General features: G+C 46.1%; 2 protein-coding genes across 3 annotated transcripts; one reads left to right on the top strand and one right to left on the bottom strand.

Annotated features, from left to right (window-relative positions):
• Positions 1-71036: 71036 nt before the first annotated feature.
• Positions 71037-131047, top strand: LOC147526262 (soluble lamin-associated protein of 75 kDa-like). 2 transcript variants are annotated; one of them, XM_086630200.1, is made up of 13 exons: positions 71037-71174; positions 72644-72743; positions 77729-77819; positions 80040-80206; positions 101950-102129; positions 103556-103684; positions 103898-104010; positions 111585-111639; positions 126419-126557; positions 127642-127807; positions 128695-128898; positions 128979-128981; positions 130413-131047. In XM_086630200.1, exons 1-13 carry the CDS (start codon positions 71037-71039, stop codon positions 130965-130967), a joined length of 2040 nt encoding a protein of 679 aa, XP_086486326.1. In that variant the 3' UTR covers positions 130968-131047. The 2 variants fall into 2 exon arrangements, with proteins under 2 accessions (XP_086486326.1, XP_086486327.1); XM_086630201.1 differs by having other exon boundaries at positions 71040-71174; positions 77729-77814; positions 80035-80206; positions 103901-104010.
• LOC147526263 (uncharacterized) lies at positions 123808-125264 on the bottom strand. The gene is given in 4 exon segments (XM_086630278.1): positions 123808-124037; positions 124040-124460; positions 124962-125026; positions 125243-125264. Coding segments are annotated over 4 exon segments (738 nt in total).
• Positions 131048-144179: the final 13132 nt, after the last annotated feature.

Here is a 144179-nt window from a genome sequence, read left to right as displayed (position 1 = left end):
CTACATAAGACTATATTAGCTATTATTTCTATGGATAGGTATAAGAATAGGCATAAGACGGCATAAGACCCTGGGAAATACATAGCTCTGTGAAATAGCTCTGTGAATTGTTAGAAGTTATCAAATACTAATCCCTGCTTTGAAACACTAACTACCCGAAAAGAAGGCCGGTAAGAGAGACACAATAAATGATGGCAAGGTTGTAACTCATGACCCATAGGGAGAAAAACAGACAAAGAGGAGAGATAAGGACTAACAAGAACTAACATTTGTCTTCAAACAATAACAAGTAGGAGACAACCAGGTGTCCACTCAAGGACACGCCAGGCTGGGAAACGGTTTGTCTCTGCAAGCCCAGCCAAAACAGGAATTTTAGGGAAGAAGTGAAAACACACAGCGAGGAAGACCTACGGCCTTCATCCCAAAGACCCCTGCCCATGACCACCAGGAGGCGTGTCAAGGAGGAGCCTGAGGCAGATCCTGAGGCGGGGGCTATGGAAATGATCTCCTGGGAGAGACTGCCCTTTTGGAGAGGGGGTTATGAGTATGTCTGTATAAATACAAGAAAACTGCTACGGTGGGTGTGCACGTTTGTGGTGGAGCGATCCCCCGTGCACCCAGCGCTGCAATAAACATACCTACTTTACAACTTTCCAAGTTGTGGAGTCTGTTTCCGCACTTCAGTAGGCCCCCTTTAGGTACTGGAAGGCTGCTATAAGATCACCCCGGAGCCTCCTCTTCTCCAGGCTGAACAGCCCCAACACTCTCAGCCTGTCTTCATAGCAGAGGTGATCCAGCCCTCTCATCAACTTCGTGGCCCTCCTCTGGACCCGCTCCAGCAGCTCCATATCCTTCTTGTGTTGGGGACTCCAGAGCTGAACACAGTATTCCAGGTGGGGTGTCACAAGAGTAGAGGGGCAGAATCACCTCTCTTGACCTGCTGGCCACACTTCTTTTGATGCAGCACAGGATATAGTTGGCTTCCTGGGCTGCAAGCGCTCATTGCCGGCTCATGTTGAGCTTCTCATCCACCAGCACTCCCAAGTCCTTTTCCTCAGGGCTGCTCTCAATCCATTCTCCACCCAGCCTGTACTAGTGCTTGGGATTGCCCTGACCCACGTGCAGGACCTTGCCCTTGACCTTGTTGAACTTCATGAGGTTCACACAGGCCCACCTCTCAAGCCTGTCAAGGTCCCTCTGGATGGCATCCCTTCCCTCCAGCGTGTCCACCACGCCACGCACCTTGGTGTCAACAAACTTGCTGAGGGTGCACTCAATCCCACGGTCCATGTCGCCAACAAAGATCTTAAACAGTAACAGCCACAATACTGACCACTGAGGAACGCCACTCGTCACTGGCCTCCTATTCGACATCGAGCTGTTGACTGCAACTCTTTGAGTGTGACCATCCAGCCAGTTCCTTATCCACCAAGTGGTCCATCCATCAAATCCATGTCTCTCCAGTTTAGAGACAAGGATGTCGTGTGGGACAGTATCAAATGCTTTGGACAAGTCCAGGTAGATGATAACAGTTGCTCTTCCCTTATCCAACAAGGCTGGAACTCCATTGTAGAAGGCCACCAAATTTGTCAGGCACAATTTGCGCTTTATGAAGCCATGCTGGCTGTCACCAATCACCCCCTTATTTTCCATGTGCCTTAGCATAGTCGCCAGGAGGATCTGCCCCATGATCTTGCCGGGCACAGAGGTGAGACTGACTGGCCTGTAGTTCCTTGGCTCTTCCTTTTATCCCTTTTTAAAGATGGGGGCTCTGTTTCCCCTTTTCCCGTCAGTGGGAACTTCACCAGACTGCCATGACTTCTCAAATATGATAGATAATGGTTTAGCAACTTTGTCTGCCAGTTCCCTCAGGACCCGCAGATGCACCTCATCAGGTCCCATGGTCTTGTCCACCTTCAGGTTCCTTAGATGGTCTCGAATCTGATCTCCTACAGTGGGCAGTTCTTCATTCTCACAATCCCTGCCTTTGCATTCTGCGACTTGGTCAGTGCGGCTGGAGCTCTTGCCAGTGAAGATGGAGGCAAAGAAGTCATTGAGTACCTCAGCCTTCTCCATATCCTGGGTAGCCAGGTCTCCCATTTCCTTCCAGAGAGGGCCCACATTTTCCCTAGTCCTCCTTTTGTCACTGACAGACCTATAGAAGCTTTTCTTGTTGCCCTTGATGTCCCTGGCCAGATTTAACTCTATCAGGGCTTTAGCTTTCCTCACCTGATCCCTGGTTGCTTGGACAATTTCTTTGTATTCTTCCCAGGCTACCTGTCCTTGCTTCCACCCTCTGTAGGCCGCCTTTTTGTGTCTGAGTTTGTCCAGGAGCTCCTTGTTCATCCATGCAGGCCTCCTGGTGTTCCTGCCTGACTTCCTCTTTGTTGGTGTGCATAGCTCCTGAGCTTGGAGGAGGTGATCTGTGAATATTATCCAGCTTTCTTGGGCCCCTCTTCCCTCCAGGGTTTTATCTCATGTTATTCTACCAAGGAGATCCCTGAAGAGGCTGAAGTCTGCTCTCCTGAAATCCAGGGTAGTGAACTTGTTCTGCTCTCTCCTTGCTGTGCCTGAGGATCTTGAACTCCATCATTTCATGGTCACTGCAGCCAAGCCTGCCCTTGAGCTTCACATTCCCCACTAGCCCCTCTTTGTTGGTGAGAACAAGGTCCAGCAAAGCACCTCTCCTCGTTGGTTCCTCTATCACTTGGAGAAGGAATTTATCATCAATGCATTCCAGGTACCTCCTGGATGGCCTATGCCCTGCTGTGTTGTCCCTCCGACAAATATCAGGGTGGTTGAAGTCCCCCATGAGGACCAGGGCTCATGAACGTGAGGCTGCTCCTATCTGTCTATAGAGGGCCTCATCCACTCGGTCTTACTGGTCAGGTGACCTGTAGCAGATCCCCACTACTATGTCCCCTGTCCCTGCCATCCCTTTGACCCTGACCCATGAGCCCTCAGTCAGCTCCTCATCCATCTCCAGGTGCAGCTCCATGCACTCCAGCTGGTCCTTGACATAGAGAGCAACACCTCCTCCTTGTCTCCCCTGCCTATCCTTCCTAAAGAGCCTGTACTCTTCCATTCTGATGCTCCAGACATAGGATTCATAGAATAGAATCATAGAATGGTTAGGGTTGGAAGGGACCTCAAAGATCATCTAGTTCCAACCCCCCTGCCATGGGCAGGGAAACCCTCCACTACACCAGGTTGCCCAAAGCCTCATCCAACCTGGCTTTGAATACTTCCAGGGATGTGGCATCTACAACTTCTCTGGGAAACCTGTTCCAGTGTCTCGCCACCCTCAATGTAAAGAATTTCTTCCTTATATCTAATATAAATCTCCCCTCTTTCAGTTTAAAGCCATTGCTCCTTGTCTTATCACTACATGCCCTTGTAAAAAGTCCCTCTCCAGCTTTCCTTTAGGCCCCCTTTAAGTACTGGAAGGCTGCTATAAGATCACCCTGGAGCCTTCTCTTCTCCAGGCTGAACAGCCCCAACTCTCTCAGCCTGTCTTCATAGCAGAGGTGATCCAGCCCTCGGATCATCTTCGTGGCCCTCCTCTGGACCCGCTCCAGCAGCTCCATGTCCTTCTTGTGTTGGGGACTCCAGAGCCGAACGCAGTATTCCAGGTGGGGTGTCACAAGAGTAGAGGGGCAGAATCACCTCCCTCGACCTGCTGGCCACACTTCTTTTGATGCAGCCCAGGATACAGTTGGCTTTCTGGGCTTCAAGCGCTCATTGCTGGCTCATGTTGAGCTTCTCATCTACCAGCACTCCCAAGTCCTTTTCCGCAGAGCTGCTCTCAATCCATTCTCTGCCCAGCCTGTACTTATGCTTGGGATTGCCTCGACCCACATGCAAGACCTTGCACTTGGCCTTGTTGAACTTCATTAGGTTCTCACAGGCCCACCATGATTCATGTCATCATGTCTCTGTGATGCCAGTAAGATCATAACTCTGTAGGTGCACACACACCTCTAACTCCTCTTGTTTATTCTCCATGCTATGTGTATTTGCATAGAGGCATTTAAGTTGGGCTCCCAATGAATTTGACTTCCTAGCTGGAATTCCTTTCTGCTGCTCTTCAGGTGCTCTCAGCTTGTATTGATTAAGTCTGATATTATCCCCCTCCCCCTTCAAATCTAGTTTAAAGCCCTGTCAATGAGCCCTGCTAGCTGTTGTGTTAAGACCCTCCTTCCCCTTTGAGAAATGTGAATCCCATCTGCTGCCAGCAAGCCTGGTGCTGTGTATGCCATCTCATTATTGTAAAACCCAAAATTATGGCGGTGAATGCAGCAACAGAGCCACATATTAATGTTACCTTGAATAAAAGTTAGAAGATTCCACTGTGCCTTTGTGGTGGACATGATGTATGTAATTCATGCTGGCTTGAGCTGATTTCAAAACTTTAGTATGCACAAACAGATAAGGGACTTAAGAGCTTTGTGACTAGAACCAGTTAGAAACAATTAACCACAAAGAAGGTGTGAGCCACCTGGAAAGGCTTACACTTCACAGGCCTTCAAAGAAAAGTTCAACCAAAGGACACTAAGAAAATGATCACTAGAGGGTCCTGAAGACCCCAAAGACCCTTGCAGTAGACCCCAAAGGACTTAAAGCACAGGCGTAATTAAGATGCAATTATTACAATTAGTTCTCAAAAATAGAATGAATATGTATAACCATTCCAGGAAATCTAATGCATATGGTTGAGCAATATAAACTTTGTCTGTCACGATCTGTGGCAGACAAGTTCAGAGGAATTATCCCCCATGTCTCCAGCACTGCAATAAAGAATGCCTACTGTCACGTTTTGAGGTCAAAAGACCAGTCTATCAGCTCCCAAGTCAGGCGAGACCCTTGGGTCCGACTCCCCCTGCCCTCTCTTGGCAGCTCAGCAGGTCAGAGGGTGATTCGTCTGACTTATCGTGGGATCCGTCACTAATAGACAAACAGGAGGTAATTTGGCCAGTATACCAGCTCCCAAGTTAGACGAGACCCTTGGGCCCGACTCCCCCTGCCTTCCCTTGGCAGCTCAGTGAATCGGAGGGTGATTCGCCCACTTATTAGGGATCGTCACTAGTAGTACTATGGGCCAACTCCTTATAATAATTCAAAAGTTTCCAGAAACATACATATATATTTTATTTGTGACAGAATACAGGTTCGAGGATAGCCGGTGATAGTGACTGACTACAAAACCAACTTTAATTGAAATACTGCAGTGATAATATAAAACGGTTACTGATCAGTGATAATACTAAATAGCTAGCAAGATGTTAGTAAGCAATTAAGTAAGTGCACATAACACAGAGTTCTTACCCAATAGGCGTCCCTATGGGGGGGAGAAGAGAGGTTCAGCCCGTCGACTGATCCCAGACGTTCCGATGGGGGGGCTTCTCCCTAACATCCCCTTTGTTTGCTGCTATTTTATACTTTTTTCATATCTTTTAGGTGGAGCTCGAGTGACTCTAGTCATACATAACTTTTATTAGGCTTGGTGTAAATTTCTCTCGTGAGGGGTGTTCACGAATTAGGATTGGTGTAAATTGCTCGTTTGAGGGGTGGTCGCAGCTCGGAGGCGGGTGGAGGTGTGACTTAGTAGCTGAAGGACACAATTTCGCCATCACTGCTGAGGCAGCGGTTGTGATTCACTTCCCTCGATGGCATTTTTATGGTTATCTTTACCAGGCGCCTCTCATCCCTGATAACAGGGATGAGCCATGATACCTCCGTACCACTCTACTCCCCATTTCAAGGGTATTGTGTGGGCTTTGTTCGTTGTTTCTTGTCCCTGATAACAGGGCTGAGCCGTGATACCTTCGTATCACTCTACTCCCCATTTCAAGGATATTGAGGCCTTGTTTGTTCCTGAAAGCAGCAGCTGTGCTTCATGTCAGAGCTGCTCTGATATTAGCTGAATTCTGGGGAGCAATATTCTCCCATTCCCCTCCAATTTCATTTTCCCACAGCCTACCTTCTAAAACTTCAAAACAAGTCTTAGAAGGTTTTTCTCTGCTGACTTTTATGGTATCATTAATAGACTGGGCACATCTGTTTCTTCCAGTGTCACTGCTCGGAACTGGAAGGATAGAAGAAATGATAACCTTTGTCCCAGATTCCCTCACCAACCATTCCAGGGCCCTGAAGTCTCTTTTGATCACCCTTGGACTACACATTGCAGCTTCATCACCACCCACATGGAAGTGCAGTAACAGGTACTAGTCTGAGGGCCATATCAGGCTAGGAAGTTTCCTAGCGATGTCCTTAGTCCAGGCACCAGATTTCCCTAAGAGCAGGGTCTGCCCCATATATTGGACCCTCTGTTCCCCTTAGATGGGAGTCACCTACAACTATTACCCATCTTTTTTGTTCTTTGTGGACACAGTTGTGATACAGGGGGTAGTCCTTTCTGACCCTGGCAACACCTCCAGTGTAGATGGGCCATCATCCATATCATCCATTGACAGGCCTTCCACCTCCAGAGCCTCATATCTGTTGTACAGAGGCACCTGGGAAGGCAAGGTGGGCAAGGAGGGGGTTCACCTGTGGCCTCTTGCACAGACTTGCCTTCATTCATTGCTTTCCTTTAAGCTACTGCCTTCAGCCTGGTGGAGGGAGGATACAGGATCCCTTTCATCTTGGGGTTTATTCTGTGGCTCTTCCTGTTGCTGTCTCAGGTTGGGCATAGACACCATCGGTCTATCTCTTTCTCAGACTCCCAGATACTCCTTAACCTTTCTACTTCCTCTCAGCTCTGCAACCATGCTGAGCAGATCATCCACCTGGACACACCTCACACAGCTATTCTCACCACTGCCTTCCCTTACCAGGGAAAGGCTTTGGCACTCCCTGCAGCCTGAGACCTGGACAGGTGTGTCTTTTCATGGGAGCTCTCTCTGCATTGCCACAAATCTTCTGTCAAGTGCAAAGGACTTAGCCTTCTGCTGGGTGGATACTATAGCTGAACTCTTTCTGAGAGGATGACAGCCACCAACTAAACTCACCTCTTGCGCTGACAGGGTGACTGCGCTCGCTCTTCCCACACCAACTGCTAAGCCATGCCCTGGTCCCTCGTGCATGCTCCCTAGGATGATTTTTGTAGGGGTGGAGTTACATGTTACATGCGGATTGTAACATGTTGTTTGACATCAACCCTCCCAGCTTCTTTTTTCAAAATTACGTACTCACAACTAAGTCCAGTTTGTAATTCTTTGTCATTAATTTGATATTAGTCAATTCTTTTCCAAATCTCCTCTCACACTGTTTCTCCTTTTTCTCCCAGTCTCTCTCGGGGGCCTGTCATGGTTTGTCGCGGACCGCTGGTATCTCGTCTTCAGGAATCACAACCCAAAAGGCTGTTGTGATTCCCCTCGTATATCAGAAGGCTCTTTATCACACTCCAAAGGTCCTTATCACAACCAAAGGCTTCCAACAGAGAGCTTCAACTCACTGCTCTCCGGGGGCTCCTACCTCTCCAATCTCCAGGAGGAAACTGCCCCCCCCCCCGCCTTGAGGGGAGTGCCCCACCTTTAAGCCTCCTATAGGTCACGTGGTCTCCGGCTGACCAACGCAACTTGCAGCACCTGTCTCGACAAGGCACAGGTGCTTCCCATGTAGCAGCCAGGAAGCTTCCCTGACAATTCCCCCTTTCTTTTTTGAAAAAACACCTAATAGCCTTTAGGGGTTTCTAACATTCCGATTCCACTTTCCGTCGCCGTTTGTCAAATACCTTGGGACAAAACCATGGGGGAATCGTTCTCATTTTTTGTCGTACCATGACGGCGGATATATCCATTGATCCGGCGACGACGGATACATCCACCCCGGCTGCTCTGGCTGTTTCTCCTGTTGGTTAACCTGTGGCTGCCATAATGCTCCCGCAAAAGTTTTGTCCGGACCATCATGCATCTGCATACACTTCCTCATTCTTTTATTTCTTGGCCAGCCGTTAGTGTAGACCCTTGATTCGCATTGCTTAGCAAAATGGCCCATCTTTCCACACCTGTAACATCTGTTTTCCACATTTATGACAAGCAACTGGGCCATTAACTTTTCCAGCATTTATTATCCGCCTTTGACCCTTCCGTCCTGGGCATTCCGATTTTATATGTCCCTGGTTTCCACATCTATAACACTTCGGCTTCTTAACATGCAAAGAACCTGGGAGGGCTAGTACCACGGGGAACGCACTAGGCCCTCCCCTCATTTCTGTTATAGACGATTCTTTATTGACCAGTGCTCCCAGTGCTTCAGCCAGGTCCCAGTCCCCGGCCTCTATTGCTTTCATTTTTACCTCGTCCCAGAAACAGACTGGGTCACAAGGTTGAACTGTTACTGTAGTCGCTCCCAAGGGGTCTGATTCCAATAAACAGGCGGATTCTGGGGACTTTCTCCTTGTTCTAGGTGCAGGTGGCAACTTCCCAGCAGAACCATCACTTGCTTCAGAGGTCTTTCCTATAATCTCTCTTGCTGCAGGGTGGGTCATGGCCTGCTGCAACATCTCCACTACAGCTGCTAACTGCTGGGATACTCTTTGTAATAGTGTCATAACTTGCTGTAGTATTATTGGCTGCTCCAAACGTACCTGGGCCGGATAACCAGATACTGCAGGATATGAAGTTGCCAAGGGTGGGGCCAATTGCTCAAATGGCAGAGCCGTAGGCATAATAAAGGGGGAAGGGGGAGCTGTTGGGGCAAAGGGTGGGGGACGTTTTAACACCTCCTGCAGGGTGGGACAGAGTCCCTGCATAGTCCCCACAATTTTCTTGATCTCTTTGAACAGTGAAGATAGACCCAATTCACTGTCCGTGCTATCTGAGGCCAGTCCTCCCTCAGACAGTTCGTTATCTCCTTCAAAACCTTCACCCATTGATACATAACCTGTTGATTCATCTTTCTCTTCTACTGCCATCCCTTCTTGAATTATATTGTCCAGGGCCCCCCATGTACACAACAGGTCAGTTTTGGTCAAGTCCTCATTCTCAAATACTGCTTCACAAAGCAACTTATCCCCCAATTTCTTCCATAGCTCAAGGCTAAAGGACGTATTGAGACTCACTAGGTCTCCACACTCCACCACCCAGTTAAGTAAACTATATAGATCCTCATTACTTATATTGGTCCCTGCAGCCATTACCACAGATTCAAGGAACACAAAGGTCTGATTCTCCTTGACAAAATTCTGACCCATGCCCATTCCCAGCAGCTCACCTTGTTCCAGGTGCCTAAGTCAAAACTGGTCAATCCACAGCTTCTGCCACTCTCAAGCTTCACTGGGTTCCATCTCTTGTATCTACCGCACTTCACCCTGCAGTCCAGACAGTTCACATTTCACCAAATCACGCCAGGGTCACCAATTGTTGCAGACCGCTGGTATCTCATCTTCAGGAATCACAACCCAAAAGGCTGTTGTGATTCCCCTTGCATATCAGAAGGCTCTTTATCACACTCCAAAGGCCCTTATCACAACCAAAGGCTTCCAACAGAGAGCTTCAACTCACTGCTCTCCAGGAGAAAACTACCCCACCCCCTTGAGGGGAGTGCCCCGCCTTTAAGCCTCCCATAGGTCACATGGTCTCCAGCTGACCAACGTGACTCACAGCACCTGTCTCAACAAGGCACAGGTGCTTCCCATGTAGCAGCCAGGAAACCTCCCCGACAGTGGTTTAGGCCGATCTGGCAACTAAACTCCACAAAGTCGCTCTCTCACTCCAGTAAAGTGGAGAGGAGGGAAAAAAAAATAAAAGGACTGAGGGTCAAGACAAGAACAGAGGGAACACCCACCAACCATGGTCCCAGGCAAAACAGACTCAGCTTTCTTAAAGCAAAACAATTTATTAACAGCTACTTGAAAGAACAAAGACAAGCAAAACCAGTTACTTAAAAGAATAAAAAGAAAACAAGACCAAATCTTAAAACAACACCTTTCCACCTCCCTTTCCTTTTCTTCCTGGCTCTACCTCCTCCCCTCAGCGGTGCAGGGGGACAGGGAATGGAGGAGTGCAGGTCAGTTCATTCCATGTTGTTACTGCCGCACCTCTCTTAAAGGAGAAGGAGTCCTTACACCATTTTCCCCTGCTCCAGTGGATCCCCTACTCACAAGGAAAATTCACAAACTTCTCCAGCGTGAGTCCTACCCACAGGATGCAATCCTTCCCCAACAGATTGCTCTGGTGCGGGCTTTACCACAGTCTCAGATTCTTAGGGAGTCATTGCCACTCGCTCTGGCGTGGGTCGTCATATAGACTTTAAATGCATCTCTGCCTGTGCCCATGATTCACAATAGTCCTCAGGCTCAGGCATCTCCTTTAAACAAAACACCTCCCCATCGACAGGGGTTGTCCCACGGACTTTAGATGCGTACCGTCCTCAGGCTCAGGCATCTCTTCTTGACGTGGGTTTTCCATGGGCTGCGAGTGGGTCTCTGCTCTCCCGGGACCACCTTTGGCTGCAAGGGGGCCGCTTGCTGTCTCGCCACAGATTGCAAGGGAAACTCAGCTCTGGCACACCTCATCCCGTTCCATCTGCAATGACCTGGTGTCTGTGCGGCCGTTTCTCTCAGATCTCAGTCCTCTCTGGGTGAACTTGGCCCAGTGGGCACCCCAGGAGCAGGGTGCTCCCCGAGTTCCCCAAGCGGCTCCGCCACCGCCATCCTCAGCGGGTGGCACCGGCCCGGCACAGGCCGCCGCCCGGCCAGGAGCAGGGGCAGCGCCCCCCTCCCTTCTCCTCGCTCCTGGGCAAAGGCACACCTTTCCAGTTCCTTTGTCCCAACGTAAATAGGGCGATTCGCAGAGGCACTGATTGGCTCAAGCCCCGAGGGGGATGGGAGCCTGATCTGGTGGGCAGCTCCTGCCACCAGAACCTCCCCTCCTTTCAAACCATGACATTCCACCCCTCACCTCTTCTGATTCCCTATTTAGGCACAACTTCAGTTACATAACAAGAACACAGATTTTATAAACAATTGAGCAAGAACACACATTTCACAAACAATCCATCCCTGGTACCTTCACCAGTCACAACAATCTAAGTTTCCCAAGGTCCTTTTGTTTTTCACCACTGTGCAGTCCATGTTTTGCCCATTACATTTCCCAATCTCTATCCTTATCTCGAACTCCTCAGCCCCATGTTGGGCGCCAATTAAGACTGTCGTGGGTTAGGCCACTAGGCCACTCCGGCAACTAAACCCTACACAGTCCCTCTCTCACCCTCCCCCACCCCAGGGATGAGGGAGAGAATCAAAGAGGAAAAAGAAAAGAGACCCGTGGGTTGAGATAAGAACAATTTACTACTACCGCTACCAATATATATATACACAGATATGTACAAGGATAAACATATGCAAACGAGTGATGTACAGTGTAATTGCTCACCACCCCTTGACCGAGGCCCGTCTCGTTCCAAAGCTGCAATCCTGAAACAGATAAAACTCGATATTGCAATCCCAGATGAACGGGAGGCCCCGAGACAGAGAGCGAGAGAGAGGAAAAAAAACACTCTGAGAGTCCGAAAGTGAGAGTCCTGGAAGGGCAAAAGCCCTTCTTTCTGGCTGACCCTCACTTTTATACTGGGCATGACACTGCATGATATGGAATACTGTCCTGGTTTCAGCTGGGACAGTGTTAGCTCTTCTTTTTAGCAGCTAGAAGAGCTCCGTGTTTTGGTTTTACTCAGAGGCTCGCTCTGAGAAGAATGTTGACAGCAAGCTGACGTTTGTGGTTGGCACTGGGGTCTCAAGGACTTTTCAGCTTGCCATGTTCTTGCCAGTGTGCAGGAGCACAACAGGATAAGGGGGGAGCATAGCCAGGACAAGGGGGCCATGACTCTCCTTATGATTTGTGGTGGAACTTAAGATTGAGGGCCAAACTGGCCAATTAGTATTCCATATCATGCAGCATCATGCCCAGTATAAAAGTGAGGGTCAGCTGGAAAGAAGGGCTTTTGCGCTTTGGCTCTTTCGCCACTTCTGCTCTTTTGCGCTTGCTGCGCTTTTGCTCTATTGCCTTTTTTTTCTCTCTCTTCCAGTACTCCCACTCTCGGAGTACTATCTTGTCATGGTTTGATGGGGGGGTGGTGGGGGTTCTGGTGGCAGGAGAGGGGCTTTGCTCCCTGTGACCTCCCTGGTTTTGGAACCGGGTTAGACTTGGTTCTGGCCACCAGATCAGACTGCCATCCCCCTCGGGGTTGAGCCAATCAGTGCCTCTGCGAATTGCCCTATTTAAGTCTGGACAAAGGAACTGGAAAAGGTGCTTTGCCCAGGAGCAAGGAGAGAAGGGAGGAGGGCACTACCCCCGCTCTCTGGCTCCCAGCCAGGCAGCTGCCTGCATCAGGCCGGCGCCGCTCACGGAGAATGACGGCAGCGGAGCCAGATGGGGAACTCGGGGAGCGCCCCACTCCCGGGGTGCCCACTGGGATGAGATCACCTGGAGAGGACTGAGATCTGAGAGAAACAGCCACATCGACACCAGGTCAGTGAGGATGGAACAGGAGGAGGTGTGCCGGAGCTGAGTTTCCCCTGCAGCTGGTGGTGAGATAGCAGGCAGCCCCCCTGCAACCAGGACAGCCTCGGTGGAGTAGAGACCCACTCGCAGCCCGTGGAGAGGAGATGCATGAGCCTGTGGACGGTCATGTTGGGACGCATGACAAGGCAGAGAGGCATCTGGAGTCTGCGTGACGACCCACACCGGAGCGAGTAGCTACAACTCCCTAAGAATCCGAGACTGTATAAAGCCCACACTGGGGCAATCTGATGGGGAAGGATTGTTTCCTGTGGTCTGGACTCACGCTGGAGAAGTTTGTGGATTTTTCCTCGTGGGGAGGGGATCCACTGGAGCAGGGGAAAAGGGTGTAAGGACTCCTCCTCCTTTAAGAAAGAAGCAGCAATAACAGCACGGAATGAACTGACCTGCACTCCCCCAGTCCCTGCCCCCTGCACCGCTGGGGAGAGGAGGTAGAGCCAGGAGGAAAAGAAAAGGGGGGGCAGGGGAGAAGGTGTTGGTTTTAAGATCTGGCTTTGTTTCTTTTTATCCTCTCAAGTAATCAGTTTTGTTTCCCTTTGTCCTTTTAAGTAATCGTCAATAAATTGTTTTGCTTTTAAGAAAGCCAAGTCTGTTTTGCCCAGGACCATGGTTGGTGGGTGCTCCCTCTGTTCTTTTCTCAACCCTCAGTCCCTTTATTATATTTTTCTCCTCTCCACTTTACTGGAGAAGGAGAGACTGTGTGAGTTTTAGTTGCTGGATCAGTCTAAAACTGTGGAGGAGTTCCTCTCCGAGACTGGCAATAATATTCTCTCGGGTATGGACAATCCCTGTTTGGGCCCCAGAGCACAAGGTTACCAGCTAGATTACTTTTGTCCTTCAAGTTAGCCTAACGGCCTTAAAAGGAAATGTAGATTGATTGCCTGCCAAGATGCACGCCTCCTGGATGCCTCTCCGATGACCGCAATGAGGAGACTAAAGGGATGAGCTTATTACCTGTGATCTGCTAGCGCTGCCCTATCACTATAACCCACGAGAGTGTGTTTACGTTAAGCAAGCCAATTGTAGAATGTAGTCGTGTCACGCCACATTCCGCTATATAACCTGTGTGTTGTTTGTAATAAACTGAGCATGATTTTCTAACCATATTGGTGTATGGTCATGACTCTGGGCCGTCCACAGAAGGGCTCTGCAACATAAAACCACGACATATCTCTCTCTCTGCCCCTCTCGATTTCAGGGCCTCGCGTTCGTCCAGGATTGCAGCTTCGGGACGAGACGGGCTGCGGATAAGAGGGGGTGGTGAGCATCTACACTGTGTATTAAATCATCTGTATTAAATTGTTCTTATCTCAACCCACAGGTTTCCCATTTCTCCTTTAATTCTCTCCGTCATCCTTGGGGGTGGGAGAGGGTGAGTGACTGGCTGTGTGTGGGGTTTGGTTGCTGGAGCGGCCTAACCCACGACAAATACTAATTGACCAGTTTGGCCCTCAATCTTAAGTTCAGGTACAAATCGTAAGGAGAGTCGTGGGCCCCTTGTCTCGGCTATGCTCCCCCCTTATCCTGTTGTGCTCCTGCACACTGGCAAGAACACGGCAAGCTGAAAAGTCCTTGAGACCTCAGTGCCAACCACAAACGTCAGCTTGCTGTCAACATTCTTCTCAGAGCGAGCCTCTGAGTAAAACCAAAACACGGAGCTCTTCTAGCTGCTAAAAAGAAGAGCTAACTCTGTCCCAGCTAAAACCAGGACAGCCTCCCACAATTAAGGTACCAATTTTTACCATGGGCCTACTGACATTAGTTTTGTGCGGCTGTCACTGTTCTATGTGTTGGTAGATGCTCTCATTGTAGATAAGGCTTCACGCACCTTACAGGTACCCATCAACTCTCTTGGCCTGCAGAAACACAAGCATACCCTCTTCCCCAGGTTATTCTCAAATCTCTAGCCATGACCTGTACCTGATTTTGACTTATATGTGACATTTTATCCATCCCAAAATGTTTAGCCATCGGAGCTAGATCGTCTTTCCACCGATTTAAGAAATTTTACACCTATAACACTTTAGCTATTCTTTCGTTGGGAGATTTCCTTATTATTCCCCCTTTTTGTTTTAAAAGCATATTTTTCAAAGTACCATGTGCGTGTTCTATGATCGCTTGCCCAGTAGGATTGTAAGGAATACCAGTAACATGCTCAATACTTCATGATGACAAAAATACGTGCGTCCGATGAGAGGTGCATGCCAAAGTTCCTGCAAGCGTAAACCACAAGGATTAACACCATCCATTGGTGGCACGATCACATTTTGACAGCTACTACACGACCGTACGATTGAGCGGGCTTGCTCTCGCGTTAAGCCAAATTGTCACCCAATGGCATTAGCGTTTTGATGGTAGCAGTCATGCGAGATTTTTACCTGCATTACCAAGTTTGGTACAAGAGCTGCACTTATGAGAGAGTCAGCTCGCCTATTCCCTTCTGCTATAGGCCCTGGAAGCGTGTTGTGTGCACTCAGGTGTGCAATGGAATATGCATGTTTACGGTTTCGCAACACTGATATTAATTGTTGAAACTGGTGGAACAGAAGAGGATTAGTTATTTCCCGCAATACCGATCGAGATGATCCAAGTTAAGTGTTGGATGTGCTGTCTCTTGGTGAAACCTGGGCCACGGGCGGCGGCCAAGCGGCCGCTCTCCAGGTGTGGCCTGCGGCGGCGATGAGGGGCGTAGGCGGCAGCGGCGGCGGGGGTCAGCCCTCCCTCGCCTCAGCCGGTCCCGGTGCAGTGGGGCGGGGCGGGGGAAAGAGAGAAGGACCCAGCCGCTCTGTGACGTCCGCCCTCGTCGCCGCCTTCTTGTGTTGTTGTTGTTGCCGCAGCTCCGGCCGCTCGCGCTCCGTAACCGCCGCCGCCACATTCGCTATCACCGCGCATGCGCAACATCCGGGAGTCATTAGGCAAAAAAAAATTGCGGCAAATACCGATTGCAGTAACCCTTTTGTATATGGCGAAGTGAGTCCTGATTCTTTCACACTTCGCCTTATCTCCTTGATTAACCCGAACTGAAACCCCTCCCACCGAGGAGGACCATCAGCTGCAATAGAACCGGCACAGCGGGGCACGCAGCGTGTCTCCGTCCCCTCCAGCCACGGTTCGCTTCCGCACTCCTCCCCATCCATCGGTCGATGAAGCGGAGAGTACGGGGGCGGCCAGCGGGAGCCTCCCGGGGGCCGAGGGGCGTGGCCTGGCGCCGAGGGCGGCGCGGCTAGTGGGAGTGCCGATATATCAACATCGCTGGAAGGAGGGGAAGGAAGTAAGTCTGGCTCTTGTTTGGGGCCCTGGAGCAAAAGGATTCGATGATGACTTTTCCAGGCCGGCAGCTCCACACGGTTCCGCTGCCGGTGGGGCCGTGGGGGAGGCGGGGCCAGGGCTGCTGGGGCTGCGGGGGGAGGCAGACGCCGACGCCCCCTCGCCCCCACTCTCTCCCGCCTTGCCCTTCAACGCCTCGAACACAGCGCGCCAGGCTGTCAGCTGTCGCTGCGCGGCGGCATCCCCACGGGTGGCTGCGTCCCAAAGTTTAACGTCTATAGTGTCCCGAGTCCCCGTCATATATATATATTTAAAGAGTTTACCTCCGGTACATGGGCCGATACCCAAACCAGGAGTTGTTTCAAATCAGTGCTGTTGACAGTGCCGTTCTGTTTCTTTAGCACTTTTGTCAAACACCTTAAGTACAGACTTGTGTTCTGTTGAAGCCGTGCTTCCCATCATTCCCAGTCGCTTACCTCCTCCTTTTGAGGTAGCTGTCCCTTCTTTTGTCGAAGCAATCGCTGCGCAGCCTTTTCTATTCCTAGTTCAGCTGGGCTTCTCCACCCGACTTCTTTGTTTCTTTTCTCTTTCAGATCCTTATTTCTTCTCTCTTCCGGGTCCCTGTTTGGGCACCATTTGTGGAGGATTAAGGCACGGACCCTGCTGAGTGCTTCAGGTGAAAGCACAGGTGAAATCGTTTATTGAGCCAAGCTGGCAATCTTATAAGACAAGCCCCCCTCCTGCATTTGGTCCCAGTCCTTGTTTACTGTAAGAATATTTTCTGTTCTTTTTTCCAAGGTCGCTGTTCTCAGTCCTGTGTCCTGCACATCTGTTTTTGTTACCTGTTGTTTGCAGTTCTCATGCACTTCTATTTTTGTGTCCCACGGTCTCATGGGAGACTATTTTGTGTCCCATGGTCTTAGGGGAATTCCATCTCCTACAGTTAACATCTTCCAACAGAATAAGGTCTGCATCCCTCTTGTCCCTTGCTCCATTCCTGCCCTGTTGGATGAGACACTCATTTTTCCAGTGTCCCACCTTTCTACAGATGGCACACTGGTTTGGACCTAAAAGGGGGCATCTTATTGAGGTGCGTCCCCATTCAGACCCATTCTATTCTCCTCTTTCTTGACCTCTTCCTCTACCTTTTCCTCTGATATTGTTTTCATTTATTGCTGCTGCTAACAGGGATGCTTGCAGTTTCTTTCTATTCTGTTTTTCTTTCTTTTCCTTTTCCTCTTTATTATTATATACCTTGTAAGCAAGCTATGAGCTGAGAAATTGACATTTCTCCTGCCACTTCTGTAACTTTCTTCTAATGTCCTGTGCCAACTGTCTGATAAACAGCATATTACACATCCTCTGATTTGCCTCCTCATCTGGATTTAGATCTGTCCATTTCCTTGCCATTTCACACAGTCTTTCATAAAAGGCTGAGGACTGTGGTGGTTTAGCCAAGTTGGCAGCTAAGCTACCACAAGGTTGCTCGTTTACTCCTCCCCCTTGGTGAGGTGGAGAGGAGAAAAATGTAACAAAAGGCCTGAGTGTCGAGATAAGAAGAGGGAGGGATCACCCACTGACCATGGATTCAATCATTAATATTTCAGCTTCCAGATAGTTACTGACTCCGGTGGGACTCGAACCCACAATCGTAATTGCTTTTACCGACTTCGGTGGGACTCTAACCCACAATCGAAATCGCTTAAATAACCAAAGTATACCATTAAGGCGCTAGCTGCCTGGTATACGCTGTCCTGCACAAGTTTAACCTTGTGGCTTATGGAGAGCTACCCAATGGACCGGTCCCCAACTCAAAAAGAATACCTTTTCTAAGATGGTCCTTGTCTGTTCCCACAGTGATCCGATTGAGGCAAGGAGTCCCTCCGGAGAAATCCCCGGGGGCGCCCAAGGGAGTCCTGTTCTCAGCAGGTCCTGCAGCCGAACAGAGAGGGTCCCATCTGGGTCGCCAAAACTGGTACCCGAAAAGTTGGTGCAATTGAAATTGAACTTTCCAAGACTCATTTTGGGGTTTTAGAAAGCAGGCATTCTTTATTGCAGTGCTGGGTGCACGGGGGATATCTTCTCCTAGCATGCACACCTGGCCCCTGGACAGGAACTTAGTTATACACTACAATCATGCATATTCATAACACTTTTACATATTCATTGTTATTCTCTTAAACAATTGGTTAATTTTCTCTTGCTTTACATGTAAATTACTTTGCATGCTCAGTTCTCTTCCTCTGCCGCTTTTTTTTTTCAGAGTTCTGTTTTCTGGCCACTATTTTTTTTATCATCCAAATACAATATCTCAACAATTTTTCTTTAGTCATGGGATCCTCTCTGAATTTATTTCAATTTTTCTAAAATACAGCCAAAGGGAATACAAGGAGAAATCACAGTAGAGGATGTCGCACACATTTTCTGCCTTTTCGTTCATCAAATTATATTATCTGATTATCATACCCTATCGGTCCAGATCTTTAATAATCTACCACTGCACACTGCTCTGACCTCACTGGTCGATTAAGGCCCCCTGCCGAGCATTATCATGTGACTTATGTGGAGATTAACTCCTCCAACCCCCCCAGTCGGTCGACCCTCCTTGGCCAATAAGAGGAGTTTTAATCCCTTAGATCCCACTGGTCGCTATTAATTAACTTTACTTCAGAAATTCGCCTTACGGAATGGGGCAGCACCTCGACTTGAAATCCCAAACTCCTCCTTTTCCCGGAAATACCTCTGTCCGGCGTTGCACCTTTGAGTCGCTCGCTGTCCTGGTGCCAGAAGGGAACCGGAGGAGTCCCTGAACAACAGGTCGGTGCACGGTGGAGTCCTATCCGGTCCAATCCTCTGTTGCCGGGAACGACGAGACGATCCAGGCAAGGCCTCAAGGCTGTGCCATCTGGGTCGCCAAAATCTTGTCCAAAAAGTAAGATCTTTAACTGGTATGCAAGCCAATACACACAGGGTCGAGGTATTTCTTTATTACAAGTTTGCACAAAGCTGGGAGCTAGGTGGTATTCCACAAAGCTAGCTCACCTTTACCAGGAAATCATAGCATATTTATCCTGTTACATGATTAGTATAAACCCACCCAAAATTACACTCATTGGTTAGTACTTAACATATCATCTACTATTGGTTAAACATATTTAAATTAGCATGTATGCTCCGTGCAGGCGTGGGATATGTGTAGTGATAAATACTAGCGGCTGTGTTTATGTCAATCAATCAAAAAGAATCTAAACTGACATTAAAAAAATATGGAAGCAGACTAAAATACTAAAGGAAATACAAAAAGACAACACCTCATGGGGTTTTGAAGAACTATGGAATAGGATGACTTCTTGGCTCCCAAATTTTGCATGGTTGAAACAACTTTTTGTTTTTGTAATAATTCTTGGATTATTAATTTTGATAGCTTGTGTTTTAATTCAGTGTTTCTTTTGGTGTTGTCAATGAACAGCTGGAGAATACGACACTTGGAAAAGGAAAAAAATCAGACATCAGATAGAAATGGGGTGTATGCTTCGCTGGATCAAAAACTGGCTGGACAGCCGGGCCCAGAGAGTGGTGGTGAATGGAGTTAAATCTAGCTGGCAGCCGGTCACCAGTGGTGTTCCACAGGGCTCAGTGTTGTGGCCTGTTCTCTTTAACATCTTGTCCTGGTTTTAGCTGGGATAGTTAGCTCTTCTTTTTAGCAGCTAGAAGAGCTCCGTGTTTTGGTTTTACTCAGAGGCTCGCTCTGAGAAGAATGTTGATAGCAAGCTGATGTTTGTGGTTGGACGTGAGACTCCAAGGACTTTTCAGTGTGCCGGAGTGCAGAAGCACGGCGGGATAAGGGGAGAGCATAGCTGGGACAAGGAGGAGACGATTCCCCTTGTGATTTGTGGTGGAACTTAAGATTGAGGGCCAAACTGGCCAATTAGTATTCCATATCATGCAGCGTCATGCCCAGTATAAAAGTGAAGGACAGCCGGAAGGAAGGGCTTTTTCTGCGCTTTGGCTCTTTCGCCGCTTTTGCTCTTTTGCACTTCTGCGCTTTTGCTCTATTGCCTTTTTTTCTCTCTCTTCCAGTACTCCCACTCTCAGAGTACTATCTCTCTCTCCCCCTCTCTATTTCGGGGCTTCGTGTTCGTCTGGGATTGCAGCTTCGGGACGAGACGGGCTTCGCATACGAGGGGGTGGTGAGCATCTACACTGTGTATTAAATCATCTGTATTAAATTGTTCTTATCTCAACCCACGGGTTTCCCGTTTCTCCTTTAATTCTCTCCCTCATCTCTGGGGCTGGGGGAGGGTGAGTGAATGACTTGGAGGGGGAGGGGGTTTGGTTGCCGGAGCGGCCTAACCCACGACAGTCTTAATTGGCGCCCAACGTGGGGCACAAAGGGGTTGAGATAATGATGTTGCTGGCTGGAATGCTGTTTGTTATGCTTGCATACATGTTACTGGACATGTATAATTTATTGCCTTATTTACCTTATATGATGTTAGGCGAAATGCTTATGCGGTTTTCTGGCTCTGGGTGTTGGACCGGCATGAAAAGTATGTTATCGGTAATTAAGGGTTTTGCTATACTGTACTGGTGTAACACTGATAAGATCATCGGTGCTGGAACCGGCTCAGTCTTTGTATTTGGCGGTGCAGAGGGGGATGGTGATGTGGAGCTCGTTTATTAATTTTGAGCTTCACCTGGCGGATTTCATTGCCAATTATACCGGTGACTTTTCATTTACAAAAGCTTATGTCAATTTTGATAATGCTGAACATCATTGGAATAATTTAACTGGTTTGATTTTGCTGCAAGGTCTCCTGAATATATGTTTAATTATATATATATTCAAAGTCAATCAGCCATTTAGGGGTGTATACCAATTTATTTCTCGGGTTATTGTGCTTGCCATCTCGACTCCCATGACAAGCACTATAGCTACTCAGACTACAACGGTATCAGTTGCCCCCGTAAGGAAAAGAAAATGTATACAAAAGTTAGAAGATGAAGAAGAGCAATCAGGGCCATCACAACAACCAAATGAGGAAGAGCAATCAGGGCCATCAGAGCAACCAGACAAAGAAGAGCAACCAGGGCCATCACAACGATTGGAGGAAGAGCAACTGAGGAAATGTGTGCGAAAGTCAGAACGCAGAGGAGAGGATGATGATGATGAAGAGCAACCAGGGCCATCATGAGAGATGAAGCGGGAATGTTCTGTTTCGCCCCAGAGAAAATCTCAATGGAGGAGAAGTGACATCATAGATGAGAGGATAACCACCCGATCTCTAAAAATGAGCGAGCTGCGAGATATTCGAAAAGATTATGGCCGTCTTAGAGGTGAGCCCATTGTCACTTGGTTGCTCAGATGCTGGGACATGGGAGCCAATAGTCTGGAGTTAGATGGTAACGAAGCCAGGCAGCTAGGAGCCCTTGCTATGGATGGAGGCATTGATAAAGCAATTGGAAGGCAGACACAAGTTCGCAGCCTCTGGAGACGGCTCCTGGCAGCTATAAAGGAAAGGTATCCCTACAAGGACGAGGTGCCATGTAATGTAAGCAAGTGGACCAACATAGAGAAAGCTATTCAGTATCTGAGAGAACTGGCTGTGCGAGAGTTGATTTATCTTGACTCGAGAAGCGGACCAAGACTCGAAGATCCAGATGACGTCCGGTGCACACGACCAATGTGGCAAAAGATTCTACGGAGTGCGCCATCAGCATATTCCACCTCATTGGCAATAATGGACTTCGGAGACGATGATACACCACTATCCGTAGGTAATCTGGTCACCTACCTCCGACGATATGATGATAATACTTCTATACAAGCCTGTGTTGCGGCTGTGGAAAAGCTGTCTGAGGAGGTCCGAGAATTAAGAGAAAAAGTAGATTTCCCACCACCTGAACGTTCTAGAATTTCAGCTGTCAGAACCAGGCGTTACCCTCCTCGAGAGAGACAAGAGAGACGGTACAGGTCACGGGGCGAGCTGTGGTTCTACCTGCGTGATCATGGAGAAGACATGAGAAGGTGGGATGGAAAGCCCACCTCAGCCTTAGAGCCAAGGGTACGCCAGTTGGGAGGAAGAACCAACAGAAATAGAATTTTCTCCAATTCCTCCAGGACAGCTGTTGCCCCAGTCTACAGTGAGCAGTCCACTAGTCAAAATGGGAGGGCTGATCCTCCTAGCCACCCTGACTCTAATCCTGCTGATTCCTCTGATGAATATGATAACAGGCACTAGAGGGGCCCTGCCTCCAGCCAGGTGGAGGAAAGGGACAATCGAGTTTACTGGACTGTGTGGATTCGTTGGCCTGGCACATCATACCCTCAAAAGTATAAGGCTCTAGTGGACACTGGTGCCCAATGCACCTTGATACCGTCGAACTTTAGAGGGGCAGAATCCATCTGTATTTCTGGAGTGACAGGGGGGTCTCAACAACTGACTGTGTTAGAGGCTGAAGTGAGCCTAACTGGAAAGCAGTGGCAAAAACACCCTATTGTAACTGGCCCAGAAGCGCCGTGCATCCTTGGCATAGATTATCTTAAGAGAGGGTATTACAAGGACCCAAAAGGGTATCGGTGGGCTTTTGGCATAGCTGCAATAGAGACAGAAGAAGGCAGACAGCTGTCTACTTTGCCTGGTCTCTCAACGGACCCTTCTGCTGTGGGATTACTGAGGGTCGAAGAACAACAGGTGCCAATTGCTACTACAACAGTGCACCGACGGCAATATCGTACCAACCGAGACTCTCTAATTCCTATCCATAAGTTGATTCGTCAACTGGAGAGTCAAGGAGTCATCACAAAGACCCGCTCACCTTTTAACAGCCCTATATGGCCTGTACGTAAGTCCAATGGCGAGTGGAGGCTGACAGGTAGACTATCGTGGCTTGAATGAAGTTACACCACCATTGAGTGCTGCCGTGCCAGATATGCTGGAACTTCAGTATGAACTGGAGTCAAAGGCAGCCAAGTGGTACGCTACAATTGATATCGCCAATGCGTTTTTCTCAATTCCTTTGGCACCGGAATGCAGGCCACAGTTTGCTTTCACTTGGAGGGGCATCCAGTATACCTGGAATCGACTGCCCCAGGGGTGGAAACACAGCCCCACTATTTGCCATGGACTGATCCAGACCACACTGGAACAGGGTGAAGCCCCAGAACATTTGCAATACATTGATGACATCATTGTATGGGGCAACACAGCAGAAGAAGTTTTTGAGAAAGGTGAAAAGATAATCCAAATCCTTCTGAAAGCAGGCTTTGCCATAAAACAGAGTAAGGTCAAGGGACCTGCCCAGGAGATTCAGTTTTTGGGAATAAAATGGCAAGATGGGCGTCGTCAGATTCCGATGGACGTGATTAATAAAATAACAGCTATGTCCCCACCAACCAACAAAAAGGAAGCACAAGCTTTCTTAGGCATTGTGGGTTTCTGGCGAATGCATATTCCAGATTACAGCCAGATTGTAAAACCCCTCTATCAAATAACCCGAAAGAAGAATAATTTTGAATGGGGCCCAGAGCAAAAACAAGCCTTTGAACAAATTAAACAAGAAATAGTTCATGCAGTAGCCCTGGGACCAGTCCGGACAGGACAAGATGTCAAAAACGTGCTCTACACTGCAGCCGGGGAGAATGGTCCTACCTGGAGTCTCTGGCAAAAAGCGCCAGGGGAGACGCGAGGTCGACCTCTTGGGTTTTGGAGTCGAGGATACAAAGGATCCGAAGCCAACTATACTCCAACTGAAAAAGAGATATTGGCAGCATATGAAGGAGTCCAAGCTGCTTCTGAAGTGATTGGTACGGAAGCACAGTTGCTCCTGGCACCCCGATTGCCAGTGCTCGGCTGGATGTTCAAAGGAAGCGTCCCATCTACACACCACGCAACTGATGCTACATGGAGCAAGTGGATTGCACTGATCACACAAAGAGCTCGGATAGGAAACCCTAATCGCCCAGGAATTTTGGAAGTGATTACTAACTGGACTGAAGGTAAAGACTTTGGAATGTCACCAGAGGAGGAGGAGGTGACACGTGCTGAGGAGGCTCCACCTTATAATGAACTATCAGACAATGAGAAGAAATACGCTCTGTTTACCGACGGATCCTGTCGCCTTGTAGGAAAACATCGAAAATGGAAAGCTGCTGTATGGAGTCCTACTCGACGGGTAGCAGAAGCTACTGAAGGAGAAGGTGAATCAAGTCAGTTTGCAGAGGTGAAAGCCATCCAACTGGCTTTAGACATTGCTGAACGAGAAAAGTGGCCAATGCTCTATCTCTATACCGACTCTTGGATGGTAGCAAATGCCCTGTGGGGATGGCTACGGCAATGGAAGCAGAGCAACTGGCAACGCAGAGGTAAACCCATCTGGGCTGCCCCGTTGTGGAAAGACATTGCTGCTCGAGTAGAGAAGCTGGTTGTAAAAGTACGTCATGTAGATGCCCATGTACCCAAGAGGCGAGCCACGGAAGAACATCAAAACAATCAACAGGTGGATCAGGCCGCTAAGATTAAAGTGGCTCAGGTGGATCTGGACTGGCAACATAAAAGTGAAAAATTTCTAGCTCGTTGGGCCCATGATGCCTCAGGCCATCAAGGGAGATGACACATACAAATGGGCTCGTGATCGAGGGCTGGACTTAACTGTGGACACTATTGCAGAGGTGATCCATGAATGTGAAACGTGCTGCAATCAAGCAAGCCAAGCGGTTAAAACCTCTTTGGTATGGAGGACGTAGGTTGAAATATCAGTATGGAGAGGCTTGGCAAATTGATTACATCACACTTCCACAAACTCACAGTGGCAAGCGTTACGTGCTCACAATGGTGGAAGCAACCACTGGATGGCTGGAAACCTATGCTGTGCCCCATGCCACCGCCCGGAACACTATCTTGGGCCTTGAAAAGCAAGTCTTGTGGCGGCATGGCACCCCAGAAAGAATTGAGTCAGACAACGGGACTCATTTCCGTAACAATCTTATAGACACTTGGGCCAAAGAGCATGGCATCAAGTGGGTATATCACATCCCCTATCATGCACCAGCTTCTGGGAAGATTGAACGATATAACGGACTGCTAAAAACCACACTGAAAGCAATGGGTGGTGGACTTCAAACACTGGGATACACATTTAGCAAAAGCCACCTGGTTAGTCAACACTAGAGGATCTGCCAATCAAGCTGGTCCTGCCCAATCAGAACTTTTACGTACTGTAGAAGGGGATAAAGTCCCTGTAGTGCACATGAGGAATATACTCGGGAAGACAGTTTGGGTTATTCCTGCCTCGGGTAAAGGTAAACCCATTCGTGGGATTGCTTTTGCTCAGGGACCTGGGTGCGCTTGGTGGGTGATGCAGAAGGATGGGGAAGTGCGGTGTGTAACTCAATGGGATTTGATTTTGAGTGAAAACAGGCGATAAATGAATTGTGTGATATTAATTGCTGAATAACCCTGTCCCTGCATACCATCATTGCTATAGTTGTCACATTCGACAGAACTGATTCCAGACACCCAGCAACTTCCTCGAGATCAACATCTTCAACCTGCAGATGGCGGACAGGGACTGTTGCCGGATACACCTACTATAAGCTTCAAACTTCACATGCAGCAAAGACTACGTCATCCGTTCTACCGAATGAGCAAATTCCACATCATCTTTCCTGCCCTGAGAGACTGCTATAACAGATTAAGACACATTTTAGAGGGATGACCCATGTCTAAGGGAATAGTATTTATGTAAGGTTTGAGCATGACGTGCATGGTATGGAATAAGGGGTGGATACTGTCCTGGTTTTAGCTGGGACAGAGTTAGCTCTTCTTTTTAGCAGCTAGAAGAGCTCCGTGTTTTGGTTTTACTCAGAGGCTCGCTCTGAGAAGAATGCTGATAGCAAGTTGATGTTTGTGGTTGGACATGAGACTCCAAGGACTTTTCAGTGTGCCGGAGTGCAGAAGCACGGCGGGATAAAGGGGGAGCATAGCCGGGACAAGGGGGCCACAATTCCCCTTGTGATTTGTGGTGGAACTTAAGATTGAGGGCCAAACTGGCCAATTAGTATTCCATATCATGCAGCGTCATGCCCAGTATAAAAGCGAAGGACAGCCGGAAGGAAGGGCTTTTTCTGCGCTTTGGCTCTTTGACCGCTTTTGCTCTTTTGCGCTTCTGCGCTTTTGCTCTATTGCCTTTTTTCCTCTCTCTTCCAGTATTCCCACTCTCAGAGTACTATCTCTCTCTCCCCCTCTCTATTTCGGGGCTTCGGGTTTGTCTGGGATTGCAGCTTCAGGATGAGACGGGCTTCGCATACGAGGGGGTGGTGAGCATCTACACTGTGTATTAAATCATCTGTATTAAATTGTTCTTATCTCAACCCACGGGCTTCCCGTTTCTCCTTTAATTCTCTCCCTCATTTCTGGGGCTGGGGGAGGGTGAGTGAACGACTCGGGGGCGAGGGGGGTTTGGTTGCCGGAGCGGCCTAACCCACGACACATCTTTATGAATGATCTGGATGAGGGGATCGAGTGAACCCTCAGCAAGTTTGCAGATGACACTAAATTGGGAGGTAGTGTTGAGCTGCCTGAGGGTCAGGAGGCTCTACAGAGGGACCTGGACAGACTGTATCGATGGGCTGAGGCTAACTGTATGAAATTCAACAAGACCAAGTGCCAGGTCCTGCACTTGTGCCACAACAACCCCCTGCAGCGTTACAGGCTTGGGAAAGTGTGGCTGGAAAGCTGCACAGCAGAGAAGGACCTGGGGGTGCTGGTTGACAGCTGATTGAACATGAGCCAGCAGTGTGCCCAAGCAGCCAAGAAAGCTGTCGTGATTTAGGCCGATCCAGCAACTAAACTCCACACAGCTGCTCTCTCACTCCTTCCCCAGTGAAGTGGAGAGGAGAAAAATATAATAAAAGGACTGAGGGTCAAGACAAGAACAGAGGGAGCACCCACCAACCATGGTCCTGGGCAAAACAGACTTGGCTTTCTTAAAGCAAAACAATTTATTAAAAGTTACAAAAAGATAGAGACAAAGAAAGCCAGTTACTTGAGAGGATAACAAGAAACAAAGCCAGATCTTAAAAACAACACCTCCCCCCTTTCCTTTTCTTCCCGGCTCAACCTCCTCCCCCAGCAGCGCAGAGGGACAGGGAATGGGGGAGTGCAGGTCAGTTCATACCATGTTGTTAATGCCACTCCTTTCTTAAAGGAGGAGGAGTCCTTACACCCTTTTTCCCTTACTCCAGTGGATCCTCTACTCACAAGGAAAAATCCACAGACTTCTCCAGCATGAGTCCTACCCACAGGATGCAATCCTTCCCTTTGGATTGCTCTGGTGCGGGCTTTACCACAGTCTCGGATTCTTAGGGAGTTGTTGCCACTAGCTCCGGCATGGGTCGTCACACGGACTTTAGATGCGTTTATACCTTGTCGTGCGTCCCATGCTTCATGACCTCTCTCAGGCTCAGGCATCTCTTCTCCGTTGTGGGCTTCTCCATGGGCTGTGAGTGGGTCTGTGCCCCACCGAGTCTGTTCTGGCTGCAGGGGGGCAGGTAGACAATGTCAGTTGCTCTTCCCCTATGCATCAATGCTGTAACCTCATCATAGAAGGCCACCAAATTAGTCAGGCAGGATTTGCCCTTAGTGAAGCCATGTTGGCTGTCACTAATCACCTCCTTGTTTTCTGTGTGCCTTAGCATAGTCGCTATATACGGATTTGTAATTAATAAAAAGCTGCTGATGGCCACTGTTGCTCCTGCTCTTTGTTGTTGGTTGGCATTGGCATTTTCTTCTGGACCTGAATTCTGTGTCGTTCTTCTCTCCGTCCCTGGCACGACAGCGACAAGTATCCACAGGGAGGAAAGAGCAAGGTAACACGTGGTCTTCTGGTCTTTGCTGGACCTTGTTCTCATCAACAAAGAGGGGCTGGTGGGGAACATGATGCTCAAGGGCAGCCTTGGCTGCAGTGACAATGAAATGATGGAGTTCAAGATCCTCAGGCACAGCAAGGAGAGAGCAGAACAAGTTCACTACCCTGGATTTCAGGAGAGCAGACTTCAGCCTCTTCAGGGATCTCCTTGGTAGAATAACATGAGATAAAACCCTGGAAGGAAGAGGGGCCCAAGAAAGCTGGTTAATATTCAAGGATCACCTCCTCCAAGCTCAGGAGTGGTGCATCCCAACAAAGAGGAAGTCAGGCAGGAACACCAGGAGGCCTGCATGGATGAACAAGGAGCTCCTGGACAAACTCGGACACAAAAAAAAGGCCTACAGAGCATGGAAGCAAGGACAGGTAGCCTGGGAAGAATACAAAGAAATTGTCCAAGCAACCAGAGATCAGGCGAGGAAAGCTAAAGCCCTGATAGAGTTAAATCTGGCCGGGGATATCAAAGGCAACAAGAAAAACTTCTATAGATATGTCAGTGATAAAAAGAGATCTAGGGAAAATGTAGGCCCTCTCTGGAAGGAAACGGGAGACCTGGCTACCCAGGATATGGAGAAGGCTGAGGTACTCAATGACTTCTTTGCCTCCATCTTCACTGGCAAGAGCTCCAGCTGCACGGCCCAAGTCACAGAAGGCAAAGGCAGGGACTGGGAGAATGAAGAACCGCCCACTGTAGGAGAAGATCAGGTCCGAGACCATCTAAGGAACCTGAAGGTGGACAAGACCATGGGACCTGATGAGGTGCATCTGCGGGTCCTGAGGGAACTGGCAGACAAAGTTGCTAAACCATTATCTATCATATTTGAGAAGTCATGGCAGTCTGGTGAAGTTCCCACTGACGGGAAAAGGGGAAACAGAGCCCCCATCTTTAAAAAGGGATAAAAGGAAGAGCCAAGGAACTACAGGCCAGTCAGTCTCACCTCTGTGCCCGGCAAGATCATGGGGCAGATCCTCCTGGCGACTATGCTAAGGCACATGGAAAATAAGGGGGTGATTGGTGACAGCCAGCATGGCTTCACAAAGGGCAAATTGTGCCTGACAAATTTGGTGGCCTTCTACAATGGAGTTCCAGCCTTGTTGGATAAGGGAAGAGCAACTGTTATCATCTACCTGGACTTGTCCAAAGCATTTGATACTGTCCCACACGACATCCTTGTCTCTAAACTGGAGAGACATGGATTTGATGGATGGACCACTTGGATAACTGACGGATGAAGTCGCTAAGCCGCTATCCATCATATTTGAGAAGTCATGGCAGTCTGGTGAAGTTGCCACTGACTGGAAAAGGGGAAACATAGCCCCCATCTTTAAAAAGGGAAAAAAAGAAGAGCCAGGGAACTACAGGCCAGTCAGTCTCACCTCTGTGCCTGTCGCGGACTGCCTGTGTCTTCTTCCGATGGGTCGCAACCAACCGACTGTTGCGACCACAAGGTATTCTACAATCAGAAGGCTCTTCTAAACTCACTGCTACCTTAATCCAACAGAGAGCTCCAATTCACGCTCTCCCGAGGGCTCCTACCTCTCCAAACTCCAGGAGGGAAATGCCCCACTCCCTCTTGGGAGTGCCCCACCTTTAAACTTCCCATAGGTCACGTGGTCTCCGGCCAACCAACGTGACTCAGCACCTGTCTTGATGAGGCACAGGTGCTTCTCATGTAGCAGCCGGGAAACTTCCCCGACAATTCCCCCTTTTCTTTAAAAAAAAAAAATTGCCTCGCAGCCTTTAGGGGTTTCCAACGTTTCAGTTCCATTTTCCGTCGCCGTTTGTTAAACACCTTGGGACCAGGTCATGGGGAAGTCGTTCTCATATTTTTTTATCATACCACGTTGGCGGTGGATATATCCATTGTTCTGACGACGATGGATACATCCACCCTGGCTGCTCTGGCTGCTTTAGCATTCCCTCTGCGGTCTTTTCCGGACTAGTCTGCGGCTGTTGCAGCGTTCCCGCAAAGGGCTTGCCTGGGCCATAAGACGTCTGTACACGCTTTCTCTTTCTGCTGTTTCCCGGCCGGCCGTTTGATTTGCAGTTTTTGGCGAGATGACCTATTCTCCCACAAATATAACATCTTTGTTTAGTTAGAGCAGTGGCCAATGTGGTCATCTCGCTTTCTACGGGCCCAACTTTGGCACATGCAATCACCATTTCTTCTAGAGAGGGGTCCCCCGGCAATACTTCAATGACTCTCCGACAATCAGGGTTGGCATTGTCCTTTGCCAGCTGTTTTGTCAACAGTGCCCGTAGTCTACTGTCAAATATCTGCTTTTCTATTGCCCCCTGCAATCTCTCAACGAACCGTAGAAAAGGTTCGTTGGCCCCCTGTTTAATTGTTGAATATTTTGCTTTAGGCTCAGCCATTTCTGCTGTACGTAATAGTGCCTGCATCCCTATTTGTTTAACCTGTTCGAGGATCTGGGGATGCCATTGAGCCTGTATTGCCGGGTTACTAAATACTTGACCCGTTCCCATCAATACATCGGTACCTATAGCATAGCATGGGTCGCTTTGGGGTAATTGGATATTCTGTAATGCCTGCTGGTCGGCCAATTGTCTCCAAACATTTGTGAAAACGGAGCGCTGCACCGGTTGGAACATGACCTGGGCTAGATGTTGAAAATCGTACGGCACCAAAATTTCTAAGTTTAATAATCGTAATAGTTGTGTTACCGCCAGTGAGTTTGGTCCGTATCGCGCTACCGCTTTCTGCATGTCCTGGATCACTTTCCATGACCAGCCCAAATGTTTATTGGGCTGGTTGGCACCCAGGAGGGCCAGTTCTACAGGAAACGCACTCGGCTCTCCTTCCATTTTCATTACCGATAGTTTTTTATTACTAACTGGTAACCCCAAAGCTTGTATCAAGTTCCAGTCCCCGGCCTCTATTGCCTCTTTCTTAACTTCGTTCCAGAAAAGTACTGGATCACGATGGGCTGTCATGGCAGGCGGGGTAATTTCTGTTATTTCTAACTGTGGAGCGGGGGATAGAGGGGCCGGCGGGGCGGATTTTGGCGACTTTTTCATTGGTGGAGAAACCGGTGGAAACTTTCCAGCTGAACTGTCGCTTGCTTTAGGGGTTTCTCCTGAAATTTCTTTCACTGCAGGGGGGGTCATGGCCTGCTGCAACATGTTCACTACGGTTGCTAACTGCTGGGATATACCTTGCAGCATTGTCATGGCCTGTCGTACTAATAACGGCTGCATTGCTCGTACTTGTGCCATGTATGTCGCCGGATATGAATTTGCCAGGGGTGGGGTTATTAAATCAAACGGCGGAGCTGTAGGCTCGATACCTCCTGAGGAGGAAGGGGGGGTTGCTGGGGCAAAGGGTGGGGGACGCTCCAGTATCTCCTGGAGGGTGGGGCAAAGTTCCTGCATAGTCCCCGCCACTTTGTTGACCTCTGTGAGCAGTGAGGACACGTCTAGTTCATTGTCCACACTGTTTCCCTCAGACAGTTCGTTGCCCCCTTCGTATCCTTCGCTTGCGGATACATAATCTGTAAATTCCTCTTCCTCCTCTTCCTCCTCTTCTGCTGACCCCTTTTGAATTATATTATCTAGGGCCTCCCATGTACGCAGAAGGTCAGTCCGGCCTCTTTGATTAACCACGGCTTCATAGAGCAACTTATCCCCCAGCTTTTTCCAAAGTTCTAGGTTAAAGGTGCAGGTAAGGCTGAATAGATCTTCGTGCCCCGCTGCCCAGTTAAGTAAACTATATAGGTCTTCATTACCTATGTTGAGCCCCGCAGCCATCCCTGCAGATTTGAGAAAGGTGAAGGTCTGATTCTCCTTGACAAAATTCTGGCCCATTTTAGCTCCCAGCAGCTCACCTTGTTTCAGGCGTCTAGGTTGAAACAGATCAATTCACAGCTCTCCTGCTGCTCTCGAGCTTCACTGGGTTTTATCTCCACCGCAGCTCACCCTGCGGTCCAGGCAGTTTGCGTTTCGACGAATCACGTCGGGGTCACCAGATGTCGCGGACTGCCTGTGTCTTCTTCCGATGGGTCGCAACCAACCGACTGTTGCGACCACAAGGTATTCTACAATCAGAAGGCTCTTCTAAACTCACTGCTACCTTAATCCAACAGAGAGCTCCAATTCACGCTCTCCCGAGGGCTCCTACCTCTCCAAACTCCAGGAGGGAAATGCCCCACTCCCTCTTGGGAGTGCCCCACCTTTAAACTTCCCATAGGTCACGTGGTCTCCGGCCAACCAACGTGACTCAGCACCTGTCTTGATGAGGCACAGGTGCTTCTCATGTAGCAGCTGGGAAACTTCCCCGACATGTGCCCGGCAAGATCATGGAGCAGATCCTCCTGGAAACTATGCTAAGTCACATGGAATATAAGAGGGTGATTGGTGATAGCCAGCATGGTTTCATAGAATCATAGAATGGTTAGGGCTGGAAGGGACCCTCAAAGGTCATCTAGTCCAACCCCCCTGCAAGGAACAGGTATATCTCCAACTAGATCAGGTTGCTCAGGGCCTCGTCCAACCTGGCCTTGAATGTCTCCAGGGATGGAGCATCCACCACCTCTCTGGGCAACCTGTTCCAGTGTTCTACAACTCTCATGGTAAAAAATTTTTTCCTAATATCCAACCTGAATCTACCTCCCTCTATTTTAAAACCATTACCCCTTGTCCTATCACAACTGGCCCTCCTGAACAGCCTCTCCCCATCTTTCTTGTAGGCCCCCTTGAGGTACTGGAAGACTGCTATAAGGTCACCCCGGAGCCTCCTCTTCTCCAGGCTGAACAGCCCCAACTCTCTCAGCCTGTCCTCATAGGAAAGGTGCTCCAGCCCTCTTATCATCTTCATGGCCCTCCTCTGGACCCTCTCCAACTGGTCCATGTCCTTCTTATGTTGGGGACTCCAGAACTGGACACAATACTCCAAGTGAGGTCTCACGAGGGCAGAGCAGAGGGGGAGAATCACCTCCCTCGACCCGCTGGCCACACTCCTCTTGATGCAGCCCAGGATGCGGTTGGCCTTCTGGGCCGCAAGAGCACATTGCCGGCTCATATTGAGCTTCTCGTCCACCAGTACTCCCAAGTCCTTCTCCTCAGGGCTGCTCTCGATCGATTCTCTGCCCAGCCTGTATTTGTGCCTGGGATTGCCACGACCCAGATGTAGGACCTTGCACTTGGCCTGGTTGAACTTCATGAGGTTGGCACGGGCCCACCTCTCCAGCCTGTCGAGGTCCCTCTGGATGGCATCCCTCCCTTCCAGCGTGTCGACGGCACCACACAGCTTGGTGTCATCGGCGAACTTGCTGAGGGTGCACTCCATACCACTGTCCACATCACCGACAAAGATGTTGAAGAGGACCGGGCCCAACACGGATCCCTGAGGGACGCCACTCGTGACCGGTCTCCACTTGGACATCAAGCCGTTGACCACTGCTCTCTGAGTGCGGCCATTGAGCCAATTCCTAAGGGCAAATCCTGCCTGACTAACTTGGTGGCCTTCTGTGATGGGGTTACAGCACTGATGGATAAGGGAAGAGCAACTGACATCGTCTACCTGGACTTATCCAAAACATTTGATACTGTCCCACACGACATCCTTGTCTCTTAACTGGAGAGACATGGATTTGACGGATGGACCACTCGACGGATAAGGAATTGGCTGGATGGTCGCACTCAAAGAGTTGTGGTCAATGGTTCGATGTCCAAGTGGAGGCCAGTGACAAGTGGTGTTCCTCAGGGGTCAGTACTGGGGCCGGTGCTATTTACCATCTTTGTTGGCAACATGGACAGTGGGATTGAGTGCACCCTCAGCAAGTTGGCTGATGACACCAAGTTGTGTGGTGTGGTGGACACGCTGGAGGGAAGGGATGCCATCCAGAGGGACCTTGACAGGCTGGAGAGGTCAGCCCGTGCAAACCTCATGAAGTTCAACAAGGCCAAGTGCAAGGTCCTGCACGTGGGTCGGGGCACTCCCAAGCACAAATACAGGCTGAGCGGAGAATGGATTGAGAGCAGCCCTGAAGAAAAGGACTTGGGAGTGCCAGTGGATGAGAAGCTCAACATGAGCCAGCAATGTGCACTGGCAGCCCAGAAAGCTAACGGTATTCTGGGCTGCATCCAAAGAAGTGTGGCCAGCAGGTCGAGGGAAGTGATTCTGCTCCTCTACTCAGCTCTCGTGACACCCCACCTGGAATACTGCATTCAGCTCTGGAGTCCCCAACACAAGAAGGACATGGAGCTGCTGCAGCGGGTCCAGAGGAGAGCCACGAAGATGATCCGAGGGCTGGAGCACCTCTGCTACGAAGACAGGCTGAGAGAGTTGGGGCTGTTCAGCCTGGAGAAGAGAAGGCTCCGGGGTGATCTTATTGCAGCCTTCCAGTACTTAAAGGGGGCCTAAAGGAAAGCCGGAGAGGGAGTTTTTACAAGGGCATGTAGTGATAGGACAAGGAGCAATGGCTTTAAACTGAAAGAGGGGAGATTTATATTAGATATAAGGAAGAAATTCTTTACATTGAGGGTGGTGAGACACTGGAACAGGTTGCCCAGAGAAGTTGTAGATGCCCCATCCCTGGAAGTGTTCAAGGCCAGGTTGGATGAGGCTTTGGGCAACCTGGTGTAGTGGAGGGTTTCCCTGCCCATGGCAGGGGGATTGGAACTGCATGATCTTTGAGGTCCCTTCCAACCCTAACCATTCTATGATTCTATGATATATATAACATTGTTCACAAGGATGGCCAGGGCTATTGGTCGCTTGACCATCCACCTCCCAGAGTGATTGGCTAAATGCTACAACATCCATTTCAAAACAACTTTCCCAGTGTGCCATAAACAAGACTGCATAACAAGCTACAGGTGCAAGATAAAGTCTTAGTTTACAAAAACCTCAAACTGTTTCTCAGCCAGCCTGCATGGGAAAAGGAACTTTCACAGGATGCTGCAGTAGCTGGAAAATTTCTCTGCTTCTAGCTTTTTAGTATCCACAGATACTACCGAGCTCTGAGGAAGCCCCAGGCTCTCTTTGCGTGCCTGGACCATGGGGCAGGTACCACCACCCCCACCATGGCGGGCGATGGTGTGGGTACCATCACTGCCACGGTAGCTTACCATGGAACAGATACCAGTATCACTGAAAACCCAGACAGAAACTCTAACACAATTTGTAGTGTTAGAAAGTGGCATTACTTTATTGTGGTACCGGATGCATGGGGGGATCTCTCCTCCTGGCATGCACACCTGGCCCCTGGATAGAAACTTAGTTATACACTGTAATCATACATTTTCATAACATCTTCCAGAATTCGTTAGCATATTTATATATTAATTGTTATTCTCTTTTGCTTTACATGTAAATTACTTCACATGCTCAGTTTCCTACTTTCATTGTTCTCTTTTGAGTAGATGGCATAATTTGGGTAGGTGGTCAATGAGTCCGTGGTCCTGGTCTCCCCCTGCCAGAATTACCTTTCCTTTACCTTGGCAGTTCCAGGCTGTTCTTTCTGGTTTACTGACCACACTTGGTATTTATCACTCAGAGAAACTTTGTGTATTAAACAAATCACATTGTTTAGTACAACCATGTTGCCAGGTGGTCTGCTGTTCCCTTTTCTATTCTAGGTAAATCATTAACTTGTTCTAAAGGATGGGGCTTTACAGATATCGAAACAGTATGCACAAACTTAAAGCTTCCATTATGTCAGCAATCATTAATCAGGTTCTTTGTTATAGGCAACACCAGGGCTGCCGCCATGGCAAGCGATGGCACAGGTAGCACTACTGCTGCCGCCATGGTGAGCGGCATGGGTACCACCACTGCCGCCGACGGCTGAGTTACCACAGGAGCCACTGCGGGGGGAGGGGGGCGTAGGCACGGGGACCCCGGCAGCTGCCATATCTGGGGGCGCGGGGCGAGCGGCGGCGGCTCGAGATGTAGCAGCGGGAGTGCGTCATCAGCGAGGGGCGGAAGGGGAGGCTACCGGGGGAGACGATATCAGGTGTCGGGCAGCAGGACCTGGGAAGCTGGATTTGAGCCGGAGAGCGCAGTGAACGCTGCCAGGGAGCCTGACCTCTTCTTTCTTCTTCTGCTGCTGTCGCGGGAGGCTGTCTGGCAGACTGAGGTGAGGTGGGGATGCGAGGGGTAATCTACCGGGGCGTCTCGTTTCTTCGCGGAGCCCAGCCGGCCCTGGTTAGGCCGTCTGCTGCGGCCGACGTAATGGAGACAGGTCCGGCTCGCCGTGCCGGTGGGTGCGGGGCGTGCTGCTCACCGGGAGGCAGGTGGGTGGGCCGGAGCAGCTGCTGCCCCACTGCCCCTCGTATGTACTTGCTGCCGCGGCAGGCCCCGGTGCTAGGTGTCCGCCTGCACCTCCGCTGCCACCTCCCTTGGGAGCCGCGCTCCCTCCCTGGGGGTAGCGCGCGGCCTCCCTGGCCATTGCAGCACCGGGACCGCCGAGGGGAGCAGATGCGTCTCTGTCCGGGCTCGGTCGGACGGTGGGCGGCCCGGCCCGGCCCGGCCCGGCCCAGCTCCCCCTCGGCTGGGCCCGCTGTCCCTTGCCTGGCCTCCGCCCGGTGCAGAGCCCAGGCGCCTTGGCGTGTGGGCCAGGGCTTGCGTGGTGCCAAGTTTTGTGTGAGTTTTCAGGAAAATGGCCACGTTTTGGCCCAGGCCACTCCGTGTTGGGTAGGGCCAGTCATCTTTTGTGGAGACATCTATTGTAGCATTGCAATTTATGTATTATAGCCACACACATATATAAGGTCTATTATATAATATTATATATATTATATAATATTATATATATTATATAATATTATATTATATGTATTATAATATTATATATAATATTATATATTATATATAAGGTCTATTATATATTATTATATATTATTCAGTCTACAAATACTTGAGAAGGGATGGTGGGGAGGTGGGGGAAGGGCTCTTTACATTAGTGATGGGTGATAGAACAAGAGGAAATGGGTATAAGCTTAGTCAGGGGAGATTCAGGTTGGATGTTAGGAAGTATTTCTTCTCTGAAAGGGTTGTCAGCCACTGGAATAGGCTGCCCAGGGAGGTGGTTGAGTCCCCATCCCTGGATGTGTTTAAGAATAGGGTGGATGATCTACTTAGGGATATGGTTTAATGGGGATTAGGGATGGTTGGACTGGATGATCTCTAAGGTCTTTTCCAACCTAGAAATCTATGAATATATACATATATCTTTATGCATACATATGAAAATAAAAATTGCAATGCTGCAGTAGATGCCTCCCACAGAAGGCTCTGTGTGTGAAAATACACATGAACACATACAGTCTCACATACATACTCTCCTGTTTTCCTATATGACATGGGTGTTTTTTAAAATTTTATTTGGAGGTAGGATTGATTCTTCCCTCTTGCCTAAGATATCCATTGATGTAGCATTGCTATACTGCTTATGGAGTGTTAAATCCAGCCTGAGAAAGTGAGTTATTTTGGGAGCTAGAGCAAAAGGTTTTACTAGCATTAATGGAAACCAAAATATACTAACTCACTGGTTTTAGATGCATATTAATGTCCTATTCAGAGGAAACAAAGAGTAATCTTTAAGCTGTTTGGGGCTGTGTTTTTTTCAGTATTAATAATGAGAAATTTGGAAAACTACCCTTTGGTGTGGAGACACTGTCTTGGCGCATGGTTTTGTGTGTGCGTGCAAGAGAGAGGAGGGAACTTTTCCTGCTTAAGTTCAGATACTTGTTTTGTGTGTTGGACCATGCCATTGGTCATAGTCTGGTATATAAGCCACCAGTTTTTAAGGGGAATAAATACTGTGGCAGAGTGATCAGTATAATAATAATCAGTGCTGCTTCACTAGAGGACTGTGGTGGGTTAGGCCTCTCCGGCAACTAAACCCTACACAGTCCCCTCTCACCCTCCCCCACCCCAGGGATGAGGGAGAGAATCAAAGAGGAAAAAGAAAAGAGACCCGAGTGTTGAGATAAGAACAATTTACTACTACCGCTACCAATATATATATACACAGATATGTACAAGGATAAACATATACAAACGAGTGATGTACAGTGTAATTGCTCACCACCCCTTGACCGAGGCCTGTCTTGTTCCAAAGCTGCAATCCCAAAACAGATAAAACCCGATACCGCAGTCCCGGATAAACAGGAGGCCCTGAGACAGAGAGCGAGAGAGAGGAAAAAAAACACTCTGAGAGCCCGAAAGTGAGAGTCCTGGAAGGGCAAAAGCCCTTCTTTCCGGCTGATCCTCACTTTTATACTGGGCATGACGCTGCATGATATGGAATACTAATTGGCCAATTCGGCCCTCAATCTTAAGTTCAGGTACAAATCGTAAGGACAGTCGTGGACCCCCTGTCCCGGCTATACTCCCCCCTTATTCTGTTGTGCTCCTGCACACTGGCAAGAACCTGCAAGCTGAAAAAGTCCTTGAGACCTCAGTGCCAACTATAAACATCAGTGCACTATCAGCATTCTTCTCAGAGCAAGCCTCTGAGTAAAACCAAAACATGGAGCTCTTCTAGCTGCTAAAAAGAAGAGCTAACTCTGTCCCAGCTAAAACCAGGACAAGGACCTATAAAAGATTGCTGTAGATCAGAGTGATTGTGATCTCTCCTCAAAACTCTTTCTATGGGAACTGAATGCATCTTCTCTGTTTCCTTAACCACACCAGCACCTTTCTTGTTGTTTAATTGACCTCTGCTTGATTTAAATATTGAAGAACTCACTTCTTGTCTTAACGGTGGCTAGTAAGAAAACATTTTAGCACCTATTTCATAGAGGAAAACATCAGGGCAGAGAGATGTTTATACTATAAACATTTAAATTCAGGTGTTATTAACCTCAGTGATTATCTCAATTTCAACACTATTTTATGAATGAAAAGTTGCTGGGGACTCTGAAATAGCAGACTGGTGTTTAAGTTGCTTGTTGCTTTCCCATTCCCCTTTCCCCAATCTGATCTTACTTAGCATCTGCTCTCTGTGGAAGCAAATGTTTTGCAGTGCCTTTCTTTACTGTTGTGGAAGATGAGTAATTAAAATGGGATTCTACTGTACTTTTCCAATTAACTTTCTCCAGCAATGCATGATCAAGACATACAGTATCAAGTCTTTTTGGAGTGTTTCATAACCTAGCTCCTTTACAAAGAGGCATTACTCTGACAAATGACTTGTAAAATACTCTTAATTTCTTCTTTATGCATATTAAGATAGATAACATCTCTTCAATTTAATAATTAAAAATAGATTTAATTTTTTCTTACTCTTATTAGTATTGCAAAAATAACATGACTCAGAACAAACTTAAAACTCTGCTGACTTATCCAAACATCCTTTCTGTGCAGGTTGGTTTAAATAGTTGTAATTGTGTTTTCCCAGAAATCGAGGTTCATTCGCCCAGTGTGCAATAAGCCAATCTGCACACTGAGCCAAGAGATTGCTTTAATACATTTTTGTGCAAAGATGGGTGCCTGTCCCAAGACAGCACACACCTTCTAAAATTCAGTGAACATTTATACAGTATGTATTAGCATATCTACATATTCAGTGTTATTCTCTTAAACAATTGGTTAATTTTCTCTCACCTTGCATGTAAATTACTTCGCATGCTCAGTCCTTTGCTTCCACCCCTTTCTTTTGGGTCTGGGGTATGTTTAGGGTAGGTGGTCTGTGAGTCTGTGGCTGTGACCTCCCCCTGCCAGAATTACCTTTTCCCCAGTTACTGCTGTTTCTTGCTTACTTAATATTTGTGATATTCTTCCAATCTCATTAACCTTTTCTCATAACAATGTTTTCCTTATCAGTCTTTGAAGTCCTTGCTTTGGCTCCTTCTTCATGATTAACAGCCAGATGTTTTGGATTTACAAGGATGTGTCTCCTCCTCTTGGTGTATATTTTAAGGCTCCTTCATTATACCTCATTATCTATAAAGAAACAATATCTAGTACATTTTTGCATCAATCCATATTTTCCAGGATGTTCTTTTTCTTAAGGATGACTTGACACTTCAAGGATGATCATCCTATTTTCAGGCATTATGTACATATTTGCCTTATCTAAGTATGTGCAAATAAGCTACTATATATGTACAAGCAGGCCACTAACCTAAGTCTTAGCAAATTCAAGTAAATCTTCACTCACACCTTTAACTCTTTCATTGCTAGACAACACAGGGGGACAACCTGCCTCACCATGGTCTTCATCATGGGCTGCAAGGAAATCTCTGTTCTGGCGCCTGGAGCACCTCCTCCCTCTCCTTCTTCACTGAATTTGATGTTTGCAGAGTTGTTTTTCTCACATATTCTCATTTCTCTCTCTCCTAGCTGCTGTTGCACAGCAATTTTTTTTTCCCTTCTTAAATATGTTATCACAGAGGCACTACCACCATCACTGATTGGCTCAGCTTTGTTCAGTGGCAAGTCCATCTTGGAGCTGGCTGGCATTGTCTCTATCGGACATAGAGGAAGCTTCTAGCAGCTTCTCACAGAAGCCATCCCTGTAGCACTCCTGCTACCAAAACCTTGCCATGCAAACCCAATACACTGTAGAAATGAACTTTTAAATGCTTTTTTTAAGACTGTATGATGTTTTAATGAAATTAATATACTTTATTTAAACTTTGGTGGTGGTGTGGCTTTTTTTTTTAAATTGAAAAGAAGTCATGTGCAAATACTTTTTTTTTCTTTTAATATGGAAGATGGCTTCTTTCCTTGTTCATGTTTCATTCCACAAGAGACTAGTTGAACCTAGTCACATAGACCTTTCAACCATCATTCTTGCTGATCTCCACTGAAGTTGTTTGTTTTTTTTTTATACCAGGACTGGTGAGTTGGATCCTTTATGTAGATTTCATAATTCTGTGTTATACAAGTAAATGAAAATAAATCATGTTGGCTAACTAATAAATGGAAAGGATTGATTATTTTTGTTTGTTTATTTGCATTCAAAGGAACAGCTTTGATTTGTGTCTCTGAGAAAACCAGAGCTGCCTGAGCTGCTTCAAGCAGATTATGGATAATGTGGTTGGGATATTAATCCAGAGCTCTTGGTGGATGTTGACAACAATTTCTAGATCACTGTCCTGTGTTTTTCTTTAAGAACTTTCTATTTGGGATTTTATAGAGTATGAGTAGATATTATTTGGGGGTTTATATTCCTATTTTAATAATAATAATAAAAGGGCTTCTTTTTCCTTTTAGGCAATAACAAGACCCTAAAACAGAGCAAACTTATCTGAGTTGGCAAGAACTTGTATTTAAGATCGATGTGCCTATATTCTCTAAAAATGTGAACAAAAGCCACACTGCAGGAAATAGTATGTGTTAGTGATATGGTGCAGACAATGGTTTGAAGCCTGCTTAGGAATATACAAAACCAAGCTTTTTGAATTATACCCCAAGAAAACCTATCTTTAAATATGTAGTTATATGAGTGGGGAGGGTTTGAGTTGTCCGTTAAATGTGGCAGATCAAATACTGTATTATTGTCGCTTCTTCAAGCCTGTATGGTTTTCAAGAAATCCTAATATATACTCTGTTGTTTAAAAAACAACTTCCCTTTTCTAAAATGTCTTCCTCTTCCCTCAGTCTATGTACATTATGTTACAAATTAAAATAAATAATTTTAAAAGATATTGGGATATTTATAAAACATAAAAGATTTTTTTCAATAGTGATTTAAATTGTTAATTATGGGACAGGTTTTCTCTATGTATTTCAAACTACAAGACTCATAATAAACCAGATAGGTACTCTCTATAAGTATTTAAATGATTAATTATCTTAGCATAAATTTAAAATGTACTTATTTTTATATTAGAAAAGGATAAACAACTTTTTTACTTATTTGCTTCAGACTGTATTTGGATAGAAACAAGAAAAAAGTTCAAATGCACAATACATCTAAAGCCACCCCCCCCCGCCCTCCCATTTAAAGTATTTGATGTTGAATAAAGAGGAAACAAAAGCTATGAAAATGTTTTGTGTATATGACAGCTAGTAGTCTAAGCAAAGAAACATTTATGTAAGTTAGTTAGCTGTTAATAGAATTTGTGTTAGTAGAACTTCACAATTTTAGAAGTGGCAGATATCATGTTGAAGCTTAATTGAAGCTAGAAAGCTAAAAATAGTTAAAATATTTTTCTTCTAACTTTTATGTAGTTTCACAGCTTTCACCAAACCAGCAATTGGATGTTGCAAGGTGGGAAACTAACAGAGCAAAACAGAAATTATATTCTTGCTGCTCTGATGGAGAAGATGATTGCTTGTTTGATGCATCATCAGATCTGTTTCTGGAGCATAGCTTGGGACTTCCATAGTCCTGTGGCTTGGTTTTCTCTGTAACATCAGCAGCTAGGGTATATATGGAGATATATACTTAGTTTGTAATTTAAGTCTCTTCTTACAATGCTACCCCAAGTGTAGCTAGTCTGGGAGATCATGGTAGGATTGTAATTTTAAGATAGAACTTGGTTCAAGGTGCATGATGATTCATGAGAAATGCATGGCAGTCCTTGAGGAGTTCTGTGATCCAGTATTTCAGCACTTGTTTAAATAGATTAAGCCTTAGGTCAGGCACTACTATGGTTTACTTTTTGTCAGAGTAGGCCAGTACTTCATCACAGGACTGGACCCGCTGTGTATGTCTTGAGGGCTGGGGCTGGATTAGTTGTCCTGGTTTAGCAGAAACATTCTGCAGGTCATAGCTTGAGCACCCTGGCGTCTGTTCTCATAACTTCAAATTTTAATGAAAACAACTTTATTTTTATTTATTTTTAAACACAAATTTAAATTTGAAGATTGATCACCTGCTATGTAGCTGTTGATTTAGTTTTGCACATATTTGTTATACCATGCATGTTTATCTGTGCCAGTTATGTTGAAAGGTCCTTGGTGGATTGTTTCTGATTATTAAAGGAAAATGAGCTTTGCAATCAAGTCATGCTGTGTAAGTAATTGTCTACTTCCAGTGCTTGTAAAGTTTTTATACAATTTGTGTTTGAGTATCTCATGATCTTGGTAAAGTATTTCTTATACTAGTCTCTCTGAGGTAGTGATTATTCCCATTTTATAGATGAGGAGTTCAAGCAAATCAAGTAACATGTCTGTGTTGTGCAATTTGGTATACTACTTATATAGAACTTGCTTAGCATTAGTAGCTAAATTTGCTGAAGCCTTAGGCTGCAAGCTGTGAACTTTCACCCAGATATGCTGAGCTTTTACCTAGTTAAGAAGGCCCCAGAGCTGGTTCGAGCTGGAAGGAACCAAGGAAGGCCGCTACAATCATTAGCTGACACAGCAACCTTAGAGATAAGAGAAGAAACCTAGAAGAAGCCCACCTAGAGACAATGAAGGGACCCAATGAAGAACAGGAAGACCCTGGACCCTAATATTACTATTAGTCCAAGCTGTCGAATTTAGACTGTAAGGGTATAATTGCCCAGGAATTTCTTTGTTCAGGGTACCTCTTCGGAGGCACCCAGCTCGAGCTGCTCTGCATGTCAGATAAATAAACCCCTTATTTAATTAGCAGATTGGCGAGTCGTCATCTTCGAGCAGGAACCTAGGACTGAGCCCTGTTGGTGGCGTAATTCCTGCAGGTGGCGTAATACCCTCAACGTGGGCCAAGTGTGTTGATGGTGTCATAATTCCTGGCAGGTGGTGTGATTTCCTCAACAGTCTGTACTAGAGCTGGAAATTCATCCTGATGCCTCTAAATCCTTGGCTGGCAGCCTAACTGCTTAGGCTTCAGTTCCCCTAAGATAAAGGCACCCCAAGCTGTGTTTAAGCCCTGTTGCGGAGAAGGGATTTGGAGATGTTCTTGAGACGACTCAATATGAGTTAGCTGCAAGAAATCTCGTTTATTGCGCGGTTCTTATTGCTTATATAGACAGTTTTTGCCAGTCATCCTAAGACCACACCTTTTCTACACCATTATTGGATGATACATATGCTTGTCATGTTTAACAGCCTATTTCAAACAAACACCCGCCTAGCGAAGCTCTGCTCTAAGCAAACACTACTCCCTTATCATACAGCATAGTTTTCTTATCCTTTACTTCAAGGGCATTCTGCCCTTGAGGCCTAACTTTCGAGCTCCAGTCTTTATTTACACAGGGTTTCCTTTGTGCAGTCTCTTCAAAGATCTGCACTCCAACAATTCCCCCTTTCTTTTCTTGCACGAAGAAAACCCTGTGCACAAGGCTGGCAACCCCAGTTACTAGCATATTGTTTTGGTACAGCCTTGCAAAAGCAGTTTCTAGCATACTACTTCCCTTTCCGAGGGCTTGACTATTTCCACTATATCCAAGATTCCGCTGAGCAGGAGGGTGTCAGTCGGCAGGGTCGTCGCGGAGAAGAGAGGCAGGCACGGCACCTTCAGGGCGTCCCCTGTTTATCCACACAGTGTGCTCTGCAGCCTCCTTCCGCTCCGCTCTGAGCCATCTTTTTTACACCCTCAGCAGAGTCTATGAAAAAGGTACTGACTGGGCGTTGCCGCACGCGTGGCCAGTGCGTGCAACAAGGCTGCCAGGTATATGCTCTGCTGGCTAACAGCGGATTTTTTAAGTTGTAACATGTTGTTTAATAACAATGCTCCTAGCTTCTTTTTTCAAAATTATGTGCTCACAACTAAATCCAGTTTGTAATTCTTTGCCATTAATTTGGTACCAGTTAATTCTTCTCCTCCCAGTAGCTCCCTTCTGATTGGAAAAAACACACAAAGCATATATACAGGCATATATACAAGCAACTTTCACACACGTAATATACTAAATCATAATAAACATAAAGACAGTTTACATATCAATATACAGTCTTCTATTACAATTCTTCTGAACCATTTTTCGTGTTCTGCGTCTCTGTCACCCCTGTCTGATCTGTGTAATCTTGGATCCCTCTTTCTCTATCTCACTTCGCTGGAATTTTATACATTTACACAATTTACACATTTACACATTGTCCCAGTTTTAGCTGGGACAGTTAGCTCTTCTTTTTAGCAGCTAGAAGAGCTCCGTGTTTTGGTTTTACTCAGAGGCTCGCTCTGAGAAGAATGCTGATAGCAAGTTGATGCTTGTGGTTGGACATGAAACTCCAAGGACTTTTCAGTGTGCCGGAGTGCAGAAGCACGGCGGGATGAGGGGGGAGCATAGTTGGGACAATGGGGACACGATTCCCCTTGTGATTTGTGGTGGAACTTAAGATTGAGGGCCCAACTGGCCAATTAGTATTCCATATCATGCAGCGTCATGCCCAGTATAAAAGTGAGGGTCAGCCGGAAAGAAGGGCTTTTTCTGCGCTTTGACTCTTTTGCCGCTTTTGCTCTTTTGCGCTTGCTGCGCTTTTGTTCTATTGTTTTTTCTTTCTTTTTCTCTCTCTCCCAGTACTCCCACTCTCGGAGTACTATCTCTCTCTCTTTCTGCCCCTCTATTTTGGGGCCTCGCATTCGTCCGGGATTGCAGCTTCGGGACGAGATGGGCTTTGCATACGAGGGGGTGGTGAGCACCTACACTGTGTATTAAATCATCTGTATTAAATTGTTCTTATCTCAACCCACGGGTTTCCTGTTTCTCCTTTAATTCTCTCCCTCACTCCTGGGGGTGGGGGAGGGGGAGTGACCGGCTGTGTGTGTGTGTGGGGGTTCAGCCTAACCCACAACACACATTTACACAATTTACACATGGCTTTCTTCATGCAGTAGTAATTGTTCTAAGATTTGAGTGATGACATTTGCTTGTTTTTCTGACCAGCAAGCTAAGTTTTCAATTTGTTTCAACGCCTGGGCTGCCGCTGCTCCAGGCGCAATTATAGATGCAAAAATTCGCGCTGTTACAGACCACAGCCACACTTCATCATTGCAGTCAGACGTAAGACCTGTACTTCTTTTTGCTCGGTGCAATTGACGTGACGCATTTAGCCATTGCCTATAATTAAGGGCCAACATTGTTAGCTGGCCAAGATAGCAAGGCCCTCCATAAGCATTTTTTGGGATACCTTGCCAAGCGCGGTCACCGCAAATCAGAAAAACATTGGGGGGTAATTCTTTGGCAGTATCGTTATTCCATAACAGTAAAATTTGCTGGCTTTGATTAAATGACGATCGGGCACCATAATCGCCGAGGCTAATTTTTTGATTAGACTGTAATCCAATTTTTCCCAGGCCTGATCCGCAATATCCGTCTACTTTAAACACAAAACTTTTGTATTGATCATTAGTTGGGGACACGTCTGTCCAGCTGCCATCTTTGAAGATGTTATAGGGAAAATGCCATCCCAAGATTTGAGCAGCTTGGCTTTGGAGGCTTGCTGCGCTGGCGTACTTGTCGCTAAAAACAACACATGTTTGTGTAACGTGATTGTTGCTGGCACTACCTACAAATTTTGATCCTAATAAATTTAACTCTTGTGGGGAAATATACGGAAGACTGCCCCTTTTTTGTTTATCAAGCATTTGTTTTAACGTTAAATGAGTTCATTCAATAACAGCTTGTCCCGTAGGCAAATGAGGGATACTGGTAGTGTGAGTCACTCCCTGATCCTGTAAAAAGGCACTATACCGGACCACTGTCTGTCCCGATTTTCTTTGGTACTCCCATGGTTTTCTCCAGTGTGAGCAGTAGCAACAACAAAGGCAGAAAACATATCAACAGTTACATGCACATATTTAGATCGATTAAACGATTGAATATAAGTAATATCAGTTTGCCATAATTCATTGGCACATAAACCTTTTGGATTTACTCCTGCTGGAGTATTTGAAGGCACAATACGTTGACGGTCAGGGCAGGCACGTACAATCTGCTGAGCTTGATCTGCTGTCTGACCTGACGGAGAGCATCATCTACCACCAATTGACAAACTGTAGGACTATTCATCATTCCTTGAAGCAGTACAATCCAATGATATTGTTGCATGGGTCGTTCATTGTTAAGCACTGGAACTGAAAAGGCAAATCTAGGACAATCGTTAGGGTGTAAATAAATAAAAAGAAATTAAAAAAGTAAAAAAAAAAACAAACAATCTTTTAAATCAATCACCATCAAATGCTAACATTCTGGAATCATAGTAGGATTTGGTACACCCGGTTGTAATGCACCCATTGGTGAAATGATTGCATTAATAGCTCTTAAATCTTTTAACATAAATCTCCATTTTTCTGATTTCTTTGGGATAACAAATATTGGAGTATTCTATGGGCTAGTGGAGGGAATTATATGTCCCAATTTGAGCTGTTCATCGACTAATTTTTGAGCTCACTCCAGCCGCTCACCTTTTAATGGCCACTGATCGACCCAGACCAGCTTGCCAGTCAACCAGTCCAGCTTGAGTCGGGCCTGGACATCAGTGACGTGTGCTAAAAATTTGAGGTTAGCCTCACATTCCACTGATTCAACAAATCCCGACCTCATAATGTACATGGGACATCAAAAACATATGGTTTCAAAATAGCTTGTTTGTTACCTGGGCCTACTACTAACAAGGTCTGTGCACTCTGCTGTGGGATCTGTGTTCCACCTACTCTGATCACAGCTGCCAGGGCTTGTATCAGAGGCCAAGAGGGCAGCCAGTCAGGATTTTTCATTATAGATACATCAGCCCCTGTGTCAACTAGGCCAGAAAGAGCCTTCCCATTAATGATTACTGTTAAAGGAGGCTGTGCAGCTGTGACTGTCTGTGTCCAAATTTTTTTTTGTGATAGCAGAGTGACCTTTATTATTGTTATACAGGCAGCTTTTATAGATTATTACTCTGGCCACGATGTGTCCACGTGCCCCTTACCCAGCTGTGATTGGTTACAAACAATAGTGCACGCACCTATTTTAACTTTACTATTGGCTATGCCTAAAAAGGAGCTATTTTTCACCTGCTAAACTAAACATCATTTTCTCACACACTCTATATCATCTTCCCAAACTCCCCATGTCAGCTTCTCACACTCCTGCGCTAGCTTCTCACACTCCCTTTTCTTTCTCATCCTCTTTATCAGTGTTTCCCAACTTCAGAAAAGAGCACAGGCTTAAATCATCAAGGTCAAACCCTAACTGTAACTGTGTGTATGATTCCACAATTCCCCTTTTTTGTTTTTCTATGACCATTACTTGATGAACCGTACTCTGTACCATTCGCTGGGAGCATGACAATAGGCAGGGGGTGATTATTACTATGCATAAAAGAACTACTAGCAATATAATGCCTGCTTTTGCTAAAGATTTTAACCATCCTGCAATTCCCCAACTCTTGAACAAGCTACCCAACCAATCCTGATGAACCTGAAATTCATTCACCTGATCTTTCAATTTCTGTATTGTCTCATGAATTGATTCTGAGTGATCAGACCGGTTCATACCACACGTTCCTTCTAGAACTTCACAACCATGCCCCTGCATTAGCAATAAGAAATCTATGGTGGCTCTATTTTGCAGCGTAGCATGTCTAATAGAATCTATATCAATTAAGAACATTGATAAAGCAGAAGCTGTAGCATTAGTTTGTTTTGCAAGCCAACAACCCAACTTATTCAGTGTAGTTAATGCCTGTGCCACTCCAACTCCTGGTGCAAATATTGAAGCTGCAATGATTTTAGCTGGTTCCCAAAATTCTGCTCTGGAATTACACTAGCTATCATAAGCATGCGTGCTGCGCCTATTCCGGGTGTGTCTATGACTTAAGTTCATGGTGGTGTTAGGGAAATACATTCTTAAAGTCCTTATAGTACATGGATCTCCCCTTATATGCGAAGGAATACCCTGCTAAGCTCTATTATAGCCCTGCAGAAGCAGTTACTAGCATTTTGGTGGGTGTGGTTTTTTTTGTTTTGTTTTGTTTTTTGTTTTGTTTTTTTTTCCTCAGAATCAATTACCCTTGGGAGTACAAACAATCCTAATTTTGTGGTGGATGATCGTCCCAGCAACAGTGCACATAATCCTCATGATATAAGACCAAAGACACCAGTAGGAATTAAATGCACCAACGTGTCAGTGATTACTGTTGACCAAAACATTTAGCTGCCAATATCTCTGCTTTATAGTGTTCCCAGTCCACATTCTGACACGCCTTTATTAAATCTGCAATCGTTTTTGCCCGATTTCCGATAAGATCAAGAGCTTGTGGGCAGTCTGTGTTAGCATTTTCAATGGCTAACTGGAATACCAACACATCTGCAGTAGCGGGATTTTCTGTTTATCTCTGAACTGCTCATAAGGTTCCTGTGCTCCCTGCCGAATGGAAGCAAAGGAAGCCTCCCCTGTCCCAAAAATCAGGGACACGTCTTAATGCTCTCTTAGCCAATTCAGTCAGTTGTTGGAAAGCCACTTGCTGTAACCCTGCCTATGCCTGATTTTGACATGTGTGACATTTTATTCATCCCAAAACGTATAGCCATCGATTTAAGAAATTTAACACCTATAACACATTAGCTATTGTTTCATTGGGAGATTTCCCTGTCATTCCCCCTTCTTGTTTTAAGAGCATATTCTCCAAAGTACCATGTGCATGTTCTATGATCGGTTGCCCAGTAGGATTGTAAGGAATACCAGTAACATGCTCAATACCTTATGATGACAAAAATACACGTCTGATAAGAGGTGTATCCCAAAGTTCCTGTGAGCGTAAACCACAAGGATTAGCACCATTCACTGGTGGCACGATCGTATTTTGACAGGTACTACACAATTGTACGATTGAGCGGGCTTGCTGTCGTGTTAAACCAAATTGTTACCTAATAGCGTCAGCATTTTGGTACAAGAGCTGCACTCGTGAGAGGCTCAGCTTGCCTGTTGCCTTCTGCTATAGGCCCTGGAAGCGCGGTGTGCGCTCGCAGATGTACCATGGAATATGCATGTTTACGGTTTTGCAACACTGATATTAATTGTTGAAATTGCTGGAACAGAAGAGGATTAGTTATTTCCCGCAATGCCGATCGAGATGATCCAAGTTAAGATGTGCTGTCTCTCGGTAAAACCCGGGCCACGGGCCTCAGCCGGGCGGGGGGGCGGGGCCAAGCGGCCGCTCTCCAGGCGCGGCCGGCGTGGGGGGAGGGGAGGGCAGCGGCGGCGGAGGGTCAGCCCTCCCTCGCCTCAGCCGGGCGGGGGGGCGGGGTGGCGACGACGACCCAGCCGCCCTGTGTCGGCCGCCCCCCTTGTTGTTGTTGTTGCTGTTGTTGTTGTTGCCGCGGCTCCGGCCGCTCGCGCTCCGTAACCGCCGCCGACCCCTCCCGCCGAGGGGACCATCAGCTGCAAACGAACCGGCGCAGCGGGGCACGCAGCGCGTCTCCGTCCCTTCCAGCCGCGGCTCGTTCCGCACACGAGCGGCAGCGCCGAGGCAAATGCCGTGCCCGCGGCCCCGGCCGGCAGCAGCAGCGGCGTTCCCGGGGCGCTGCCGGGCGCGGGGCGCGGCGCGGCGCGGGGGTCCGTGGGCGGCGCGGCTTGCGGGAGTGCCGGTGTACCGACTTCGTTGGAAGAGGGAGAAAGCAATAAGTCTGTCTTTCGTTCGGGGCCCTGGATCAAAAGGATTCGATGATGACTTTTCCAGGCCGACAGCATCCCCACGGGTGGCTGCACACCAAAGTTTAACGTCTATAGTGTCCCAAGTTCTTGTCATGTATATATTTGAAGAGTTTGCCTCCGGTACATGGGCTGATACCCAAACCAGGAGTACCAGGAGTTTTATCAAGTTATTGCTGTTAATAGTGCTGTTCTGTTTCTCTAGCCCTTTTGTCAACACCTTAAGTACAGACTTATGTTCTGTTAAAGCCGTGCTTCCCATCTTTTTCCCAAGTTTTAATCCACGCTCCTCTAAGAAGCTTCTCAACAACGACAATGCAACGTTCCGTTCCATCGTCTTACCGCGACAGTGGATCATCCGACTTTCCTCTATAGGCCGCCTGTATGTAGATCCGCCCGGCTTTCCCCTATGGGCCGCCTGTGGTCGCCGTCCCTTCTCCGCTAAAATAACACTCGTTCAAAACAAGTAATAGATGTCCCGAGCGAAACGATAGTGAGTCCAGCTCATTCTTCCTGTCCCTGTTCGGGCGCCAAATTGCGGAGAAGGGATTTGGAGATGTTCTTGAGACGACTCAATATGAGTTAGCTGCAGGAAGTCTCGTTTATTGCGCAGTTCTTATTGCTTATATAGACAGTTTTTGCCAGTCATCCTAAGACCACACCTTTTCTACACCATTATTGGATGATACATATGCTTGTCATGTTTAACAGCCTATTTCAAACAGACACCCGCCTAGCGAAGCTCTGCTCTAAGCAAACACTACTCCCTTATCACACAGCATAGTTTCCTTATCCTTTACTTCAAGGGCATTCTGCCCTTGAGGCCTAACTTTCGAGCTCCAGTCTTTATTCACACAGGGTTTTCTTCGTGCAGTCTCTTCAAAGATCCACACTCCAACACCCTGTGACATGCTGTAAGAAACAATATAGCTTTTGGCTTCTTATCTTTCTGTTATTTTGTGGCACTTGGTATTGAGGGTCTGCAGGGGGGTGACCAGATCTCTCGATTCTAAGAACCTGTTGAAATCCTCGCATGGCCTGGAAGCTGCATGTCCTGTGCATCTCTCCTTCATGCGCTTCTAAGATGAAATAGGGGTTGCAGCTATAATTTATAATTAAATCAATTTCCAACATTGTCCATTTATTCCCTGTTTAAAAAAAAATAAATAGTTTTCTATCTAAATGCTCATAGTAATGAAGATTTTGTGAATAAGGAACTGCCTCAATTGCACAGGAATGTGTTGGCTCATCCTGTTAAATGTGAGTTTTGTTGATGTTCCTTTAATTGATCTCTGTTATCCTCTGGTGCTGCAACTGTTCCTAAAAAAGGATGTGCCATTTCTTGCATAGTAGCTTGCATAATGTTGAGAAGGGGGAAAGTGATGCAATTCCACATTAAAGCAACTGTTGCTCATGTGAGTTTATTATATACAATCTTTAATCCTATTATGTGAAATGATATGGTTACGAAGAGTGTAAGATTTATTTTCTTTCAGTTAAAACATGAAAAGCATAATTTGCCTCATTTTAAAAAATAAATTTAATTTCCTTCCCTCCAAACACACACACGCTTCTAATATTTTTTTTTTGTACAAATGGTCATGATGAGCTCGGTTGCTTAAGGCTACATTACATGTGCTCAGTCAGCCTGACTGTTAGCTAACCAATTGGAGTGGTACCTCATGAGCAGAGCACCATCCTGCAGTATGTGACAAGGATTTGTCCTGACAGTTTTAGTTGTGCAACACATGGAGGCTTAGAGCAACAAAAAAGGGACACGACAAACTGCATGGCAGAGATCTGTGCTGTTCCTGCTGCCTCTGTGGAGAAAAATGTGTAATGCTCTTGTCAAGGAAAACTGAAAAGCTATTTTCTCTCTCCCTCTTTCTCTCTCATGCATTACTCAAGAGACTGTCTAGATGTGGAGCCATCTGCATTTTTTTTTTTTAAGACACTGGCAAACCAGTTGTGTTTTTTATGAGGGGAATATATTATATTAATTTATTACAATTGGCAGCCGTTTGATTTGCCTTTGCTAGGTTACTTTGCCTTTCAAAATGAAGGTGCTTGCATTTTGAACTGTTAGACTACTCTCTTATGCTCTGCTGTAGATCAGAATGGGACTTTTCCAACCTAAAGAGATCCAAGTGTTCCTCCAGAACAGATTGAACTCATGAACTTGTGGTAGCTCATGCTTATAAGAGTTTGGACTGTAGCTTGAAAAGGGCTGAGGGGTCTGTATCTATGTATAGTTCTATAGACCTGGAAGAGCCTTAGCTGAAGACCACTCAGTGGATTCCAGGAGCTCATTCATCTTGACACTGCTTTGACAAAGAGAATTTGAATCAAAGAGCTTTTAAGGAGCTATTGCCACTATGGTTGGTCTTCAATGCTTTAGTTTTTGTCTTGTTGCCTCCTTAAAGTGTCTCTTTAGCCCGTTGTGAGCTCTTGGTTTTAATGAGCTTGTAGCATCTCCTGTTCACAGTTGAAATGCTTTTGGAAATAACCAACTGGTAGTCATGCTAACTGATCAGTTGTAGAGAGAAATTCTGAAAAACGCTTGTTTCTTCAGAGATGGATTTCAATGCAAAGTCTTCAAAATAAATTAACTCCTCCTTCCTGTTGTTATCTTCTGGGCTATTTACTTTTTATTCACTTAATCTGTGGCTTCAAAAACATCAGCTGGGAGGGAGATAACTGAGCCTGCCACCTCAAGGCAGCCTGTGGTCTATTGTAAATGTGCTGCAAACAGAGAGGTTATGAGTTGGAAATCTGCCACGTTTGGGTCTAAGGGGACCTATAGGCTAAACCCTTCCTTTTCTGCTTATAAACACAGATTGGGTTCATGTATCATTTTACAGACTGGGTGTTAAAGGCACCATCCTAATTAAATGCCTGGAGCATTTCTCCTTTCTGGCTTGGACATAGAGGGCTCTAGAGAGCAGCAGAGGGGGGTGTTCAACAGTCCTAGTTACATGTTTAGTAGTGTGATAAATGAGTGAGTCCCAAACAGAACTCCAATTAAAGTTTACAATTTATTAGGCGAATAAAAGCAAGCAAACAGCGCTGGGTGCGCCGGGAGTCTCCGCTCCACCAAGACGCACACCCGCCGTGGCAGTTTTTCTTGTATTTATACAGACACATTCATAGCCCCCCCAAAAAGGTCAGTTTTTTCCCATGAGATCATTTCTATAGTCCCCGCCTCAGGATCCGCCTCAGGCTCCTCCTCGACACGCCTCCTGGTGGTCGTGGGCCTGGGTCTTCAGGATGAAGGCTGGAGGTCTTCCTCACGTGGGCAGGGGTCTTCAGGATGAAGGCCGTAGGTCTTCCTCACTGTGCACTTTTCACCTCTTCTCTAAAATTCCCGATTTGGCTGCGTTTGCAGAGCCAAACCGGTTCCAGCCTGGCCTGTCCTTGAGTGGACATCTGGTTGTCTCTTACCTATTACTGCCTGAAGACAAATCATAGAATCATAGAATGGTTAGGGCTGGAAGGGACCTTCAAAGGTCATCTAGTCCAACCCCCCTGCAAGGAACAGGGATATCTCCAACTAGATCAGGTTGCTCAGGGCCTCATCCAACCGGGCCTTGAACGTCTCCAGGGATGGAGCATCCACCACCTCTCTGGGCAACCTGTTCCAGTGTTCTACAACTCTCATGGTAAAAATTTTTTCCTAATATCCAACCTGAATCTACCTCCCTCTATTTTAAAACCATTACCCCTTGTCCTATCACAACTGGCCCTCCTGAACAGCCTCTCCCCATCTTTCTTGTAGGCCCCCTTGAGGTACTTGTAGGCCCCCTTGAGGTACTATATATATATATATATATATATCCTCTTATGTGATTTCGTCTATTCCTATATTCCCTCTGTCAGCCCTCCCCTTTTATTAAATCAAGTAAATTCTTTTACTTGCATAAGTTTCCTGATTGATATAACACTTTGTGCACTGAAAATACACACGCCAAACCCACATGTACAGCAGTGTCAGTAGCAATATTAAAGCAGCTGTAGCTATTAACAGTATTATCACAGGATACTTTAAATGGCTGAAAAATCCTGAAGCTGAAGGTGACCATCTGAAGAGAGCTTCCCAGCATCTATGCTCTCCATCCTTTTCTACTTTTCACCATTTCCTTTTATCTCGTTTTGCATCATGATGAACTGTCACCAGAGCTCTTTGCTCTGCAGTGCCAGAGCATCCTGTGTATCACTCTGGTGGTCGGCAGCATCATGAGGAATTTCGCAGGTTTGTGTTTTTGCATTTCACAGAGATCTTAAACTAAGATAATCACTTATCCTGAATAGGCACATCCCACTCCTTACCACTATATTGACACGAATCAAATGAACATATTTCACAATCCCTCATTTTCTTTTTTGATGGAATTGATTCGTGTTTTTGTTTCCAATCGTGTCAACAGTTGCTGAATGGGTGTCAGTCCCTGAACTTCCCTTGTTTTTATTACTAGCAGGGAATGAGGTTTTCCTTTTTGTGATTCCGAATTAACAGGTACTGCAGATATCTGCGTTCCCTGTATAGCCGAATGTACTAGCCTAATGACACAAGGTATCAAACATGGAATTATTAACAATCCTCCGAATGTTCCTAGTATAACTATTCCAATTTTGGTTAGCCAATCACCATTCACGAAATTTCCAAAAAATCCCCCTAATTCTCCTAGATTGATTCCATTCCAAGTTTGAACTGGGACATGAGCTACTTTTTTCATTTCCTTTACAAGTTCATCTATAACTTTTCCTTCGTCATCAATTGCCAAACAACAATTACTAAGATTAAATTTTCCACATACACCTCCCTCTTGTGCCAACAAATAGTCCAAGGCTAGGCGATTCTGATACAAAGCCGTTCTCATTTTGGTTGGTTGTTTAGCAATTAATCCAAGTGCATCCCCAGTTTTGTTTACTATTATTTCTAGCACTGCTTGTAATCTTATTATCCTATTCAGCATATATATTGGAGTTCTGTAACCCCAGGATCCATTTTCTGCTCGTGTAGCTGGATCATAACAGGCAATGATTCTCTCAGGTGGCTATTCATTATCTTTCCAATTTCCAATTTGCAAATTCCGCTTATAGCACTTTCTTTTTAACTCATCGGTTTCTGTATACACTTGAATTCCTAGTCACTCTCCCCGATTTATGGGTAACAGGAAAAAACTGGGTCTTACGGTTTTTAATACTCAGGACCCTGTCCAATTTTCCAGCAAAAATGCATAAGCTAATTTGTCACAAATCCAATAAGGACTTTCAGGAGCTGGCTAACCATTTGGTATATTGGTTCCATTGGTCCAATTTTTAAATTGATTATTCATTTCCAGTGGGTTTCCCCACTTATTCCAATTATTTCAAGTTTTATTTCATAGGTAACCTCTTTCACACTTCAGGTTACCTACTTGTTTTCTGTTATCTTTTAGATTTTGCCAGCAACTCCTTCCAATTATACTTGTGTGGAGTACCCATTGTTGTTTCCTATTTCCCTTTTCTATTTTTTTTCCATATTTGGGAATTACTTATATTGCTTTCCATGGCCTCTCATGGCCATCGTTCACTTTGATTTGTTCCTCTACAAACATAGCAATTAGTTACATTTAATGATTTAACAATATTCTCAGCAAGATTTACAAATAAATTTTTAGTTATTGTGGGAATTTCATATTTTACTCCTTTCTCCATTTCATGATAGAAGGAGTTGAATAATAATCTGTGCTGTATTGATTCCCTTGTCTTTTCTTTAATTATTATGTGTAAAAACAGTTCCCAGATCTTCCCCAGGTCCATAAATTAACAGTCCAATTTTTACGTCCTGGTCTTTCCATTGTTTTGGATTTATAATAGTTAGGTTAACTGGATTACAAGAATGGTCTGTACAATTGGAGATAACCGTCCCTTTTTAATTTTTGCTTTTAATTGAGTCCCCTTACATTGTTGGGGCCATCCCCATGAGGGAGCTGTACTCCAACAGGCACAAGTTTAACCTGCGCCCCCACAATAGTAATAGCTCCTGGCAAGATAATCCCAATTGTTGATATAACAATTAGAAGGTGGGGATGTCTTAGGTCTGGGACATATATATTTTTCACTTTGATTGCAATATTTTCTCCATCCCATGTTACCACAATTACTATACGGGTCGTCATCAATAGCATCACAGGTGTCAAAAGTTATCAATACTGGAGTATTCAAATCGGTTATTACCTTACTTGTTCCAATTAGTCTGCCTTCTTTTGAATTTGTCGTTACTTCCATCCAATATTGATAAGGGAGTTCCTTTGGATCATAGCATACTGTTGGAGCCAAAGTGTTAACAGTAAGAAATGTATATCAGCGAATATAAAAAGAACGCTGTCCTTGAGATAAGAAGGTAGGTTGAAACTATGAAAAACAAGATGCTGAGCAAAACATACTAACCGCAAAAATGTTGAAACATTGTAACAAACGTAGAGATCTCTATCCAATCACAGTGTATATCATACTCGTGCTTGTCGCGTGAACAGTAGTGCTAGACCAATTAACTTGCTAAGTACAGCGCATGAAGGCATGTACAGAACCGAGCTATGCTATAAAAAGAGCAGTGTCACAGAATAAAGCTGAAGCCTTTTTACTCATCATATTGATGCGTCTTGCTTCCCCGTCTTCGGCCGCGACATCTGGTGACCCCGACGTGATCGAGAGGGTTTGCAACGACCACAACGCGGACGAGAGAGAGGACGGCCATCCCGGCGCCCAAGGGATTGGGCGGATAGCCCGTGAGAGGCGGATAGCCCGAGAGAGGCGGACGGCCCGTGAGAGGCGGATAGCCCGAGAGAGGCGACAGCGTAGCGCTACGGCTGACCGGTGAGTCAGGCAGACCGAGGTCTGGTTCGGGATGGGGAATGCTGCAATGACAGCCTGGGAACGAGCCACCGTGGACAGGTTCATGAAAATTGCGTCCACAACGGGACACAAGATAGACCGCAGGGAATTAATAGACCTGCTATTTTGGTGCAGGCGGCGCGGCTATCTCGCAGAAACTGATCAAATCTTTGATCCGAGAGCTTGGAGAACTGTGGGGTCTGAATTAGGGGAAAGCCGTGCAGATCTACATACAGGCGGCCTATAGGGGAAAGCCGGAAGATCTGTAGGATCCACTGTCGTGGTAAGACGATGGAACGGGACGTTGCATTGTCGTTGTTGGGAAGCTTCTTAGAGGAGCGTGGATTAAAACTTGGAAAAAGATATTGGCCCCTGATTGCAGGGGGGTATGCAAAAGATATTATCAGAAACACGAAGAATTAGGAACCAAAGGAAAGAAGAAGTAAGCGACTGAAAAAAAAAAAAAAAAAAAAAAAAAAAAAAGCGACAACTGCCTCAACAGGAGGAGGTAAGCGACTGGGACAAAGTGCTAGAGAAACCAGCACTACTAACAGTTCTAACTTGATAAAACTCCCGGTACTCCTGGTTTGGGTATCAGCCCATGTACCGGAGGCAAGCTCTTCAAATATATACCTGACAAGGACTTGGGACACTATAGACGTTAAACTTTGGCGTGCAGCCACCTGTGGGGATGCTGCTGGCCTGGAAAAGTCATCATCGAATCTTTTGATCCAGGGCCCCGAACGAAAGACAGACTTATTTCTTTCCCCCTCTTCCAACGAAGTCGGTACACCGGCACCCCCGCGCCGCGCCGCCCACCGCGCCCGGCGGCGCCCCGGGAACGCCGCTGCTGCTGCCGGCCGGGGCCGCGGGCGGCGTTTGCCTCGGCGCTGCCGCTCGTGTGCGGGAACGAACCGCGGCTGGAAAGGACGGAGACGCGCTGCGGGCCCCGCTGCGCCGGTTCGTTCGCGGCTGATGGTCCCCTCGGCGGGAGGGGGCGGCGGCGGTTACGGAGCGCGAGCGGCCGGAGCTGCGGCAACAACAACAAGAGCAACAACAACAAGGGGGGGGGCGGCACAGGGCTGCTGGGTCGTCATCGCCACCCCGCCCGGCTGAGGCGAGGGAGGGCTGACCCCCCCCCCCCCGCCGCTGCTGACCCCCCCGAGAGAGAGCACATCGTAACTTGGATCGTCTCGATCGGCATCGCGGGAAATAACTAATCCTCTTTTGTTCCAGCAATTTCAACAGTTAATATCAGTGTTGCAAAACCGTAAACATGCACATTCCATTGTACATCTGCGAGCGCACACCACGCTTCCAGGGCCTATAGCAGAAGGGAACAGGCGAGCTGAGCCTCTCACAAGTGCAGCTCTTGTACCAAACTCGTTAATACAGGCAAAATCTTGCAGGACTTCTACCATCAGGATACTGACGCTATTAAGTGACAATTTGGTTTAACACGACAATAAGCCCGCTCAATCGTACAATTGTGTACTAGCTGTTAAAATATGATCATGCCACCAGTGAATGGTGTTAATCTTCGTGGTTTACGCTCGCAGGAACTTTGGCATACACTTCTTATCAGACATATGTATTTTTGTCATCATAAAGTATTGAGCATGTTGCTGGTATTTCTTACAATCCTACTGGGCAACCGATCATAGAATACGCACATGGTACTTTGGAGAATATGCTTTTGAAACAAGAAAGGGGAATGATGGGGAAATCTCCCAATGAAACAATAGCTAAAGTGTTATAGGTGTTAAATCTCTTAAATCGAGAGCTAAATATTTTGGGATGAATAAAATGTCACTCATGTCAAAATCAGGCACAGGCAGGGTTACAGCAAGTGGCTTTCCAACAGCTGACTGAATTGGCTACGAGAGCATTAAGACGTGTCCCTGATTTTTGGGACAGGGGAGGCTTCCTTTGCTTCCATTCGGCAGGGAGCACAGGAACCTTATGAGCATTTCTTTGATCAGCTACAAATGGCAGTTCAGAGATAAACAGAAAATCCGGCTACTGCAGATGTGTTGGTATTCCAGCTAGCCATTGAAAATGCTAACACAGACTGCCAACGAGCTCTTGATCTTATCAGAAATCGGGCAAAAACGATTGCAGATTTAGTAAAGGCGTGTCACAATGTAGGCTCGGAACACTATAAAGCAGAATTTTGGGAACCAGCTAAAATCATTGCAGCTTCAATATTTGCACCAGAAGTTGGAGTGGCACAGGTGTTAACTACACTGAATAAGTTGGGTTGTTGGCTTGCAAAACAAATTAATGCTACAGCTTCTGCCTTATCAATGCTCTTAATTGACAGGATGGTTAAAATCTTTAATAAAGCAGACATTATATTGCTAGTAGTTCTTTTATGCATAGTAATAATCACCCCCTGCCTATTGTCACGCTCCCAGCAGACGGTACAGAGTACGGTTAATCAAGTAATGGTCACAGAAAAACAAAAAAGGGGGAGTTGTGGCATCATACACACAGCTACAGTTGAGGTTTGACCTTGATGATTTAAGCCTGTGCTCTTTTCTGAAGTTGGGAAACACCGATAAAGAGGATGAGAAAGAAAAGGGAGTGTGAACAGCTGGTGCAGGGAGTGTGAGAAGTTGACATGAGGAGTTTGGGAAGTTGATATAGAGTGTGTGAGAAAATGATGTTTAGTTTAGCAAGTAAAAAATAGCTCCTTTTTAGGCATAGCCAATAGTAAAATTAAAATAGGTGCGTGCACTATTGTTTGTAATCAATCACAGTTGGGTGAGGGCCGCATGGACACATCGTGGCCAGAGTAATAATCTATAAAAGCTGCGTGTATAACAACAATAAAGGTCACTCTGCTATCACAAAAGAATTTTGGACACAGACAGTCACAGCTGCACAGCCTCCTTTAACAGTAATCATTAATGGGGAGGCTTTTCTGGCCTAGTTGACACAGGGGCTGATGTATCTATAGTGAAAAATCCTGACTGGCCGCCCTCTCGGCCTCTGATACAAGCCCTGGCAGCTGTGATCGGAGTAGGTGGAACACAGATCCCACAGCAGAGTGCACAGACCTTGTTAGTAGTAGGCCCAGGTAACAAACAAGCTGTTTTGAAACCATATGTTTTTGATGTCCCATGTACATTATGAGGTCGGGATTTGTTGAATCAGTAGAATGTGAGGCTAACCTCAAATTTTTAGCACACGTCACTGATGTCCAGCCCTGACTCAAGCTGGCAAGCCGGTCTGAGTTGATCAGTGGCCACTAAAAGGTGAGCGACTGGACTGAACTCAAAAATTAGTCAATGAACAGCTCAAATTAGGACATATAATTCCCTCCAATATTTGTTATCCCAAAGAAATCAGGAAAATGGAGATTTATGTTAAAAGATTTAAGAGCTATTAATACAATCATTTCACCAATGGGTGCATTACAACCGGGTGTACCAAATCCTACTATGATTCCAGAATGTTAGCATTTGATGGCGATTGATTTAAAAGATTGGGTTATTTCACCTTTTTACTTTTTTATTTATTTACACCCTAACGATTGTCCTAGATTTGCCTTTTCAGTTCCAGTGCTTAACAATGAACGACCCACGCAACAATATCATTGGATTGTACTGCCTCAAGGAATGATGAATAGTCCTACAGTTTGTCAATTGGTAGTAGATGATGCTCTCTGTCAGGTCAGACAGTAAATCAAGCTTAGCAAATTGTACGTGCCTACCTTGACCGTCAATGTATTGTGCCTTCAAATACTCCAGCAGGAGTAAATCCAACAGGTTTATGTGCCAATGAATTATGGCAAACTGATATTACTTATATTCCATTGTCTAATCGATCTAAATATGTGCATGTAACTGTTGATATGTTTCTGCCTTGTTGTTGCTACTGCTCACACTGAAGAAAACCATGGGAAGTACCAAAGAAAATCGGGTCAGACAGTGATCCGGTATGGTGCCTTTTTACAGGATTGGAGAGTGACTCACACTACCAGCATCCCTCATTCACCTATGGGACAAGCTGTTATTGAACAAGCTCATTTAATGTTAAAACAAATGCTTGGTAAACAAAAAAGGGACAGTCTTCCGTATATTTCCCCATAAGAGTTAAATTTATTAGAATCAAAATTTGTGGGTAGTGCCAGCAACAACCACGTTACACAGACATGTGTTGTTTTAATCTAAGTGACCATGGTAAGTCCATCCACGAACAATTGTAATGGTTTGAAGAGCATTCGGGGAGAATTGTGGTAGAGGATTGTATATTGATATGTAAACTGTCTTTATGTTTCTTATGATTTAGTATATTACGTGTGTAAAAGTTGCTTGTATATATTGCTTGTATATATGCTTTGTGTCTTCTCTCCGATCGGAAAGTGTATGGATTCCACCCGTAGCTACTGGAAGGAAAAGAATTAACTGGTACCAAATTAATGACAAAGAATACTAACTGGACTTAGTTGTAAGCACGTAACTTTGAAAAGAGAAGCTAGGAGGATTGTTATTGAACAATATGTTGCGATTCGCAAAAACCGCTGTTAGCCGGCAGAGCACATACTGGGCAGCCTTGTTGCACGCACTGGCCACGCGTGCGGCAACGCCGTGTCAGTACCTTTGTCGTAGACTCTGCTAAGGGTGAAAGGAGATGGCTCAGAGCGGAGCTGAGGGAGGCTGCAGAGCACACTGTGTAGATAAACAGGGGACGCCCTGAAGGTGCCGTGCCTGCCTCCCTTCTCCACAACGACCCTGCCGATTGACACCCTCCTGCTCAGCGAAATCTTGGGTATAGTGGAAATAGTAAGGCCCTCGGAAAAGGAAGTAGTATGCTAGAAACTGCTTTTTGCAAGGCTGTACCAAAACAATATGCTAGTAACTGGAATTGCCAGCCTCCTACACAGGGTTTTATTCGTGCAAGAAAAGAAAGGATTTCCCAGCCCCTCTCAGCTGTAACTGCCGACACCCCTCTCCTGACAAAAGCACATCGATCACACAAATTTTTTCACCAATCTGCTCGAGCTCTTCAGAAAGAGTTTGCACTGTCGCGAGCACAAGCCCGTGCCATCGTCGCTGTATGTCCTGATTGTGCCCGTCTTATAGCCTTACAAGATCAAGGCACCAACCCTCGAGGATTGCAACCAAGAGGAGTGTGGCAAACTGATGTAACTGAGTTTCCCGCCTTTGGTCGACTGCGCCATATCCACGTCACCGTGGACACTTGCAGCAGAGCTGTATGGGCGACACCAGCGCCTTCTACCGCCTTCCGATGTGTAAAACAACATTGGCTTTCAGCATTTGCTGCCCTTGGCTTACCACAAGTCATCAAAACAGACAATGCTCCTGCATACGCAGGAACAGCATGTGCTGCATTTTTAGCGGATTGGGGAATTGAACATAGAAAAGGTGTTCCGTACAACAGTACGGGTCAGGCTATTGTTGAACGGCGCCATCAAGATGTAAAGCGACTTGCTGCCATTTTGAAAAAAGAGGGGGAGATGTCCCCCAACGCCGTATTAATGAAGACCTGTTATGTTCTAAATTGGAAAAATCCCGTCGGCGATGATGATGCCGTTCCAATGGACTATCATTTAACTGGCAATCCACATGATTTAAGCAAATGGGATGTGTGGGTGGAAGCCTGGGATCCAGTGAAAGGAGGATGGGAAGGTTGCAGGAGTCGTTTATTGACCTGGGGAAGTGGGTACGACCGTGGCTGAGCGAACTGAAAGGCGAAGGCGGAGGCAATCCAGGAGTTCCCAAAGACTCGGACCTCTCTGCAGAAGAATAGAAGAAGTGCTAAATCTTCCAAAGAACATATTAGACTGACTCTGATCCAGACGAGATAGATTTTGCCTTTATCCGTAGTCTGATATGCACGCGCAAAGCTGCAAAATTATACCCGCTAACGCAACGCACTGTAGGTGTAGATGTAGAAATTTACAGGTTATAACTATAGAGTGTGGAGGTTGTAGTCGCATATGTCATGAATCGCAACGTGATGCAGTGCAAGGCTGTGCAGATTGTAGACGCGCTTTAGATATTAACCCATACCAGGCGCTCGCTGCTTGGCTTAAAATAGAGAACGCTTCACGACAAAGGTTAACTGCGTTGTTTGAAAGTGCAGAAGAAGCTATATTAGCACACGCAGCCTTTAGGTTACAAAAACTACTGACTGTTGTAGAAGTAGCACAAAAGACACAAGTGATGGGTACCAGATATCAGAAGCAGTGTAGACATCATGACAAGGATGGAGGAGTTTATTGGTAAGACAATACCTATAGTAACAGGAATCTTAGTTTGGTGCCAAATGACCTACGGAATCAACTCCATCAGCCCGAGAGACAACATATGGGTAACCATTGCTAACAAAACAAACCAGTCATCAATCTGCCTAGCCCTGGGTGGTATTGGAAACCCATTCCGTACCTGTCTCATAGGAGTGCCAACATGGAAAGTGGCAGCCTTTAAAGGGCTAGTAAACACCACTAACCTAACATATAGCAACTTCAATACCACAACGATCTATGGAGCGACCCCTCAACAGTATGACGGAGCAGTACAATGCCGGCTTATTCATGCACTTAATGCTTCCCTCCAGTCTGATCCAGAAGAACTAGACCTGCTTGGTAGTATGCATGCAAACACTACCGCTGGGAAAATAGGAGGATGGTTTTCATTTTTGCCATTAGACCCAAACAACTTGAATAAAAACAGGAAACTATGGGCAACCTTAGATTCTAATCTTGACAGCGCATCGGTATTTCGCTTTCTATACTCGAGCTGCAATGGCAGCAACATTACTGAACCTCGAAGGTTGCCCGAAGGAATTTTCTTAATTTGTGGAGACAGGGCATGGAATGGCATTCCAAAACAACCAGAAGGAAGTCCTTGTTATTTAGGCCAACTAGCCTTATTCCATCCCAATATATCCCTATTAAGAGAATGGAGTGAAAATCACACCAGGAGAAAAAGAAGCCTACATGATCTAAACTGTAGCAGTGTAGGCAATCCCACATTTTGGAGTGAATTTGGACGAGTAGCTGCCTCCACACTTTTCCCAGGGTTAGCAGCAGCAAAAGCGCTTACCTTAGCAAAACAACTAGGTTGCTGGGCTCGCGACGAAATAAACTTAACATCCAGCATTCTAGATGAATTAACGAAAGATGTAGAAAGTGTAAATCATGCAGTATTGCAAAACAGAGCAGCGATTGACTATTTGCTTTTAGCCCATGGGCATGGTTGCGAAGAGATCGAAGGAATGTGTTGTATGAATTTAACAGGTCCAGGAGAGTCAGTGCATAAAAACTTAAACAACTAAAGGACAAACTACATGCCTTGAAAGAGGTAGATGGCATCGATGGATGGTTGACTTCCTGGGGAATAGGTGGTTGGCTGAGAGATCTCATCAAAACGTGCTTGGGGCCTCTTTTGTTGTTAGGCTTTCTCTTGCTTTTTGGACCATGCTTAATGCAATGTGTGACCCAACGCTTGTCAACCATAGCGCACGCCGTTTTTGAAAAAAGAGGGGGAGATGTTGGAGCCAAAGTGTTAACAGTAAGAAATGTATATCAGCGAATATAAAAAGAACGCTGTCCTTGAGATAAGAAGGTAGGTTGAAACTATGAAAAACAAGATGCTGAGCAAAACATACTGACCGCAAAAATGTTGAAACATTGTAACAAACGTAGAAATCTCTATCCAATCACAGTGTATATCATACTCGTGCTTGTCGCGTGAACAGTAGTGCTAGACCAATTAACTTGCTAAGTACAGCGCATGAAGGCATGTACAGAACCGAGCTATGCTATAAAAAGAGCAGTGTCACAGAATAAAGCTGAAGCCTTTTTACTCATCATATTGATGCGTCTTGCTTCCCCGTCTTCGGCCGCGGCAGCATACAGTTCTGTTTTCTTCTTTGCATAAATCATATTGAGTTAGGTTATAAATGCAGCTTCCTATTTTCTGAGTTTTGCATTCGCAAACAGTATGATATACCAAGGTTTGGGAGTTTACCCGTCCCCTTCTGGTAGTGACCACACATTGGCTGCAATTGTTTGCTGCAGCCTGAGCCAGGAAACTCACCCCATATAGGCCTAGAAGAGGTCCAGTAAGGGCCATAGTGGTCGGCGGTCACAGCCCGAAGGGGTTGCAGCACTTGGCAGACCTTCTAAGCCGCACCACTGATTCCCTATCCGGTCTTGCCCTCTTCCTTAATCTCGAAGGGGTGGTCTTTTTCTGAGCACCTGCAGGGGTTACAAGGTTAGCTTTTTTTAATTGGTATATTATACTTAGTTTTGTTGTCCTACTCCCTATTTATATTAAGGGAGTGGTAGCTCCACAGTGAATGCTCCGAAAAATTTGAACTATTATGTAAATATTAAACGCGCAGAACACTTAACACTAACAAACAAACAACATCATTTAAACAATGATCAGGCACAAGTGCCAACTCCTCTCCAGAGGCTTGTAGGAATATTACCTCCTGCTAAACTTTATTGGAGTTACTGCTATGAAATTCCCACAGTAACTTAGCTTATATTTCTCCAGTGGAGGTCTCTTTAAGTTCATCAGATGGTTAGCTTAGTTCCTCCCAGTTCAGATGTTATTTTCCACTTCTTTACTGGACTCTTTACTCACGACGCGTGTCCATCCTTTTTAGCAGTTCTTACAGCTGTTTCTGTGGTTAATAAAACAAGAAAAGGTCCCTCCTAGAGGGAAGATAAGGTTTCTTCCTTCCACATTTTTATCAAAGCATTATCTCCCGGTTTTATTTGGTGAATTGCAAACTTTAAAGGCGGTGTTTGAGCTATCGTTCCAATTTCTTTTAACTCTTTTAATCTTTTTCCAATAATGATTATATATTTTTGGATATTATGATCCTCAATTACATTATTTCCCAAGGGCATTCCTTGGGAATAAGGCATACCATATAACATTTCATATGGTGATAATCCAGTTTCACTGTGTGGTTTTGTTCTTATATTTAAAAGTGCCAAAGGTAAGCACTTTGTCCAAGGCATTTGAGTTTCACTCATTAATTTAGCCAATTGTTGTTTTTTATTGTTTTGTTCATCCTTCTCACTTTTCCCGAACTTTGTGGATGCCATGGAGTGTGGTACTCCCATTGAATACTTAACGATTGACATAACAGTTTTATTATTTTAAAAGTGAAGTGTGTGCCTTGATCAGAATCAATGTACTTGATTATCCCATATCGAGGTATCAAGTGTTTTAACAAAATTTTTTACCACCATTTGTGCTGCAGCTCGTGCTACAGGGTAAGCACTTTTACCCATCGTGTTAAATGATCTACTATTACTAATAAATATTTTGTTCTTCCCACCTTAGGCAGGTCAGTGAGATCAATCTGCATTCTCTTGAAAGGTCTGTAAGCTATTTTTCTTTTTCCCGAAGCCACTTGCCGAAACACTTTCTTATTTATCTTTTTGCAAGTTACGCAGTTTTGTGCAATTTGCTTTGTTATTTCGTAAATCCCACTACAGCCGAATTGTTTAAGGAAGCGATCGCTTAATGCCTTTGTCCCCCAATGTGTTTTAATAGCTTCAGGCTCGGCGGCCTCCGGCGCCGGCCGGGCCGAGCCGAACGGGCCCGGACCCGCTCCGCCCGCGCACGGGGAGGCGCGGCCGCCACAAAGCCGCCCGCCCCCGTCCCGTCACGCCGCTGGCGGCAATGGGGGCCCGGGGCGGGCCGAGCGCGGCCGGCGCGCCGGGAAGGAAAATCCCCGCCGAGGGGCCGCGGCCGCCGGCAGGCCGGCCCGGGGGGGCCGTGCGCCGCGCCGGGCCCCGCCGCCGCCTCCGCGAGCGCAGCCGCGGGGCAGCCGGGCTCCCGCTCAAAGGGACAATAATCTCTGGATCTTTCATCCAGAGAACAGCCCCAAAGGCATCTTTCAAATTTATTATGAAATATCAAGTATGTTTGGGGGGGTGTATGACTCGGTAAAGCGTAAGGATTTGTTACCACAGGGAATTTAGTGATTGTTCGCTGATTTACAGCTCTCAGGTCTTGCACCATTCTATATGACCCATCCGGTTTCTTTACGGGGAGGATGGGTTTATTATGAGGTGACATACATGGTTCCAAAGTTCCTTTCTCTAAAAGTCCGTCAACTACAGGTTTTAACCCTTTTCGACCCTCCATGGGTATAGGGTATTGCTTGATTCTAATCGGGCGATGTAGATTTATTATGTAAACGCTTATGGGGTCCATTTCTACTTTTCTAATTCCTTTTTCTTTATATTTTGGCCCCTGTATCTATTAAAATAGAACCTCTTCCTTATGGGGATCTATTGTTAATTTTATCAAGGGCTCTGTTGATGTTGAAGTCCCCAGAATATACAGCCCCTGACACCCCTATTCTTCCCTAAACATTTTTTTTATCTTGTTCTCGCTTACGGCAGTCTTTTGAACATGTCCCTTCTTGTTACAGTGGTAACAAATGGGAACTGTGAATTTTTTTTTTTTTTAACCGGCTGCCCCTGGGGTATGTTTTCTAATTTTTTACTTCCCCAGACAGGGCTTTATCCCTCTGACTTTCTCTCACTGCTGCTACAAAGATTTTTGCTTTTGCTGTTTGTTTCTCTTCGTCTCTTCTAACATAGACTTTTTGGGCTTCCCTAAGTAATTCCTCTAATCCTCTTTCCTGCCAATCTTCCAATTTCTCTAATTTCCTTCTTATATCCTTCCAGGATTTAGCTACAAATTGCGTTCTAAGTAATGCGGTCCCGGCCACTGTATTCGGATCAATTCCTGAATACATTTGTAGGCTTTTTCTTAGCCTCTCCAACCATTCTGTTGGAGATTCGTCTTTCCCTTGTTGTTCATTAAATGCTTTATTAATATTTTGCCCTCGGGGAACCGCTTCCCTTATTCCTTGTATGATCAACGTTCTCAGATACCTCATGTTTTGTCTCCCCTGGGGTTGTTGATGATCCCAGTGGGGATCCACATTAGGCCATTTCTGGTCTCCCGGGGGTCCTGCTTGATTTTGTCTTTCCCAAATTCTCATTCCAGCTTGTCTAATCATTCATTTTTCTTCAGCAGTAAATAAAATCCCTAAGATGGATTGTATTTCTTCCCAGGTATAAGTATTAGGACCTAGGAATTGATCTAATTTTTCTGCTACTTCGAGGGGATTATCCAATAGGGTTCCCATTTCTTTCTTAAAATTTCTTACGTCTGTGGTATTTAATGGGACTGCTACGAACCCTATACTCCCCTGATTGCCCCCGAGAGGAACCTCTCGTAAAGGATATAAAGAGGCTCCCTTGGATATGGCAATCTTACTTCTTGTACAAGCAGCCGGAGGTTTTTCCAGCTCCGGCGCTGTCGGTGGAGGTGGCAGAGGTATAGACGGTTCTAATGGGGATATTACGGCCACCGGGGGGGAAACCACCACAGGAGGCGGATTGTTAAGATATGGTGGCGGTAAATTATCCAGTGGCTCCCATTTATCGTCTCTTTTTTTTTTTTTTTTTTTTTTTGCTTTTATCTCCTTCTTTTTCCTCAAATTTGTCATCCGTTTTTAATGTAAGTATTGAGGCTGAAAAAGGACCTGAAGTCCTGATCCATAATTTTGCATATTCGCTTTCCTCCTGACTGAAAGGTTCCTTTGAATTAACATATATATTTAAGGCTTGGCAAATCCAGTCTTTAAAAGATCCAAAAACGGGCCAAAAAACATGTGGCTTTAAAGGTTCTTTTGGCCATGTAATCATGCAGTAGTGAACCAATTTTAATTTATCTTTTTCTTTTCTGGGGCCCCTTTCATCCCAATTTCTGATCATTAGTCCTAATGGACTTTCTACCGGTATATCTGGTAATTTGCTCCCTTTTTCCTGATCTTGGGTCTTTCACTTGTTTTGACCCATCTAGGAATTTTACTATGGCAATTCCTACAGCCCTTGGTTGCTGGTATGAGTGTGTGGCAATTCCTACAGCCCTTGGTGGCTGGTATGAGTGTGTGACAATTCCTACAGCCCTTGGTGGCTGGTATGAGTGTGTGACAATTCCTACAGCCCTTGGTTGCTGGTATGAGTGTCTATCACCCACCCACGAGTCCTATAGGAATCGCTTCGGTCCTTCACCGGCCAAGTCCCTCGCGGGAGATTGGAACCGCGGTTAGAAGACCTCCGCACTCGCTTCGGAACTTCGTTCCGTCTCAGTCACACTCTTACACACACACATACACACACAGGCAACCGTATCCCACCCAACCGAACGATCAACGCCTTAAATACTTACACCTCCGTCGTCTTCTTACGACTCCGTCATTCGGATTGTCGTTCGGGATCTAACCGAACGGTGTACGCACGGCCTCGGCCGTCTCTGTTCGGGATCGAACCAAACAGTATACGCACACCACAATCACACACGGCGTTACTCACAGCTCCGCTGTCTTCGTTCGGGATCGAACCGAACGGTCGCTCGGGTCTGCGCGCAGAGAATTACGGGCAAAACAAAACTACTGAAGCCGGCAAGGGAGCTGAGCTCGTATAAAAATAAAATTCTTTGCTTGCTTCTATTCAGGTTCAGGATGGTGTCAGTCCCGACCCAACCCGACCAGGAGTCACCAAAAAAGTAAATGGTGAGGCGCCCCTCCTAGATCAGGTCAGATTTCAGGAACTAAGACCATCCCGGACGAGCCCCCAATTGTGATAAATGAGTGAGTCCCAAACAGAACTCCAATTAAAGTTTACAATTTATTAGGCGAATAAAAGCAAGCAAACAGCGCTGGGTGCGCCGGGAGTCTCCACTCCACCAAGACGCACACCCGCCGTGACAGTTTTTCTTGTATTTATACAGACACATTCATAGCCCCCCCAAAAAGGTCAGTTTTTTCCCATGAGATCATTTCTATAGTCCCCGCCTCAGGCTCCTCCTCGACACGCCTCCTGGTGGTCGTGGGCCTGGGTCTTCAGGATGAAGGCTGGAGGTCTTCCTCACTGTGCACTTTTCACCTCTTCTCTAAAATTCCCGATTTGGCTGCGTTTGCAGAGCCAAACCGGTTCCAGCCTGGCCTGTCCTTGAGTGGACATCTGGTTGTCTCTTACCTATTACTGCCTGAAGACAAATGTTAGTTCTTGTTAGTCCTTATCTTGCCCACATAGGCTAGTTTTTGTCTCCCTTCCTCCCTACAGATGTGTGGGTCCTGAGTTACGACTTTGCTGGCATTTGTCTTCTCTCTCTCACCAACCTCCTCCCTGGGCAGCCAGCAGGGACTGGGACTTCACAACTTAATTAAGGCAAGCAATAATTCATACAGCAGTTAATGTAGCAGTTAGTATTGAATATTTAAACAATAACTTGTTAGTATTTAATATTTAAACAATAACTAATATATATATATCCTCTTATGTGATTTCGTCTATTCCTATATTCCCTCTGTCAGCCCCCCCCTTTTATTAAATCAAGTAAATTCTTTTACTTGCATAAGTTTCCTGATTGATATAACACTTTGTGCACTGAAAATACACACGCCAAACCCATATGTACAGCAGTGTCAGTAACAATATTAAAGCAGCTGTAGCTATTAACAGTATTATCACAGGATACTTTAAATGGCTGAAAAATCCTGAAGCTGAAGGTGACCATCTGAAGAGAGCTTCCTAGCGTCTATGCTCTCCATCCTTTTCTACTTTTCACCATTTCCTTTTATCTCGTTTTGCATCACGATGAACTGTCACCAGAGCTCTTTGCTCTGCAGTGCCAGAGCATCCTGTGTATCACTCTGGTGGTCGGCAGCATCATGAGGAATTTCGCAGGTTTGTGTTTTTGCATTTCACAGAGATCTTAAACTAAGATAATCACTTATCCTGAATAGGCACATCCCGCTCCTTACCACTATATTGACACAAATCAAATGAACATATTTCACAGTAGGAATATGTGATAAACTGTGCATCATATCTCTCAAACTACCTGCAGTAATAATGTTTCTTATTTCTCAAGATGATGGCATTCCCTGTGGATATGTTGAACAGCTACAGTCATGAGGACTTGGAGAGCTCTGCAGAGGGCTACTTGTCTGACCTTCGGTGTGGGGATTCAAATTGTCCTGAATTCTTGTCCCTGCCAGACCACAGCAAAGTAAGAACCAGCAAATACCTTAGTCCTAGTTTTCTTGATATACTTGTAGATTTAAAATGTTTAAAATATCCAGTCTGCAACTATTTAATTACATCATTATTTTAAGAAAGCTTTTATATTTTCTAAATACCTGCTTGTGTGTTAAGCTCTACTTTTTTTCGTTTTGTAATTGGGTTTAAATTTGGGTGTCAGTGACTATTTGCTGCTTCTAGGCAATGGATCTGTATGCATTAAGTAATTTAAAAAAAAAAACACAAACCCTTAAAATCTCAACTGATGAGTCAAACTCTTTCCTAAAAACACTAACTTAGTTACAAAAATCTGTCATCATAACTAAGGGGTTCATTATTTACTGAAACTAACTGACTCTCTTTGTATCTCAGTCCTTCAGTGATCTTCATGGTTAGGTTCAGTTCTTGATCAGCAAGTTTTGCTAATTTTAGAAGTGATTATTTTCTTTTTATCTGAAATATTCCCTACTGTTGTTGGGAGTTCTAGTAGAGCCTGGCTGTGACATTTCATGTTTTAAACACTTATCCCTTGAGTGATAAGTTAGTTAATGTTGGTTCTGTCTAGATGAGCATTTCTAATAGAACTAGTACCAATAAAAGCAATGGTGTGTAACTTTAATGAAAAATAAGTGAGCTGAGAGGATTCTCTGTGAGAACAAAAGGTCAGTGCTGCAGATTCCTTGGCAAAAGCAGAGTCTTGAGTACTTTCCTACATTTCTGCAGGTGCTATATACCTAAATATTTGTCTGTATTAACATCATTGTAGCATAGCATATCATGATCTTCTTAAATTGGGTAAGCAAGTCTGTCTACCACACCATTAATGCCTGACTAGTTTTTATCATGAATTAAATATTGAAAATGTGCAAATTTAAATATCAAAATGCATTTTCACAAAGGTCCTCAACTCCCGAAAGGTGGATTGATTTGACCCTTCTCATGTTGTTCCTGAGGGAGTCAAGCAGACAAATTTGGAATTTCTAAAATGCGTGCAATTTAAGGGAAGAAAACCCTTTTGAATACAACCTTCCTGTTAACAATCAGCAATTTCGCTGTGACAGTTTGTTTCTGTGCCTGACTGCCTGCCTCGTTCTTCTGTCAGCTTTGATGGCTTGTGTAGCTGGGGCAGTTGAAGTGATCATACTACTGGCTCTTTGCACACCTTACTTCAGTTGTGCACATAAATGCAAACTGCTGACAGCAGAGAGCTGTAACAGTATAAATTGCTGTAGCTAAATCTGCCAGAGCTTGAGAGTCAGAGCTCTCTATAATGTAGTCTGTCTTTAGGAAGAAAACGTCTAAAGTAAGGGCTGAGGTCTGATACTTGTGTTTTACAGTTAACTGTTAAGCACTCAGTTTTCAACATTCATCTTGCTTACCCTGCTAAACATTCTCTGTATATTTTACTAATGTTGTATTAGCAAGAGTCTATTCAAGTATTGTACATTCTTGTTTCAGATTCTTATTAGCTTATCAACTGTGGGCTTCGTTCCTCTTTATGGTGGAGAGCAGACACACAAAGTTCTTGCTTTGTTTGCACCAGAGGACTCGCTCACAGGTTTCATTTTAAGATTCAAATCTCTCTGTGTGTTGCTATTTCTTTTTCTGTGACAAATACATGTAACTAGGCCCTTGCTCATTCCATGCTAGTGTAGCTCATAACTTTGCCACTTTTGCATTTTTTTTTCACTGCCTTCTTGTTCTCATACTATTCTTCTTGTTGTGGATTCATAAACACAAGTGATAAAGCTTTGCTCACTAATCAGAGTAGAAGTGGACCCACTGAATTCAGAAGATATGTAGCGAAATAACATGGTGCTCATCTGAATCCAAGTACAACATGTGTCTCTTGATTGTTTTATGTACATCTCACCTCTCCAAAAGGAATTTATTGAGCATTTGTAGAATCTATTTATTTGCCCATGAATTTAGATGCTCTTTATTAGCAGTGATTGATCAGCATCAAGTGTAAATTTGTCTTTACCTTCAGGTCCTAACATAGCTCTGGCCAAGGTGACATCTTACTGTTTTTGTTGTTTGTTTTTTTTTTCCCCTCCCTTTCTCCCTTCCTTTCCAGTCCTTCATGTTTCCTTCTCTTTCCATATAATGCCATGTATATGATTGCTAAGTTTTCCACAAATGCCTGTGGATCAAACTCTTCCTGATTTCCCCTGTCCATTATCTTTGGGCAGTCTTGGCTCACTGGGGAAGTTCCGCTGGACTGGAGGCTGGCGGATGTTACCCCCATTTACAAAAAAGGGTGGAAGGAGGATCCGGGGAACTACAGGCCTGTCAGTCTGACCTCGGTGATGGGCAAAGTCATGGAACAGGTTATCTTGAATGCTATTAATGACCACATACAGGTTAACCAGGTGATCAGGCCCAGTCAACATGGGTTTATGAAAGGCAGGTCTTGCCAATCAAACCTGATCACCTTCTATGATGGGGTGACCCCCCTGGTTGACGAGGGAAGGGCTGTGGATGTAGTTTTCCTTGACCTCAGTAAAGCCTTTGATACAGTTTCTCATAATGTTCTGGTTGAGAAACTGATAACTGCTGGCCTGGACAGGCACACCCTCCTTTGGGTTAAAAACTGGCTGGATGGCCGGGCCCAAAGAGTGGTGGTAAATGGGGCTAAATCCGGCTGGAGGCCGGTCACCAGTGGGGTTCCCCAGGGCTCAGTGCTGAGTCCAGTTCTGTTTAACATCTTTATCAATGACCTGGATGAGGGGATTGAATGTACCCTCAGTAAATTTGCAGACGACACCAAGCTGGGAGGCTGTGTCGATCTGCTTGAGGGTAGGGAGGCCCTTCAGAGGGATTTGAACAGACTGGATCGTTGGACTGAGGCCAATGGCATGAGCTTTAATAAGGCCAAGTGCAGAGTCCTTCACTTGGGGTGTAAAAACCCCAAGCATCGCTACAGGCTCGGGGAAGAGTGGCTGGAGAGCTGCCTGGCAGAGAAGGACCTGGGGGTGTTGGTTGACTACCGGCTTGATATGAGCCAGCAGTGTGCCCAGGTGGCCAAAAAGGCCAATGGGATACTGGCGTGTATCAAGAATAGTGTAACCAGCAGGAATAGGGAAGTGATCCTGCCCCTGTACTCGGCACTGGTGAGGCTGCACCTGGAATATTGCGTCCAGTTTTGGGCCCCTCGCTTTAAGAGAGATATTGAGCTCCTGGAGCGAGTCCAAAGAAGGGGGACTAAACTGGTCAAGGGGCTGGAAAATAAAACTTATGGGGAGCGGCTGAGGGAGTTGGGGCTGTTTAGCCTGGAGAAGAGGAGGCTGAGGGGAGACCTGATTACAGCCTACAAATACTTGAGAAGGGATGGTGGGGAGGTGGGGGAAGGGCTCTTTACATTAGTGATGGGTGATAGAACAAGAGGAAATGGGTATAAGCTTAGTCAGGGGAGATTCAGGTTGGATGTTAGAAAGTATTTCTTCTCTGAAAGGGTTGTCAGCCACTGGAATAGGCTGCCCAGGGAGGTGGTTGAGTCCCCATCCCTGGATGTGTTTAAGAATAGGGTGGATGATCTACTTAGGGATATGGTTTAATGGGGATTAGGGATGGTTGGACTCGATGATCTCTAAGGTCTTTTCCAACCTAGAAATCTATGAAATCTATGATTGCTAATCACATGGCCATCACCTTTTTTACATTCATCTGGCTCCCTAAAACTTGCACAGTTTCAATATCAATATCCATTAACAACCCAAAACCAAAATATACGTATGAATGAGACTCTTCTTGGCAGGCCCAGTTTTTAGTGGAAGGAGGTGTTAGAGCACAGTGACACAGTTCCTGTATGTCATGCTGCACAAAGTCTGCATTTGGTTTTATTGTTCTCAGTTTTCAAACAAGTTTTGGACTAGGGAGCATTTGTGGTGAGTTGACCTTGGCTGGCCGCTGGGTGCCCACCAAGTCGATCTATTGGTCTCCCTTCTCAACTGGACAGGGGAGAGAAATATAACAAAAGGCTTGTAGGTCAAGATAAGGACAGGGAGATCACTCGGCAATTACAGTCACAGGCAAAGACTGGACTCGACTTGGGGAAATTAATTTAATTTATTACCAATCAAATCAGAGTAGGGTAATGAGAAATAAAAACGAATCTTAAAAAACCTTCCCCCTACCCCTCCCTTCTTCCTGGGCTCAACTTTGCTCCTGATTTCTCTACCTCCTCCCCCTGAGCGGTGCAGGGGAATGGGGAATGGGGGCTGCAGTCAGTTGTTGTCTCTGTCACTCCTTCCTTCTCACTCTCTTCCCCTACTCCAGTGTGGGATCCCTCCTATGTGAGAAAGTTCCCCATGAACTTCTCCATCGTGGGTCCTTCCCACAGGCTACAGTTCTTCATTAACTGCTCCAGCATGGGTCCCTTCCATGGGATGCAGTCCTTCAGGAACAGACTGCTCCAGTGTGGGTCCTCCATGGGGTCACAAGTCCTGCCAGAAGACCAGCTCCAGCATGGGCTCCTCTCTCCACGGGATCACAGGTCCTGCTGGGAGCCTGCTCCAGTGTGGTCGTAGCCTTCTTCAAGTGCATCCACCTGCTCTGGTGTGGGGCACTCCACGGGCTGCAGGGGGGCAGCCTGCTTCACCGTGGTCTTCACCACAGGCTGGAGGGGTGTCGTGGGTTAGGCTGACCCTCCCACACAGCCGGTCACTCCCCCTCCCCCACCCCCAGGAATGAGGGAGAGAATTAAAGGAGAAACAGGAAACCCGTGGGTTGAGATAAGAGTGATTTAATACAGATGATTTAATACACAGCGTAGATGTTCACCACCCCCTCGTATGCGAAGCCCGTCTCGTCCCGAAGCTGCAATCCCGGACGAACGCGAGGCCCCGAAATAGAGAGGGGCACAGAGAGAGAGAGATAGTACTCCGAGAGTGGGAGTACTGGAAGAAAGAGAGAGGGGAAAAAAAAGGCAATAGAGCAAAAGCGCAGCAAGTGCAAAAGAGCAAAAGCAGCGAAAGAGCCAAAGCGCAAAAAGCCCTTCTTTCCGGCTGACCCTCACTTTTATACTGGGCATGACGCTGCATGATATGGAATACTAATTGGCCGGTTTAGCCCTCAATCTTAAGTTCCACCACAAATCACAAGGGGAATCGTGTCCCCCTTGTCCCGGCTATGCTCCCCCTTTATCCCACCGTGCTTCTGCACTCTGGCACACTGAAAAGTCCTTGGAGTCTCACGTCCAAGCACAAACATCAACTTGCTATCAGCATTCTTCTCAGAGCGAGCCTCTGAGTAAAACCAAAACACGGAGCTCTTCTAGCTGCTAAAAAGAAGAGCTAACTGTCCCAGCTAAAACTGGGACAAGGGGAATCTCTGCTCTGGCACCTGGAACACCTCTTCCCCCTCCTTCTTCACTGACCTTGATGTCTGTACAGTTGTTTCTCTCACATATTCTCATTCCTCTCTTCTGACTGCTGTTGTGCAGAAGTTTTTCCCCCTTCTTAAATATGTTATCACAGAGGTGCTACCACTGTCACTGATTGTCTCAGCCTTGGCCAGCGGTGGGTCCGTCTTGGAGCTGGCTGGCATTGGCTCTATCGGACATGGGGGAAGCTTCTGGCATCTTCTCACAGAAACCACCCCTGTAGCCCTCCTGCTATTAAAACCTTGCCATGCAAACCCAATGTAGCGTTGCATATGGAGGGTGTGTGTACAGCACCACATATATTGTGCTAAGGTAGTGTCCTGGTTTTAGCTGGGACCGGGTTAGCTCTTCTTTTTAGCAGCTAGAAGAGCTCCATGTTTTGGTTTTACTCAGAGGCTCGCTCTGAGAAGAATGTTGATAGCAAGTTGATGTTTGTGGTTGGATGTGAAACTCCAAGGACTTTTCAGTGTGCCGGAGTGCAGAAGCACGGCGGGATAAGGAGGGAGCATAGTTGGGACAAGGGGGACACGATTCCCCTTGTGATTTGTGGTGGAACTTAAGATTGAGGGCCAAACTGGCCAATTAGTATTCCATATCATGCAGCGTCATGCCCAGTATAAAAGTGAGGGTCAGCCGGAAAGAAGGGCTTTTGCGCTTTGGCTCTTTCGCCGCTTTTGCTCTTCTGCGCTTGCTGCGCTTTTGCTCTATTGTATTTCTTTCTTTTTCTCTCTTTCCTAGTACTCCCACTCTCGGAGTACTATCTCTGTCTCTCTGCCCCTCTCTATTTCGGGGCCTCGTGTTCGTCCGGGATTGCAGCTTTGGGACGAGATGGGCTTTGCATACGAGGGGGTGGTGAGCACCTACACTGTGTATTAAATCATCTGTATTAAATTGTTCTTATCTCAATCCACGGGTTTCCCGTTTATCCTTTAATTCTCTCCCTCATTCCTGGGGGTGGGGGAGGGGGAGTGACCGGCTGTGTGGGAGGGTTCAACCTAACCCACGACAGGTAGTAAGAACTGTATTAACATAGCGTCAACTAGAAGATGCTTAACTTGGTTACTACAGTGTTATTCCTAATTGTTTAGCAGCTTTAATGAATTTGTTTCTTTTCGGAATGTTAAAAATCGCTAACTTTATTTCCCCTTGTTTCTTTCAAGCTGTAGCCCTGTATCTTGCTGACCAGTGGTGGTCAATTGATGACATTGTGAGAACATCTGTCCCTTCTAGAGAGGGGCTTCAGCAGGTAAAGTGCTCCAACATTCACCTAGCAATTATTCTTATCCTTCAAGTTAATGGCAAGTAATGGCAAATAGCTAGTGTGTGAGATGTTACATGTTTTCATTTCATTCAGAAATGAGTTAGTTATCTCATGTCAAAAGCAAGGTCAATGGGAATAGAGGAAATAGGTAATAGGGGGAAGGGTTGTGAAGATAGTGACTAGAGAGGAGGGACTCTTGTACAGTAGCTTCATATGCAAACTATTTAGATGTTAATGATGTTAAGAAGAGTTTTTTCCTTACTCTTTAGAACATAGTATGTCTGATTGTATTGAAACGTCTTAGTAGAGTGGTGCATTCTATCATAGCAGTACCTATTGGTTTTATCAGGAGACTAGTAAGCTAAAAATATTGAAAGGAACCTTTTTGATAGAGGCAAGTTGGAGCTGGTGGCCTGCAGTGGCAATACATGAGGTTTGGGAAAGTAAGTTGCCTAGTATCTGCTCTATTGCTCATCTTTGACACCTATGTAGTATGGAGTTTTGGCTTCTTCCAAAACTGGAAACCTGTATTTTTCCAGGAGTGTAATTCATATCTGGGCACTCATCTTTGATTTTTATATTTAAATTTACTCTGGAGAATTTGGCATGTAGCCTTGTTTTCTGTGTGCTTCATAATGGTAGGATGATGAGTAAATCAGGAAAGCTGAATCTTTTACAGGTAGGGTAGTTGGGACTTTGGGTATTGGGAAGGGAACATGGTTTCTCCATTCTTCCTTCACAGGGGTAAATTTCATGTGTAAAAGGAACCCTGCAGAACAGAGAAAAGGATATTGAATTCCTTGTTTCATGCCACAGAAACTGTTGTAACTAGTTCTTCCACTGCATCATGTCCTGTTGTCTTGCCACTCTATCAGCAGTGATTGAGTGTGCCAGGTCCTGCTACCTCATGAGGCTCATCGTTTCTTCTTTGTAGGATTCCAGTTATATGCTAACCTGAGAAATCTGAGGCTGGTATGCTGCTATTGTATGTGGTGAATGTTTCTTAAATCCAAAAATAGTTTTGAGTTAAAATCAAAACATTCCCCCCACTACCCCACTCCCAGCACTTCTCTCAGCTTTTATCCATTGGATTGGAAGTGACATTGAAGTTGTGAAATATCTTCTGTCTATGGTAGTGCTTTATACTTAACCTATTGCTATGGCTTCAAAGCATTTCCTAGGCCTCAAACAAACTGTCACGTTAAGAGGTCAAAATGACCAGTCTGTCAGTGTAAATAACTTTGGCGAGTATACCAGTTCGGTAGTACTATAGCCCAACCTCCTTATAATAATAAGGGCAAAAGTCTCCAGAACTTTTGTATATATAATTTTATTGGTGACAGGATATAGATTCGTAGATAGCCAGTGATAGTGACTGACTACAAAACAACTTTGATTAAAATAATATAAAACTATTACTGATCAGTGATAATATTAAATAGCTAGCAAGGTGTTAGTAAGTAAATGCGCACAACACAGAGCTCTTACTCAATAGGCGTCCCTATGGGGGGGAGAAGAGAGGTTCAGCCCGTCGACTGATCCCGGACGTTTCGATGGAGGGGCTTCTCCCTAACATCCCCTTTGTTCTGCTGCCATTTTATACCTTTTTCATATCTTTTAGGTGGAGCTCGAGTGACTCTAGTCATACATAACTTTATTAGAATTGGTGTAAATTTCTCTTGTGAGGGGTGGTCGCAGATTAGGATTGGTGTAAATTTCTCTCGTGAGGGGTGGTCACAGCTTAGAGGCGGGTGGAGGTGTGATTTGGTAGCTAAAGGACATGATTTCACCATCACTGCTGAGGCAGCGGTTGTGATTCATCTTTATCTTCACCAGGCGCCCCTTTTCCCTGATAACAGGGACGAGCCGTGATACCTCCATACCGCTCTACTCCCCGTTTCAAGGATATTACGTAGGCCTTGTTTGTTCCTGGGAGCAGCAGCTGTGTCTCATCTCGGAGCTGCTCTGATATTACAGTTTATGTTGAGATGTAGCTGAATTTTGGGGGACAATGTTCTCCCATTCCCCTCTAATTTCAGTTATTTTCCCACACAAACCCCAGAGCTTCATCCTGCTTTAGCACTTAGAGCTTCTCTTGACTCTATCTGCAGCTATGTTAGCTGGCAACTGAAAAATAAGGTCCCTGATGTGTGAGTATCAACTAAACTGACCACTCTTCTAAAATGTTTTTCTGTGTTTCCTTAGGTGAGGTCTGTTGGAGAGAGGGTGGTTCTCTATGTTCTGAATCGAATTATCTATCGGAAACAAGAAATGGAAAGAAATGAGGTCCCATTTCTTTGTCATGGTAGCAACGACTATGCTAAGATCATGTGGAAAAAAGGAGAAGCTATTGGGTTCTATTCTGTTAAACCTACAGGTAAAACACTTGTGTATTGTGGGATTTGAGGGGGGTAGAAGGGGAGAGATAGGGAGTTTATTTGAAGAATATTGTTTAATAGACTTAGTAGACAAGTCTTGCAGGCCTAATCCGTTGGTGTTTTCTTGAATTCATAAGAAGTCAGATTGTAGTTAAAATTTCTGTCTTAAATGCTTATGTCCTTTAGTAATCTAAGAAGGTTTTTAGATTTCTTCATATTCTACAAAATAGATTTAAAATTGTAGAAATGAGGTATACCTGAAAGCTTTTCTTCTTTTTTTTTTTCTTTTTTTCTTTTTCCTGTAGAACAATTGTTTACTGTTAGATTGGGCTATGCTTGGTTTTGGTTTGGTTTTTTTTGACCTAGCTTCAGAATGCAGAGCTCCTGTTTATCTGAAATGATTGTAGAATCAGATGTCATTATCATTTAAACATTTTATAGCATTACAACACAGAAACTTGGCTCACAGGCACAAGATTCAGCTATACTTGGTGGTAACAAAAAGAGATTCCCTTTCCTTCCACACATGCATTCCCTCAGAGATTACAGTTTAGCTAGCAGGTTTATGTCATTAATGGTACAGATTTTATGTTGTTTTTCTAAAACATTATAATTTTCTTTTAGTTATTTTGGACTTAATTGTGGTTTTCAATTTTTGCTGAATAAAATTTGGTATTTGAATAGGCTGTTTAGCACGTTGATAGCACTTTGTAGAATGTCAAATTTGGATGAAGAAGAAACAATCTGTCACTTTTGTTTTATCTATAGAGAGGGTTAATGAATTCAGGATTAATGATGGTACTGGAGGCTTCCCCCATCTGACATACATATATGCCTTTGCAAACTGTTAAAAATACAGTAGTAAACTATCTGGATCACTGACCTATTCTGGTCTGGTAATCAAGATAGGAAAGCAATCACCTAATTTGTTCTGATTGTCTTTGTTATCTTTTTCTGGATTTTTTTTTTTTTTTAAAGAAATGATGCATTGCATAATTTGTATAATTCTCAGTATTATTTTTAATGTAAAAAAAATGCTGTAGCATGGTGGTCACAATCATAGAATCATTTAGGTTGGAAAAGACCTTTAAGATCAAGTTCAACCATAAACCTAACACTGCCAAGTCCCCAACTAAACCATGCCCATAAGCACCATGTCTAAACATCTTTTAAATGCTTCTGGGGATGGTGACTCAACTACTTCCTTGGGCAGCCTGTTCCAATACTTGACAACTCTTTCAGTGAAGAAATTTTTCCTAATATCCAATCTAAACCTCCCCTGGCGCAACTTGAGACCATTTCCTCTTGTCCTATCACTTGCTTCTTGGGAGAAGAGACTGACACTCACCTTGCTACAACCACCTTTCAGGTAGTTGTAGAGAGTGATAAGGTCTCCCCTGAGCCTCCTTTTCTCCAGACTAAACAACCCCAGTTCCCTCAGCTGCTCTTTATAGGACATGTGCTCTATGCCCTTCACTAGCTTCATTGCTCTTCTTTGGACATGGTCCAGCACCTCAATGTCTTTCTTGTAGTGACAGGCTCAAAACTGAACACAGTATTCGAGGTGCGGCCTCACCAGTGCCGAGTACAGGAGGATGATCACTTCCCTAGTCCTCCTGGCCACACTAGTTCTGATACAAGCCAGGATGCTATTGACCTTTTTGGCCACCTGGGCACACTGCTGGTTCATATTCAGCTGGCTGTCGACCACCACCCTCAGGTCCTTTTCTGCTGGGCAGCTTTCCAGCCACTCTTCCTCAAGCTTCGAGCATTGTATGGGGTTGTTGTGACCCAAATGCAGGACCCAACACTTAGCCTTGTTGAATCTCATACAATTGGCCTCGGCCCATCGATCCAGCCTGTCCAGATCCCTCTGTAGAGCCTTTCTACCTTCAAGCAGATCAACACTCCTGCCTAACTTGGTGTTGCCTGCAAACTTATTGAGGGTGTACTCGATGCCCTCGTCCAGATCATTGATAAAGATATTAAACAGAACTGGCCACAATACTGAGCCCTGGGAAACACCACTTGTGACTGGCTGCCAAATGGATTTAACTCCATTCAGCACAACTCTTTCGGCCTGGCCATCCAGCCAGTTTTTCACCCAGCAAAAGGTACACCCATCCAAGCCATGAGCAGCCATTTTCTCCAGGAGAATGATGTAGGAAACGATGTCAAAGGCTTTACTGAAGTCCAGGTAAAGAACATTCACAGGCTTTCCCTCATCTATTAAGTGGGTCACCTTGTCATAGAAGGAGATAAGGTTAGTCATGCAGGACCTGCCTTTCATAAACCCATGCTGACTGGGCTTGATCACTTGGTTGTCCCGTACGTGCCACGTGATGGCACTCAAGATGATCTGCTCCATAACCTTCACTGGTGCCGAGGTCAAGTATTATTTGCATTGAAATGGTTTTTATTCTGGCCTTATAAATCTGGAAATTAGAGTAGTGGTTCTATTTTTATAGAATCATAGAATGGTTTGGGTTGGAAGGGACCTCAAAGATCATCTAGTTCCAACCCCCCTGCCATGGGTGGGGACACCTACCACTAGACCAGGTTGCTCAAAGACTCATCCAACCTGGTCTTGAACACTTCCAGGGATGGGGCATCCACAACTTCTCTGGGCGACCTGTTCCAGTACCTCACCACCCTCAATGTAAAAAATTTCTTCCTTATCTCTAATCTAAATCTCCCCTCTTTCAGTTTAAAGCCATTGCCCCTTGTCCTATCACTACATACCCTTGTAAAAAGTCCCTCTTCAGCTTTCCTGTAGGCCCCCTTTAAGTACTGGAAGGCTGCAATAAGATCACCCCGGAGCCTTCTCTTCTCCAGGCTGAACAGCCCCAACTCTCTCAGCCTGTCTTCGTAGGAGAGGTGCTCCAGCCCTCGGATCATCTTCGTGGCCCTCCTCTGGACTCGCTCCAGCAGCTCCATGTCCTTCTTGTGTTGGGGACTCCAGAGCTGAACGCAGTATTCCAGGTGGGGTGTCACGAGAGCAGAGTAGAGGGGCAGAATCTCCTCCCTCTACCTGCTGGCCACGCTTCTTTGAATGCAGCCCAGGATACAGTTGGCTTTCTGGGCTGCAAGCGCACATTGCCGGCTCATGTTGAGCTTCTCATCCACCAGCACCCCCAAGTCCTTTTCCTCAGGGCTGCTCTCAATCCATTCTCCGCCCAGCCTGTACTTATGCTGGGGACGGATGAAGAGCCAACCAAGAACTTATGCATCAGGATTAAAGGGAGGGCAAGGAGAGGGGACATAGTAGTGGGGGTCTTCTGCAGACCACCTGACCAGGAGGACTGAGTGGATGAGGCCCTCTTCAGACAGATAGGAGCAGCCTCACGTTCATGAGCCCTGGTCCTCATGGGGGACTTCAACCACCCCGATATCTGTTGGAGGGACAACACAGCAGGGCATAGGGAATCCAGGAGGCTCCTGGAATGCATGGATGATGACTTCCTTCTCCAAGTGGTAGAGGAACCAACGAGGAGAGGTGCTTTGCTGGACCTTGTTCTCACCAACAAACAGGGTCTGGTAGGGAACGTGAAGCTCAAGGACAGCCTTGGCTGCAGTGACAATGAAATGGTGGAGTTCAAGATTCATAGGGAGGCAAGGAGAGTGCTCAGCAGAGCAGACTTTGGCCTCTTCAGGGATCTCCTTGGTAGAATACCATGAGATAAAGCCCTGGAGGGAAGAGGGGCCCAAGAAAGCTGGATAATATTCAAGGATCACCTCCTCCAAGCTCAGGAGAGGTGCATCCCAACAAAGAGGAAGTTAGGTAGGAACATCAGGAGGCCTGCATGGATGAACAAGGAGCTCCTGGACAAACTCGGACACAAAAAGAAAGCGTACAGAGCACGGAAGCAAGGACAAGTAGCCTGGGAAGAATTCAAAGAAATTGTCTGAGCAACCAGAGATCAGGTTAGGAAAGCTAAAGCCCTGATAGAGTTAAATCTGGCCAGAGATATCAAAGGCAACAAGAAAAACTTCTATAGATATGTCAGTGATAAAAAGAGATCTAGGGAAAACGTAGGCCCTCTCTGGAAGGAAACAGGGGACCTGGCTACCCGGGATATGGAGAAAAGGCTGAGGTACTCAATGACTTCTTTGCCTCCATCTTCACTGGCAAGAGCTCCAGCCACACTGACCAAGTTGCAGAAGGCAAAGGCAGGGACTGGGAGAATGAAGAACCACCCACTGGAGAAGATCAGGTCCGATACCATCTAAACAACCTGAAGGTGGACAAGTCCATGGGACCTGATGAGGTGCATCCGCGGGTCCTGAGGGAACTGGCAGATGAAGTTGCTAAGCCGCTATCCACCATATTTGACAAGTCGTGGCAGTCTGGTGAAGTTCCCACTGACTGGAAAAGGGGAAACATAGCCCCCATCTTTAAAAAGAGATAAAAGGAAGACCCAGAGAACTACAGACCAGTCAGGCTCACCTCTGCCCAGCAAGATCATGGGGCAGATCCTCCTGGTGACTATGCTAAGGCACATGAAAAATGAGGTGATTGGTGACAGCCAGCATGGTTTCACTAAGGGCAAATCCTGCCTGACAAATTTGTTGGCCTTCTATGGTGAGGTTACAGCATTGATGGATAGGGGAAGAGTGCGGCAGGTTAATGTGTGGACTCCGTAGATGTGATACCAGAGACGTTTATTACAATTTACAAGCAGCTTTATAGACTATTCTTCTAGCCACAATGTGTCCACGCGCCCTTTGCTTGGTTATCATTGGTTACAACCAGTAGTGCACGTGCCTGTTTTAGCTTTGCTATTGGCTATGCCTAAAAAAGCATTATTTTCTATCTGCTAAGCTGAATGTCAGCTTCTCACACTCCCCATGCCAGCTGTTCACACTCCCTTTTCTTTTTTATCCTCTTTATCGGTGTTTCCCAAGTTCATCAAGAACACAGGCTTAAATCATCAAGGTCAAACTCCAACTCTAACTGTGTGTATGATTCCACAGTTCCCATTTTTTGTTTTTTATGACCATTACCTGATGAACCGTACTCTGTAGCATCCGCTGAAAGCATGACAATAGGCAGGGGACGATTATTACTATGCATAAAAGGATTACTAGTAACATAATCCCTGCCTTTACTAAGGATACCAACCATCCTGTAATTCATTCACCCAGTCCTTCAATTTCTGTATCTTTTTGTGAGTTGATTCTGAGTGAGATTGGGACCTGATGAGATCCATCCGCGGGTCCTGAAGGAACTGGCGGATGAAGTTGCCAAGCCACTGGCCATTGTATTTGAGAAGTCGTGGCGAGGTCCCCGATGACTGGAAGAGAGGGAACATAACCCCCATTTTTAAAAAGGGGAACAAGGAGGACCCGGGCAACTACAGGCCGGTCAGCCTCACCTCTGTGCCTGGCAAGGTCATGGAGCAGATTATCCTGGGAACTATGCTAAGGCACATGGAGAGCAAGGAGGTGGTGGGTGACAGCCAGCATGGCTTCACCAAAGGCAGATCATGCCTGACCAACTTGGTGGCCTTTTATGATGGGGTGACAGCATCGGTGGACAAGGGTCGACCAATGGATATCATCTACCTGGACTTGTGCAAAGCTTTTGACACTGTCCCGCACGACATTCTTCTCTCTAAACTAGAGAGGCATGGGTTTGATGGATGGACCACTCGGTGGATAAGGAATTGGCTCAATGGCTGCACTCAGAGAGTAGTGGTCAACGGCTCGATGTCCAAGTGGAGACCGGTCACGAGTGGTGTACCTCAGGGGTCCGTGTTGGGCCCGGCCCTCTTCAACATCTTTGTCGGTGACGTGGACAGTGGCATGGAGTGCACCCTCAGCAAGTTCGCTGATGACACCAAGCTGTGTGGTGCCGTCGACACGCTGGAAGGGAGGGATGCCATCCAGAGGGACCTCGACAGGCTGGAGAGGTGGGCCCGTGTCAACCTCATGAAGTTCAACCAGGCCAAATGCAAGGTCCTACATTTGGGTCGTGGCAATCCCAGGCACAAATACAGACTGGGTGGTGAATGGATCGAGAGCAGCCCTGAGGAGAAGGACTTGGGAGTACTGGTGGACGAGAAGCTCAATATGAGCCGGCAATGTGCTCTTGCGGCCCAGAAGGCCAACCGCATCCTGGGCTGCATCAAGAGGAGCGTGGCCAGCAGGTCGAGAGAGGTGATTCTCCTCCTCTACTCTGCCCTCGTGAGACCTCACCTGGAGTACTGCGTCCAGTTCTGGAGCCCCCAACATAAGAAGGACATGGACCAGTTGGAGAGGGTCCAGAGGAGGGCCACGAAGATGATAAGAGGGCTGGAGTACCTTTCCTATGAGGACAGGCTGAAAGAGTTGGGGCTGTTCAGCCTGGAGAAGAGGAGGCTCCGGGGTGACCTTATAGCGGTCTTCCAGTACCTCAAGGGGGCCTACAGGAAAGATGGGGAGAGGCTGTTCAGGAGGGCCTGTTGTGATAGGATAAGGGGTAATGGTTTTAAAATAGAGGGAGGTAGATTCAGATTGGATATTAGGAAAAAATTTTTTACCATGAGAGTTGTAGAACACTGGAACAGGTTGCCCAGAGAGGTGGTGGATGCTCCATCCCTGGAGACATTCAAGGCCAGGTTGGACGAGGCCCTGAGCAACCTGATCTAGTTGGAGATGTCCCTGTTCCTTGCAGGGGGGTTGGACTAGATGACCTTTGAAGGTCCCTTCCAGCCCTAACCATTCTGTGATTCTGTGATCAGACAAGTTCATACAACACATTCCTTCTAGTATCTCACAACCATGCCCTTGCATTAGCAGTAAAAAATCTATGGTGGCTCAATTTTGCAGTGTAGCGTGTCTAATAGAATCTACATCAGTTAAAAGCATTGATAAATTGGAAGCTGTAGCATTAGTTTGTTTTGCAAGCCAACAACCTAATTTATTCAGTGTAGTCAATGCCTGTGCCACTCCAACACCTGATGCAAATATTGAAGCTGCAATGATTTTAGCTGGTTCCCAAAATTCTGCTCTGTAATCGCACTGGCCATCATAAGCATGCGTGCTTTGCTTATTCTGGGTGTGTGTATGACTTAGGATCATGGTGGTATTAGGTAAATACATTCCGAAAGTCCCTATAGCACATAGATCTCCCCTTATATGCGAAGGAATACCCTGCCAAGCTCTATTATAGCCCTGTAGAAGCAGTTACTGGCATATTGTTCCCCTTTCTGGGAGTCTTACCATCTCAACTATGCCCAAGATTCTGATGAGCAGGAGGGTGTCAATCAGCAGGGTCATCGCGGAGAAGGGAGGCAGGCCTGGCACCTTCAGGACGTCCCCTGTTTATCCACAAAGTGTGCTCTGCAGCCTCCCCCTGCTCCGCTCTGAGCCATCCCTTTTATACCCTCAACAGAGTCTATGAAACAGAGCACTGACGCGGCGTTGCTGCACGCGTGGCCATTGCGTGCAATAAGGCTGCCAAGTATGTGCTCTGCTGGCTGACAGCGGTTTTTGCGAATCGCAACATGTTGTTCAATAACAACTCTCCCAGCTTCCTTTTTCAAAGTTATGTACTCACAGCTAAGTCCAGTTTATAATTCTTTGTCATTAATTTGATACCAGTCAATTCTTTTCCTTCCAGTAGCTATGGGTGGAATCAATTTTCACCCACGTAATATACCAAACAGTAAGAAACATAAAAACAGTATATATTACCATGAAATCTTCTATGACGAGTCTTTTGAACCATTCTCTTCATTCGGCGTTTCTGTGATCTCTGCTTGCTCTGCTAATTCTTGGATCTCCCCTTCTCTATCTGTAGTTTCAAAAGTCCTGGCTGGCTTTATGTTTCTCACCGGTAACCAGTATGGACCTGTGGGAAGAAGAACACAAGCATACCCTCTTCCCCATGTAAGCAGAGGCACAGGGCCGTCCCAATGAGTTGAGCCCAGTTCCTTATACTGTGTTTTTTTCTACAAAAATGGCACTGGTTTTAAAATGATGATCCACAGCCGTAGTATGTTGCCTAGAAGCAGACAAATTAAGAAAATTTAAAACATATGTAGCTTTGTCTAAGGATTCCTGTGGGGAAGTATATGGAAGTTTCCCCCTTTTTTGTTTATCAAGCATTTGTTTTAACTTTAAATGACTTTGTTCAACAACAGCTTGTCCTGTCGGTGAACGAGGGATACTGGTAGTGTGAGTCACTCTCCAATCCTGTAAAAAGGCACCATGCTGGACCATTGTCTGTCCCAATTTTCTTTGGTACTCCCATGGTTTTCTCCAGTGTGAGCAGTAGCAATAACAAAGGCAGAAAACGTATCAGCAGTTACACGTTGTTGTGGGTTAGGCTGCTCCAGCAACCAAACTTCCCCCCCCCGCCCCAGTCGTTTACTCACCCTCCCCCAGCCCCAGGGATGAGGGAGAGAATTAAAGGATGAATGGGATACCCGTGGGTTGAGATACGAACAATTTAATACAGATGATTTAATACACAGTGTAGATGCTCACCACCCCCTCGTATGCGAAGCTCGTCTCGTCCCGAAGCTGCAAATCCCGGACGAACGCGAGGCCCCGAAATAGAGAGGGGCAGAGAGAGATAGTACTCCAAGAGTGGGAGTACTGGGAGAGAGAGGAAAAAAAAAGGCAATAGAGCAAAAGCGCAGCAAGTGCAAAAGAGCAAAAACGGTGAAAGAGCCAAAGCGCAGAAAAAGCCCTTCTTTCCGGCTGCCCCTCACTTTTATACTGGGCATGACGCTGCATGATATGGAATACTAATTGGCCAGTTTGGTCCTCAATCTTAAGTTCCACCACAAATCACAAGGGGAATCGTGTCCCCCTTGTCCCAACTATGCTCCCCCCGTATCCCGCCATGCTTCTGCACTCCGGCACACTGAAAAGTCCTTGGAGTCTCATGTCCAACCAGAAACATCAACTTGCTATCAGCATTCTTCTCAGAGCGAGCCTCTGAGTAAAACCAAAACACGGAGCTCTTCTAGCTGCTAAAAAGAAGAGCTAACTCTGTCCCAGCTAAAACCAGGACAGTATCCACCCCTTATTCCATACCATGCACGTCATGCTCAAACCTTACATATATACTATTCCCTTAGCCATGGGTCATCCCTCCAAAACGTGTCTTCATCTGTTACAGCAGTCTCTCAGGGCAGGAAAGATGATGTGGAATTCACTCATTCGGTAGAACGGATAACACGTAGTCTTTGTTGCGTGTGGCGACTGGAGCTCGTAGTTGGTGTATCCAGCCACCGTCTGCAGGTTGAAGATGTTGATCTCGAAGAAGATGCTGGGTGTCTGGAATCAGTTCTGATTCTGACTAAGTTCATTCTTCATTAACCTGGATGATTCTTAATATAATGGCATTAGTACAATGTGACAACCATAGCAATGATGGTATGCAGGGACAGGGTTATTCAGCAATTAATATCACACAATTCAATTCATTTTATCGTCTATTTTCACCCAACATCAAAACCCCTTGAGGTACACATCGGACTTCCCCGTCCTTTTGCATCACCCACCAAGCGCACCCAGGTCCCTGAGCAAAAGCAATCCCACGAATGGGTTTACCTTTACCCGAGGCAGGAATAACCCAAACTGTCTTCCCGAGTATATTCCTCATGTGCACTACAGGGACTTTATCTCCTTCTACAGTACGTAGAAGTTCTGATTGGGCAGGACCAGCTCGATTGGCAGATCCTCTAGTGTTGACTAACCAGGTGGCTTTTGCTAAATGCGTATCCCAATGTTTGAAGGTTCCACCACCCATTGCTTTCAGTGTGGTTTTTAGCAGTCCGTTATATCGTTCAATCTTCCCAGAAGCTGGTGCATGATAGGGGATGTGATATACCCACTCGATGCCATGCTCTTTGGCCCAAGTGTCTATAAGATTGTTACAGAAATGAGTCCCGTTGTCTGACTCAATTCTTTCTGGGGTGCCATGCCGCCACAAGACTTGCTTTTCAAGGCCCAAGATAGTGTTCCGGGCGGTGGCATGGGGCACAGCATAGGTTTCCAGCCATCCAGTGGTCGCTTCCACCATTGTGAGCACGTAACGCTTGCCACTGTGAGTTTGTGGAAGTGTGACATAGTCAATTTGCCAAGCCTCTCCATACTGATATTTCAACCAATGCCCTCCATACCAAAGAGGTTTCAACCGCTTGGCTTGCTTGATTGCAGCACGTTTCACATTCATGGATCACCTCTGCAATAGTGTCCACAGTTAGGTCCACCCCTCGATCACGAGCCCATTTGTATGTGGCATCCCTTCCTTGATGGCCTGAGGCATCATGGGCCCAACGAGCTAGAAATTTTTCACCTTTATGTTGCCAGTCCAGATCCACCTGAGCCACTTTAATCTTAGCGGCCTGATCCACCTGTTGATTGTTTTGATGTTCTTCCGTGGCCCGACTCTTGGGTACATGGGCATCTATGTGACGTACTTTTACAACCAGCTTCTCTACTCGAGCAGCAATGTCTTTCCACAACGGGGCAGCCCAGATGGGTTTACCTCTGCGTTGCCAGTTGCTCTGCTTCCATTGCCGTAGCCATCCCCACAGGGCATTTGCTACCATCCAAGAGTCGGTATAGAGATAGAGCATTGACCACTTTTCTCATTCAGTGATGTCTAAAGCCAGTTGGATGGCTTTCACCTCTGCAAACTGACTTGATTCACCTTCTCCTTCGGTAGCTTCTGCGACCCGTCGAGTAGAACTCCATACAGCAGCTTTCCATTTTCGATGTTTTCCTACAAGGCGACAGGATCCGTCGGTAAACAGAGCATATTTCTTCTCATTGTCTGATAGTTCATTATAAGGTGGAGCCTCCTCAGCACGTGTCACCTCCTCCTCCTCTGGTGACATTCCAAAGTCTTTACCTTCAGCCCAGTTAGTGATCACTTCCAAAATTCCTGGGCGATTGAGGTTTCCTATCCGAGCTCTTTGTGTGATCAGCACGATCCACTTGCTCCATGTGGCATCAGTTGCGTGGTGTGTAGACGGGACGCTCCCTTTGAACATCCAGCCGAGCACTGGCAATCGGGGTGCCAGGAGCAACTGTGCTTCCGTACCGATCACTTCAGAAGCAGCTCGGACTCCTTCATATGCTGCCAATATCTCTTTTTCAGTTGGCGTATAGCGGGCTTTAGATCCTTTGTATCCTCGACTTCAAAACCCAAGAGGTCGACCTCGCGTCTCCCCTGGTGCTTTTTGCCAGAGACTCCAGTCAGGACCATTCTCCCCGGCTGCAGTGTAGAGCACGTTTTTGACATCTTGTCCTGTCCGGACTGGTCCCAGGGCTACCGCATGGACTATTTCTTGTTTAATTTGTTCAAAGGCTTGTTTTTGCTCTGGGCCCCATTCAAAATTATTCTTCTTTCGGGTTACTTGATAGAGGGGTTTTACAATCTGGCTGTAATCTGGAATATGCATTCGCCAGAAACCCACAATGCCTAAGAAAGCTTGTGCTTCCTTTTGTTGGTTGGTGGGGACATAGCTGTTATTTTATTAATCACGTCCATCGGAATCTGACGACGCCCATCTTGCCATTTTATTCCCAAAAACTGAATCTCCTGGGCAGGTCCCTTGACCTTACTCTGTTTTATGGCAAAGCCTGCTTTCAGAAGGATTTGGATTATCTTTTCACCTTTCTCAAAAACTTCTTCTGCTGTGTTGCCCCATACAATGATGTCATCAATGTATTGCAAATGTTCTGGGGCTTCACCCTGTTCCAGTGTGGTCTGGATCAGTCCATGGCAAATAGTAGGGCTGTGTTTCCACCCCTGGGGCAGTCGATTCCAGGTATACTGGACGCCCCTCCAAGTGAAGGCAAACTGTGGCCTGCATTCCGGTGCCAAAGGAATTGAGAAAAACGCATTGGCGATATCAATTGTAGCGTACCACTTGGCTGCCTTTGACTCCAGTTCATACTGAAGTTCCAGCATATCTGGCACGGCAGCACTCAATGGTGGTGTAACTTCATTCAAGCCACGATAGTCTACCGTCAGCCTCCACTCGCCATTGGACTTACATACAGGCCATATAGGGCTGTTAAAAGGTGAGCGGGTCTTTGTGATGACTCCTTGACTCTCCAGTTGACGAATCAACTTATGGATAGGAATTAGAGAGTCTCGGTTGGTACGATATTGCCGTCGGTGCACTGTTGTAGTAGCAATTGGCACCTGTTGTTCTTCGACCCTCAGTAATCCCACAGCAGAAGGGTCCGTTGAGAGACCAGGCAAAGTAGACAGCTGTCTGCCTTCTTCTGTCTCTATTGCAGCTATGCCAAAAGCCCACCGATACCCTTTTGGGTCCTTGTAATACCCTCTCTTAAGATAATCTATGCCAAGGATGCATGGCGCTTCTGGGCCAGTTACAATAGGGTGTTTTTGCCACTGCTCTCCAGTTAGGCTCACTTCAGCCTCTAACACAGTCAGTTGTTGAGACCCCCCTGTCACTCCAGAAATACAGATGGATTCTGCCCCTCTAAAGTTCGACGGTATCAAGGTGCATTGGGCACCAGTGTCCACTAGAGCCTTATACTTTTTGGGGTATGATGTGCCAGGCCACCGAATCCACACAGTCCAGTAAACTCGATTGTCCCTTTCCTCCACCTGGCTGGAGGCAGGGCCCCTCTAGTGCCTGTTATCATATTCATCAGAGGAATCAGCAGGATTAGAGTCAGGGTGGCTAGGAGGATCAGCCCTCCCATTTTGACTAGTGGACTGCTCACTGTAGACTGGGGCAACAGCTGTCCTGGAGGAATTGGAGAAAATTCTATTTCTGTTGGTTCTTCCTCCCAACTGGCATACCCTTGCCTCTAAAGCGGAGGTGGATTTTCCATCCCACCTTCTCATGTCTTCTCCATGATCACGGAGGTAGAACCACAGCTCGCCCCGTGATCTGTACCGTCTCTCTTGTCTCTCTCGAGGAGGGTAACGCCTGGTTCTAACAGCTGAAATTCTAGAACGTTCAGGTGGTGGGAAATCTACTTTTTCTCTTAATTCTCGGACCTCCTCAGACAGCTTTTCCACAGCCGCAACACAGGTTCGTATAGAAGTATTATCATCATATCGTCGGAGGAAGGTGACCATATTACCTACAGATAGTGTTGTATCATCGTCTCCGAAGTCCATTATTGCCAATGAGGTGGAATATGCTGATGGCGCACTCCGTAGAATCTTTTGCCACATTGGTTGTGTGCACTGGACGTCATCTGGATCTTCGAGTCTTGGTCCGCTTCTCGAGTCAAGATAAATCAATTCTTGCACAGCCAGTTCTCTCAAATACTGAATAGCTTTCTCTGTGTTGGTCCACTTGCTTACATTACATGGCACCTCGTCCTTGTAGGGATACCTTTCCTTTATAGCTGCCAGGAGCCGTCTCCAGAGGCTGCGAACTTGTGTCTGTCTTCCAATTGCTTTATCAATCCAACTGCTTTTTCAAAGCAGGGATTAGTATTTGATAACTTCTAAAATTTCACAGAGCTATTTCACAGAGCTATGTATTTCACAGTCTTATGTAGTCTTATGCCTATTCTTATACCTGTCCATAGAAATAACAGCTAATATAGTTTTATATGGTCTTATGCTTACTCCTATACCTATCCCCTTATCACACCTACTCCCATCACAGCTGCCAGGGCTTGTATCAGAGGCCAAGAGGGCAGCCATTCAGATTTTTTCACTATAGATAGATCAGCCCCTATGTCAACTAGGCCAGAAAAAGCGTTCCCATTAATGGTTATTGTTAAAAGAGGTTGTGCAGCCGTGACTTTCTGTGTCCAAAAAAAAAAAATAAATTTTTGGTTGGCCTGTACTACCAAATGCTTCTGTACCTCTATCTATGTTGCATAATGGAGGTGATGTGGTGCTTCAAAGCATCAAAAGCAATTGTGCTATTTTTTCTCCAGACGGAATAGTGCATAGTGGTGAAGGAGTCTATGCCATGATTTTTGCTTCCCCTTTATGTTCAGAATCAATTACCCTCGGGAGTACAAAAAAATCCTGATTTCGTGGTGGATGACCGTCCCAGCAATAGTGCACCTAATCCTTGTGGTATAGGATCAAAGACACCAGTAGGAATTAAATGCACTGATGTGTTAGCAATTACTGTTGATCAAAACATTTAGCTGCCAATATCTCTGCTTTAGAGTGTTCCGAGCCCACATTCTGACACGCCTTTATTAAATCTGCAATTGTTTTTGCCCGATTTCTAATAGGATCAATAGCTCACCGACAGTCTGCATTAGCATTTTCAATCGCTAACTGGAATAGCAACACATCTGCAGCAGCCGGATTTTCTATTTGTCTCTGAACTGCCGTTTGCAGCCGATCAAGGAAATGTTCATAAGGTTCCTGTGCTCCCTGTGGAATGGAAGCAAAGGAAGCCTCCCCTGTCCCAAAAATCAGGGACACAACGCGCTCATAGCCAATTCAGTCAGTTGTTGGAAAGCCACCTGCTGTAACCCTGCTTGTGCCTGATTTTGACTGATATGTGACATTTTGTCCATCCCAAAATGTTTAGCCATCGGAGCTAGATCGTCTTTTCATCGATTTAAGAAATTTAACACCTATAACGCTTTAGCTATTCTTTCGTTGGGAGACTTCCCTATCATTCCCCCTTCTTGTTTTAAAAGCATATTTTTCAAATTACCATGTGCACGTTCTACGATCACTTGCCCAGTAGGATTGTAAGGAATGCCAGTAACATGCTCAGTACCTCATGATGACAAAAATATGTGTGTCTGATAAGAGGTGTATGCCAAAGCTCCTGCGAGCGAAAACCACAAGGATTAACACCATCCATTGGTGGCATGATCATATTTTGACAGCTACTACACGACTGTACGATTGAGCGGGCTTGCTCTCGTGTTAAGCCAAATTGTCACTTAACAGTGTCAGCATTCTGATGGTAGAAGTCATGCGAGATTTCTGCCTGCGTGAACTAGTTTGGTACAAGAGCTGCACTCGTGAGAGGCTCAGCTCGCCTGTTCCCTTCTGCTATAGGCCCTGGAAGCGTGGTGTGCGCTCGCAGATGTACAATGGAATATGCATGTTTACGGTTTTGCAACACTGATATTAACTGTTGAAATTGCTGGAACAGAAGAGGATTAGTTATTTCCCGCAATGCCGATCGAGATGATCCAAGTTAAGTGTTGGATGTGCTGTCTCTTGGTGAAACCTGGGCCACGGGCGGCGGCGAAACGGCCGCTCTCCAGGCGTGGCCTGCGACGGCGGTGATGAGGGGGCGTAGGCGGCAGCGGCGCCGCGGGGTGAGGTTAGCACTCTCGCCTCAGCCGGCCCCGGTGCAGCGAGGTGAGGCGGGCCTCAGAGGCCCGCGGGGCGGGGGGGGGCAGGGCGGGACGGGATCGGGGACCCAGCCGCCCTGTAACGGCCGCTCCCGTCGCCGCCTTCTTGTGTTGTTGTTGTTATTGCCGCAGCTCCGGCCGCTCGCGCTCCGTAACCGCCGCCGGCATATCCGCCAATTAGGCAAAAAAAATTTTGCGGCAAATACCGATTGCAGTAACCCTTTTTTATATGGCGAAGTGAGTCTTGATTTCTTCACACTTCGCCTTATCTCCTTGATTAACCCGAATTGAACCCCCTCCCAGCGAGGAGGACCATCAGCTGCAATAGAACCGGCACAGCGGGGCACGCAGCGTGTTTCCGGCCCCTCCAGCCGCGGTTCGCTCCCGCACATGAGCGGCAGCGCCGAGGCAGACGCCGCGCCCGCGGCTCCGGCCGGCGGCGACAGCGGCGTTCGCGGGGCGCCGCCGGGCACGGTGGGCGGCTCGACGCGGGGGTCCGAGGGCGGCGCGGCTGGCGGGAGTGCCGATATATCGACATCGCTGGAAGGGCGGGGAGGAAATAAGTCTGTCTTTCGTTCGGGGCCCTGGATCAAAAGGATTCGATGATGACTTTTCCACGCCGGCAGCTCCACACGGTTCCTCTGCCGGTGGGGCCGTGAGGGAGGCGGGGCCGGTGCCGCTGGGGGAGGCAGATGCCGACGCCCCCTCGCCCCCACTCTCTCCCGCCGCGCCCTTCAACGCCTCGAACACAGCGCGCCAGGCTGTCAGCTGTCGCTGCGCGGCGGCATCCCCACGGGTGGCTGCGTCCCAAAGTTTAACGCCTATAGTGTCCCAGGTCCCTGACATATATATATATTTAAAGAGTTTACCTCCAGTATATGGGCTGATACCCAAACCAGGAGTTTTATCAAGTCAGTGCTGTTGACAGTGCCGTTCTGTTTCTCTAGCACTTTTGTCAACACCTTAAATACAGACTTATGTTCTGTTGAAGCCATGCTTCCCATCGTTCCCAGTCGCTTACCTCCTTCTATTGAAGTAATTGTTGCTTTTTCTCTTTCAGTTACTATTTCTTCTTTCTTTTGGTTCCTATTTCTTCGCGTCTCCCGATATGGAAGACTCCATCGTCCCTGGCTGCTCACGTGCCTTCTGCACGTGTCACTGGTCTGGACTCTTCAACTCTCGTATCCCACTGATTTCGGTCCGGACCGCTCAGCTCTCAACAGCCGATTCATCCGGCCAGGCCCCGCCACCTGTCGCTTACACTCTGCGACTCAAAGGCCTGTCAGTTGACTTGAATATCAGGTCTCTGTTCAGATGCCATTTGTGGCGGGTTAACGCACAGACTCCGTAGATGTGATCCCAGAGACGTTTATTTACAATTTACAAGCAGCTTTATAGACTATTCTTCTAGCCACGATGTGTCCACGCGCCCTTTGCTTGGTTATCATTGGTTACAACCAGTAGTGCATGTGACTGTTTTAGCATTGCTATTGGCTATGCCTAAAAAAGCATTATTTTCTATCTGCTAAGCTGAATGTCAGCTTCTCACACTCCCCACGCCAGCTTCTCACACTCCCTTTTCCTTTTTGTCAGCATTCTTCTTCTTTATCGGTGTTTCCCAACTTTGTCAAGAACACAGGCTTAAATCAAGGTCAAACCCCAACCGTAACTGTGTGTATGATTCCACAGAAGAGCAACTGACATCGTCTACCTGGACTTGTCCAAAGCATTTGATACTGTCCCACACGACATCCTTGTCTCTAAATTGGAGAGACATGGATTTGACAGATGGACCACTCGATGGATAAGGAATTGGCTGGATGGTCGCACTCAAAGAGTTGTGTTCAACGATTCAATGTCCAAGTTCAGGCCAGTGACGAGTGGTGTTCCTCAGGGGTCAGTACTGGGGCTGGTGCTATTTAACATCTTTGTCAGTGACATGGACAGTGGGATCGAGTGCACCCTCAGCAAGTTTGCTGATGACACCAAGCTGTGTGGTGCTGTGGACACGCTGGAGGGAAGGGATTCCATCCACACAGAACCTTGACAGGCTGGAGAGGTGAGCCTGTGAGAACCTCATGAAGTTCAACAAGGCCACGTGCAAGGTCCTGCACATGGGTTGGGACAATCCCATGCACAAGTACAGGCTGGGCGGAGAATGGATTGAGAGCAGCCCTGAGGAAAAGGACTTGGGAGTGCTGGTTGTTGAGAAGCTCAACATGAGTCAGCAATGTGCACTAGCAGCCCAGAAAACCAACTGTATCCTGGGCTGCATCAAAAGAAGTGTGGCCAGCAGGTCAAGGGAGGTGATTCTGCTCCTCTACTCTGCTCTCGTGAGACCCCACCTGGAATATTGCATTCAGCTCTGGGGTCCCCAGCACAAGAAGGACATGGAGCTGCTGGGGTGAGTCCAAAGGAGGGCCACGAAGATGATCCGAGGACTGGGGCACCTCTGCTATGAAGACAGGCTGAGAGAGTTGGGGCTGTTCAGCCTGGAGAAGGCTCCGGGGTGATCTTATTGCAGCCTTCCAGTACTTAAAGGGGGCCTACAGGAAAGCTGGAGAGGGACTTTTTACAAGGCCATGTAGTGATAGGACAAGGGGCAATGGCTTTAAACTGAAAGAGGGGAGATTTAGATTGGATATAAGGAAGAAATTTTTCACTCTGAGGGTGGTGAGGCACTGGAACAGGTTGCCCAGAGAAGTTGTAGATGTCCCATCCCTGGAAGTGTTCAAGGCCAGGTTGGATGAGGCTTTGAGCAACCTGGTGTAGTGGAGGGTGTCCCTGCCCATGGCAGGGGGATTGGAACTAGATGATCTTTGAGGTCCCTTCCAACCCAAACCATTCTATGATTCTATGATTCTGTGCTTGGGATTGCCCTGACCCATGTGCAGGACCTTGCACTTGGCCTTGTTGACCTTCATTATGTTCTCACAGGCCCATCTCTCCAGCCTATCAAGGTCTCTCTGGATGGCATGCCTTCCCTCCAGTGTGTCCAGAACACCACACAGCTTGGTGTCATCTGCAAACTTCCTGAGGGTGCGCTCGATCCCACTGTCCATTTTGCCAAGAAAGATGTTAAATAGCCCCTGCCCCAATACTGACCCCTGAGGAACACCACTCGTCACTGGCCTCCACTTGGACATGCTGCTCTTCAGGTGCTTCCAGCATATCTTGATCAAGCTTGATATTATCCATCTCTGCCTTCGAATCTAGTTTAAAGCCCTGTCAATGAGCCCCGATAGCTGTTGTGCTGAGACCCTTGTTCCCCTTTGAGAAAGGCAAGTCCTATCTGGTGCCAGTAAGCCTGGTGCCATGTGGCTCATCCCATTGTCAAAAAAGTCAAAGTTGTTGCGATTACACCGCCACGGAGCCAGATATTAATAGACTGGACACATCTGCTTCTTCTAGTGTCACTGCTCGGAAATGGAAGGATAGAAGAAAAGATAACCTGTGCCCCAGATCCCTTTACCAGCTGTCCCAGGGCCCTGAAGTCTCTCTTGATTGACCTTGGACTTTGTGTTTCAGCTTCATCACCACCCACATGGAAGAGCAGTAGCGAGTAGTAGTCTGAGGGCCATACCAGGCTAGGAAGTTTCCTGGTGGTGTCTTTAACCCGGGCTCCAGGGAGGCAGCAGACTTCCCTAAGAGCAGGGTCTGCCCGGCATATTGGTCCTTTTGTTCCCTTCAGATGTGAGTCGCTTATAACTATTACCCATCTGTCCTGGTTTTAGCTGGGACAGGTTAGCTCTTCTTTTTAGCAGCTGGAAGAGCTCCGTGTTTTGGTTTTACTCAGAGGCTCGCTCTGAGAAGAATGCTGATAGCAAGTTGATGTTTGTGCTTGGACGTGAGACTCCAAGGACTTTTCAGTGTGCCAGAGTGCAGAAACACGGCGGGATGAGGGAGGAGCATAGCCGGGACAAGGGGGACACGATTCCCCTTGTGATTTGTGGTGGAATTTAAGATTGAGGGCCAAACTGGCCAATTAGTATTCCATATCATGCAGCGTCATGCCCAGTATAAAAGTGAGGGTCAGCCGGAAAGAAGGGCTTTTGCGCTTTGGCTCTTTCGCCGCTTTTGCTCTTTTGCGCTTCTGCGCTTTTGCTCTATTGCCTTTTTTTTTCTCTCTCTCCCAGTACTCTCACTCTCGGAGTACTATCTCTCTCTGCCCCTCTCTATTTCGGGGCCTCGCGTTCATCCAGGATTGCAGCTTCGGGACAAGAAGGGCTTCGCATACGAGGGGGTGGTGAGCATCTACACTGTGTATTAAATCATCTGTATTAAATTGTTCTTATCTCAACCCACGGGTTTCCCATTTCTCCTTTAATTCTCTCCCTCATTCCTGGGGAGTGGGGGAGGGTGAGTGATGGACTGTGTGTGGGGTTCAGTTGCTGGAGCGGCCTAACCCACGACACCATCTTTTCTTCTTTGTGGAGGCAGTCATGATACCAGGGGTAGGCCTTTCTGACCCTGGCAACACCTCCAGTGCAGATGGACCCTCAGCCACATCATCTGTCAATGGGCCTTTGTCCTGGTTTCAGCTGGGACAGAGTTAGCTCTTTTTAGCAGCTAGAAGAGCTCCGTGTTTTGGTTTTACTCAGAGGCTCGCTCTGAGAAGAATGTTGATAGCAAGCTGATGTTTGTGGTTGGAAGTGAGACTCCAAGGACTTTTCAGTGTGCCGTGTTCTGGCCAGAGTGCAGAAGCATGGCGGGATGAGGGGGGAGCATAGCTGGGACAAGGGGGCCACGATTCCCCTTGTGATTTGTGGTGGAACTTAAGATTGAGGGCCAAACTGGCCAATTAGTATTCCATATCATGCAGCGTCATGCCCAGTATAAAAGTGAGGGGCAGCCGGAAAGAAGGGCTTTTTGCGCTTTGGCTCTTTCGCTGCTTTTGCTCTTTTGCACTTCTGCACTTTTGCTCTATTGCCTTTTTTCTTTTCTCTCTCTCTCCCAGTACTCCCACTCTTGGAGTACTGTCTCTCTCTCTCCCTCTCTATTTCGGGGCCTGGCGTTCATCCAGGATTGCAGCTTCGGGACAAGAAGGGCTTCGCATACGAGGGGGTGGTGAGCATCTACACTGTGTATTACTTATCTGTATTAAATTGTTCTTATCTCAACCCATGGGCTTCCCGTTTCTCCTTTAATTCTCTCTCTCATCCCTGGGAGTGGGGGAGGGGGAGTGAGTGACTGTGTAGGGTTTGGTTGCCAGAGCAGCCTAACCCACGACAGCCTTTCACATCTAGAGCTTCATTTTAGTCTAGAATGAGGACGCTTGTTTATGTGGCACTGAAGTTTTACTGTACTCATGCTCGTTTGTTATAGTTTTCATGATGCTCTCCCATTTACTTGTCCTGAGTTAGGAAACACTGAAGGCATTATCAATATTTCACCCATGTTTGTTTGTGTGATGTATTTTCCAAATCAGTAGCCCATGTAGAGAAAGGCACCTCTGGGTACAGATGGTTAGTGGTGGAGCTTGACTGGTATCCCAAAGGGTACCCAAGTAATCTAAACTCTGCCCACATTTTCCTTGCTTGAAAAATGAAGATAAGTATGTTCATTGGTCTCAAAATTACAAGGTTGCCAAGGCAAACTATGTTATATAGACGACTGTATGCTTCTCTTTGGCTTTGTTAGAGGAAAGGGCTTTTTGTTTTAATTTTTTTTTGTTTGTATTTTATGTTATTCACGCTGACTGGCAAAATAAGGCCCTGAAAATGGATCAGATAGTTGACATGTTATCTTAACACCATTATATGGCATCACTTTGTCACCACTGAGTCCGTAGCTACCCTTTGAATACTCTGATGTTGAAGTACGTATGTATTGTGACAATCTGTTTCATCTTCATTTAATTATGGATCATTATCCATATTATTATTTACAGGAGAATTTCAGTGTAAAGCATCCTAGGAATTTTTTGTGGTTTCATTAAAAAAATTGGAATTATTGTTTCAGTCCTTAAACAAGAGCTGAATTTTAATCTCCATATTCGTCCTGAGGAGTTATATAATCCACATAAAAGTGCAATTCAAGAATTTTATGGTCTCCTTTTTCCTTCTCCCTTTTTCAGCTTCATTTTTAGTATCATTTTCCGATGGAATTGTATAGTGAGATTTCAAAGTGAGTCTTTCCTCTCCATCTCTGCTATTCTTTTCTGGTACTACCAGACTGCTTTAGCAGACTCTTTCTAACATATTAATCTATTATATATCTTGGCAACATTATGAAGCCTGCCCAAGATGCCAATAAATGTCCAATAGCGTTTATTTATTTTAATGATTATTATAAATTATTTTTATACCTTTAATATAACTTTATATATTTATAATGATTTATTATATAGTCTGATATAATTTTTATAAATTATAAATATCTTTATTTGAATATACTAAAATCCATGCAGTAATATGTCAATGCTGAAGTACTGATGGATTCCCCTCCCCTGTTATTTCAGGAAGTATTTGTAGCTCTTCTTTTACTCAGAGTTATCAGCTGCCAGTGCTAGACACAATGTTTGTAAGAAAGAAACATCGTGGGAAAGACTTTGGGCTAATCATGTTGGAAGACTTTGTGGATTCCTTTACTGAAGACACTCTTGGCCTACGATACCCACTGTCATCCTTCATGTACATAGGCAAGCTCTTTGATTTTTTCTTCTGATCTTCTTTGTGCTTTCTTTACATGTCCAAATGAGTGCTGTTGTTCAAGCTCCATGTTTGTGGCTGCATCCTCAGTTTTTGTATTAAATGTCCTGCTCTTCAGTGTAGGTTAAAAATCCTGATTTGTTGAAGATGCTGAAGTATTTTCTGATTGGATTTTAATCCTCTGTGTGAGGTTAGATTATTTGATCTCTGTTGGCTTTCTGCTACTGTGCAGTTTACTGCTATATTTCCCCCCCACCACCAAGCCTCCAGAGTGGGCTGAGGTGTTTCTGTGTATGATCTCCTAACGTATATCTTCTTTGTAGCACATTTTTCTTGCTCTCTCCTAAGCCTCATGAGATCATTTAATTCACACTTTCTCAGACCTTCTGGTCAAGTGGACATACTAGGCTATGTTTTAACTTGAGTATAAGAAAGCACAGTTCTAATATACAAGGAAAACACTTATGGCTCTTCCATTAACAACTCCAGAGAGTTATGTCAGCTAGAAAATTATATGCATTTTGGAAATGATGTTGCTTTGGACTGTGTTCAGGCAAGAAGCATTTCCTTTTTCCAGTTTCTCAAGGCCTACTCTCGGGCCGTCTGTCAGGCTTCCTTGTATTATCATTTTCATCTGGCCTTCTTACTTAGGCACTGGAAATTTTCTGCTTTTCCACTGTCTGCTGTTGGATCTGTCTAGACCTGATTTGTTGGACAGCAAACTATCTCGAGCAGAATTTAATGGCTAATCCATTTCCCTGGCCAAGGAATGGTACCGCAGGGATCTTGTCCACTGAGATTATGCATCAGTAGTGAATCAGGTGAAAAATGGTAGTTTTCCTGGTAACTACTACAGAATAATGTCAAAACATTCCTCTCCATGTGGATGTTTAGTACGTGTATTGAGAGGAAAGAGATGGAGGAACAGCAGAGAAGAAAACATTCCAAAAGTGAACAGTGAGTGGATGATAAACCATGCAATGGCAATGTGTTCATGTTCCCAGAGAGTGCTTTTCACAAGTGCCTATAATAACACAAGGTGACAAAAATCACTTGACTACATCCTCTAAGAGCCTTTCCATCTTGGTTGGGTCTTGTGATTGGCAGGGACAGTGACCAGTGAAGTTGTAAAACTCCAAAGTGGGTGCTTAGAGAAGAAGAAAAAAAATCCTGTCTGTCTTTGTTTGCAGTTTAAGATAATATTGGAAAGTGCTTAAACCTGAAGAAAGGATTTATTGAGAAGGATGACTAGGTAGGATAAAGCAATATTATGTTTATTTCAGACTGGAATGTTTTGTTGAACAGTTCTTTCTGTGGTGGTTTATGTGTATGATGGAAGATTGCAAATGAATTTGATTTCAGATATACAGACGAGTATATAGTATATATAGTGTGTTTTTTCTTATGTTTATTCAGCTTGTAAGCAGTATTTTGAGAAGTATCCTGGGGATCATGACCTTTTGTGGGAAGTGGAGGGAGCAGGACATTGGTTCCAGAGAACACCCATTACCACTGTATTGCAAAGGGAAAAGCTAAAAATTGCAGGTATGGATACTTTGTTTTGTTTTCTGACACTTTGTAAAAGTTGTACTGTAGAGTGTTTGTTCAACAGTGACTTCTGTGAACATTGCCCATGGAAAATAGCAGAAAGATTTTTATTTGTCCTGAGATCAGTGAGATCATATTTGGAATGGTCAATTGTTATATAAAGGTCCTATAATTTTCCTTTTCCTTGTTTCCTCTTTTAAATCTTAACAGCAGAGGTCTCTCAGAAAGAAAATACAGGTTTCCAGGCAGAGGATTATTTTCAACAGTCTGCAGCAGAATCTGAAGCAAGTGGACAAAAGAATGAGCTAGAAACACAGCTAAGTGTAGGTACACAGACTGTTTTCCATATATTAAAAAGACTTGAGAGCTTTTAAGAGTTTTCGATAATCATATAATGTATCTCGTCCTATTCTTCTGACTTTAATTACCTGTTCTTTATATTCAGTAAATATTTTTAAATTCTACAAAAGAATACATTTCTGAAATTAAAAACCATAGGTTTTCAGCAGATTAGTGTGTTTGATCAACTGTATGTTATGCTTGCTTGATATTTCTATTTCAAGTTCTCAAAGAATAGTCCTGGGTTATGCAGAGAGCTTGTACTTTTTGTATCTCTTCACTTTGTCGAAGTAGCAGCCAGTCTGACAGAACCCATGGTTCTATCAGAGGTATCACTTTCTGGTGATTTTTTGATTGTTACTAAAAACCCGTAAAATATAAGAAATGCTTTTTGTCCATCTCATTATAATTGAATTGGCTCAAGTCTGCACTATATATAGAAGACAAATGCTTTTGTTACTCTTTTGGTGGATGTTATGCTTCCCACTGGTGTAACACCAATGACTAAGCTGGGGTTAAAAATACACTTTTTTGGGGGGAGGAGGTGTGGAGTGTCCCATGAATGTAGAGGAGTCTGTCACACCTGTCAGGATCTAGTAATTTGAGCTGTTTGCTAGCAGCTTAGAAAAGGAGAGTACTTCAACTGGCTCTCAGATTAAACTGTCTAGAAAGGCCATTGAACAGTAGTCATTGTAAGAGTGGAATGAGGAAAGGTGTTTAAAGAAGTGCACATTCACATCACAGTTCAATACAATGAAAAGTGTTTAGTTTGCATTCAGAGTTATACATTGACCATATAGGAGGACTGCAGCTTCTTTGTGCGTATTTGAAATGTAAATCAAATGTCCTTTTTCCTAGTTGAGAAAATTAGCATTTCCCAAAGCAAAACTGATAGCAAAGTAGCGATGTTTTTAGTCTCTAAATGATCAGAAGCAACAACTCTTAGTTATCTTTAATTTGTAACAGTGCCTTGAGCATCATCACTGAGTTCTAGATTCAGATTCCAATAATGATAATATCAGCCAAACGATCTCAAAAATGCATGTTTTGGTTGTAGAGCTACATGGATATACTTGGAGAGGGATGTTAGTAGTTCTTACGATTTTTGTGGCTGTGAGTTAAGAACTCAAGCCCTTTCTCTTGCCTTCTTCCAGAAGAGGAAGATGATAGATACCAAAGTGCTCCAACTCCTCAAACCTTGGTAGAATTGCTGGCAGCTCTTCTCTTGGCACCTGTGCTATCTGTAACAAGTTCTGCAATGCTTTGAAAATTGTTGGACCACTAAACAAAATAAAACACCTCACCTTCCCCCAAACCAGAAAAAAACATTCCCCAAATTACGTTTTCACCTTTGACTTAGTGCTCCCTATTTTTGTGTTTTGATGCTAGAATGATTTATCATTAGCCTACAAATTCTTATGTATTTAAACCTTACTTGAAACTGTTTCAGGCACCAGAATGTAGATATGGCCACTTGTTTCGGGTCTTCTTGGGTAGTACTGGAAGTGAGGCTGAAAAGGTGGCAGAATGCCTAGATGCTGGTAATTGCCAGTTCTAGATTACTTACAGCAGCTAAGAAAGAGCAGTGTGCATGTCACCGAAAAAACGGACAGAAACTCTCTAACACAGTTTGCAGTGTTAGAAAGCGGCATTACTTTATTGCGGTGCCGGGTGCATGGGGGATATCTCCTCCTGGCATGCACACCTGGCCCCTGGACAGAAACTTAGTTATACACTACACTCATGCATATTCATAACATGGTTACATATTCATTGTCATTCTCTTAAACAATTGGTTAATTTTCTCTCGCTTTACATGTAAATTACTTCACATGCTCAGTTCTCTTCCTCTTCCCCTTTCTTTTGCATCTGGGGTGTATTTAGGGTAGGTGGTCCATGAGTCAGTGATCGCGATCTCCCCCTGCCGGAATTACCTTTTCCCCAAGTCACTGCTGCGCATGTTCACAGTTCAGAAAAACATGAGAACAAAGTTTCTACGTTCTCTGGGATGTTCCCTCCAAGGGCAGACAGGTCTGGATAAAGAGTCTCCCTTCTAATCACTTCTGGAAGCTTCAAGGATGGTCATCTTGTTATGTTCCTTAGGTGTGTGTAAACTGCCTACTAAACCCTTCATGAAGTTCTTACACAAAAGTTTTAACCCCTTCATTGTTGGATAACAATTCTCCCCTTTGAGACTTATCTAATATCAATTTTAGATGAGTCTCACCTTTTGTGGCTTTTGTACAACATTTTCACATAACTTTTTATTATCAACCTATAATAAGCAAAGTAACTATTATAAACTAAAAAAGTAAATCTTATTCATGAGCATATTCCTCTATAACTGATACATTTACAGGAATTATTTCCCGTGGTATAGGCTGGCCAGCTGCTTGGAGGATGGGTATGCAGGCCGTTACACTAATAAGAATGCGTATTTTTCAAAATCCTTGGATCAAAGCCAAAATAAAATTCTCCACACTCTCCTCTGTGCATAGTACTCCTAATCGGTTCAAACACATTATTAGGTTTTCGAGTAAATTTTAGATGTGTTGATCCTACTTGTTCGGCTTCCCATTCTGGGGCTGCTGTTGGCTTTATCCTACTGTAGTGGATCCAGGTTTTGATCCATGAGACTTTCACTGCTGTTTGTGTTGTGAGCAGGACTTGGTATGGTCCCTTCCACTTTTCCTTCAAAGGTTCATCATTCCAGGTTAGAACGTAGAACCAGTCTCCTGGCTGAAAATTATGCACCTGGACATCCAAGGTGACGGGTGCAGTCAATGTGATGGACCTGTGTAAAGAGAAGAGAACTTTTCTCAAAGATATGACATAATCTTTAAATTATTTTTCCCCAATAACATGTGTCTCCCCAATTCCAGTTATAATTTGATAGGGCCTCCCACATAAAATTTCATAAGGACTTACATTCTCTTTGGAACTTGGTCTGATTCTGATTCTCAATAAAGCTAGTGGCAATGCATCAGGCCATCTTAGCTGAGTCTCTTGATATATCTTACTCATTTCTCTTTTTAGACTCTGATTCATTCTTTCAACCTTTCCACTTGTAAATGCTATCTTATTTTTTAAAAAAAAAAATAAACCTCTAGTACTATTTTCACCACAAAATGAGGACCCCTATCGAACGATAGTCAGTTGCCAAAGGGAGCTGTTCCAGAGCTGGCCCAACCCACTGCGGAGCAGCAGATCTCATCGCACATGGGCTTTTCCTGAAAAAGCCAGGAAACGCCAGGGGAGTGAAGAGACTCCTCCAGGAGCTGGCATCTCTTGGGGGAGATGCTGATGTTTCCTGGGCATTGCCAGAGCAACAGCAGTCACCCCCACTGCTACAAAAATCAGCCCAGGAAGCGCGAGCAACCAGGAGCGCAGCGAACAGAGTGTGGGGCAGCAGTTTGCACGGCAGGGCGCAGGAGAAAGACGCAGTCAGGCTGTCTGCTTGGTGGCCATAACCCTCTCAGAAGAAGCTCAGCTATGGTGACCACCCAGCAGAAGGCCAAGTCCTCTGCACCCAGCAGGAGGGATGTGGCAGCGCAAACAGAGCTCCCACAGAAAGACGCACCTGTCCAGGTCTCAGGCTGCAGGGAGTGCCTGAGCCTTTCCCTGGTAAGGGACGGCAGTGGTGAGAACAACTATCTGAGGTGTGACCAGGTGGATGATCTGCTCATCATGGTTGCAAAGCTGAGAGATGAAGTAGAAAGGTTAAGGACCATCAGGGAGTCTGAGAGAGAGAGAGACTGGTGGTGTCAGGCTCTACCCAACCTGAAGCAGAAACACGAAGAGCCAAAAAAAGAACCTCAAGACGAAGGGGATTCTGTATCCTCACCCCATCAGGCAGAAGACAGTAGCTTAAAGGTAAGCCATGAATGGAAGCAAGTCCGTGCTCAGGGCAACAGGCAACCTCCTTCCTTGCCCACCTCACCTCCCCAGGGCTTCTTTGCTGGCAGTATAGGAGTACTATATTCAGACTGACATTCTCACAGAAGTTTGTGTTTAATTTCATAGAGTATTGCCTTTTTCTTACCGATCTGGCATCAGGTTTCAGTTCCACTTCACAGGCCCTGCAGCCTTTGCCTTCCCGGGTACCTTCATAGCCCAGACTGTAGGAATAACAGCATTCAGAATTTCTTCAGGTACCTCAAAATTCTCAACTTTTTTTCCTGTAACAGACACAGCTGGGCGTTCCGAGCATTATTTTGTGGGATATAAAGTTGAATCAAATTATTAGAAAAAGTTATTTGTGCTCCCAATTTGTTTAATCAAGCTCGACCCAAGAGAGGTATTGGACATTCAGGCATATATAAAACCTTATTGCCAATTTTGCATTCCATTGGTCATAAAAAGTTTTACCTCAGGCTTTCCCGTGACCCCAACATCTGGCATAGAGAATTTACTTAAAGGTCCCTTACAGCTAGTCACTACTGAGTAGGTTTCCCCAGTATCAATCAAGAAGTTAATAATTTCATTTCCCAGCTATATTGGAACCAGGGGATCTGCTGGAGAGGCTTTTAAATTCACCCTGGTCCCCCTCATTCAGAGTCATAATTTCCCATCATCAGTAAATCTGCCTCAGGTGTTTGGCCCCCCTTTTTGGGTGATCTTATTCCCTGTGTCTCCCCACCTCTGTCAGGGAGCAACCATCAACTTAAAATTATATTTTCAATTTTTCATTTCCCCTTTCCTTTTCTAATGCCAATACCATAGGGTCCTGTGGAACACCTCCACAATCCCTCTGCCACTCTGGGAGATTTCTTAATGTAAAGGACAAATCCACATATGGGAACTCATCTCACTTCCCTTCTTGCCTACCAAACAGCATTAATTGTAAAAGAATATTATATTTCAGAGTGCCATTCTTAGGCCACTTTTCCTGGCTCTCCAAAATATATAGTGGCCACCAATGATTACAATATTCTATTTTTTTTTTTTTTTGTTAGAGGGTCTCCCCCGAGATCTTTCCAGTGCTTCAGAATACATCCTGAGGGAGATTTCTTTAAAATCCCCCCTTCCCCCAAATGCTTATATTCCATTACAAGATAAAAGCAGTAACATAGAAATAACAAATACAACAAATGTAACAAACACAGCCGGCACAAGGAACACAAATTGGTAGAAGCAGGAGTCAACACGAAACAGAGTATAATAAAGGACATGAAACAGAGTTAGTGGATCCCCTCTGAGATTTTTCCAGTGCCTTAGGATACAATCTAAGGGAGAATTTTTCAAAATTCCACTCTCTGATGAGGATCCCAAGCTCATTTTCACAATTTACAAAACCAAAATAGGTTTCCAGTAACAGAGTCTCAAGTATTAGATTCCAGGTCAATTCCACTGTACCATAAATTTTCCAAGGGACTCGAACCCCCTCCTGTGGATTTACGTGCATTTTACTCTGATCAGGCCACACACTACCAAAAGGTGCAGCAATCCACATGCAATACCTCCTGATTAATAACCTCTGTTATGTTCTCATACTCCAGGCGTCCCCATAGTAGCGTATAGAACTTCCAGTTTCCACATACCCAAAGCTCCAAATATAACCCTTCTCCTGTGGGACTCACATCACGACTTTCGGAGGGGTTCCTACCCTGAAAGTAATGCCTTATAGTATATTAATATATGCAGAGACTGTGTGCCCAGACTTACCAGACCAGGAGACCGGAGGATCTCCACGAAAATTCTTTGGTGCGTGCTGGAGACCTCTCGATCCCCCAGATCTGTCAAGTCTCAGGAGCAGTGTCCCATCTGGGTCGCCAAAATTGTCACCGAAAATCCAGTCAGAAACTCTCTAACACAGTTTGCAGTGTTAGAAAGCGGCATGACTTTATTGCGGCGCCGGATGCATGGGGGATATCTCCTCCTAGCATGCACACCTGGCCCCTGGACAGAAACTTAGTTATACACTACAATCATGCATATTCATAACGTGGTTACATATTCCTTGTTATTCTCTTAGACAAGTGGTTCATTTTCTCTCGCTTTACATGTAAATTACTTCACATGCTCAGTTCTCTTCCTCCGCCCCTTTCTTTTGCATCTGGGGTGTATTTAGGGCAGGTGGTCCATGAGTCGGTGATTGCGATCTCCCCCTGCCGGAATTACCTTTTCCCCAAGTCACTGCTGCGCATGTTCACAGTTCAGAAAAACATGAGAACAAAGTTTCTACGTTCTCTGGGATGTTCCCTCCAAGGGCAGACAGGTCTGGATAAAGAGTCTCCCTTCTAATCACTTCTGGAAGCTTCAAGGATGGTCATCTTGTTATGTTCCTTAGGTGTGTGTAAACTGCCTACTAAACCCTTCATGAAGTTCTTACACAAAAGTTTTAACCCCTTCATTGTTGGATAACATGCATACTTTTAATGGGTATAGCTTGCACCCACGTCAGAGTATCAAGTGCTTGACCACTGAGTCCTCAGCTAGCTTGCAGAAAAAATGGAAATAATGGGGTAGTGGAGAAGAATGAGGCAAAAGAGCTCTAAGGAGAGGGAGCTCTGACATAAGCAGTCTCTTGTGCTGACTGTGCATGTAACCTGAATTACTGCTGAATCACTAAATTCTGATATTTTTTCTTATCTGATCTTTCTGGGATGTTCCCTTCAAGGGCAGACATTTCTTGATAAAGAGTCTTCTTTCTAATCACTTCTGGCAGCTTCAAGGATGGTCATCTTGTTATGTTCCTTAGTTATGTGTAAATTGCCTAGTAAATCCTTCATGAAATTCTTACATAAAAATTTTAACCCCTTCATTGTTGGATAACAAACCTAGCTGCACTCATTGTATGGAATCTGACTGACAGTTTAAAAATTATGAATTAAAATCTAATTAAGTGAAAACTAAACTTAAGTTAAAAAAAAAACCAACAAACCAAACCCAAGCAAGTAACAGGTTTGTTTTTGTTTGCGGGTTGTTTTTTTTTGTAAATTTTTAATAAATTCTTAATAAATTTTTAATAAAATCTTATCTGATCTTTTTTTCCCTCTTTTAAGATAACCAATGGGCTGACATATTTTATTGCGTGCCAGAATAAAAATAAGACTACAAAATAGAATACAAGTATAAAAATAAAACTGTCCTGATAAATTTCGTCAACTACTGTAGTACAGTCTTTTGGGTTTATACAAAAAGAAAAGAAAAAGAAGAAAAAAAAAGGGGGAGAAAAAGAAAAAAAATAGAAAAAAAAAGACTTCTATCGTTTAATTCCTTGGACACCTGTTATAAACTGAATGGTTAGGAAAAAACTTGGTAGTGTTGTTTGTAACGTCAGGTTACTTTCAAGTCATCTTCTATGTTGAGGCCAGAAGTAAAATGTAGAAAAAATATTCATACTTGTAGTAAAGATGATAAAAAATATTTAATCTGTTGAGAGATAAGATATATATATATAAGTATCTTAAATTAAGAAGGGTTATAGCTGCTTTTCCATAGGATCATTGCTATGAAATAGTGCTTTAGAAAGATGCAACCACAGGTAGGGAGATGGAGGTATTTCAGTCAATTCAGAAGTTTTTGAAATAACATTAACGTTGCTTTTGCTTCACAGGCTGACTCTCAAAAACGTAAAGAATCAATAGATGCCAGTGCAAGCACATCTGAAGGTAAAAATCACCTTGATTATCAGTATTGTGATTACTGTGGATTAGTAGATGTCCTGTTTTAGCCCAGCCAGCAGCTAAAAGGCTGGAGAGTCAGGGAGGGATCAGCCACCAACCATGGCCCTGGGCAAAACAAACTTGGCTTGGGAAAAAAAAAATTTAATTCGTTATCAGTTACTTCAGAGAGAATAACAAGAAACAAAGCCAGATCTTAAAAACACCTTCCCCCACCCCTCCCTTCTTCCCAGCTCTACCTCCTACCCTCAGCAGCACAGGGGGACAGGGAATGGGGGTTGCAGGTCAGTTTGTCACACTCTGTTTCTGCCGCTCCTTCTTCCTCAAGGGGAGGACTCCTTACACTCTTATCATAGAATCATAGAATGGTTAGGGTTGGAAGGGACCTCAAAGATCATCTAGTTCCAACCCCCCTGCCATGGGCAGGGACACCCTCCACTAGACCAGGTTGCTCAAAGCCTCATCCAACCTGGCCTCAAACAGTTCCAGGGATGGAGCATCCACAACTTCTCTAGGCAACCTGTTCCAGTGCCTCACCACCCTCAGAGTAAAAAATATCTTCCTTCTATTTAATCTAAATCTACTCTCTTTCAGTTTAAAGCCATTGCCCCTTGTCCTATCACTACATACCCTTGTAAAAAGTCCCTCTTCAGCTTTCCTGTAGGCCCCCTTTAAGTACTGGAAGGCTGCAATAAGATCACCCCGGAGCCTTCTCTTCTCCAGGCTGAACAGCCCCAACTCTCTCAGCCTGTCTTCATAGCAGAGGTGCTCCAGCCCTCGGATCATCTTCGTGACCCTCCTCTGGACTCGCTGCAGCAGCTCCATGTCCTTCTTGTGTTGGGGACTCCAGAGCTGAATGCAGTATTCCAGGTGGGGTCTCACGAGAGCAGAGCAGAGGGGCAGAATCACCTCCCTTGACCTGCTGGCCACACTTCTTTTGATGCAGCCCAGGATGCAGTTGGCTTTCTGGGCTGCAAGCACACATTATTGTCGCTGCCGTGCCGGGGACGGAGAGAAGAACGACACAGAATTCAGGTGCAGGAGAAAATACCAATGCCAACAGCAGGAGCAGCAGCAGCAGTATCAGCCACGGCAGCAGCAGCATCAGCCGCAGTTTATTAATTACAAATCCGTATATATATATGTCATGGTTCACAAGGATGGCCAAGGCAATTGGTCGCTTGACCATCCACCTCCCAGAGTGATTGGCTAAATGCTACGACACCCATTTCAAAACAACTTTCCCAGTGTGCCATAAACAAGACTGCATAACAAGCTACAGGTGCAAGATAAAGTCTTAGTTTACAAAAACCTCAAACTGTTTCTCAGCTAGCCTGCATGGGAAAAAGAACTTTCACAGGATGCTGCAGTAGCTGGAAAATTTCTGCTTCTAGCCTTTTAGTATCCACAATTCCCCCTTTTTGTTTAAGACTAATTTAAAGTGGGCAGAGAGATTCTCCAGCAATGCCATAAGAGATACACATCTAGCAAACCCAGTTATACGTCCAGTCATTAATTCTAAATAGCCTTAAGGGCTCTACATTCTGACTCCATAACATAAGAAACTTTAAGTTCAGTCTCTGCTTGTAGAAGGACCGGGCTGATGGTCGATGTCTTGGTCGTCATCAGGAGGATCATCAATCGAATGATCTGCATTCTGGCCGTCATTTGAAGGTTGCCTTGGAGGTTGCCTGTTCTGCTTCTGGTGCCGCAGGTCAGGGCGAACGCATCTTGCAGGCAGCCATCGTACCCCAGTATCTGTGGAAACGCAAGCATACCCACGACCCCAAGCAATAAGCTCATACGGGCCTTCCCACTTCTTAGTGAGTAGGTCCCATACCCAGACTTTCGCTCGAGGCAGGTGCGTCTCGCCTGAAGACTGCAACGAAAGAAAATGATTCAGAATAACAGGATTATTTGAATTTGGTGGCACTGTAAGATGATTAATTGTATATAATGCTTTTTCTAGTCGACTCTGTGGGGTTTCTCCATGCATTCCCCCTTTTTGTTTATCTAAAACACGCTTCAAAGTGCCATGAGCGTGTTCAACAATGGCTTGGCCAGTAGGAGAATGCAGAATACCCAAAGTATGATTTACACCCCATAGGTGTAAAAACTGCCGCATCTTCTGTGAGACATAGGCCGGGCCATTATCGTTTTTCACAGAAAAAGGCACGCCCAAGATCATGAAGGCGAGTTTCCAATGGGCAATGACATCGCGACCTTTCTCCCCAGTATGAGCAGTTGCCCACATGGCTGAGGAGAAAGTGTCAATAGACACGTGCACATACTTAAATCTGCCAAATTCAGGAACATGCGTTACATCTGTCTGCCAAAGCTGCAGGGCCTTTAGGCCTCTGGGGTTTACCCCCGATGGCAGAGGTGCAGCAAGTCCGTGGCAGTCAGCGCAAGCATGGACAATGTCCCGAGGCTCAGTGGGTGTTAAGTGGAACTGCTTCTGCAGGGTATGCGCACTTTGATGGAAAAAACTATGCGATGCCTTGGCTTGTGCAATTTTGTCAGGCTGAGGCGCTACCCACGCAGGGTTAGCTAGCATGTCAGCCCTGGCATTGCCTTCTGTTATAAAACCTGGCAAGTTGGTGTGACTATGAATATGCAAAATGTAATATGGATGAACTCGAGCTTGAATTGCACACCACAAAATTTTCAATAGTGAAAACAGAGCCGCATTATTCACTTCCTTCAGAAGTGAACAATCTAAGCGTTGGGTTATGTCTGCTACGTAGGCAGAATCAGTGACCAAATTCAAAGGTACCTGAGAGAACCGCTGAAAAGCCATGGCAACAGCCCTCAGTTCAACCAACTGGGCTGAGCCTGACTCGTGGCCTTCCAGCACCTGCCACTCAGATTCCTCCTTCCAGGTAACAATAGCTTTCCCGGTTTTCCCGGACCCGTCGGTGAAGACGGTGGGTCCTTGCACTGGCACCCGACTATTTTTTGGCTGCAAGGTAAAGCTTGTCGATTTTGCCAATTGCAGTAATTTATGGCTGGGCAGATGATAAGCAATCTGTCCCGAAAAGTTTTGCAGCGCACTTTGCAGAGGAGCACTGTTAGTAAGGCTCCACTCAAAGTGTTCCTGCTGTACTGGAAGAACAATTGTTGCAGGATCCGCTGCCATTAATTGCAAACACCTTTGGCGGCATTTGATTATCAGACAAGCGATCAATTCAAACAATGTGGATGCTGTCTTTTTTGGCTGATGTGGCAAAAAGACCCATTCCAGAATATGCAAAGGATCGGGCCACTGTTTATTCCACTGGCCAATGATACCTGTAGCGTGAAAATCTGGAGTGGTAATGAAAACAGTGATATCAATGGAGGGATCCACTCGATAAACCTGATGAGCAGAAACAGCCTGTTGAACCTCCTCCAGCGCTCGTCGCGCTTCAGGAGTCAATTTCCGAGCTGAATTCAACTCGGGGTCCCCCTTTAAAATATTAAAAAGCGAGGAAAGTTGCACCGTGGTTAGCCCTAGATAGGGACGTAACCAACTGATGATATCCAGCAATTTCTGAGCATCATTCAGGGTTTTAATAGAACCCGAGAATTGCACCTCTTGGTGTTGTATAGTTTGATCCAGAATTTTGACTCCTAAATATTTCCAAGGAGGATGCTTTTGAACTTTCTCCGGAGCCACCTGTAATCCATAAGAATGCAGAGCAGCGAGCAGTCGAGGCTGTATCCTCAGCAGCTCGTCCTGGGTGGATGCTGCCACCAGGATATCATCCATGTAATGGTAGCAGTATGCCTCAGGAAACTGCTCGTGGACTCCGGACAAAGCTTGAGCAACATACCATTGGCAGATAGTCGGGCTGTTCTTCATGCCCTGAGGTAGAACCTTCCATTGATACCTCTTCGCAGGTTCGGCATTGTTAACTGCAGGCACAGTAAAAGCAAATTTTGGCTTGTCATCAGGATGTAAAGAAATAGTGAAAAAGCAATCCTTCAAATCAATGACCAAGATTTCCCACCCTGATGGAATCATGGTGGGTGAGGGCATACCAGGCTGCAATGCCCCCATACTTTCCATCACTGCATTGATTTTTCGGAGATCCTGCAACAATCTCCATTTTCCTGATTTTTTCTTAATTACAAAAACAGGAGTGTTCCAGGGACTAGTAGAAGGTTCAAGGTGTCCCTGTCGTAATTGTTCCTGAACTAACTGATGAAGGGCGACTAGTTTCTCATTTGGTAGGGGCCACTGGGGTTGCCAGATGGATTTGCTTACTAGCCACCGCAAAGGCAGCGTAGGATACTCTGCGCCCTTCAGCACAGTGGCCCCCATCAAAAATTTGTCCCAATCCGTACCCCCCAAGCTGCCAATACATCCCGCCCCCAGAGGTTAAGCGGAGCTGCAGTGACATAGGGCCGAACCGTAGCTGTTTGCCCCTCTGCATTTTTCACCACCACAGGTTGTTCGCTTAAATAGCTCTGTGTGGTTCCCCCCAACCCTGCAATGGCTGACCCCACAGGGGCTAAAGGCCACGTAGGAGGCCACGCAGAGAAGGAGATGATTGTCACGTCAGCGCCCGTGTCGATCAAACCTCGGAGCTGAATCTTGGACGGCTGGGCATTTGGCAGCATTAGGGTACACATCATCTGTGGCTTTTGGCTAGAGATGTCTGCGGTCCAGAAGACCTGCGGAAGTCCCATAGATCCAAAGCCACCATCTCCACGACTTCGTTGTTCTGTCCTGGGAACACACGACTTGAAAGGCACAAGTTGAGCAATTCGAGTCTTTTCAGGAATAGTGATGGGGGGGTGGGTGTGGAAACCATAGCACAGATCTGGCCTGTAAAGTTAGCATCAATAACTCCTGGATGTACAAAGATCCCTTGAGGGGTGACACTAGATCTTCCCACCAGCAATGCACTCAGTCCCTGTCCTACGGGCCCGAATGCATCCAAGGGAACCTTATAAACATGACAGGATTCTAAGATGACTGTTGCTGCGGTGTGCACATCCACTCCGATTGATCCCTGGGTGCTGGCTCTAAGCTGGCTGAGTAGGCCTGTGTCGGTGCCATGCCCTGGGGAAGTATTTGTGTCTGAGCGCACATCCCCTTTGCGCTCCTGGTCGAGTTTCCCGAGCGTGCCAAGGGTCGACCATTGGCATGGTACATAGATTGACAGTATTTTGCAAAATGACCTGGCCTATCGCATCTCTCGCAGTGAGCAGCTTCCCTGTTCTCCTTATTCTTCTTCTTTTGTCTAATCTGTTTCTGCTTGCTCTCAACCTTAGGTTGCCTTTTTAGTCCACAATCAGAATTTAATTGAATAGGCTGCAGAACTGCAGCCAGAACAGACTTAGGATTCTCAGATCCCACTTTGGAACAGGCTTCAACCATGTCTGTTAGTGTGGGTTCCCCTGGCAAAGCATCTATGATCTTTCTACACTCATCATTGGCATTATCTCTTGCTAGTTGTCTGCACAACAGCTGCCTCAAGGTCTCATCTTCGACCTGCTTCTCGAGGGCTGCAGCAATCTTTTCCATGAAAGATAAAAAATGCTCTTTCTGCCCCTGAGTTATTTTCACATATCGTGTTTTAGGAGCAGCCATGTCCATGCCTTTTAATAGGGCTCCCATACCAATCTTCTGAGCCTGCTCAAGGACCTGAGGATGCCAGGTGGCTTGAAGATCAGGATCAGAAAAGGCATTAGCTCCCATAAGAGCATCTGCTGGAACTCCATGTCTAGGATCAGTTGGAGGCAGTTGCATATTCCCAGTCGCAGCCTTTTCATCCATCCTTCTCCAATTGGCCTCAAAAACTGAATATTGTACAGGTTGAAATAATACCTGACCTAAATGCTTAATATCAAATGGAGGGAGCAGGTCAGTATTCAGCACTCTAATAATCTGCATGACTTCAGGAGACCCTAGCCCATATTGTGCCACTTTGGATTGCAAATCTTGGACCACTTTCCAAGCGATAACTTCATGTATGTCAGACTGACCTGAGTTAGGAAGATCTTTCTGTACAGGAAAGGCTTGGATGATACCCTCTGTGGGTTCACTACCACCTTGATCTACCTGCACAGCACTTTGAGGCACTATAATAACTCGCTCAGGTCCCTTTTCATCTTTAGGCATCCCGACTTTCTCTATTAAATCCCAGTCCCCAACCTCCAGAGCCCACCTCTTGACCGATTCCCAAAACCACTTTGAATTTTTTGGACGCACAGTCACACTACGTTCGGGAAGCGTCCAAGGACGGTTGTAGGCCAGCTGTGTTACTGGTTGCTGATGTCTGACCACCGCCACAGTTTCCCGCAGTGTAGTAAGCGAGTCCGCAGTAACACTGCTGGCATCATCGGGCCTCACGGATGAGGAAGGCTGGCAGGGCACAGGCGCCGGGCCAGCGGGCGGTGTAGCGGCGGAGGCTGCGGACGGTTGCGGAGCTACGCACGGCAATGCAGCTTGGGGGGCTGCGGCTTGCGGCGGCATCACTATCCGTGCAGGCGCCGCCGCCGGGGCTGCCGGCGCCGCACTCGGTGCCACTTCCGGGGCCGCCGTCGGGGGGGCTGCCGGGGCCGCCCTCGGTGCCTGTCGCACCGCCTCCGTCAGCACCACTAGTTGCTGTAGTATTTCCCGCAAAAGCGCCGTACGCTGGTGTGCCGAGAAATCCGCCACCGGCGTCTGCGCCGTTTGCGCCGGGAAATGCGCGGATGCTGGCGCGGGACACAAAGGCGCCGGAGCAGACGCCGCCGTGATACCTCCTGCCCCTCCCGGTTGCGGTAGAACCCCGGCTGCCGTGCCTGACTGCGGCAATGGCGGAGCCGTAGGAAGGACAGATCCCGCTGTAGTAACTGAAGCAGCCGGCTGTACGGGCGGCCGTAGTGCGGAGGAGGAGGGGGGGGCCGCTGGGGCGGAGGGTGGGGGACGCTTGCTTTGACCGGTTAGTTTTGCTAACTGTTCCACTGGGGAGGGGTACTCAGGCGGAACATAATCCCGCGGGGAGGGGTAGGACCTCCGCGCAGTCCCCGCGAGTCTCTCAGTCCCCGAGGGCAGCGGAGACGCGGCGGGTACGCTGCCTGTGCTGTCCGGGGTCAGTGATCCCTCAAATAACTCATCGTCCCCTTCAGAGCCTTCACCCGCAGATTCGTCAGAGCCCGGTAATTCTTTTCCTTCTCTTCCTGCTGTCCACTTCCGCATTATACCGTATAGGGACCACCACGTACGTAGCAGGTCGAGTACGCTCTTATCTCCAAACACGGTCTCATGAAATAACTTATCCCCTAACAGTTCCCAAGCTTCTGGGTTAAGGGCAGTGTTCGGATCAGCTACAAACTCATGTTCTGCTGCCCAATTTAGCAATTCACAGAGAGCTTCATCACTTATGTCAGCTCCCGCGATTGTTATCACATTTTTGAAGGCAGAAAATATCGTGCTTTCTTTCACGGAGCTTTGCCCCATCTTCTCAGTCTAGAGTTTTGTCCCCGGAGCCTCGGGGGGAGCACGTACCTTCTGAATTCAGTTGTGGTTGTATCACGTTGGGGTCACCAAATGTCGCTGCCGTGCCGGGGACGGAGAGAAGAACGACACAAAATTCAGGTGCAGGAGAAAATACCAACGCCAACAGCAGGAGCAGCAGCAGCAGTATCAGCAGCGGCAGCATCAGCATCAGCCGCAGTTTAATTACAAATCCGTATATATATGTCATGGTTTGACGTGGAGGGGGTTGGGGGTTCTGGTGGCAGGAGAGAGGCTTTGCTCCCTGTGACCTCCCTGGTTCTGGAACCGGGTCAGACCTGGTTCTGGCCACCAGATCAGACTGCCATCCCCCTCAGGCTTGAGCCAATCAGCGCCTCTGCGAATTGCCCTATTTAAGTTGGGACAAAGGAACCGGAAAAGGTGCTTTGCTCAGGAGCGAGCAGAGAAGGGAGGAGGGCACTGCCCCCACTCCCTGGCTCCCGGCCGGGCAGCTGCCTGCGTCGGGCCAGCGCCGCCCACGGAGAATGGCGGCGGCGGAGCCAGCTGGGGAACTCGGGGGCACCCCACTCCCGGGGTGCCCACTGGGCTGAGTTCACCTGGAGAGGACTGAGATCTGAGAGAAACAGCTGCATCGACACCAGGTCAGTGAGGATGGAGCGGGAGGAGGTGTGCCAGAGCCGAGTTTCCCCTGCGGCTGATGGTGAGATAGCAGGCTGCCCCCCTGCAACCAGGACGGCCTCGGTGGAGCAGAGACCCACTCACAGCCTGTGGAGAAAAGATGCCTGAGCCTGAGGATGGTTGTGTTGGGATGCACGACAAGGCAGAGGGGCATCTGGAGTCTGCGTGACAACCCACGCTGGAGCGAGTGACTACAACTCCCTAAGTATCCGAGACTGTGGTAAGCCCACACTGGGGCAATCTGTGGGGAAGGATTGCTTCCTGTGGGCTGGACTCACGCTGGAGAAGTTTGTGGATTTTTCCTCGTGGGTAGGGGATCCACTGGAGCAGGGGAAAAGGGTGTAAGGACTTCTCCTCCTTTAAGAGAGAAGCAGCAGTAACAGCATGGGATGAACTGACCTGCACTCCCCCAGTCCCTGCTCCCTGCGCCGCTGAGGGGGGGAGGGTGTGGGGGGGAGGAAGGTGTCGGGTTTTTAAGATCTGGCTTTGTTTCTTTTTATCCTCTTATGTAACTGGTTTTGTTTCCCTTTGTCCTTTTAAGTAACCATCAATAAATTGTTTTGCTTTTAAGAAAGTCAAGTCTGTTTTGCCCAGGACCATGGTTGGTGGGTGCTCCCTCTGTTCTTGTCTCATCTCTCAGTCCCTTTATTATATTTTTCTCCTCTCCACTTTACTGGAGAAGGAGAGACTGTGTGAGTTTTAGTTGCTGCATCAGCCTAAAACCATGACAATATATAACATTGTTCACAAGGATGGCCAAGGCAATTGGTCGCTTGACCATCCACCTCCCAGAGTGATTGGCTAAATGCTACGACACCCATTTCAAAACAACTTTCCTAGTGTGCCATAAACAAGACTATGGCACCAATCATTCTTACCCAGCTGGACTGAGTTGAAGATAATGAACTAATTAAGTACTCAACTCAAGGTACCTATCCTGCCTACAAGAGGCAGGCCATTTCCTCCTGGCTGTGGAGGATGCAACAGTGTCCTTGGTGCTGCAGCCCAGGCTGGTGAGTGACAACTGGTGACCCCGACGTGATACATCCGTGAGACCCTGGGAAGCCCCGACTCCCTCGCCGAGCCGAGAGCCCGAGCCAAAGGAGCCCAAGCCAAAAGAGCCAGAGCTGGAGCCGGGAGCTCGAGCGAGAGTCCTTCGGAGAAGAAGGTAAAGCCGCAAGCCCCGACGTGGTATTTGCGGGAGGGAAGTGTGCTGGAGTTGGATGAATGAGCCGGGTCTCTGCTCACCCATAAAGCCTTTGTGAAAACAGAAAAAATGCTAAAACAAAAAGGGGGAATTATGGCACCAATCATTCTTATCCAGCTGGACTGAGTTGAAGATAATGAGCTAATTAAGTACTCAACTCAAGGTACCTATCCTGCCTACAAGAGGCAGGCCATTTCCTCCTGGCTGCGGAGGATGCAACAGCGTCCTTGGTGCCGCAGCCCAGACTGGTGAGCGACACAAGACTGCATAACAAGCTACAGGTGCAAGATAAAGTCTTAGTTTACAAAAACCTCAAACTGTTTCTCAGCCAGCCTGCATGGGAAAAAACTTTCACAGGATGCTGCAGTAGCTGGAAAATTTCTGCTTCTAGCCTTTTAGTATCCACACATTATAGAATCATAGAATGGTTAGAGTTGGAAGGGACCTCAAAGATCATCTAGTTCCAACCTCCCTGCCATGGGCAGGGAAACACTCCACACTGACAGCTCATGTTGAGCTTCTTATCAACCAGCACCCCCAAGTCATTTTCCTCCGCGCTATTCTCAATCCATTTTCTGCCCAGCCTGTATTTGTGCATCGGATTGCCCCAACTCATGTGCAGGACCTTGCCCTTGGCCTTGTTGAACTTCATGAGGTTTGCACGGGCTGACCTCTCCAGCCTGTCAAGGTCCCTCTGGATGGCATCCCTTCCCTCCAGTGTGTCCACCACACCACACAACTTGGTGTCATCTGCAAACTTGTTGAGGGTGCACTTGATCCCACTGTCCATGTCGCCGACAAAGATGTTAAACAGCACCGGCCCCAATATTGACCCCTGAGGAACACCACCTGTCACTCGCCTCCACTTGGATATCGAACTGTTGACTGCAACTCTTTGAGTGCAACAATCCAGCAAATTCTTTATCCATTGAGTGGTTCATCTGTCAAATCCATGTCGCTCCAGTTTAGACACAAGAATGTCATGTGGGACAGTATCAAATGCTTTGGACAAGTCCAAGTAGACGATGTCAGTTGCTCTTCCCTTATCCATCAGTGCTGTAATCCCATCATAGAAGGCCACCAAATTTGTCAGGCACGATCTGCCCTTAGTGAAGCCATGTTGGCTGTCACCAATCACCTCCTTATTTTCCATGTGCCTTAGCATAGTCACCAGGAGGATCTGCTCCATGATCTTGCCGGGCACAGAGGTGAGACTGACTGGCCTGTAGTTCCCTGGGTCTTCTTTTTTTCCCTTTTTAAAGATGGGGGCTATGTTTCCCCTTTTCCAGTCAGTGGGAATTTCACCAGACTGCCATGACTTCTCAAATATGATGGATAATGGTTTAGCAACTTCATCCACCAGTTCCCTCAGGACCCTTGGATGCATCTCATCAGGTCCCATGGACCTGTGCACCTTCAGGTTCCTTAGATGATCTCGAGCCTGATCTTCTACAGTGGGAGTTCTTCATTCTCCTAGTCCCTGCCTTTGCCTTCTGTGACTTGGTCAGTGCGGCTGGAGCTCTTGCCAGTGAAGACTGAGGCAAAGAAGTCATTGAGAACCTCAGCCTTTTCTCCATATCCTGGTTAATCAGGTCTCCCGTTTCCTTCCGGAGTGGGCCCACATTTTCCCTAGTTCTGCTTTTATCACTGACATATCTATAGAAGCTTTTCTTGTTGCCCTTGATGACCCTGGCCAGATTTAATTCTATCAGGGCTTTAGCTTTCCTAACCTGATCTCTGGTTGCTCGGACAATTTCTCTGTATTCTTCCCAGGCTACCTGTCCTTGCTTCTACGCTCTGTAGGCCTTCTTTTTGTGTTTGAGTTTGTCCGGAAGCTCCTCGTTCATCCATGCAGGCCTCCTGGTGTTCCTGCCTGACATCCGCCTTGTTGGGATGCACTGCTCCTGAGCTTGAAGGAGGTGATCCTTGAATATTATCCAGCTTTCTTGGGCCCCTCTTCCCTCCAGGGCTTCATCCTATTGTACTCTACCAAGGAGATCCCTGAAGAGGCCAAAGTCTGCTCTGCTGAGCACTCTCCTTGCCTCCCTAATAATCTTGAACTCCACCATTTCATGGTCACTGCAGCCAAGGCTGCCCTTGAGCATCACATTCCCCACCAGCCCTTCATTGTTGGTGAGAACAAGGTCCAGCAAAGCACCTCTCCTCGTTGGTTCCTCTACCACTTGGAGAAGGAATTTATCATCAGTGCATTCCAGGAGCCTCCTGGATTGTCTGTGCCCTGCTGTGTTGTCCCTCCAACAGATATCAGGGTGGTTGAAGTCCGCCATGAGGACCAGGGCTTGTGAACGTGAGGCTGCTCCTATCTGTCTATAGAGGGCCTCATTCACTCAGTCTTCCTGATCAGGTGGCCTGTAGCAGACCTCCACTACTATGTCCCCTGTTCCTGCCCTCCCTTTAATCCTGACCCATAAGCTCTCAGTTGGCTCCTCATCCATCCCCAGGTGGAGCTCCATGCACTCCAGCTGGTCTTTGACATAGGGAGCAACACCTCCTCCTTGTCTCCCCTGCCTATCCTTCCTAAAAAGCCTGTACCCTTCCATTCTGACACTCCAGTCATAGGATTCATCCCACCACGTCTCCGTGATGCCAATAAGATCATATCCCAACAGGCGCGCACACACTTCTAACTCCTCTTGCTTATTCCCCATGCTGGGTGCATTAGCATAGAGGCATTTAAGTTGGGCCCCAGATGAAACTGACTTCCTGGCTGGAGTGGCTGGAATTCCATTCCGCTGCTCTTCAGGTACTTCCAGCATATCTTTATCAATCTTGATATTATCCCCCTCCCCCTTCAAATCTAGTTTAAAGCCCTGTCAATGAGCCCCGATAGCTGTTGTGCGGAGACCCTTGTTCCCCTTTGAGAAAGGCAAGTCCCATCTGGTGCCAGTAAGCCTGGTGCTGTGTGGCCCATCCCATTGTCGAAGAAGCCAAAATTGTGGCGATGACACCAGCCACGGATCCACGTATTAATGGATTGGACACGCTTGCTTCTTCCAGTGTCACTGCTCGCAACTGGAAGGATAAATAAAAGGTAACCTGTGCCCCAGATCCCTTTACCAGCTGTCCCAGGGCCCTGAAGTCTCTCTTGATCAACCTTGGACTTTGTGTTTCAGCTTCATCACCACCCACATGGAAGAGGAATAACGGGTAGTAATTCGAGGGCCGTACCAGGCTACGAAGTTTCCTAGAGATGTCCTTAACCCGGGCTCCAGGGAGGCAGCAGACTTCCCGAAGAGAAGGGTCAGCCCAGCATATTGGTCCTTCTGTCCCCCTCAGATGGGAGTCACCTATAACTATTACCCTTCTTTTCTTCCTTGTGGAGGCGGTCTTGATACAGGGGGTAGTCCTTTTTGACCCTGGTGACACCTCCAGTGCAGATGGACCCTCAGCCACATCATCCATCAATGGGCCTTCCACCTCCAGAGCTTCATACTTATTGCGCAGAGGCACCTGGGGAGGTGAGGTGGGCTAGGAGGGGGGTCACCTGCTGCCCCGAGCACGGACTTGCTTCCATTCATGGCTTACCTTTAAGCTACTGTCTTCTGCCTGATGGGGTGAGGATACAGAATCCCCTTCGTCTTGAGATTCTTTTTTTGGCTCTTTGTGTTTCTGCTTCAGGTTGGGCAGAGCCTGACACCACCAGTCTCTCTCTCTCTCAGACTCCCTGATGGTCCTTAACCTTTCTACTTCATCTCTCAGCTTTGTGACCATGATGAGCAGATCATCCACCTGGTCACACCTCAGATAGTTGTTCTCACCACTGCTATCTCTTACCAGGGAAAGGCTCAGGCACTCCCTGCAGCCTGAGACCTGGACAGCTGTGTCTTTCTGTGGGAGCTCTGTCTGCGCTGCCACATCCCTCCTGCTGGGTGCAGAGGACTTGGCCTTCCGCCAGGTGGTCACCATAGCTGAGCTTCTTCTGAGAGGGTGATGGCCACCAACTAAACTCACCTCTTGAGCAGGCAGCCTGACTGCGTCCTTCTCCCGCGCCCTGCCGTGCAAACTGCCACGTTTCACTAGGAGAGAGGAAAAGATAACCTTTGCCCCAGATCCCCTTACCAACCATCCCAGGGCCCTGAAGTCTCTCTTGGTTGCCCTTGGACTTTGTGTTGCAGCTTCATTGCCACCCACATGGAAGAGCAGTAACGGGTAGTAGTCTGAGGGCTGTACCAGGCTAGGAAGTTTCCTAGCTCTTCCTCTGCTCTAACATGGGGTCTCTTCTTATGGGAGACAGTCCTCCATGAACTTCTCCATCGTGCGTCCTTCCCGTGGAATCCAGTCCTTACCCATCAGACTCTTCCAGCATGGTCTTTTCTCATGGAGTCACAGCTTCTTAGGGTGCAGCCACCTGCTCCAGTGTGGAGTCCCTTCCCACAGACTGCAAATGCATCTCTGCTCCACCATCAGTCTCCCACAGGATTGGGTCCTTTCCCATGGGAGACAATCATCTTCGAACTCCTTTGGGTGCAAGCATCTCTGCTCTGGTTTAGGCTCCTCCACAGGCTGCGAGTGGCTCTCTGCTCCTCTGTTAATCTCCATGGGCTGCAGGGGGACAGCCTGCTGTCTCACCATGGGCTGCAGGAGTATCTCAGGTCTGGCACACCTCCTCCTGCTCTATTTTCACTGACCTTGGTGTCTGCATAGTTGTTTTTCTCAGATCTCAGTCCTCTCTCTGCTGCAGCTGTGCCAAGCCCAACGAATCTTGGTGGTCCCGGTAGGAACGAACTCCACTCAGCTGGTGCCCCTGGATCGGGGTGCTTCAGAGCACTCCAAGCCACACTGCCACAGCCGCCACCAGTCAAGTGGCGGTGGCTCAGAGGGGGCAGCCACCCGCATGGAAGGCCAGAGGGGCACCCTGCCTCCCCCCCCCCCCCCTTCACTCAGCTACAGGTCTCAAATGGCACAGGTTTCTTTGTTCCCCCTTGTTAAATATGTTTATTCACAGAGGTGCTGATTGGCTCAGCCCTGACCAGAGGCAGGTCTGACCTGGCCAGAGACAGGTCCTACTGGTTTTGGAGCCGGGGAAACTTCTAGCAGCTCCTTAAGGGGCTATCCCTGCAGCCTCTCTCCTGCTACCGAAACCCCACCACATAAACCCAACAGAGTAGACTAGCAGGCTCTTTTACTGCTTTCAAGCTTAGTATATTCATCTGCAAAGTGTATAAAAAACCATGCCTTTCTCTAAGGTGCTGAGGCTCAACTCATAAACATTTTGAGGTGTTCGGATAAGATTATTATGAGTCTTGGTAAAGAGACTATGCATGTACATTCAGAAAATAAGTACCACAGTGAAATGTTTTACCTGCACTCAGTTGCTTTAATGAAACTTGAGGGTAAGGTGGGGGAAATATGTGCAGATCTTACAGACTGCATTTGTTCACTTGCATTTATTTTGTTTTTTTCCTAAGACCCTGACATAACTCCCGTTTCCATTTGGACACGAACCAGTCATTTAAAACATCCCAGGATAGGAAAAAATAGCCAGGAATCTGAACCTGAAATTTCTCAGGGAAATGAGGAAAATGTTCTTCATGTGTCAGAAAGCAGGTAAAGGAGCCTATATTTCATTGATTATTTCCTATTTTGTTGCTTGGGCAGTCACAAACTGCAGCAGTGTCTCCCAGTGTGCTAATTGGTATTTATTCTCCATTTTTCCTACTCTGAGTGCTTGATTTTAAAATTACTGGAAATAAAGTCTGGTATGAGAAAAGAAACTGAGACATCACCTGAAGAGTGATTGCACCAAAATGTCTGATGTCTCTGAAAGCTCAGTAGATATTGGAAATAACAATAAGAAAATGGTGAGGACTGAGGGTGTATGTACAAGGGGATGTGTTGTTTTATAACTGAGTCTGTATTAAGGTAAAACTCTCTATATTCATACAGCGTAGTTTCTTACAATAATATAACTGGACATGTATCCACAAATACTATGTGGACAGGCCAAATTACATGGTTTGACTCTGCCAGAAGTGTGTACTTTTTTCTTTGCTTGTATATAATTCTTCCAGTACATCTAAGTTTTATCATCTCAAAAATGAGAACTGAATGTTTGAGATGGTGTTACTACCTATCAGGTGCATCAGAGCTTCATCTTTAGCTTTTTGCTAATTTAATCTCTAGCTGATTGAATCTTCTTCAGCCCTGATGTGTTTATCACCTTGAATTTTTTTCCAGTCATGGTCTTTGTAATATATGTATATTCAATGATTATACAAGCATATTTGCTTATATAGCTCCATAATTTTAAACTATTTCTTCAGTGAGGCTGGGAGAAATTGCTTCCTTTCTCACCCCTTTGTGGCTTCTAAATATCTAATTGATTACTGCTTTCTAAATTTAAAATAACAAACTTAAACACATTTCTGACTCTTATTCATATAAAATGGAAGTAGGATAGATGTCTTCATTTTATAATTGTCACAGAAATGTTGTTTAGTTAATATATTTTTCCTAATTAGGAGTTAGCTGTTTTTAGATGTATTTAGTTTTCTGGATTCATATTTCCTATGGCAAGTATGTGATATAGCAGTTTAAAATTGGTCATGAAAGAATTTCCCTGCTGCTGAGATTACCAAAATTATGTATTAATCTAAAAGACTTAAAGGATATATCTTAATATCTGCTGCAGGCTAGAACTTCCTGCCCACACATTTGAAAGGTCTGAAGACTTAGTAGAAGAACCTGAGGAGAATGCTGTTGAGAATGATGAGGAAATGATTGTTGAAAATGAGGACCGATCTGTATCAGAAACGGAGTTACATGCATCATCTCCTGAGAAACAGAGTGAGAAGGAGGTGAGCTAGATGTGATAGCGATAGCAGATAAGAAGTTTGGAATACAACTACAGTTTAAGTATGGTCCTTGCTACCTCAATCCATGTGACTATCAACTCTTTGATTTTTGTACCAATGCTTTGTTGAGAAGTATATCTGAGAAGCTAAAGCTAGTATAGAATTAGTATCAGAGAACATTGCTTTACTTATTTTGAATGATAGAGTTCATAGGATCTTCAGTAAGGTGAATTTCTAGCTCATCTATAAACCTAACTTTCTTGATATTTGAGTAGGACAAGTCGCTTGTGGGGAACTGAAGTAGGGTCAAGATCTGATCCAGTATCTCTAATTTAAAAAAAAAAAAAAAATTGAAGAAGCTAATAGCTGGTATGTTTCAGTGACTACTGTTGACTTTTCTTATTTCTCCCTTTAAAGCTTGACTGCTTTGATTTTTAAATCCAACTTTTATCTACAAATATTTGTTACCAGCTTGAATTAAAATCTGGGAGTACCCTCTGTGCCTAGCGATACCTCCAGGGTTTTATGTTCTTATGGATTGATGAGAAAGTGGATCTTACACTACGTTGGGTTTGTTAATGTATGGTTTCAAGGAAGGACTGCAGTATGTATGCTTGTGAAGTGCATAAAAACTACTCAGCTTTGCTCCTAACGGTGTAAGACATGGTCAGAAATTTAGTGCAGGTGACAACACCAAGCTAATATGCTGGTTAAGTAGTTGGATAGCTACTCTATGCTAAGCTATACCTTCTTAGTACCTTCTTAGTAATTTCTAGGTACCTGAGCTAGCTGCTTCTCAGATTAAGCTGCAAATTTAGATCACAGATACACCCACTAGTGTTTGAGAACAATAGTTGGGCATAATCTTGATTTAGAAATGTGATTTTTAGGAAACTCCATCTGAACCTCTTAACAGTGAGGTAACAGAAGAAATTGGTAAGACCTCACTTATGGCTGAAGAGGAAACAGCAAGTGAAGTTCTTGGTGGTGAATCAAAATTGCAGTCTGAGAGTCAAGGAGAAGGACTCTTAATGCTGTTTGTTCCATTAATCCTTGAGTCTCCAGCAAAACCTTCAGAAGACACTGTATCAGAGGTGAGAGAATTGAAACAAAATGTCATCTTTCATTCAGAGTGTACGCTTTGCTGTTTTTTCTTTTGTTAAGTAACAGATAGAAAGTAGCCCCTACCATCATATGAAAATCTTGGGAGAAGCAATTATTAGGCCAGATGATGTAAATCCATAAACAGAATATACTAATGTTTCTGTTTTAATATGCAGAAGTGTGGCATATAAGTATGTGATACCAAAAAGAAAGATACGTTGCTCCAGTTTGCCTTGGCAGTAATGAAACATCTATTTCTCACTAAAAACATTAGTTGAATATGAGTGAAAAGCCACATCCTTACTTTGCCTAGTAACTTCCCTGGTGAAGTGTAAAAGCAATTAATTAATGGTAAAATACCCTTCTAGAACACAGATTTTACTGGCTTTTGTTTATAGTGCAAAAGCAGATTGTTATATGTTAGCAAAATGATATCTGTATCTGTTTAAAATAAAACACCTTTATTTTTTTCCCTGGGATTAACTTCAGAATGTTTTTATTGTACCTGAATAATCCGTTGTGGTGGTTTAACCTGGCTGGCAACTAAACACCAGGCAGCTGCTCCCTCACCCTCCCCCACCCCCAGGGAATGGGGAAGAGAATTAAAGGGGAAAAGGGAAGGAGACTCATGGGTTGACATAAGAACAATTTAATAATAATATAAAATTGAAAGTAATAGTGATAAAACAAAAATAATATATGAATATATATATAAATATGATAACAACATATACAAACAAGTGATGTACAGTGTAATTGCTCACCACCCAGTGACCAATGCCTGTCCTGTCCTGGCAAGCGATCCTGAAACAGATAAGTCCCAACACCGCAATCACAGACGAGTGAGAGGCCCAAAGAGAGAGAGAGAGAGAGAGAGAGAGAGAGAGAGACAGAACTCCGAGAGACGAAGAGAGTCCCACAGAAGAGAATTCCCAACTTCCCAGTCAATCCTCCTTTTATAATGGGCATGGCATTGCATGATATGGAATATTCTATTGGCCAATTTGGCCCTCAATCCTAAGTCTAAGTTCAAATCATAAGGGGAGTTGTAGGCCCTCTGTCCCGGCCATGCTCCCCTCCAGCCTGTTGTGCTCCTGCACACTGGCAAGAACACGGCAGCTGAAAAGTCCTTGAGGCCTCTGTACCAACTATAAACATCAGTGCGCTGTCAATATTCTTCTCATAAAAAATCCCAGACTAAAACCAAAACACAGAGCTCTTGTAGCTGTAAAAAGAAAAACTAACTCTGTCCCAGTCGAAACCAGGACATCCGTTGAATAATTTGATTTTGAAAATAGGAGAGTAACTCTGGATATCAAATGCAGTTCACAAAATGGTCTTGTGCAAATAGGAGGAGAGGACTGGTTTGTTGACTGTGCTTGTAGTCATGCTGATTGCCAAAATAGCCTCAGGTTGCTAGCTAGAGGCAGTAATTGTTCAGCCTCTTGTATCTTCAATTAATTGTCCCTTTGATTGTTTTGGCACCCTTCCCCTCCCCCTGCAGGTTTTAAATGCAAATGATTCAGAAGTGCTAACTGAAGAAAGCACATCAGTGGAGAAGGAAGGCACTGAAGAACACCACCAAGAGTCTGAAAAGAAGTCATCATCCACTGAAAATGCAGCTGCTTCAGCACTGAAGGAAGAACCCTCTGACAATGCCCTGTCCAACCCTATGGTAATCGAAGTAGCAGAAGAATCTATTTCTGAAAATGTATTGCCCAAAACAGCTTCCTCAGTGGAAGATCAAAATGAAGAAGCAGGGCACAACTCACAGGAGGCTCCTGTTGCCTTGAGTCAGAGCTCTTTGATAGTGGCTGAACTCGAGGGTGTTTCTTTTCAGCAGCCTTCTGGACAGGAAGTACAGAAGAACCAGTTGGAAGAACACTTGGAAGAGTCAGCTGAGCAGACAGATCAGTACACACAGACAGTGGCAGAGCGGGTTGCTGACAGCAGCTCTGAGGAAGCAGAAATTGAGGTACCCATTGTAGATCGAAGAAACTTGCGAAGAAAGGCCAAAGGTTACAAAGGTCCACCCAAGAAAAAAGGAAAGCCAGCTTAAAAATGAAATATTGATTGTTAATTGATCTATTTGTAAGGAAGATGTTATTTTGTGTAAAACACTACGATATAACTAAACCATATGGGACATAGGACACACATGTTTAAAATACTGGGTTGGACTTCCTTTTGGGATTCATCACCTTTCTTCATGTTTTCTTGAATATTTAACCACTAGACATTGAGCTTCATCAGAGTATGAAAGTAAACAGCCAGTCTCCTCCTTGTTAAAAGGATACATGCTGAATAAATACAGCTGTACTAGCAAAGGGAACAGTTTGTATATTTGAGGTGGCAGTCTTGGAAGAAAAAGGAAGGATGAAATCTTGGCCCTACTAAGATCCCTTAAATTACCATAGACTTCCATGAGGCCAGACATTAGCATTTAATAATCTTGTGTTCTCTACTGTGGGGAGAAGCAGAAAAAGAAAAATCCTTCCTTGCTTCTTGTTCCCTCCCCATAGACTTTCTCAGAGGAGATTAAAAGAATGTAAGATTCTGTAATTCTAGGTCTCAAAATGTGGAGGAGTTCCTCTCCGAGACTGGCAATAATATTCTTTCGGGTATGGACAATCCCTGTTTGAGCCCCAGAGCACAAGGTTACCAGCTAGATTACTTTTGTCCTTCAAGTTAGCCTAACGGCCTTAAAAGGAAATGTAGACTGATTGCCTGCCAAGATGCACGCCTCCCGGATGCCTCTCCGATGACCGCAATGAGGAGACTAAAGGGATGAGCTTATTACCTGTGGTCTGCTAGCGCTGCCCTATCACTATAACCCACGAGAGTGTGTTTACGCTAAGCAAGCCAATTGTAGAATGTAGTCGTGTCACGCCACATTCCGCTATATAACCTGTGTGTTGTTTGTAATAAACGAGCATGATTTTCTAACCATATTGGTGTATGGTCATGACTCTGGGCCGTCCACAGAAGGGCTCTGCAACAAGTGGCACCCGAACAGGGACCCTGAACTCGCTTAAATGCGGACAAACTTGCTTAAATGCGGAAAACCTCGCTTAAATGCGGATAAACTCGCTTAAATGCGGAAGTCTCCATAGCATCGTGAATACGGTATTGGGAGCCTGTGGACGTGCAGCAGGGAAGGGCACGGGACGAAGAGAATCGCCGGAGCCTGGAAGTTTCGCAGCGGCTGAGCGAACCCCTGCAAGGTAAGACCGCGATGGAAACAGATGCGGCAATCAAGTCGTTAACCAGTATACTCTCTAAGAGAGGAGAAACGGTTAACCTTAAGGAGATAGAAAGCCTCATTAAGTGGGCGAAAACAAATGGACATTGTAAAACCTCTCCGCTACTCTTTAATGTTGACGAATGGCATGAAGTGGGAGAACGTCTCTGGGAGGCCACCTTAGCGGGAGGAAAAGAGCTAAAAACAGCAAAAGAAGTGGGACGGACGTGGCGTGTTGTAATTAACACCTTGCGGGAGATCAAAGCTGAGCGAAAAGTTGCTGCTGCGGCCATAGAAGCCCTGCAGCCGGATAACACCTCTGGCGAGCTGCACGAGCCGCCGCCGCCACCCTCCCATATTGCGCAGTTCTTTGGGGTCGGACATTTACGCCCAACAAAAGGCATGCGAGCTCCCACCTGTTCTACTATTGCTGAGGTGTGGAAACAAGCCGAGGGGCTGGGAGAAACTGTGTCCGAACAAAAAACTGAGTCTAAAGAGCCTACGAGGCCCCCAGCCTGCTCAAGGACAACAGAGGAAGTGCCCGCCGCCCCTCCAGCGCCAACTGGGCACAAAGCGGAAGTGCCAGCCCAAGGGAACTCGGGGGGTGGTGACTGTACGGCTTCGTCATCGCTGTCGTCGGGCCAAGGAGGAGCCCCCTGCCACCCAAAACTTAACCCTGCTTTGCCCTCCTCTGGCGTGCCGGTTCTTTTGCAGCTGATGGTCCTCGGCGGGAGGGGTCGGCAGCGGTTACGGAGCGCGAGCGGCCGAAGCCGCGACAACAACAACAGCAACAGCAACAACAAGCGGGGCGGCCGGCACAGGGCGGCTGGGTCGTCGTCCCCACCCCGCCCCCCCGCCCCCCCGCCCGGCTGAGACGAGGCAGGGCTGGCCTCCCGCCGCCGCCGCTGCCCCTGCGCCACCCCACCCCCCCCCCCCCCCCCCCCCAATTCTGCAGGCCGAGCCTGGAGAGCCGCCACCTCGCCGTGGCCCGGGTTTTACCAAGAGACAGCACATCTTAACTTAGATCGTCTCGATCGACATCGCGGGAAATAACTAATCCTCCTTTGTTCCAGCAATTTGAACAGCTAATATCAGTGTTGCAAAACCGTAAACATGCATATTCCATGGTACATCTGCAAGCGCACACCACGCTTCCAAGGCCTATAGCAGAAGGGAACAGGCGAGCTGAGCCTCTCACGAGTGCAGCTCTGGTACCAAACTCGTTAATACAGGCAAAATCTTGCATGACTTCTACCATCAGAATGCTGACGCTACTAGGTAACAATTTGGTTTAACACGACAACAAGCCCGCTCAATCGTACAATTGTGTACTAGCTGTTAAAATATGATTATGCCACCAGTGAATGGTGTTAATCCTCGTGGTTTACGCTCGCAGGAACTTTGGCATACACTTCTTATCAAACATATGTATTTTTGTCATCATAAGGTATTGAGCATGTTACTGGTATTCCTTACAATCCTGCTGGGCAACTGATCATAGGATACTCACATGGCACTTTGGAGAATATACTTTTAAAACAAAAAGGGGGAATGACAGGGAAATGTCCCAATGAAACAATAGATAAAGTGTTATAGGTGTTAAATTTCTTAAATCGAGAGCTAAACATTTTGGGATGAATAAAATGTCACACATGTCAAAATCAGGCACAGGCAGGGTTACAGCAAGTGCCTTTCCAACAACTGACTGAATTGGCTATGAGAGCATTAAGACGTGTCCCTGATTTTTGGGACAGGGGAGGCTTCCTTTGCTTCCATTCGGCAGGGAGCACAGGAACCTTATGAACATTTCCTTGATCGGCTGCAAACAGCAGTTCAGAGACAAACAGAAAATCCAGCTGCTGCAGATGTCTTGCTATTCCAGTTAGTAATTGAAGATATCCTCTTAAGCACGTGCCAAGCCCATGTATACAGCAGTGTTGGTGACAATATTGGGGCAGCTGTAGCTATTGGCAGTGTTATAACAGGATGTTTTAAATGGCTGAAAAATCCTGAAGCGGAAGGTGACCACCTAAAGAGTGCTTCCCAGCATCTATGCTCTCCATCCTTTTCTACCTTTTTACAATTTCGTTTTATTTCGTTTTGCATCATGATGAACTGTCACCAGAGTTCTCTGCTCTGTAGTGACAGAGCATTCTGTGTATCACTCTGGTGGTTAGCAGCATCATGAGGCATTTTGCAGGTTTACGTTTTTTTTTGCATTTCACAGAGATCTTAAGCTAAGACAATCACTTATCTTGAATAGCACACCCTACTCCTCGCAACCTATTTGCACATCCATTGTCCCATATCGACATGAATCAAATGAACACTTTTGGCACAGGCGAGCTCTTGATCCTATCAGAAATCGGGCAAAAACAATTGCAGATTTAATAAAGGGTGTCAGAATGTGGGCTCAAAAATTAGGCGATGAACAGCTCAAATTAGGACATATAATTCCTTCCACTACCCTATGGATTACTCCAATATTTGCTAACCCAAAGTGTCATGGTTTGATGTGGAGGGGGGGTGGTTCTGGTGGCAGGAGAGGGGTTTTGCTCCCTGCGACCTCCCCGGTTTTGGAACCGGGTTAGGTTTGGTTCCGGCCACCAGATCAGACTGCCATCCCCCTCGGGATTGAGCCAATAGGGCGCCTCTGCGAATTGCCCTATTTAAGTCAGGACAAAGGGACCGGAAAAGGTGCTTTGCCCAGGATCGAGCAGAGAAGGGAGGAGGGCACTGCCCCCACTCCCTGGCTCCCGGCCGGGCAGCTGCCTGCGTCGGGCCGGCGCCGCCCACGGAGAATGGCGGCGGCGGAGCCAGCTGGGGAACTCGGGGGCACCCCACTCCCGGGGTGCCCACTGGGCTGAGTTCACCTGGAGAGGACTGAGATCTGAGAGAAACAGCTGCATCGACACCAGGTCAGTGAGGATGGAGCGGGAGGAGGTGTGCCAGAGCCGAGTTTCCCCTGCGGCTGATGGTGAGATAGCAGGCTGCCCCCCTGCAACCAGGACGGCCTCGGTGGAGCAGAGACCCACTCACAGCCCGTGGGGAGAAGATGCCTGAGCCTGAGGATGGTCGTGTTGGGGTGCACGACGAGGCAGAGCGGCATCTGGAGTCTTCGTGACAACCCACGCCGGAGCGAGTGGCTACAGCTCCCTAAGTACCCGAGACTGTGGTAAAGCCCACACCGGAGCAATCTGTGGGGAAGGATTGTTTCCAGTGGGCTGGACTCACGCTGGAGAAGTTTGTGGATTTTTCCTCGTGGGTAGGGGATCCATTGGAGCAGGGGAAAAGGGTGTAAGGACTCCTTCTCCTTTAAGAAAGAAGCAGCAGTAACAGCACGGAATGAACTGACCTGCACCCCCCCAGTCCCTGCCCCCTGTGCTGCTGGGGGGAGGAGGTAGAGCCGGGAGGAAAAGGAAGGTGGGGGGGGGGAAGGTGTCGGTTTTAAGATCTGGTTTTGTTTCTTTCTGTCCTCTCAAGTAATCGGTTTTTATTTCCCTTTGTCCTTCTAAGTAATCATTAATAAACTGTTTTGCTTTGAGAAAAGCTCTGCCTGTTTTGCCCAGGACCATGGTTGGTGAGTGCTCCCTCTGTTCTTGTCTCAACCCTCAGTCCCTTTGTTTTTTTTTTTTCTCTCCTCTCTACTTTACTGGAGAAGGAGAGACTGTGTGAGTTTTAGTTGCTGGATCAGCCTAAAACCACTACACAAAGAAATCAGGAAAATGAAGATTTACGTTAAAAGTTTTAAGAGTTATTAATGCAATCATTTCACCAATGGGTACATTACAACCGGGTGTATCAAATCCTACGATTCCAGAATGTTAGCATTTGACGATGATTGATTTAAAAGACTGTTTTTGGTTTTTTTTTACTTTCTTACTTTTTTATTTATTTACACCCTAACGATTGTCCTAGATTTGCCTTTTCAGTTCCAGTGCTTAACAATGAACGACCCACGCAACAATATCATTGGATTGTGCTGCCTCAAGGAATGATGATTAGTCCTACAGTTTGTCAATTGGTGGTTGATGATACTTCCCATCAGGTCAGACAGCAGATCAAGCTCAGCAGATTGTACACGTCTGCCCTGACCGTCAACGTATTGTGCCTTCAAATACTCCAGCAGGAGTAAATCCAAAAGGTTTATGTGTCAATGAATTATGGCAGACTGATATTATTTATATTCAATCGTTTCTTTGATCTAAATATGTCCATGTAACTGTTGATATGTTTTCTGCCTTTGTTGTTGCTACTGCTCACACTGAAGAAAACCATAGGAGTACCAAAGAAAATCAGGACAGACAGTGATCCAGTATGGTGCCTTTTTACAGGATCAGGGAGTGACTCACACTACCGGTATCCCTCATTTGCCTACGGGACAAGCTGTTATTGAACGAACTCATTTAATGTTAAAACAAATGCTTGATAAACAAAAAATGGGGAGTCTTCCGCATATTTCCCCGCAAGAATCCTTGGACAAAGCCACATATGTTTTAAATCTTCTTAATTTGTCTACTTCTAGGCAACATACTACGGCTGTGGATCACAATTTTAAACCCAGTGCCATTTTTGCAGAAAAATCAACAGCATGTTCTAAGAAACTGGACTCAACTCATGGGATGGCCCTGTGTCCCTGCTTACATGAGGAAGAGGGTATGCTCGTGTTCTCTTTCCCACAGGTCCATACTGGTTACCAGCAAGAAACGTAAAGCCAACCAGGACTTTTGAAACTACAAATACAGAAAGGGAGATCCAAGAATTAGCAGAGCAAGCAGAGATCACAGAAACACCAAATGAGAAGAATGTTTCAAATGGACAGACTCATAATAGGAGATTTCATGTTAATATATCAACTGTTCTTATGTTTCTCATTGTTAGGTATATTATGTGTGTGAAAGTTGCTTGTATATATGCTTTGTGTGTTTTCTCCGATTCGGAAGGTGTATGGATTCCAGCCATAGCTACTGGAAGGAAAAGAATTAACTGGTACCAAATTAATGACAAAGAATTACTAACTGGACTTAGTTGTGAGCACATAACTTTGAAAAAGGAAGTTAGGAGGATTGTTACTGAACAACATGTTGCGATTCGCAAAAACCGCTGTGAGCCAGCAGAGCACATACTGGGCAGCCTTGTTGCACGCACTGGCCACGCGTGCAGCAACGCCGTGTCAGTACATTTGTCATAGACTCTGTTGAGGGTGTAAAAGGGATGGCTCAGAGTGGAGCCGAAGGAGGCTGCAGAGCACACTGTGTGGATAAACAGGGGACGCCCTGAAGGTGCTGTGCCTGCCTCCCTTCTCCATGATGACCCTGTTGATTGACACCCTCCTGCTCAGCGGAATCTTGGGCATAGTCTAGATGGTAAGACTCCCAGAAAGGGAAACAATATGCTAGTAACTGCTTCTTCAAGGCCGTACCGAAACAAAACGCTAGTTAACTGCTTCTGTAGGGCTATAGTAGAGCTTAGGGTATTCCTTCGCATATAAGGGGAGATCTAGGTACTATAGGGACTTTAGGAATGTATTTACCTCATACCACCATGATCCTAAGTCATAGACACACCAGGAATAGGCAAAGCACGCATGCTTATGATAGCTAGTGCAATTCCAGAGCAGAATTTGGGAAACCAGCTAAAATCATTGCAGCTTCAATATTTGCACCAGGAGTTGAAGTGGCACAGACGTTAAATACACTGAATAAGTTGGGTCACTTGGACTAACAAAACCAATGTCTCACAATTCTGTTTATCTATGCAAAGTGCCTCTGACCCATTTCGCACGTGCCTTATTGGTGTGCCAATACTTTGGCCAAATAATAGCACTAACATAACAGAGTTTCAAAGATTCGTCAGTACCTCTGCCCTCTCATACCAACAACCCAGTGGCATGAGACGGACCTGCAGTGGGTGGGATTGGCCTTTCGATGTAGGATCGGAAGTCCAAGCTGCCTTGATTAGATCACTCAATGTGACCATCCCTGCAGGACTGCAAGAACTTGATCTTCTAGGTAGCTTGTTACCAGGGGCATGGAAAAATGTTTCTGGCTTATGGAACCAGTCGATGAGCCGCGACGCGATATGTAAAATCATTCGCCCTCCTATGCAACTTCTAAATGGCTCTGGAGTGGTTTGGTTCCAAACGCTGAAGCAAGCCTATCAGGCTAAATTAGGACGCAGCTTTTTCTTCCAAGACAAACCGCGTTTCAATGTGTCCGGCACATCGATGTGGGGAGATGTAAAAACTGGAGCACTCATTGGGAAAGTATTTACACACGATACGCTCCTGCCCCCCGGAATTTTTCTGATCTGTGAAGATCGTGCCTGGACCAGAATTCCACAAGGAGCTATCGGTGGTCCTGGCTATTTGGGTCGCCTAACTCTCTTTGTCCCTAGCATTCATGATTTTCTAGTTGAACGAACAACCCGAACAAGTCGGGGTAAGCGGAGCCTGAAATAGTTTGACAGCACTTGTAATGACAACGTGCAGCTGCTGAGTTCAGCTGAAATAGCAGCACTATCTGTCTTCCTTCCAGGAGCCTCTGACGGCAATGCTAATAGTCAGTTGGCTAAGCTTGGTGTTGGGCATTGAAACAATTTAATCTTACCTCTAATATTCTCACTTCTCTATTGCTTGATGTAGATGATATCCAGCATGCTGTATTGCAAAGTTGCACTGCTATTGATTTTTATTGTTAGCTCAAGGCCATGGTTGTACTGACTTTGAAGGCATGTGCTGTATGGACCTATCTGACCACTCTCAAAGCATTCATAAACAACTTGCAAATTTCCAAAGTAACATGCATCATATCACGACACAAGATGACCGGTTCTCAAACTGGTTCGGTAGTTGGAACATACCAGGTTGGATAAAAGGATTAATCATACAAGGCATAACGATATTAGTTGCATTGCTGTTTATGATTCTCTTAGCACGGTGTGTCCTGAAATGCGCCTCTCGGGTCCTCCTTAAAGCAGTGCCAGGGCTATGGATTGTCCAAAAACAAAAAGGGGGAAATGTGGAGGAGTTCCTCTCCGAGACTGGCAATAATATTCTTTCGGGTATGGACAATCCCTGTTTGAGCCCCAGAGCACAAGGTTACCAGCTAGATTACTTTTGTCCTTCAAGTTAGCCTAACGGCCTTAAAAGGAAATGTAGACTGATTGCCTGCCAAGATGCACGCCTCCCGGATGCCTCTCCGATGACCGCAATGAGGAGACTAAAGGGATGAGCTTATTACCTGTGGTCTGCTAGCGCTGCCCTATCACTATAACCCACGAGAGTGTGTTTACGTTAAGCAAGCCAATTGTAAAATGTAGTCGTGTCACGCCACATTCCGCTATATAACCTGTGTTGTTTGTAATAAACGGAGCATGATTTTCTAACCATATTGGTGTATGGTCATGACTCTGGGCCGTCCACAGAAGGGCTCTGCAACATCAAAATATATAAGAAGGTATAACTCAGTAGATCAGTGTGGAGAAACCTTTTGGCTGCTGCAGCATCCTGTGAAAGTTCTTTCCCTATGCAGGCTAACTAAGAAACACCTGTAGCTCGTTACACTGGGAAAGTTACCTTGAAACAGGTGCTGTAGCATTCAGCCAATCACTCTGGGAGATGGATGGTCAAGTGACCAATAGCCTTGACCCATCTAGCAAATCATGTGACTCCTGACTATTTAAGGCGGGGCGTTTACTCTTAAGGGGAGGCATTTCCTCCTGAGCCTTGGAGGAGTGTGGGCCTTCCTTAGAGTAAGCCTGAAGCCTTCGCATTAGAGCATTGGTCTACTTGGAGCCACCTGAAGCCTTCCAGCTGCGACAGATCAGAACAACATAAGTAGCATCTGTCTTTCACGAGAATCAGACTGGAGGTTCAGGTCAATTCATCACATGCTCTTTCTGCTGCTCCTTCCTTAAGGAGGAGGACTCCTTACACTCTTCTCTTGCTCCAATGTGGGGCCCCTTCCTATAGGAGACAGTCTTCCACAAACTTCTCCAATGTGAGTCCTTCCTGCAGGATGCAATCCTTACCCATCGGATTGCTCCAGTGTGGGCTTTTCCCACAGAGTCACAGCTTCTCAGGGCACAGCCACCCACTCCGGCGTGAAGTCTCTTCCCATGGACTGCAGATGCATCTCTGCTCCACCGTCAATCTCCAGCAGTGTGGGGGTCCTTCCCACGGAGGCAATCCTCTTTGAACTCCATTAGGCGCAGGCATCGCTGCTCCAGCGTGAGGTCCTCTCTCACTGTCTGCAAGTGGATCTCTGAACCACTATTTCTCTCATGGGCTGCAGGGGAATCACAGAATCATAGAATCATAGAATGGTTAGGGTTAGAAGAGACATCAAAGATCATCTAGTTCCAACCCCCCTGCCATGGGCAGGGAAACCCTCCACTACACCAGGTTGCCCAAACCCTCATCCAACCTGGCCTTGAACACTTCCAGGGATGGGGCATCTACAACTTCTCTGGGCAACCTGTTCCAGTGTCTCACCACCCTCAATGTAAAGAATTTTTTCCTTATATCTAATATAAATCTCCCCTCTTTCAGTCTAAAGCCATTGCCCCTTGTCCTATCACTACATACCCTTGTAAAAAGTCCCTCTCCAGCTTTCCTGTAGGCCCCCTTTAGGTACTGGAAGGCTGCAATAAGATCACCCCGGAGCCTTCTCTTCTCCAGGCTGAACAGCCCCAACTCTCTCAGCCTGTCTTCGTAGCAGAGGTGCTCCAGCCCTCGGATCATCTTCGTGGCCCTCCTCTGCACACGCTCCAGCAGCTCCATGTCCTTCTTGTGTTGGGGACTCCAGAGCTGAATGCAGTATTCCAGGTGGGGTGTCACGAGAGCAGAGTAGAGGGGCAGAATCACCTCCCTCGACCTGCTGGCCACGCTTCTTTGGATGCAGCCCAGGATACAGTTGGCTTTCTGGGCTGCCAGCACACATTGCCGGCTCATGTTGAGCTTCTCATCCACCAGCACTCCCAAGTCCTTTTCCTCAGGGCTGCTCTCAATCCATTCACCGCCCAGCCTGTACTTGTGCTTGGGATTGCCCCGACCCACGTGCAGGACCTTGCACTTGGCCTTGTTGAACTTCATGAGGTTCTCACAGGCCCACCTCTCCAGCCTGTCAAGGTCCCTCTGGATGGCATCCCTTCCCTCCAGCGTGTCCACAACACCACACAACTTGGTGTCATCTGCAAACTTGCTGAGGGTGCACTCGATCCCACCGTCCACGTCACCAACAATCTCAGCTCCGGCACACCTCCTCCCACTCCATCTTCACTGACTTTGGTGTCTGCATAGCCATTTCTCTCGGATCTCAGTCCTTTCTCTGCTGCAGCCGGGCTGGGCCCAATGAACCTCAGCAGTCCCGGCAGGATGAACTCCACTCAGCGGGTGCCCCGGGAGGGGGGTGCTTTGGAGCTCTCCAGGCCGTACTGCTGCGGCCATCTCTAATCGAGTGGTGGCAACCCAACATGGGTAGCTGCCTGCCTGCTTGGGGTGGGGAGGCCAGCCCCCTCCTCCACCTCCCCCCCTCTCTTCACTGCAGGTCCAGCCTGTTTCATGATCCTTTGTACCCTTGTTAAATATGGCATTCATGGCGGTGCTGATTGGCTTGGCCCTGGCCAGAGGTGGGTCCGACCTAGCCAGAGGCTGGTCCAACTGGTTTTGGAGCCAGGGAAATTTCTAGCAGCTCCTTAAGGGGCTATCCCTGCAGCCCCTCCTCTGCTACCAAAACCCCACTGCATAAACCCAGCACATTCCACCCCTTGCCTCTGCCAATCACATACTAAGGCACAAACTTCAGTCACATCAACAAAAAGACTTCCCCACACCAAAATTACAATAGTGTCATCACAATGCCGAATGAGAATGGACAATTTACAAACAATCCACCCCTTGTCCCTTCACCACAGTTGCAACAATCAAAATTCCCCACGATTGTTCTGCTCTCCAACACTGTCAAGTCCATGTTTTGCCCGTTATCTCTCCCAATCGCTATCCTTATCTTGAATTCCTTATCTTGAATTCCTGTACCCTATGTTGGTGCAAAAAAAAAAGACTGTCCTGGTTTAGCCCAGCCGGTTGCTAAACTATCACGCAGCATATCTTTCACGAGAATCAGAATGGAGAGAATTGACTCCACTTCTGATTCCCAACTACTATTTGCTAATCACTTGAAACAGCTGAGTCAGCAGAAACATAGCTTTTCTTAAAAGCAGCAACCAAACTTTGCTGTATGCAAACAGAAATAACTTCATGTATGTTTCCTTTCAGAGGTTCTCCTGGCAAACCATATATGGTATGTATGACAAATTAAGTTAAATAAGTTACTCCTTAGTTTGCTAGGTGTTTCTTTCAATAAATGAAGCTCCTCTTGTCAATAGGTTAAAAACTCAGAAATAAGAAATAACAATGGCTCTAAGAACAGGAAATCAAGCAACTATTTGTCCTGCTATATACCTTTTCTAAGATGAATGAACTAGTCTCCTATGGTGTCTCAAAAACAGAGGTATCTAGAAATTGCTGTTCAGGACTTCTGAATACAAGGTTCACTTGGATATTTGCAATGCTGTCTCAATTTTTATCCCTCTATGACGTTAATGTAAAAATCATAGAATGGTTCGGGTTGGAAGGGATCTTAAATATCATCTAGTTCCAACCCCCCTGCCATGGGCAGGGACACCCTCCACTACACCAGGTTGCTCAAAGCCTCATCCAACCTGGCCTTGAGCACTTCCAGGGATGGGGCATCCACAACTTCTCTGGGCAACCTGTTCCAGTGCCTCACCACCCTCAGAGTGAAGAATTTCTTCCTTATATCTAATCTAAATCTCCCCTCTTTCAGTTTAAAGCCATTGCCCCTTGTCCTGTCACTACAGGCCCTTGTAAAAAGTCCCTCTCCAGCTTTCCTGTAGGCCCCCTTTAAGTACTGGAAGGCTGCTAGAAGGTTTCCCCGGAGCCTTCTCTTCTCCAGGCTGAACAGCCCCAACTCTCTCAGTAAGAATCTGGTTTTGGATTTTATGCCTATACAGTTTTACTGTATTTATAAGATATTTTAACTGTATAAGACATTCTTACTATTTATTTCAGCTGATGAAGTACCATGCTCCTTTTTAATCTGTTAAGAGAAGCTTATGGAAAAAAAGGCAGTTTTTCAGAAATGCGTATTACCTAAACTTTAGATTTAGGGTGCATGGGATTAACTAGCTAAATCTGGGTTTCTTGCACTGTTGAACGTAGCTGTAACTTCCTATCAATGTACATATAGGTACTCCTTATGAACCCTGTGACTGATAAATGTTCTCTATTTTTCATGATTGTAAACATATTCAAGTGAACCATAAGCATTTCTAAAACCAATCAAACATTTTCTATGAAGCATATGAGACAAAACTTCCATTATCTTCTGTTTGGCTTCTCTTTTAGTGCTAAGATTTATTGTGTATTTAAAAAAAAAGTGGCTAGAAAACACATCTATTGCATTGCTAAGAATTTGGGATTTGTGAGAGCTGATGGCTTAAAAAAGGGTGGTTGTATGCAGTATATTGTGACTCATCTATTTGTTAGAAGCAGCTTTACTAAACATTTATCTGCTGAATACTTTGATTGAAACAATTGAATCCACTTTCAATAAGTTAAGGATTCTTTTGTTTATGAAAAGTGAGTCCCAGTTATTTCAATTACTTCTAGGTGGATTTTTGATACATATGTATGATACTTGTATTCCCTGTGAAGTTGAAAAACAGTGTTTGTGAGAAGGTGATTTCACTCATCTGACTTTTACTTCTCATGGTTAAGTTGGAATTGATTTCAATTAGTATCTTAAGACATTTGTATGTTTGTCCTGGTTTTGAGTGGGACAGAGTTAGTTCTTTTAGCAGCTAGAAGAGCTCTGTGTTTTGGATTTAGCATGGAATTTGTTATAGGAAAAATGGTGATAGCATGCTGATGTTTATAGTTGGTACTGAGACATCAAGGACCTTTCAGCTTCCCATGTTTTGCCAGTGTGCAGGAGCAAAACAGGCTGG

This window comes from Tauraco erythrolophus, chromosome W, assembly GCF_009769465.1.
Source record: "Tauraco erythrolophus isolate bTauEry1 chromosome W, bTauEry1.pri, whole genome shotgun sequence".
NCBI classification, from domain to species: Eukaryota; Metazoa; Chordata; class Aves; order Musophagiformes; family Musophagidae; genus Tauraco; species Tauraco erythrolophus.
The sequence above is the reverse complement of the archived record's forward strand: the minus strand, read 5'-3'. Positions and strand labels throughout refer to the sequence as shown.

Coding starts and splice junctions, on each gene's coding strand:
- LOC147526262 (XM_086630200.1), top strand. CDS start 71,037: ATGATGGCATTCCCTGTGGATATGTTGAACAGCTACAGTCATGAGGAC. Junction 77,820..80,039: donor GAGGGGCTTCAGCAGGTAAA/GTGCTCCAACAT, acceptor TCCTTAGGTGAG/GTCTGTTGGAGAGAGGGTGG. Junction 102,130..103,555: donor GTCATCCTTCATGTACATAG/GCAAGCTCTTTG, acceptor ATGTTTATTCAG/CTTGTAAGCAGTATTTTGAG.